Source organism: Ciconia boyciana, chromosome 4 (assembly GCF_034638445.1).
Source record: "Ciconia boyciana chromosome 4, ASM3463844v1, whole genome shotgun sequence".
Classification (NCBI taxonomy): domain Eukaryota; kingdom Metazoa; phylum Chordata; class Aves; order Ciconiiformes; family Ciconiidae; genus Ciconia; species Ciconia boyciana.
The window spans coordinates 61,991,779-62,108,707 of record NC_132937.1 but is presented as its reverse complement, the minus strand read 5'-3'; the positions used below and the strand labels follow the sequence as shown (position 1 = coordinate 62,108,707).

General features: G+C 41.7%; 1 protein-coding gene and 1 long non-coding RNA gene across 2 annotated transcripts; one reads left to right on the top strand and one right to left on the bottom strand.

Moving 5' to 3' along the window:
* Window positions 1-30,859: 30,859 nt before the first annotated feature.
* LOC140650686 (uncharacterized) lies at window positions 30,860-71,984 on the bottom strand. Its single transcript, XR_012042138.1, has 5 exons — window positions 68,543-71,984; window positions 68,211-68,440; window positions 56,789-57,048; window positions 36,776-36,872; window positions 30,860-35,515 (listed from the first exon to the last, which is right to left on the bottom strand). It is a non-coding gene; the product is annotated as an uncharacterized lncRNA (long non-coding RNA).
* A 26,768-nt stretch (window positions 71,985-98,752) lies between these two features.
* On the top strand, window positions 98,753-102,365 carry GAS1 (growth arrest specific 1). The gene has a single exon (XM_072859364.1). It carries the CDS (start codon window positions 99,677-99,679, stop codon window positions 100,664-100,666), a length of 990 nt encoding a protein of 329 aa, XP_072715465.1. The 5' UTR covers window positions 98,753-99,676; the 3' UTR covers window positions 100,667-102,365.
* Window positions 102,366-116,929: the final 14,564 nt, after the last annotated feature.

The window sequence follows — 116,929 nt, the reverse complement described above, 5'->3', positions numbered from 1 at the left end:
GCAAGCAGCAGGTCCAAACTACTCGTTAGATACCAATGACAGATGAAATACAAAATTGGTTGATACATTTGAAATGCTCAGCTGACCCCATTTTTTCAACCTGCAAATGGAGATGCAGAAAGTCTGTCTTGGCCCTGAGCAGATTAAGCCTCTCTTGCCCCTGAGCCCCATGTGAGTCCAGTGCTAGAAGTGTTTGCATAGGTCTCTGTATGGGGCAGATTGCACTCAACTTTTGAAAGGTTAGGCCGTGTAATTTTCTACCTGAATGTGTCTAGGCTGCTTTTATAGCTGCAGCAAGTCCTGTACTTCTGCCAGCAGCTGTACTGTGGTTTATGCATACCTGGTAATTGAGGGGATTTTATGTAAAAGTTAGTAGTAGCAGTATGGAAGGAGGATGGATATGTTTCTAAGTGGCTGCATTCAAACTTAGAGCTGCAATGGATTTTTTTTTTTCCAGTTAGACTTCAGAAAAACATAACTTGGACAAATGAACTAGAATGTCCTGTGACCACAGTTCAAACATGCTGGTTTTCCTAAAAAGTGTTCAGGACATCCAATTATATTCCCAAGCCCTTCAGTTCATTTGCAAGCCTCTAGACATAGTAGGAAGTATCCAAGACTAGAAAGCCATTCGGGGCAGTGATCTCCTAAGTAGCCCCTATGCTTCAGAATTGTTAAGGATGCTGTAGCAGGTTGGTGGCTCTTGGGTATACCTAAAATTACTGTGAAATTAATATCACAGCACAGTGTGGACCAGTTGTCCACATGACATATTATTTGTAATTAGTTACCTATTAGTTGTTAAAACACAGTGCATTAAAATGCTTTACTTAATAAACAAGCAGACAACACTTCATTAACTTCAAGGACTGTACGCATTAATGGTAGCAGTTAATCGGCATGTTCCAGAATCTGTTTTGTTACTTTACCTCAGATGATGGATGCTAACCTGGGAAAACTCGATGGAAGTTTCAAGTCTTCATGAAACGTGAGGAGCTGTGCTTCCTAGTGTCATATCTGCAGCTGGTTTTGCTTTATCGTGTTAGTTCCTGTTATACACTGCAGGCCAGATGGCAGCAGGCTGACATGAGTTTGAATAAGTGGGCAAAGAAACACATGGTCCTATGAATGAGCACAAGGCCTGTTTCTCCAGATGCTCGGGGGGATGCTCGATACAGTAAAACATAATGGCAGACTGACATTTGAAGTGAGCAGTATGGGATCTTCTCTGTTGCTAGAGCAAAACACACCACAAATGGAAACCATTCAACATAGACAATCTTGATGAAACACATTCAGGTCTTAATATAAGACCTCTAGGTAACAAGCCTGAGCTCATGAGTAAACATAGGTATGCACATCTCCATATGTTGAGAGAGGTGCCTTAAAGAGAATGGAGAGACGTGAAAAACCTTACCAACTGAGGATCTACTGGCCTTTAGCAACTGTATTTCTGAGTTATTCACTTGTGCTTGTTTTTAAAGGAATTGAAGGGTTTTTAAAAATGTTGATAACTTTTCACTGACTTAGATGAGAAGGTGCTGTCTGACAACAAATAGGAAAGATTATAAATACGATGTTCATAGAAGCCAGCTTCAAATTATCCACCAAATTATAATTTGTTGCTCACATTCATTCACTCCTTTGTCTGTTAATATAATTTTTTTCCCTCCTGCATGACAAAAATTATTATTTTTCCTTAAATACCTTAGTTGCTACCATTAATTGTTCACTCACATTCTGTTAACTGTCACAGGAAGGTAAGGGTCTCAGTGAGAACACATTCATTCAGGGACAAATTAATGACAGTTCCTCTTTTTACTATTTCTAGAATGACCCATATGGGCCATGTTTTCTCACAGGAAGGAAGAAATATTGATTTAAGCTGAGTGCACAAATACCTGCAGAAACGTAAATTTCTCTGGATCAATGGCTAAACCCAATAAACTTTAAAGAAAAATACTACTGATTTCACATGAAACTTGTTGTGACCGGAAATGAATTTTCAGTAAAACATGACAGGTTTGGGTTCTGCTAGATCCCCTTGCCAAAATTCCCCAGATCAAGCAATGCATGCTTGCTATGTTCTGCAATTGCATCTGCAGTGACTCACATGTACCAATGGATATCTGGAGCCCAGATGTTACGTGAAAGGGTGAAAATATCACACTGGCTCAAGGTCTATTCTTTCACATTGCTCCCTTGATGATTCCTGCTCCCCCCCTCCCCACAATGTAATTTAAAGAGAGAAGAGCTGATAAGGTTTCCACATTTCTCCTTAGGAATCTGTGGCATTCACTTGTGGCTGCAATAAATAGGTCCTTTAATGCCATCAGCAGCTCAAAAGAATTTTGAATCCATACTGGAGTACAATCTCTTAACCATTTTCTCTCATTTCCCATTAGGCCACTTGTCCTGCATAAGTTTTAGGTTTTTTCATGGTAATTTTTACTGGATGATTCAGTAACGCTAGGTACTATTGAGGCAAGATCAAGATGTGTTTTGCTATACCAAAATACTGTATGTGCTATACCACCTTCCCTTTAGCAACATTGGCGATAACAGCTCATCTAAAGAAGGATTTTTACCCTTTTCTCCCCTTAGAAGGCATTCTATTCCTTCACTTAGACTTAGCTTATTCATGGGCTAGACAGGGAAGGATCATGTAGTCAATACAGTCAATTTTCTTATAGGCTTGCAGTGGAAATTGTCTTTCCAGAAGCTGCAGGCATCAGGATGGGATAGATGAGATTAAATTTTCAAGTTTCACTTCCATTCACTTCCTTCGAAGTCAATAGCTTCTGAAGTTGGAAGTGAGGGTGAGCACTCTGTGCATGCCCTCAGCACTGTCACTCCACTTTGGATTTCTTTTTATGGCTTTCCTAATGCAAATATACTTTCATACTCCCTACTTGCTAGCAAGGTAGCAAGAACACCATTTTACACACCTGCATCATCCACTGTCTTCCTAAGCAGTCATTAGATGACTGCTAAATAATGGAGGGCAAAACATGCTTCTAGAAGAGCCATCTTTTTGAGGAGATTCAGAGCTGCACACTAGTGACTTGCTTTAGTGAAAACTCTCAAATGCAACATTTCACTCCCCACCCTGCATGGGTTCCCCAAATCTGCCTTGTCACTCAGGTTTTGTCTCCAACCACCATCAGTCAGCAGGAAGCTGAGCCAGTAGCTCAGCTGCTTGGGAAGCGCACGAGAGTGCACAGGATAAGAGATCCAACCTTAGAGAGAGGTAGCAGAAGGAAGCATGCAGCCTGCTCACACCATTGCCTCACACAGAGAGGGAAAGAAAGAAATTTCAAGTTTCAGAGTGGCAGAAAGCAGGAGGGGAAGAAGCAAGATCCAGGCAGCAGCCTCCCACCTGCATCCTCCAGTTAGCCCACAGTCCTGACTCTGGAAGCACCCTATGAGATTCAGCTATCACAGGTCAACCCCTCCGGCTGCCTTCTGCCCACCACAAGGTCCCTAAGAGCAAGGCACTCTGATACCTAGGACCTGCCCATAAACCACCTCTCAGGGAGAGTGCTTCGGCTGTGTTTTATAGTTACCACCTGCTGTTGCTCTGATCATATGCTCCCATCAAGTGACCTGTAAACTCAATTCACCTGGGCAGACAGCAGAATCTGGCACAGTTTTAGCCAGTCTTTCTTCCATAATGACATCTTCCTAGCTATTTTATTATATCTTGTATTTTATCTTCTCATTAAAAAGAATTGAAGGGGTTTTTTCCAGAGAAAAACCTACAGCTCTGGTATTATTACTCATCATGGGTACAAAGCTCTCTAGCCTTATGCTCTTTAATATACTTAAATAAAACAATAAAACATTAAAAATGTTTGTTATTTAAGATTAGTTAAGTGAACACTGCCATTTACTGCTATATTTCAGCCAGAGGGACCCATTAACTTTAATTTTCTTTCTCTTTTTTTCTCCACACCGACAAAACATTTAAAAAATTTTTTTAAAAAATTAAATCATACTCCAGAAATCTCTTCTCTGAAGCCTTTCAAAACTGTTAGAAAAAATACCTACCTTGATTGTAAATCCTCTTTCCACTTCAGAAAGTTGGAAGCCAAAGCAAGTTTAGAATAGAAACTCAGTAGAACAGCAGCTGGTGGCAGACCCTAAACATGCCTCGACACCTGTTGCTCCAGTAAGATATTTGACTAGTAGGGTTGAAAAATTTGAAGGAGCCACTGTGCTATTTGATACAGTACAAATAACCTTCCTGATTAATAGTATTTCTATTTATTTGTGAAAGCTCCTAAAACATAGTTCATAATATTTAACTCTTGTTTCTCTCTAAGAAATCAGACAGGCAGCCCAAGAAGCCTCCAGCGGGCTGGGGAAGCCGGGTAAGCAAGCTCTCTGGGACCCCTGTGCCGGCTGGGCACCATGCCACTAACCCAGCTCTCTGTTGTTGATGCTAACGCCGCGTCTTCCCCAGCAGTGCAAGTGGAGAACGGGGTGTACTGGCCCTAACTCCCATGTGCTGGCTTGTGTTAGTTTCCTTCTAACCCTCAAAGTTATTTAAATTTCTTTGTGTGTGTGTGTGTGTGTGTGTGTGTGTGTGCATGCGTAATTTAACATACGTCCGAATCTCCGTGGGAATACTGGAGCCCAGCATTGCTGCAGCAACTGTAATGAAAAGCAGTGGTTGCACACACCAGTTTGTGGCTGGTGCAGGCATTCCAGCCCCATGCCCCGGCGCCTGCGCTGGCTGTGGGACCCTCCCCTTCCCAGCCCTTCGCTAGGGATGCCAGGGGCTGTGCTCCATGGCCTGTTATGCAGTTACATGCTTTCCAGGGGGTTTTGCACCTGAAGTAAAGGCTTTGCTCCTGAGAAATATGAACTGCTGCTCGGTTAAAGTCACCAGCAGTTTTCAAAGTGGTGTTTATCTGCGAGATCTCAAGTGACATCTCTCTTCTAATATTCTTTTACATTTCTTTCTGCAGCACCTTCCCAGTGGGTAAGAGCAAACTTGTGGGGCTGTGCTACAGCCCTGGCTATCGGTGTGCCAGGATCTTAATGGCAAGGGTAATCATTTATTTGTGAGCCCACAAAAGACCTGATTTTAACATTGCACAACACCTTCCAATGTATGCAGGAAAGCAGCGATTAAAGTGTATAAACATTTCCTTTATCCTTATTTTAAAATTCAGATCTACAGGGGCTTAAAGAAATAAAGAAAACAGATACAGTCATGAGCACGGTTGTACATCTACTGCTTTTGTGATCATTCCACATTTGCAAATTCTGCAATAGCCAGAAATCACCAGGGTGCGTAACAGAGTGTGAAAAATTTCCTTCTGTGATACTCATCATTACAGACATATACCAAAATAACTGTGTCAGTCAGGGTACAGGGAGGTGTGATGTCAGGGTGCAAGCTCTGACTAGCAGCACTTTTCTGGTCAAAGCCTTAGGGTAGATACACTTATGTCAGCAAATTGATGCTTCTGCCAGGACTGTTCCTTTACTCAAAATATGTTTTTGCCACTTCTTTACAAGCATAGTAATTGTCTCTATGTTAGGCATGATTTAGTATATTTCCGCCCATGCTGGTAATGAGTTCCTAATGTCATTTTCCATAAAACTTCTTCCAGCATTTGCTGTAGACCTGTGTAGTTACGGTAGTGGGTGCTCAGAGCATCACATAAGAGTAGGGCATTCTTATCTATAAGGTCGTCTGTATTTATCTTGTTATATTGTGTTATATTATACTATATTTTCTTTTCTGGCCAGAAACAGGAAGTATAGCTCAGACAATGAGGGTAAAATACTACCCAGGCTGAGAAGCATGGCTTTGCTATGTTATGTCATGGCTCTGTATCGAGAGATCTAGAAGAAACTGAAGATGTGCATAGTATATTGCCAAAAAGCATTCCAGTGAAAGCTACCCAGGTAAGTCGAATCTCTGGAGCAAGAGTTTCCTGACATCAGTCTCTAGACCCCTGGTAGCCTACAGACCTGTAGTGTGTGCTTGGAGGGGTAATAGTATTAGTATTAGGGGTAAAAGTGTTAGGGGTAATAGGGGTAATAGTATTAGTATTAGGGGTAAAAGTGTGCTTGTAGTATTTCAATTCAAAGTTAAATAAAGATTAATGTAAAGACACCTCCTCAGAGTAAATGTCAAGATCATTTTGATCTTCTTCGTCAGAAGTGTCGCAAAAATGGCTTCGGTTTGTAACCTTACTTAGAAGAATGGCTGAGTGACCCAAAAATGCCACAATGACATTTCACCTTATCACCCCTGGTGATGTGACACCAAGCATTCAGGCATTTTGTATTATTGGTAAAAATTTCAAAATCATATTTTTATGACCCATGTGAAGAAAACATAGGGTCTCACAATTGACAATGAGTCACAGTTAAAAGTTGGGAGATTTCACACCTTTGCTCTAATTTATTTTAGCCAGCAGTATTCATGAAAAGATCATACGCTTATACAGGAATTGATGGGAAATCTCATCTGAATTTTGTTAGATCTCTTAATGTTCTTCACAGCATTTCAGAAGCTCTGTTGCTAGCCAAATCCAGATAGTACAGAAGAAATGAAAATAAGAAGTAAGTTCACTGTAGCCAGTTTCAATGGCATCACTTTGATTTTGGGGTTGGATCAGGGCTGGTTCTTACATTTTTCTGAATAGCTCACTTACTCCTACCAAGGGCTAACAGGAAATTTGACACTATTCCACACAAAGATGCAAGAACAGAATCAGTTTCCCATGCAAAGAGAAATTTAGTGGCATTTCCATCCAGAATCCTAAGGAAAGTATAAGCTTGTTGGCCAAACACTAGAGACATGAGAGACTTATGCCAGAAAAAAATAATAAAAAAAAGCTTTTCAGTTCAGTCGCAAGTCTAAACTCATCTGAAGTTCAGAAATCCTTTAGAAAATTTGTGGTGTATCTGGGCAAGCCAGAAAAAAGTCAGAACAGATTTTAGGACATGGTAAAAAGACTTTGTGGATTTTAAGGAGTGGTATAACTATCTTTGCTATCTTTCTTACAGTACAGTAATATTTTCTAGGATAAACACATCTGTCATGCTTAATTACATTTTCTTACAAACATAAAACTGGCCAAATTCTGCATCTGGCTGTGCTGGGGTAAACTCATAGTGAAGCCTGTAAACTCAGTAGAATAGCCTATAAAATCAGCTGAATTGATTCAGATTTGCCTACTGGTAATTTAGAGCAGAGGTTGAGCACAGTTGGCTCCAATCTATGTAAAGTGACAGTGTGGAAAAATGGGAAAACAAAGTCTTGCCAAATCAATGGAGTGACTCAGAAAATATTGCCATTGATTTATGGTCCTCTAAGCAGGCTACTCACTGCAAAAGAAATGCTCTCTAGCTTTGCATCAAGACAGAAACAGCATTTTTGCCTGAATTCTTGCAATGACCTCAATGTTAAATCAGGTTTCTGAGGTAGAAACCCAGCATATTTCTTGAGGTCATTTTTTCTGTAGGACTTGGACAGCCTCTGCTTTGTGTATATACTTTTTTTTTAAACTTTCATGTATTTTCAGGAAGTGATATCATATGAACATGCTGGTAAAATTAGCCTCAGGCTTTTACTCCATTTATATACAACAAAAGAAATCTTTGTCACTAATTACTTACAAACTTATTATTGGTCCCTTGTAACTGCATAGCCAATGATTACAGCAGAAAAACAATAATTTTATGTAGTTATGACTAAATACCAGCACAACCCTCATATTATCAATAATCACTGTAATAAAGCTGGCTTATTGTTCTAGCATTAAAAGGTCCCAGTATATACTTGATGCTTATGTTAACTGGAGCTGTGTTTCAGCTTAATATCATTTCTGGGAATACTGAGATAATCAAAAATTACTGGCTTTCATATGATATACATAGGCCAGAAGGGACAGTCTCTGGTTTTCAGGCTGTCTCATTAGTAAAGTTGGCCTCTTCAAAAAGGACTCACATTTTAATAAATCTCAGTGCCTGTGCCTATTTTTTTCTCCAGAGAACTTTCAAAAGATACCAGGCACATACAGTGTATCACCATTTTTTTTTCAATAGTGCGATGATTTCTTATTACAGAACAGTACAAATGAGGTTACTTTGAAACGTATGTATGAGACAAATAATGTTGGTTAAACAAAAGTCTAATTGCTTGTGGAACTGCAGCCCCTGAGCTTGAACTTTATGCTCACATATCTCCCCTTCTGCAATATCGGCATGTCTTCTGTAGCAGATAAATCCAATTTTGATAAATTCAGCCCTACATTGAAATTTTCTCCAGGGCAAATCTAGGTTTATTTCTGGGGACAGGAGACATGATTTAATTTACACTTACCTTGCTTTGCAATGCTTGGACAGGACTGATGGTGAGTACGGTAGTGCAGAGCAGCTTTTCCAGAGAGGTCAGTCCCCAGGCGTGCCTGCCCAGGTGCTGGAGCCTTTCCCATGCCCAGAAGCTGCTGGCATGAGCACTGCGGCGTGGCAGTTCCCTGGGCTCCCGAGCACAAAAGCTGCTGGGAGTTGGGCAGCCCCCACGTGCAGTGCCCACCAAACGCTCCCACAGAGAGGACAGGCAGCTCCTATAAATGGAGATGAGCCTGTGCAGCTTTAGTCACGCACCTTTACCGAGTGCCTATCAGACCCTGTAAGACACAACACTGCCTAATGGCTTGTGCACAAGCCCACCACTCCACACCTGCTTCATTTTAAATTTTGCCTCTGCCACCGCATTGGTATATGGCCATGATGCTAAACTGTCGCTATTGGTTCTCTCACAGATGAAGTAGGCATAATAACGTACTTGTATCAGCTTGAGAAGGAGGCATACAGAGAAGAAACCTGTCATTTCTTAATGACACTGAAGAAAGCACAAAAATGAGATAAAGTTTAATTCAGCCTGTGTTTTGCCACTTCACTGAAGCCAGGAGTTCACTTTGCATGTCTCCCCACGTGACTCGCCATAGGGTAACTTGCAGGCAGAGACACAGCGGGAATAATGTCTGCAGAGCTCCTCACTGAGACTGTTGCAGAGGAAGCTCTAAAATAAGCAATTCAGCCTCAGGAAGGCTTTTCCTTCCTGACAGATCCATACCAAATGGGGACAAGGGAGATGCATGCCTGGAGGCAGCCATGTGCATGTCAGGGTGGAAGTTGAACTAGGCTATATTACTACAACACTGCTATAGCTTTAAGGAAAAGTAACTTCTTTACAGCTGCAGGATAGCTACATAGTCTGGCTGAAGTGAGAACAGTATACATCATTTGCTGAAAATACGCCAGTTAGTTTTTCCCTTCTCCCCATGCCGCCCAGTTTAGTAGCATGAATCAACACGCATGCAAACAGATAGAGGTTTGCCTGACAAAGCTCATTCAAAGTACAGTATTCAGGCAGGGATATCATGTAAATCACGAAAATGTTACTGTCTTGCTATTCTTATATGCAGTGGGAAGATTTCAACACTTTCCTTTAGGTCCCCACCAAAACACTCTCAACCCCTAAAAGCCACTGCTGCCTTTTATATTAAATAGCAGAACCAAAAGCAGCAATGAGGAAAGCATATAAGCATGTGCTTGCAGTTAATGACTCTACACACATGCTGAAAATTAAATGTATACTTTGTGCTTTCCTGGATGCGGGCCAGAGAAGGCAGCTCACAGGACGAAGTCACTAATGAGTATAGTATACAGCTCACAGCACGCTGGGGGGAACTTTTTCTTCTCTGCTGTCTAGCAGTTTTAAAGGAAAAGACTGCAGTCTTCCTTCAGTGCACTAGTGTTTTGTACAGAGGGAAACTGTGATCTTTAAAGGGGGTTTATGCCATGAGTTTTGAAATGAGAGTCACATGGGCACAGTTCTGGTAATGTACATTGACCTACCCTGTTCTCACGGGCAAACATAGGTAAAACCCATAGCCTGTATTGAAACAGAGCAAACTGGGGTCCAGCTCTGCTTGTCGCCATTGTACCATTTTTCAATGTTTCTGCATTTCTTTTGTTTTGTTGTGCATGTATAATGACATACAAATTGCCAATCACAACAACTGGTGCCCTTTCCTGTGCTCCTCTCATCCCTCATGGGGTTGGGCAATAAAAGCGGAAAGAATTCGCCCACCCTTTCCAGAAACATTGCAAACAATTAGTAAGTAAGTGTGGGTATTTCTTGCTCAAAATAGAGACCCAGTCAGTTTGGAGGTTCCTTCTGGTGGATAAGGAAAATAAAAATTGTTTTGTTCACTTCATTTCTCTTCCACCCAGAAAAAAAATTGCAGCATTTTTGCTTTTGATTTAATTGTCTTTCCCTGGATTATTATTTCAATGAATTATGGATTACATGAAGGATGAAAGCATGAGAATTTGAGAACTCGTGTTTATGAGAAGAGGCCAGCATCTCTCTTGCCCAATGCTTCTTTGGGTTATTCCTTTGTGCACAGTCATTCACATTTACCACAGACTCTAGTCCCACAGAACATAATGCATGACAACAGACATGGAGATCTAATGCTTTTGTGCATAGGGAGAAAACAGTATGTAAGGAAAAGATATGAGGTTTGTATTACTTTTTGGATCCATCTGTTGACTTCAACTGCATTAACCAGTTCAACCAAATCCTAACCGGGATCAAGCAGTGGGAAGGACACACAGATCAGCTGCAGGGTTGATGCTAGCCTCGAGTTCAGGCAGCTGTGCAATGCACAGCAAATACAATGAACAAAAGTAAGATCAATGGGAAAACAGGAAGGGAGGGGAAGTATGCCTATGATTTCTAATTTGAGCAAATACAACTGGACCATGTCACATACAGCAAGCGATCACGTCCACCTCTATTTACAATGCCTACATGTGTCTGTGTACGGAAATTGCTTCTGAAAATGCCAGTCCCAGAAGCAGCGGAGCAGCCATGATACAGAACAAAACCCTTAAGACAGGAAAAAACAAAGTGCTGCCCTGTGGGCTTGACAAGCACCAAAGGCTACCCTTCCCTGTCTTCATTCAACCCCAACCCCCTCTCCTCTGCGTCTTCAGGAGAGAAAAATAGCTTTGTCTCATCAACCCAACTTCCTTCTGCTGTAATGCTAAGGACCAGAGAAGCAGTAGTCTCACATAAATCAAAGGTATTCAGACTACAGACAATTTTTTAAATTAAAAAATACTCCAAAGACAAATCCCTGTGATTAACAGGAAGAGGCTGCAGAGCAGGTGGTGTTCCAGTTTTTCTCTTGGTCTGATCTAGTAGACTGAGAATCAGCATAATTACAAATACATAAAACATCCCAGCCTGTAGTTGCAATGTCAGGGCAATGCACTTCTACTTCTGCCACCTGAATACTCCTCATATGTTACTTTCCCTTTTTCTATCCAACTGCTTGCAAGTGTGCTGGTGCTCATTTTGAAGAAAACCTGCATACGTTGGTTGTCTTAAAATCCAGTGCTTCAGTTCACAGGTTTCTTTGTCCTACTCCTCTGCTATGCCATTTGTAGCAGGGGCTACCCTGGGGATGGTGACCACCCCTAGTGGTTGGGGGCTTTGTCCAGAGCTGGAAACAATCTCAGTCTGGCTTTGAGGCTGCTGACTTAGGTATTGTGCACTGATCAAATGCAGCCTTGGTTCTGTCCTCTGGCTGAGATGTGAAAGTGTTTTATCTTCAGGGACTCCATTTCTCTTCCAAAAGTGCAAGCTAAGACTGAGGGAGAAACCAAATGCAAAGGAAAAAAAAGGTGAAGGAAAGCAGCAGGGAAAAAAAGAGGTACATGTATGTGTATTTAATGCACTGTTTAGATGGCGGATGTGGGAGTAGAAGTATCTGTCAGCTTCTTAACACAGGGCAGTTTGGCTTTGTCTCTGGAGTATCTACCTGTTCTGTGGCTGTAGTGTAGTTACAGCTACAGAGTGGGTCAAGCTTTGCCCTTGCTGATACTTCTCCAGCCTTGTTAGTGACTCTTTCTTGTCCTGCTGTCTACAGTCAAAATGCAAAATTTCAAAATGCAAGCAGCAGTTCATGTTTTATTACCTGTCCTTTAGCCCTGCATGAGCCCCTGGCTGTTAAGTGGCATTGAAGAAGAAGGTTTTAACAAGTATTTAAAATTTCCCAGTAATCTCTTTGTTTTCTTGCCTTTTGATGAAAAGCTAGCTGTTTCCTAAGAGCTGATGCAATTGCGAGAAGAAGGTGCTACGGTGGTGATGCAATTGCTAAGGGGGGACAGACAGAAGGGGAATGTTTCATTATCTAATCTTCCCCTTGTATATGGGTTTCACCATGTTTAATTTTCTAATATTTTTTTCTGGGTTTAAATATTTTAAAATCATAAACAAATAAAGATTAGAAAAGTCAAACAGTCTGAGTCTGCCTCTGTGTTAACATAGTGGATAGTTTCATAATATAAAAGTTTATTTCTAAATAAGGCAAAGATGCATTCTTCCCACATGAGCTGGAGCAACAAAAAGAAAAAATCATCGCTGTTGTTGTCACTGGTATGTGCTAGTGAACTTTATCACCATCTAGCAGGGTTTTGAGGCAAGGGACAGTTTCTGAGAAACACAAGTAAAATTGGTCATTGGCAATAACGTCATTAGGCCCCTGTGAATTGTCATTGTGAGAATGAGTCAAAGCTCTTCTCCTCATGTCAGGCAGAAGAAGTACACTCTTCCCTTTGAATATGGCCATCGGCATTTTGGTTGAACTCAAAATCTAATAGGTGGTCTCCTTTTTAGTCCTCCTTTAGTCCTTTCTTGTCTAATCCTTTTTCTCAGGAGTTTTTGCCATGTATCTTGTGCCACCACAACTGCTGCTTCCTGAGGTGAGTGGGAAGATCCTGTTCAATGCAATTGTGTTCAACATAATGTGATTGAATTCAAATTATAACGTCCACCTGGATCGGTCAGAGGTACAGATATGCCGAGTAGTTCTTCATGGCCTGTCAAAGGTCTGCAATCAGCTTCCATCACTCTGTATCCAAGATGTCACCTGCTCTAGACATTTCATTGTCATCCCTAGCAGAAGTGACCTCTCTGTGAGGTTCCTCCAAGGTATTCTGAAGAGCACACATCTCACCCTCGTGATAAATCTCTTATTGTAGCAAGTGTCAGTTCTTGGATGCAAAAGAAAAATCTTGGCAATCTTCTCTCTGGTACTTACACACCAACATGCAGAACCAAACCATACATGCTGAATGTTACACTGTTCTGAATACCCTTGCGTTATTTTTCACAAACGAAGCAGAAACATTTTCCATTAACATTAATTTGCAAAGCATTGTTGCTTTGCTTGAATGACATGAGAAAAGATTTTTCCACAGATGATAGATGAGGAAAGAAGAAATCAGCTCTTGCTTTGCAAATGCATACAGCCCTGAACCCACAGGGGGATGGAGCAGCGGCATTTGCCTACAGCTATGTCTGTAGAGATCCCTTATTTAAATGTTGGCAACACATTATTGATTAGCACCTGCTACCCAGGTTCAAGTGGGACATTGTGAGTTTATAGATCATATGAAATGTTTCCTCAGGTGCAAGGACCGAGGTGGTGTGTTCGTGTAGTTATTGTTAAGCTGGGAGTGAAATTAATTCAAATGACTTGTGAATCTCCGGGGAGGCAGGAAATGGGAAGTACCGATTTCCATGAGGTAGGACGCACTTGGCCAGAATGGGTTCTTGATTACACCTCAGACTTTTCATCAATTCCAGGATCCCGCAGAGATGGGAGCAGAGCCAGGATCTGTCCTGGAGTCGCTGTGCCTCAGCCTGTGTCTCGATATAAAACGTCGGTAGGTTCCCTTGCTCTTCTCCCCCTGAAAGCTTTCTCCTCTTCTGTTTTAATTCCAGCTAACTTATTTTTGGCCAGCGTGCAGTGGGAAGCTATCCAAACTTTTTCCACAGACTTTATTCTCCACACCGGCAATCACAGCTGTCATGACTTCATAACTATGAAACAGTACTGCAGGCGGGGGTAACAGGCCCTGGATTGTATTCGTCTGGCAGGAGATATAAAGTGGCAAATGCAACCTGTGTAATGCTTGACCTCATGCTGTGTTATTGCAGAAAAACACTTTTATCATGCACACAAATCACTTTACCTCTTTTTTTTTTTCTTTCTTTTGCTTTCTTTAGCTCAGAAGGTCAGTATTTTCAACACACTCTAACCACTAAAGAAAAAAATGTGTTCACAAATAAAGTCCATAAATAAGAATGGGTTACACTGACCCAGGTTGAATACCTGTGGTAACAAGCTGGTCCTCTAAAGGCCATGGCAAAACTCCCACTGACTTTATTTGGGCCAAGAGTTCACTCTTAACCTTCATTTTCTCAGTATTAAATTTGATGCTGGTACTATACTCTGATGAAGGACATATGTAGATCTACTTATATGGCAATTTTATTATATTTTTGTCTTTTCAGTGGAAACTGTCAGAAAAAATAATATGAAGAAATTACAGTCAAATGTACCGCTGAAGTTTTTGCTCTGCTGTCCCAGTCCTGCTGGGTAGCTGCTCCATGCTGTTTCCAGTGATTTTGATTGCCGCTGAAATCCTCCAACCCTGTATCTTCCTGAGATGGGGTAACAAGCCTTGGGCTGTATTGTTCAGCAGTGTCGGCTCTTCCCTCTTCTTTCTACGCATGCTTTCCACAACAGTGACATAGTGAATAGCTGTGACATTTAAGGTATTGACGAATAAATTCTTTGTGAGGAATCAGGCAATTACCCCTTTCTGAGGATTTCAGTCTCTCTTGAGACTTTAACAGTCATCAAGGCATTGGTTTCCATGTTGAGTCTATTTAGAAGAAATATATGCTTAGTCACACAGGTTAGCACTTTCTAACACAGAAAGCTCATGCTCTGCAGCACATTTCAAGGAGCTCAGACACGTCTCTTCTTTCATCTGTTCCTTTCAGTTTACCAGTTTTACTTAAGCAGTTTCAGCCATCAACTATGAACCCACCACTGAGTGTGGATGAACACACCTGCAACTACATACAAGAGACTGAGACTGGATCTATGTGTCCAGGTAACAGTACTTAGCATTCACTGGGGTGGTACTTTAGCCCTTACCCTATCTTCTGCTGTATTCTGCTGGCCGTGTTGCAGCACTATGCATTCTCATGAAAATTTGAGGGATTTTGGCATATGTGTGTATATATATGTGCACATATATATACATGGAATACGCACATAATCTTACATAGGCAGGGACATACTATATAAAAGTGCTTGTCAGTTTGGTTTTTATGGCCCCCTATCTTAACTACTTTCTATTGCTTTGGCAATCACATTTTGCTGGGAGTAAGATTTATTGTTGGTTTTGCATCAAGTTGACAGGTACAATGTCAGTTATATTTTGCCCCGCTACAGGTCTCCCTAGTCTGCTGGTAAGATTGCATCAGTGCAACCAGGAGAGTTTCCTAGGGTTTACAAAATTGTCATTAATATGTAAATCATGCAGTTGTGATGAAAAAAACATAATCTCTGGTCCTTCAGAGGGGAAGTTTGCCAGGCCAAAGCCTGTTGTCCTCTGTGCAAAGCATGACTAAAATATGGTGTGTTTCTGTAGTTACTTCTGTTTTCAATTCAGAGTAGAAAGGGGCATGAACTGAGGCAAAAATTAATTCTTTGTAATCTACTTACAAATTCGTGGACGTAACCTATGGTACAAAGTCATGCCAACCACTGACTGCAAAAGGGTCAGCAGGACTCCACCCACAGTAATTAACTGTAGCGTCACAATGGACAAAGTTAACACCGAAATGCTTCTCCTTTGCTGACATGCTACAGCTCTGAGCTATACAAGAATGAGCAGTTTTCAAACGATTAAAGTGAATGCATCTATCAAAAGTCAGTATTTTTGCTTTGTCATTTGTATTACTACAGGTAGCCAGCCAAAAAAACTCCAGTGAAAGCAATTTTACTGCTGCAATGACACAAGTGAACATCTGTAGACAAAAGTCCTTCATAATATTTCTTTTAAATATTTAGTTTAGATTACAGCTCCCTTGACTGAGAAAAACATTTTGCAGCTATAACGTGCTGATTGTACAGTTGCTGAAGAACCCACATAACAGCAGGGGTGAGGTTTTACAGGCTCCACAATAATGTCCAAGCTATTAAACATCAAGCAACAGCATTTTTTTGGCCTAACCTGAGAGCTCTCCAGGGAGAAGCCATAAAATATAGCCCTGTACAAGATGTCACCCACAGGGGCCACACTGAGTTTGTGGATTAAACTTTAAGTGATGAACATTGATGTTTAATATCTGCTAACAGTGTGAGTGCAGATGTAACCAGCATAAGAAAATGTGGTCAGTTCCTTTGTTACAAACGAAGAGTGAATCAGCCCGAAAGGGTAATACTTGTGAAGCCAGACCCAAGATCATTTACCAACAGTAAAATCAAGTAGTTGCAGGTTTGGGTGTTTTTTAAGTGCTTATTAAAGAGAATCACCAACAACACAGAGCGCCATGGAAAATCCCTTGCTAGACAGGAGCAACAGAAGTGAAGTGCAAAGAGCAGTGGAAGACTTCAGGACTCGGAGAGGCTGCCAAAGATGCTTTGGTTCCGGTCATAACTGGGAAATCCAGCCACTAGTACAAAAAACAGAAGAGCAAATGAATGGATGAATAAAGCCAGTGATCTCTTTATCTTCAGCTTATAAATTGCTCAGCTGGGACCGGCAAACAAGCTCATGAGCCAAATCACAGACTATCTGTGCCTTACAGTCTTGGGGGTGGCAAAGGTAAGTACAGTAAGATATACTCACATGCAGGACAGACTACCCACATGTTCTGCAGTTCTGCATGTGAAAAACAGCTTGAGAGTCTTCCTCTCAACTGGGCTTTGGATACTATACACCATGCTCTATATTCAGGGCCACGCACATTTTCTATAAAAACAAACCTAGTCAACATGGAAGTTTTTTATTAAGTTAGGAGCATTGGCTCTTTAAAAAATGAGAGTTTTCTGATACCGGTCCTATTTTCAGTTATTCAGTCCTGAGGAAAAAAAAAGCTAGGCTGATGACCTTGCCAAGAGCAAGCCTTTACTGAAGTGTTGTACACGCACTATTCCAAGCTAGCAATGTTTCAAGCTTCTGCACATCGCCCAGCTGATCTCCTTCCTTCCCATAGACTGCAATGGCTCAATGTCCATGTGGAAACCAATAACAAGTGGTGTCCCTCAAGGGTCTGTATTGAGACCAATACCATTTAATAGCTTCATCAATGACATAGACAATGGGACTGAGTGCACCCTCAGCAAGTTTGTGGATGACACCAAGCCGAGTGGTACACTTGATTCACTACAGGGAGAGATGCCATCCGGAGGGACCTTGACAGGCTTGGGGAGTCGGGCCATGTGAACCTCAAGAAGTTCAGCAAGGTCAGATGCAATGTTCTGCTGGGTCAGTGAAATTCCCAATATCAATACAGACTGGGAGATGAATGGATTGAGAGCAGCCCTGCGGAGAAGGGCTTGGGGATACTGGTGGACGAAAATTGGACATGAGCTGGCAATGTGCGCTTGCGGCCCAGAAAGCCAATTGCATCCTGGGCTGCATCAAAAGAAGTGTGGCCAGCAGGTCGGGGGAGGGGATTCTTCCCCTCTACTCTGCTCTGGTGACACTCCACCTGGAGTACTGCATCCGGCTCTGGGGCCTTGAGTACAAGAAAGACATGGACCTGTTAGAGCACATCCAGAGGAGGGCCACAAAAATAGTTAGAGGGCTGGAACACCTGTCCTATGAAGAAAGGCTGAGAGAGTTGGGGTTGTTCAACCTGGAGAAAAGAAGACTCCGGGAAGACCTTACTGCTGCCTTTCAATATCTAAAGGGGACTTATGAGAAAGATGGAGAAAGACATTTTACCAAGGCCTGTAGTGATAGGACAAGGGGCAATGGTCTTTTAAACTGAAAGAGGGTAGGTTTAGATTGGACATAAGGAAGAAATTTTTTATGACAAGGGTGGTGAGACAGGTTGCTCAGAGAAGTTGTGGATGCCCCATCATTGGAAGTGTTCAAGGTCAGGTTGGATGGGGCTTTGAGCAACCTGATCTAGTGAAAGATGAGCCTGCCCATGGCAGGGCGGTTGAACTAGATGATCTTCAAAGGTCCCTTCCAACCCAAACCATTCTGTGATTCTATGTTTCTGTGTTGTTTATTATGGGTAATATTACTGGGGCTGAAATTGTCATCATTATATATAGTGAGCTGCACTCCCAGGGAACCCCACCTTCCTTCAACTACTTAAAGAAAATACAGGAAATATATGGCAGAAAAATTAGGATTGAAAGAGTCCTCTTGGCTCACTGAGTCCTGTGTGAGCCTTATGAGTTTTAGTGTTGCTTGTGGTTTTGAGCACGTAAGTGTCACTCATTTTTCTTGTGGGAAGTAGTATATGCCTGTGTGGTGGCAGTGATTTATTGTACAGCCAGTTTTCATCAAGCATTAGCTTTCTACGCATTAGCTCAAATAATAGTAAAACTATTTGAATAATGTGAAACAATTTACAAAGCAATTACAGTCACGCTGTCTGAGAAAGTAAACAGGGGGATAGAGCTAATACATAATTTCGAAGTTATGAAGTAGGACTGAGACAAAATCATATATACAGTCCAGGGTTCCTAATGAATTAATTTTCAGCTCCAACTACTAGAAAACCCTCCCTACATTTATTCTCATTTAGGTAGCCTTGCTATAGTTAATATAGGTCTGACTTTGATCCCATTCCACTCTATTTATTATGGCTGTATAATAGGAAATCATGCAGTGGGGCATTTCCATGCCGTGTCTTCTTGCTCCATAACATGTAATGTTGAAACCTGGATCAGCAAAAATTGCAAGAGGGAGAGACACTGATTGCCTGAAAGGACAATCCAACAGACACATTGCATTCACAGGGAAGAAAGGAGGAGTTTATTCTTTTGGCAAACAGCAGTGATGTCCCTTTTCTGGCTGTGGATGGGGTAAAATTCCTTCATTTGAGTATTTTTTTAAAATTCTTTTTGTATTAGGTAACTGTGCTGTCCATTTGTGTTTGTATAGCAGAGAGTCAAAGAAATGAGATGTGGAAAAATGTCTTCCTCATCTTCCCAACCACCTGACTGTTCCTAAACCTCGTTCTCCCTCGTCTGCAATCCGGGCTTTATTCCAGCCTTTTACACTTAATGCATATTCTGTATTAAGTCAAAAACCAGACATCTCCAGCCTCCAGTTTATTTCCTCCTCCTAATGTACCAGTTGATTGCTGGTAGTTAAAATCTCCCATTACTGCCACTTGGCCTCTTTTACATGCTTTTTTTATTTGTACAGTCATTTCACAGAAGATAAATCACAAATTAGTAATTCCATGGTACTGATAGCACAGTGTACTTTCCTGGATCTTCAGCATGGGAAATGAGATATGTGCCTGTAGGTCTGTCCCTGGGCTGCTTGTGCTGCCTTTTTGTGAGCAGCCTTGCTAGCTGAGGGGCAAAGCAGGGGCAGGAAGCCATTCAAATCCTGCCTAAACGTGTTGCTTATCTATTTGTTTAATATTACTTTACATTTAATGGCATGTACCTTTAAAGGTATGAAAGGTATGAAAAAAACGTATTTTTAATATGCTTTCGTATATTTTCAGTTACATTTTATTATATTTAAAGGCAATGTAATGTATATGTAGTATAACTGTAAGCCCTGCAAGTACAACCAGGGATTGTATTTTATGGATTTATCGCTGCTTACAGTTGGAGGCCTGTTTCCAAAGTGAAGTTTTGCAGCACTGACTTCTGCAAAGACAACTTTTTTATACACACTATTGACTTTCCTATGAGGACAGGCTGAGACAGTTGGGGTTGTTCAGCCTAGAAAAGAGAAGGCTTTGGGGAGACCTTATTACAGCCTTTCAATACTTAAAGGGGTCTTATAAGAAAGATGGGGACAGACTTTTTAGTAGGGCCTGTTGTGATAGGACAAGGGGTATTGGTTTTAAACTGAAAGAGGGTAGATTCAGACTAGGTATAAGGAAGAAATTTTTTATGATAAGGATGGTGAAACACTGGAACATGTTGCCCAGAGAGGTAGTAGATGCCCCATCCCTGGAAACATTCAAGGTCAGGTTGGACGGGGCTCTGAGCAACCTGATGTAGTTGAAGATGTCCCTGCTCATTGCAGGGGGGTTGGACTAGATGATCTTCAATGGTGTCTTCCAACCCAAACCATTCTATGATTCTATGACTCTATGACTTCCTGACACACCTGAAGGATGTACTAATGTATCTATCTATTCCACTAAGAAAATTGTCTAAGAAATGTAGGTTTTATTTTGAATTGACAGCATCTCCATATTGTTCACTTAACTAGTGTCACTGCTCAAAGTGTTCTTACAACCTGGCCAGTGGCCAGCCCTTGAGGAGGTGAGGCGGGTGCGTATTTATCCTCTCATCAGTCAGCTGTATGACAGATCCTTCCAGAACAGGGAAATGCGACGTATGATGTGCCCCAGAAAATCCTTCTGCGGCACTCTGAAATCACAGAAATGCAAAAAATCCAGCTTTGCTCGTTCTAAAGAGGAAGACAAAGATAATTCTTTGTATCAGTAGTTTCCCCAGAAAAAGCTCGATTAGAATTGTGGTATCAGTGAAATAGTTTGGTGTGCATTATAGAGAGACAATTAAAGAAAAACAAAATGCCTGATTATTTCAAATATGGCTATGGATGAATGGAAAATAGTTCAAGTTTTTTTTGTTTTCTACAAGGCATTTTAAAGCAGACTTTAAATCAGAAAACTAATTCTTCCAGTTCAGTCAGAGTGATATTCCCATTACAAGCATTCAGGGATAAGTGCAATGGTTCAACAGGCAAAGCTAAGCAATTGCTAGTGTTAGGTCTTTAAAAGGGGTGAAAGTTTGGAGGGAATTTCCTTGAAGAAAGACAACTTTAAAAAGTGCCTACCACTGTGGCATATGATCTTCAAGCTGACTTTTCCTATTTTCAGTATAAATCAGCCAAATATCATATTTTCTAAATTGAAGGACCAGCATAGAGCTATTTCAGTCACAGTCTTCTTTAAGTTGTCAAATTTGCATCTGCGCTCCATGAGTTCAGTTAAAGAAATTCCAGTTAAAGAGATTTTCCCCCAAAATGAAAGGCCTAAGAAACATTGTGCATTTCCATCCATGTCAAAACTCTCTCAGAGAAAGGTACTGCTCTCTCATTTTAAAATGTGTACAGGAAAACCTCAAAGAGAAGCAAGCTAAAATATATCCTTGATAACATATAGTGTTAAAGGGGCTTAAAACACAGATAAAACTGGTTGCTGAAGTAGAACTAAGTGGGAAATGCAACAGCCCCAAAGAAATGCCTTTATGGTGGAAAAAATACAGTACAGTAAATGCTTTTCTGACTCAAGTATTTCAAAATGTGATTGTGATAAATGAGATGTCAGAGGACTAACAAAATACTCAAGTGACAATGTGGCAATTAAATAGGCACACTGTCTACTACAGTAACATTTAAAGTAGTTTTAAAATCCTTCGGAGTATTTTATAGGTTTTATGGCTTGGGTCTGTGACAGCTGATACTCTGACATTTGACATGAATTGGGTAGGGCATACACACAATGAATTGTAAGTGTAAAAAGTGACAAAGAGTCCAAGTCTGTTGCCTTTCAATGAGCTTTAGCCTCCTAAGTCATTGTGAACATCGGACACTTGAAAACGCTCCCCAGTGGCTCTCTCCCCGCTTTGTCTGCCTTGTCAACTTAGACCATAAACCCCTTGGGACCAGGACTGTAACTTATTATGTATAACACCTCGCACAATGGAATTTTGATCCATGTAGACTCCAGGGCCTCTAAATGCGGCAGCAACATACATAATTTGAAAAGCAACACTTTTGTGATACAGAATACAAAAAGGAATGGGCATCAGCAGAAGAAGGGAAATGAATCAGGATATCAATAGGAATTCCCAGAGGACCACTGGGTTGCGATTTGATTATAATAAGAAACGCTATGCTGTTAGGAATTTCTAGGTAAAAGGCAAATATTTACACCACAAACTAACCTGCATTTCATACTCAAAAGGCCTGATTTCATCTCTCATACACCATGGCAAATTTGGGATACCTCAGAAAAAGGAATTATACCAAAGTTAGGATAAGTAGGCAAAGGATCAACTCCTGAGTCTTTTAATTTGATACAGTACCACCAAGGATAATGTGTAAAAAAAAATCAATGAATAAACAGAACTGTGTGTTCTGCCAAGTAGTGTTTTCTGGTATTTGTAATGTATAGCTCTGTGCTGTAATACAAGAGGACAGCTTCCCAGCAGCATTAAAGCTGTCAGCAAAATTGCTTGTCTTCACGTTTCTCTTAATTTCATTTCATTTTGTTTCAAAGTTCTCATTCGTTATGCCATTTGGCTTTTCCCTTCTCTCCCACCAGCTTTCAGAGGACCCAGAGATTCACATTACCAAGGTGCTGTTCCCAGCAAGATACTGGGTTCCCTTAAATGCAGCTGCTTTCTGTGCTGATCAAGAGCGTGCTGCAAGAGACACCAAGCAAGTTCAAAGCCCAATGTTTTAACTTTGTCAGGGGTTTCGTAGGTATTACAGGATTATCAGTTTGACATTTGCCGGGGTTATGTACATGACTGGAGTCCTCACCCAGAGGAGCCCAGACATATGGGAAAGCTTCCCTATACATATGGGCTTGCTCTAACCCAAATGTGGCTTGTCTGGACTTAATTTCTTATATCACACCGTCCTCAGAGAGCAGAAAAACAAATCAAACCACAGCATCTTTGCTGAGAAAGCAAACAGGCCCATTACCACTCAATGGAAAGTACACAGGGTTCCTGGGGTAGGCTAGTACAAAAATAATTTAGGGAAAATATTATGGTTTTGAAAGGATCCTGATTAGGATCTTCAGATTTGCAATTCTTTCTCAACTTTTGACAGGTCTTAATGTAAGGGCCTGGAAAGATGCAAAAGACTAAACTTCAGGCCCAAAAATTTCTGTGGTTTTAGCCCTGCAGAGCCTCTGGGAATACTGAGAGGTGAGAGAAGGCACTGTGTGCACTCAGCACCTTGTTACTCTCTAAACTTTTCCTTAGGGAGGCAGAAGGCCTTACTAATTAGTAGTATAGCACGGACATTTGTTCTGTAACAACACCACATAAAAATCACTTGCTAGATACTGCAGGAGCAAGTAGGTGAACCCTCTCTACATACGCCTATCTTGAATTTAGGCTAGGCTGGGTAGAGAGCAGGAGGAGAAGGACAGGACAGGAAGGCTGGCATTAGGAAGAGGAAAGCACTTGTATTTAGCTCTGCCATATGTATTGTCATTCTTTCATGTCCCAGAATACTGAGAATTAGGTGAAATTAACATTTGGCAGCAGAGCCTGTAATCGCTGGGCTTTACATACGATGTCTGCATTGCTGGCCTGATCTGTTATTGCTCTGTGGAACTGGGGGAGTTGCATGGGTGTTAAAATGGATCAAGCCCTACTGGGCACCAGCACTCCTGTGTCTGGGGCACCGTCACAAGCACAGGGCTGCCCTTCCTCCAGCCCAGTGAGTAAATTCAGAGCAAGACACAGACATGGAGAGCGCAGCCAGGCTTTGTATGAGGACTTGTTCATCATTTCATCCCAGGGTGCAGAAACTTAGCAGAAACCGGCTTCACAGGATCAGTGATTGCTAGGTACATGAAATTCCTTTTGAACTAATTCACATCTTAATAAAAGTAGTGTATTTCTTATGCTGTGATGCATAACCTAAGATATTGTACATGATATTGTACCCATGGAAGCAACTGCTTCCTCTCCAATGCTGGTGTCCTGGGTTGCTCTAAAAGGTCTGATCAGGAATGCTGGTGTGGTAACACAAGGATATAATAGGTCCTCTGTGAGGCAGCCCTCAAATATTTCTCTTAAAAGCTCATCTCACCATGGTCATAATCACCTAATAATCTTAACACATACTACTTTGAGAATGTAGAGTATGTTTTATGATATTTGCTTCAGCAGTCACCTTCCTTAATGGAGCTATTTTGTGACCAGACATCCAAAAGAAAAAGAAATTCTTATCCACAACTATAGAGTTCATAACTTTCTAATGTAACATTTTTGTTTTCATTTAAAACTGTTCGAAGTAGGAGAAAGGTTACACGAATAAGTAGGAAAGAGGTGGCTCAGTAGGAGAGTTGGAACAGTTTTGATGTCTAAGTTATTTTCCATGTCTAGATTCTTTTCCACAATATCATTTTGATTTTTTTCCAAGAGCATGTTAAAAGAACGACAATTTTGTGGTCAGAGTATAAAATCATGAACAAATTCTCAATGAAAATCTGTGGATAGACTGTAAGTTGGGAAAGAAACATTTATATCCCTGTATAAACAGGTGTAATCCCCAAAGGCTCTTTGCGCTTAGCAGTACTGTTTGGTATTCAGTTACATACACACTGTGTACACCCTGAACAAATGTGTTTATAGAATGAGTTCATACATGTATAGAGCATACCATATAGTGCATATGTACACAATGGATTGTGTAGTATCTGTGTACTTCAGTGTGCTCAGAGAGTAACTGAGTATAGGCTAGCTAAGGACAGATATGTAAGGGTATTTGGAGACTTGGTTTGCTCTTAATAACCTAAAAATAACAAGCCAAGTTCATGTAGGAGTCAAAGGATGCCTATGATGGGTGTAGCTCTACCTTCTGATTCCTGATATTATATAAATTAACAACATTTTAAACTCTGCCACATACCAGTCCTCACAAATTCATATCACTCGCAACCCCCTCTCCCTGAACTAACCCATTTCACTGTTTAAAGTTACACACGGATCATGGATAATAATCCAGTTAATAAGAGTGGAGAAGAACGATGTTACACCGAGCAGCTTCTCCTTTTCTTTCTAATCCAGACCAGCTGCCACCCCACCAAGTCCTGTGACAACCCCTGCAACGCTGTTGTCACCAACAACCACCTGCCACCCACATGAAGAACAACCGCACATGAGTAGACCAGGACATAGGTTGCCCAGCTTCTCCTCTCGTTTCAGTCTAGCAACTCCAGTGTCCCTGCTGCGCCCCAGGTCCTGCCTCTCTCCCATGCCCCATTGGCCCTGTTGCTGCCGTATTAGCATTTCCCCCTTCTTGATTACCTTATCGAGGTTGCCCTGCCTCTTCCTCCAGCTTCTACTCATTGCTCAATACAGATGCTTCTTTCTTTGCAACCGTATGAGTACTGCTCAAGGATGCTGTTGGCCCTTGCTGGTACGCTTAGGGGTGCTTGGGTGGCTGGAGACCATAGCTGGTGCCAGCTTGCCAGTGCTTGAGCTCAGATGTCAGCACGGGACAGTATCTATCTCCATGACTGACTTGTCTCATTCAGATAAAGGGGAAAAATCCTCTGCTGTGGGCACCATCCATTCAAGAAATGGCGATTAATTTCCATGGCCCTATGGAAGACCACATGGCCACCTAAGCAGCTCTGGTTTCTTGGCGTTTGGGGAAAACAGTGGCAGGGTGAGTAATGCAAAGACCTTATAGGTTCACCTGGCTTCTGAAAAATGTCAGCTTGGCTGCCTACTTCCAAATTTCTGAACCAGGTGGCAGAAAAGTAAAATCACAAGCTACAGCATTGTGTGTATATCTGAAGGAACGCTGTCTGGTACTTAAACGCCACCGCTCCATGCTTTTGTGCTTTGATGCCAATATTTTTTTAAAATTTCTGTGAAAATTTTATTCATTTTTACTGCTTTTGTTTTTCAGATCACTCCCTTTTTCTTCCCTCTGGGACTCTTCGAATGCATATACAACAAACATCGAGATCTGGATAGTCACTGATGCTTGATATATATGCTTGACATATAATAGCACATGGGAGGGAGATGAGTGATCTGAAATGGACGTCAAAGCAAAGCAATCTTTGGGAAGGTGACAGGTAGCCCTGCTCGTGTCACACCTTTCTTGGAGTGAAATTCATCACCCTTGAGGAACTGTTTCCATTACAGGAGATATGCCACAGGGTCTGTCGAGCTGCAAAGCCCACAAAACCTAACATAACCAGATTCAAGGGCAGGGGCTTGCACCAGGAACAGGAACTTGTCCACCAACATGTAAAATGGAGACAGACAGCACTTACTGACCTCCAGGTCCTGGCTCCATCCAGCCTGCCGTTCTCCTCCTCTTCATTAAGTTAAACAAAATAAGTGTCCTCTCTTCCTCTACGTGCAAACCTTCTGAACCAATAGTGCTGAAGCTCAGAGGCATGTTTCGGCAGGGTTTGCTCTAAGTGTCAGCAGCAGCAAAAATGGGAGTTTTGAGCCTAACGCTACGGGCATGATGTGTCAGGCTTTAGTCTTCTGTCACATCTGCTCTCCCTGGGTGCAATCCACTCGTGCTACCCCTGTGCTTCCACCTGGCATTTCAGCAGCTGAATAAATTAAACACAATTAAAATATGGCTAAGAAAGGTAGGCATCTTATCTCACTGCAGCTGTGTTCCAGTTGCAAATATTTTCTAAGTGTCTCCTCCTGTATGTGGCAGTTTAAATGTAAAGACGAATGGCCTCTAACAAGACAAAATATTAGCAGGTTCCTTAGAGAAAATTACTGCCTGAGCCCTGCTGTGAAAAAACATTTGGTTGCTAGAAGTAGTCAGGATGTTGTCACTAAGGAGGCTGTTGGTTGAGATGAAATTATTTGCCAGCCTTTGGTAAACAAAAGGGCTCTGTATCCCTCTGACTCATGTGGAAGTGTCCTTTACAGCCCAGGAATGTACATGTTCTGAGGATGAAAATCCTCTCCTAAATCTGAATTATCCAATGGTTGCACAGTAACTTCCTGTACACCCTAAAAACTGAAATACCAAATATATATGCTGACTTTGGACTACACTCAGCTGCCCTCCTATGTGTGGATAGCAGCCTAACACCCAAGAAATCCCACTCATTGGCATAAAGAAGATGCCAAAACAGACAGTACCCTGACTTTGGACTTTTACTGCAGAGTTGTTTCAAGAAGCATTTACTTCAGAAGGGCAGCACAGCAGCACCGGCATTTGGCTGCAAGTCTTGCTCACATGGAAGCCCCAATGGCTCATCTTAATTCATTAAAGAAAAGCAATTAAAAAAGAATGATTAAAAATCTACATATACACTGAGATATGGATATTTATGGATATTTCATGAAATCAGTAGAACATAGTTTCTGTTTACTGAAGCATCCTTTAGCTACTCTTAGCTGTTAGGGCTGTACCCCTTGCTGTGGCTGGTTGCAGTGCTGTTCTTGTGGCTGTCTGCGCTGGGTGCTGTGCGTAGAGGCAGCAAGACCTTGTAGCATCGTATGTGATGGCTGGCTGCATAAATCACATTTCTCTGTGGAACTGACCTGAAGTGACTGCCATGCACTGGATGTAACATCATTCTTGGGGATGATTCCACTAACTTGGTTTGAATAATATAAGAAACGGCAAATGACTCTGGAAATTGCTGATATCGTTCTTCCCTCCCTCCCCCCCACTTGCCGTATGCTAGCAGAGAAACTTTAAAATCCCTTATGATGGCAGTTCCTGGGTTTTATTGCTTTTCAGTTCCAGTTGTTCAGTGGAAACAAGAGAAATGGAAATTGATTCACAAACCAGAACTAATTTGAGAATTCTTCTATTTTTTTTTCTGAGGTTTTCATGTTTTGTGTAATGGCATGTGTTCTGGAATTTAATACTGAATTGTTTTGAATTGCACAGACAGCACAGCATAGACTTGGCTTTGTGCTCTTTGCATATTATGCCTATGTGTTTGTATCTGTAGGCCACCATAATTTGCTCTTCAAAAAAAGTATGGAAAGGAAATCTCACAATATTTAGACCCAAATTTTTGCCAGCTGTTTTGTAGGTGGTTTTGATCTGGCTTCTACAATTGCACTCCCCATTTTGCTTGTCCACAAATTTATGTGCACGCAGGTTTTTTTTCTCTCTGTGGCCTCAGATGTGTGCATGCTAGCTACATTAGCACATATTCACATGATCAAGCAGATGCCTTGTTTAATCACTTGATTCCAGCACAAATGCAATCTGAAGGTACAAATCGAAGATCTAGTTGCAAAAATCATCTGATAAAGTCTTTCCCACAAAATGCCATAGTTGCAAAAGTGACAGTGTGGTTTAAGAGCTCTTAGGTTTAGTGTACACTGACCATGGTGCCCTTTCTGAAAACTACTTATTTGAGAGGGACATACACATTACTAGCTATAATATAAATGAAGGATATCCACTGAAGATTAGGATGACATTGTTGCATTCAGCTTCAAGTTTTTTCTCTACTTCTAACATCTACCCGTGGCCTACACATCATGCAAACCTATTTTAAGATCTTGAGAGAGGCTTAAGCAATGTATATGTTCTCTGCACAAGAGAAAAGTTCTTTTTTAGGAAATGATAATAACTGTGCTTAAGAATACACTGTTCTGGAATAATGTGATTGGTTAAAAATTGCAGCAGGGTATCTCAAAGGTGAAGTGGAAAGAAAGAAGTGTTTGCTTAAGAAGTATAAAAAGAGAATTTGAAACCAGATTATTTCTCAAGACTTGCAGTCTCTCAGACTGCTCTAATTTGAGAGGGGAATGAGAAATGAAAATTAATATTTCACTTGAGAAAAGAGTGCCAAAGCTGTCCTGAAATGAACCATTGAAAAGGCTTTCTTTCAGTTACCCGTGGATTGGAAACTAATCTCAGAAACTATTTTCCTTACATTCAGTAATTAAAGCCAAGTTCTTCAGAGAGCGCTACATCTCTATGTGAAATGTCAGGCCTTTTCCAGAGATATTTGTGGGCGTGGTCTTTGAAATATTATAAAATTTTTATTTCTCCTTCCTTAGCTTCTTGTGTGGTAAGCAGCACTGATGCCTCTGACTTCCATTATGGAGAAGATCCAAGAACATTCATGTATCAACTTGGCATATTTTCAAGAATTTAATTTTTGTTGGTCTACTACAGGATCTAGGTTCCCCTGAAAAAAATAATATTGTTTAGAATCCAGTGTTGGGTAGCCTGACGCTGGGGCATTATACATTGTAGTTCAGGAAAATTTATGATGGATGAGAACAGTAAAGGGAGTATCCGTCAAAGCCACATGGACATGTGCATCCTTCCAAATATAATTCCTTTCCAAACTAAGCAAGGATTAACTAAAGATGTTTTGGAACCACAAAATGTTATTTTTAAAAGGTAGCTAGTGATTGAGATAGATTAAGACTAAACATGGCTGGGATCGGCCAAAACCACAAAGAGCTTAACTTGTTCACATATTTATGGCTGGAGCAGAATTTGAGGGCCTTCAGCCATCCAAACCCTGAAATCCTCTGGCATATTTTGCAGCAGGATGATAGGCTGTTGGTTTTGCTTTGCTTTTTTGTTTTTATAATGGACTTGTCCTTTGTAAAACTTGCCCCTTCCTCCCTCCCACGCACATAAGCAGATCAGTTCAAAGAGTGTCCCTGCAGGTCACTGAGTCCCAAAGCATTGCCCAATGCTTTTTAAAAAGCAAGAATGATTCAGCTGAGAGATGCTCCACGGCCTTGTGACCAAGGTCACATTCACCAAGTGGCTCCTCTCCCACACTGCCTCCTGTTCCCAAGGGCACAGGACACCAGAACAGTCTTTCCATGGACAGTTATTAGCACGATGGAGGAAGGGAGGTGCGAATGAGAATTAGCACACACATGTGTGGACATGTGTTGATGAGCTTTATGGGAACAGGCGATGATTGTTTCTTCTTAAGGCAAAGGAAAGAGTATCTCAGTTTATCCCAGTGGGAGCCACTGTTTATTTATTTGAATTGCTTTACGATTGTACCTATTTTAAGTGTGATATTGTGATCTTTTCACAGTAAAAGCAACAACGCCAAACAGAGAGCTTTGATGAAATCCAAGACCCAGACCCGAAAGATGTTTATTCCATTGATCTCCACCACTTGCTGAATCAATGCCATTCATCATTTCATTGACAGACCTTAGAAAATTAGCAATGCCTATAAATTAAGGTGAAATCATCAAACCCAAGCTTTTCTTAAATATAAAGCATCTTGCAGTATAAGGCTGCATCTATTTCAAGAAATTCTCCTGCTGTTGCTCTGGTTTCACTTCAGTGGAACAATGTTGATTCACCTGGGCTGTCATCTTTGTAGGACAGGTCACTCAAAAGCCCTGACATCACTTACTCTCTTAAAAAATGTGTTTAAAAATTTTGACTGTGGTTTTCTGTGTAGTTTTAAAAGTCACTTAAAAACCTGAAAACTAACTATCCATATGCATACCTATATACATACATATATATACAGGGAGAGAGAGAGAAAGTGTGTGTGTGAGAGAGAGACAGAGCTAAAGAGTCAGTAATCATGCCTTGCCGCACCCTTTGCTGGCTAAAACAGAGGGATTCAACTCTCAGCATTTACTCAGTGACTAACAACAAGACGTAGATCCAGCTTCACTGGCAAACACAGTAATAAAAAAAACAACTTTGGACATTTCATTTGGCCAGTGTTTTTAAAGGATAAGTGTCTTTGTAAAGGAAAGGGCAATATATGATAGAAGAGATATTTATATATATTCTCTAACCACAATACTGGAGTTGCTTTAGATTTAGCTTTCCTCGTTCTTTGTTCATGTGTGCTGACTGCATGTTATGATAACTGTGAGAAGGTTTCTCAGGGGACTGGAGCACTTCCAGCACAGTGTGTTCTGCTGATGTGGTATCATTTTACCAATAACAAGGCAAAAAGTATATGCTGTAACTGCAGCTAATTTATTTGATTTCCAAGGACACTTAAAGAAAAGTTTAATTAGAGCAAATGAAATATTAAGGTAAATATCTGAAAACAGAAGATTCTTTCTTCTCTGCTAATGGAAGGAGAGACTGTGACTAACCTTCCCTGGGTAATATGGAAGAAGGTGAGGTGTACAACTTTTCTGACGTCTTGCAAGGAAGAAACAGCTGAAATCAAGGTTCACATGTCCTGTGAAAGGTTAGATGCTTCCAACAAAGGCAGAAGTAAGAGGGAAAGAGGAAGCTATTAATCTCATTCCTGAGTCTCACTACACACCAGTGGGCAGAACAGGCCTGGCAAAATGAGAGGACATCCAAGGTCTTCTTCAAGAGATTGCCTCAGCCCACATCCCTTAAGTTCAACAAACTGGCATCAGACCTTTGGTTCATGCAGATTGAGACGATGGCAATCAGAGTTCATAAAAAATGCTGCGTCTTGGAGAGAAAAATAAGATTAGAAGCTTGCTGGGATTAGATGAACCACTGAGTTGTATCCTTTGCACACAGGTTGGATACACTGTCATTAGGAGGAATTTGGGTGTAATGTATCCCCTGTAGCAAATATAATATGTGAAATAAAAGTTACTTATCGTGTGTACAATACCCTTTGCCCTTCAGGGGAATACAGTTTGACAGTTTAATGATTCCTGCGGGTTGCCACAAAGGAATATGGTATTGGGAAGGACTCCAGCAAGGCTGGCTCCTCTCTTCCCTGGGGTCTACACCGTATCACTTCCCTCACACCTGGCCAGGCTCCATCCCACAACCCTGTGCCCATCTGCACTCACATTCCATCAGAAGGTTGTCCCAGAGCCTCATGCCACCAGGGTGAGAAACCTCCATCTAACTTCCGGCTTAAAAATATCCATGCCTACTATCTCCCCATGAATCCTTCTGTTGGCATTATTCTGCACCTTAAACCACTCTTTGAGCGTCATGTGCAGAAGTTCTCCAGTGTTTTTTTATGGCCCCAGCTACCACTCAGCCTTCCTATGCCTTGTCACACTTCAGACTTCTTTTGTGAGGCCACAGTCTCTCTGTTTTCTAACTTGGGACTGATCTGCCACCACCCCATCCTTTTGTTAGCTCTCCCCTGACTCAGGTCCCGTCTGAATTCACCTCTCTTGATCTGGTGTGGACATACGTGTAGTCAGCTCTACTGGTTACCTAGCTCCAAGTGGTCCTAGCCCACTAAAATCTAGACCCACAATTGCCTTTCTTATGTTTCTCATCTAATTATGTCTGGCAGGCAGTGAAGCTTTGTTTCTCCTCCAAGTACTTTTTGCATCGATCATTAAAGCAGCTTTGTTCCAGCCAACATATCTATTGTGCATGTCAACCTTTCCTTAGGCCAGGCACTGCCCACTTTCATGCTTTGTAAAACACCAAATGTACTTTGGCATGAAACAAAGACATTAATAACGATGTATAAATTCAGATGCACTAATTAGTTTGTGAGTAACGCATTCCATCACCAGTGCATGAGCTGAAGGAACACAGCCAGGAAATGCAGATTACGGTCACAAGGAGGAGTCTCAATTATTCTAGTCTTAGCATGCGTAACTATAACACCATTAAGCACAGTATTATCCACCTCTTTAAAAAGTCACTGTAAAAATTGAAGAAAACTGAAAATACCTCCACATTTAGAAGAAAAATTGTGTTTCAGATCTACCATTTGGGGTTCTTGGGAGTTATTGAGTTCCCCAAAGGCCCTCCCCACCTCCACTTTAACAAGATGCTTTGCCTGTGATGCCAAACCTGTATGTGCCAAGCATGAGGGAAGGGAACCTTCCCTTTTTATTTTGCTAAATCTTTGCAGCAAGGCTGGAGAAGTAATTGACATTTAGCCAGTGCCCTAAATATTCTAGTAATAAATGCCTTGGCAATACCACAGCTAGACAAACAGATTAAAATAATGAGTGGTACAGAGACTGCTGTGCAACACTTTTTCCCAATAAAAAGTACTGCTTTCAGTTGCTTATCACTTTGCCAAACAATTCAAGCTGAAATGTTGAGTGTCTGCTCTGAGGTTGATTTTTCTGAGAAAAATTTCTGCTGGAATGGAAATATTTATGAGAATGAAATTGCGAGATGGGAGAGGGAAGGAGAATCAGCTGCTTGCCCACATGAAAAAAAGTTACTCCAGACATTTCACTGAGTTGTTGTTGCACTCTGGAACTGGGATTTATGATCAGGCCAAAATGGGACTACTTGATACTAAAGGTGTCCAGCATGGAATTCCAAGCTTATGCCTTGAGACCAAATCCAAAGCAATAATCCCCATCTGCTGCCTTGGTCAGATCCTTAATACTGCAGAAGGGATTTGGATGCACCTGAAGTTTTGAGACAATAACTACTTTGAGATTAAATCTGTGACAGCAGTTGCTTCCATGAAGCCTGAATTTCAGTCTCAACTTGTTCTCAGATGTTAACCTGGCCAAAACCATTCCTGAAAAAACAAATCTGAACAACGCCTTTCAGGTCTCTGTTTAGTCAAAATGGAGTAGAGTTAGTTCAAGAAAACTTTATTACTGAGAACAAAAATAAACTGCAATGTTTACTCCAATTGGAAATGAAAGATCTATAGAGCTCAATCTTAAAGATCCAGAACGATACGGTGCTGTTAGTGACAGATACATCCATCAACATAACACCTTGGGAGGAAAATGTACTCCTTGCTCAAGCAATGCAGAATGCAGGAATTCGCCCTAATGGTCTGAACATTCATCATGCACAGCACAGCCAAAACCCTCAAGTGAAAGCCACAGAAGGACAGGGGAGCATTGCTTGCTAGCTCAGAAGACAGAAACTGAGAAGCTCTGGGCTCCCTGGAGACACCACGTCTGCTCTGCTGCAGCACAACATGCTGAGCATTACAGTGTGTTCATTTTTGACTATTTCTCATCCTTCCCAAGCCGATCAGCTTGAGCACCAAGTGCTGCTTTTTTGTTTTTTCCTTTCAACAGATGATTGAGCTGATTCCTGGTAAGGATTACCATGAAGCCCTGTTTGAGCAGGTACTGCAACTTTTGGACAAATTGCATTATTATTGTTATTTTAGTATTAGTATTACAGTTAGTTATTTTCACAGCGATATTCATGGCCCAATATGAGTTGCCGGTTCCACTGTGCAACACAGATGATTACAACAGATGATTACAAGCAACACAGATGATTACAAGCATGATGCTGTGGGCTACTACGCTGTGCTGGGTGGCATCTTTGCTTGGGGTCCCACGATGGCCCCCGTCTCGTCGGACTGGGCTGCAAAGCGTGGACAAGAAGGGACAGGCCGTGGCCCAGCACAGCGGGCAGGGCTTTAGGACATGCCAAAACACATCGAGGAAGAAAGGAGGTGGGTGGGAAGAGAGAGCTATGGAGGTAAGCCGGCACAACCGCACAGCAAAGAGACAGCCCCTGCCCCAGGAAAGCTGAGCAGACAGCAGCTGAGAGAAAGAGCAGCTCATCCCCGCAGCAAGAGGGAGTAGGGCACACAAGCGGCCTAAGCCCCACGGAAGCCAAAAACAGGATCGACATCTTCCATGTCCCGGCCAATTCCCAGCTCATTCCTCCTCCCCACCCACGCTCAGGTGTCTCCCCACCGCTCGATCCCCGCCTGACCCTTTCCAAACAGCCACTGGGCCCAGTCCCCCTCCACGAGCCCCTGCTAACCCTGCTCCTGAGAGACCAGCATAGTTTCGGGGCATTTCAGGATGTTTCCACGGAGGCCGGGGGGCTGGTGCCCTTTGCCAGGCGGGGTGGGTGTTTGGTCAGGGCAGGTGAGGGCCCAGGTGCAGTGCCGGGCAGCTGGAGACTCGCCGATGGGAAGCGCGGGGGCGGCCGCCGGTGGGGATCGATGTCTGCTTTGGTTTTGGGAGGTGCTGGAGGCAGGAGACGGGGATGTCTGTTAGCGAGGTCTGCCTTCGTGTTTTGAGTCGGCTTTTTCGTTTCTTGTTAAAGTCCCAGGCCACTGTCTGGCTGTTTCCTCAGCATAAATCAAAGAAACGAGGCTGGCTATTTTCTTGTAAGGTGAAAGCACACTCATTTTTGGTTTACTATTTCTTTTCATTAATCCTTCATTGGAAAAATGATAAAAATGAACTCTTCTCATAGCTGTCAGCTAAGACCTGAAATCTCTGCACTCTCTCTTAGAGGGCTTTTGGCTCAGTCAGAAGGTTGTTTAGCTTTCCCTAGGCTAATGCGTTCTTGGAGGTTTCAGTTTTGTGGTGAAAGTCGTCATGTTTTTCCTACAACAACAGTTTTAGTAACATCAAATAACAGTCCGGTAGGCTAAATGGATCTTGAGCCTCCAATGAAAGATAGGGAGGAAAGTAACATTATTTGCTTTAAAAGTTGATGCTAGCATTCCAGTGGCAAATACTACCTAAGGAAACATTTCTAAAGCAAACATCTTAGATGGTGGTTGCTCTTTTCTTCAAGGTTTTCATTTTTTTTTTCTTTTGCCATTTTCAAAATATTGAGAAGATATAGACTGAAGTGTTAAAGTACCTGAACATATATCCCATGAGTCAGAGTACCAGAGGCTTCCTACCAATGCTTGAAAGACCAGGAGAAGCTTTCCTTCCCAAAGAAATAAATGATGCACTCTAGTAGGAAATGTCTTCTGAGCCAAGTGCAAAACTGAGTGAGAGGAACTGAGAAGAGCATGGTGAAACATAGAGATCCCAAAGTAGAGGAGACTTTCCTAAAAATACTGAAGTGAGAACTGGTTAGCAAATCAACGTGAATTTAGTGAGATTTGTATGCAATTATATAGACTAGTGTGCGCTACTTTCTAAAGACAGAAAGACCTCTTGAACAGGGCTGTCTCTTCACTTTGAGCTGATGGCCAAACTGATAAAAATACCCAAGAAATGTTACCTGAGCCTTAAAGAAATGGAAAGAAATTACATTACAAGCTCAGGCATAGATTTCATGAAAGGGCAAAATTCAAACTTTGGGGTAGCACACTATTAATATGAGAGGCTTTTGAGCTGGGGGGTGGAAGATAGATGTGAGTTAGGCTTAAGGACAGAATCTTTCTCAATCTCCAACTCCTCATCTCAAGATTCAGAGCACATATTTTCTGTAACACTTACCCAGATGTTCCACTCAATGCCTGGCCAAGCCCAAGAAATTCCCCACCATAAATCTTTTTCTTATTTGAAAAAGTTGGAAGGTCATTTCCAGGAGATGGAGACTTTATTGTTGAAACTCTGGATTTACGGCACATTTATTTCCTTGAAGGTTCCTCTTGAGCAAACATTTGGAACCAACAGCATGAGGTCAACTGAGAGGGAAGTGTAGAAAGAAACCACAGTTTCTTTCATAAGAAGTTTAACAAGTGTGTGCCACCTGAAGTGCACTGCTTTACCTGCTGTTGCTGCACTGTCTAATATAAGGGACTCTTAAATTTAAAATAGTCAGCCAGAGCTACATTTGTCCATTGAAATGGGTGTCTTCTTATGCCTCCTTGCCTTGCCTTGCTTTACATTGCCTTGCCTTGCTTTAGATTGCCTTGCCTTGCTTTAGATTGCCTTGCCTTGCCTTGCCTTGCCTTGCCTTGCCTTGCCTTGCCTTGCCTTGCCTTGCCTTGCCTTGCCTTGCCTTGCCTTGCCTTGCCTTGCCTTGCCTTGCCTTGCCTTGCCTTGCCTTGCCTTGCCTTGCCTTGCCTTGCCTTGCCTTGCCTTCCCTTCCCTTCCCTTCCCTTCCCTTCCCTTCCCTTCCCTTCCCTTCCCTTCCCTTCCCTTCCCTTCCCTTCCCTTCCCTTCCCTTCCCTTCCCTTCCCTTCCCTTCCCTTCCCTTCCCTTCTCTCCCTCCCCTTCCCTCCCCTTCCCTCCCCTTCCCCTCCCTCCTGTACTCCACAAGACTGGGATGCTGTACTCCTCCAGACTAGGCTGATTCAACCATCCAGACCAATATTTGAACAGTGATTGTGTATTGTAGCTGCTTGTGGTTTCCACACCTTTATTTGGGCTCAGTGACCAGGCACAGCAGACGAGAGACCCACACTGCTGAACCAAGCTGGACCGAGTGTTTGCAGGATGCACATGGTGTTTATGCTAGGATGAAAAGGAAAATATTTCATATATTTATGTGTTTCCTAACCAGAAACTATGCATGCACACAGAAACACATATAAACTTGTATAGTGCAGCAATGAAGGATGGGAAAAGGAAAAAAGGGAAAACTTAGGCAGGAAGAGAGCATAAGTAATAGAGATGTATGGAGAGAGTCAGGGAGAGGATAAAGAAAGAAAAAACAAATGAGTGTTAAAGAAACAGGGGAAAACAAAAGAAAATTATACATGATGTCAGAGGTGAAATATAAACTGATAATCAGCACAATCCTTATTTTTATGTAAAACAGGCTGATAAAGTTTATCCATTAACGTATACACATAGATACACATATGCATACCCTGCCTCAACATGCAATGAATGGGTAGGGTTTAGCTGAGTTTGATGCATGGCAGGAAATAAAATAAAATGCATTTATCAAGCACATAACTGAGCAGCATCTGCTCATTTTTAAAGCTGTCTGAAAGGCAGAAGAGAATGACCTTCTCCATCTGTATCTCATGGAGGGATCTTGGGGAATATTACCATATGAATTTAATAAAAAGTTGCTGTCATTGGCATTTTTATAAATAAAATAGAGACTTCGTTATCTAGGCAAGAGGTATTTTTCTGCTATCCTGATTCAGTCAGGCTCTAGTTAAGTGAAGCCTGAAACCGTACTCTTCAGTTTTTCCAATTTAGCACGTGCGTGGCACTGAACATATGCTATGATGAAGGATGGCTTGCTGAGTTGGAACCTTGAAAATCATGCCTGTAGTATTTACTCATGAGAATAATCCTTTTTGCTTATCTGTTTAAACCTATAAACAGATTAAAACTTAAAAGCATGACATTCAGTCCTGTTTTGCCTGAGGGAATAAACCTCGCATGCAGCAGTAATAATTGCAGGGGCAGTTTGTTATAGTAAAACGGGAACAACTGCTCTCTGGACCTTGCAGAACACTTCCAGCTCCCAGTTGCACAGGATCTGTTGTCCCTGTTATCCATTGTGGGTAGCCTAAGTTCTGCTTGATCCACAAATTCGAGCTACCTTTGCAGGACACAGTAAGAGAAACCTTCTGTGAAGGACCCTGAGTTCTCATATTTGCCACAAAATGTCAAAGTATGTTTCATGTGACACCTAAATATGTCACCTAGGAAGCTGGTTAAACCTAGGTAGCCTGTTGTTTCCCAAACTAGCCCCGTTCATGGGGAGGAGATACTTGGGAGACGCTCCTGATGCCCAGTGAATTACGATGCCCAGTGACATGCAACTCCCCCCAGAACAGAAATAGGTGGAGGCTATTTTGGGCTTGATTTTACGCACAGCGGCCATTGTTATTAGCTGTGGTGCACTATATTGGTTTTACACATGGGCTTCCTGCACCCTTTGACATATCAGGGGCCTCCTTTCCTCAGAAGATCTTGCCTTGGACCCTGTTGGCCCTGACTACATGCCCAGTTCCCCTGTGTAGATGGATCCATATCTGCATCATAAGCATTTTCCATGACGATGCCTCCGTGGGCTGCTTTTACCAACAATAAGTGTTTTGTCTCCAGCTGTCTCTTCTTCCTACCTTTCAAGTCAGGTATTTCCTCAAGAAAGGCCATGCCAGAGATGACCAAGGTCAACTGCTGGGCTTGGCCTGTTCTCTCAAGTTCTCTCAATGGATCAAGTCTGAATAGAGGAGGAGGTCGAAGCCTGGGTAAACAAGACATCTAGTCAAAAGGCATGTTTCATTCCCAGCTGATTAGGAATTTGCAGTCAAAGACTAGGTGATGTAATTTGAATATATAGCTTATGTCCTTCCAGAACTTTCTGTTAATGTGAACACCAGGATACAACCTCTGGAAAGGGACCAGCAGTCACAGTATTGCAGCCCAATACTGTTCACATGTTCAACAGGACAGGGAGAAAATCAGCTCCTAGGTGCAGATATGAAAAACAAGGAAGCTGTTTTTCAACAAAGGAATGCAAAGGAAGAAGCTATATATTAGACATATATTTTAAGTATCCATATGAAAGCTGTGAACATTGATTCTTAGGTACGAGTTCTCTAGTGCTAATTCTCATACCATTTATGATATAATTAATTATACTATGTGGTGACTTTCTGCTGCTCAACTGCACTTGTCTTCTGGTTGCTATCAGCCCCCTGCCCTCCAGCTCCAGCACTCCCACTGCTGCTTCTGTCCTCTCTTTTTCACATTGCTTTTTCTCCCACATGCCAGAGGTCTGCCGTAGTGTTGCTGCTGTGTGAGAGAAGGACTATGTGGCCATTCAATGCTTGCCTGGTTGCACCTGAACCAACGCAAGCCATTTTGCCAACTGTTTCTCTAGACCGTGTTTGGTTTTAAGCCACCTGAACCAGTGATGTCTATGCTACTACACTTGGGAGCTGAAGCCTATGTCTCTGACAAGGCTCCTTTTGCTCTGAAGCCATTATATAAACAAGAAGCATACTGTGGCTTAGTCACTGAGCATTTTAAGTGTTGTATTTCTACAGTCATTTCAGAGACAAAATGTTATGGGAAAAAACCAAGCAATTACTGCTTTGGCCATTATTTTCAGACATCTGTGCCAGATCTTTAAAAGTGCACTGATCCTCTCCAGTTGCAAAAAAGTTTGCCTGCGTGAGATGGATATGCCACTCTTGCTCTGTCTTCTGCCCAACAGAATTTGGGCAAGAGAGACGAAATTAGGACCCAGCTTGTTCCAGCCCTCTCTAACTTCCTCTGGCCCCAGGAAACACAAGGCATTCTTCACCTTTAAGAGGTACTGCCTTGCACTGAGCCTCTTGTGCTCTGTAGCTGTTCGGTATTAGGAAAACCTGTGTGGAATAGCTGGCAAAAGCCATTGCAGCAAGAAGTTTGTGCAGGACTAATCATTACTTGTATCCCCAAGGATGTTTTCTTCCTCATTCAGCATGGCTGTTTCCTGTAATACCTTTCAGTTCTTCCCTTAGTGCTTATTCCACATATATTCTTCCTTCACTCTTTATTACTCTTTTTTATTTTGGTTTTAATCACTAAAAGGCAGACCCTTCCTCCTATTCTGTCTTTGCAAGGTGTCTAGCACAAGGACACACTGTTTTCCATGGGCCTAAACATCTTTGGCTGCTGTAAACACGCAGTAACTTTGATTTGCTCCAGGGGCATGCTAGATTTATGGCTGCAAAGAATTTCAGCATGGACTGCTCAATATCTGGAAATCCTGGACATGGACCACAGCGCATGCTCTACCATAATAATAATTTGTAGCACAAGTATGGTTTTCCTTTCCCAAAAGCCACAGAGAGGAGTTCACAGTGTGTCTTCATGCTGCATTTGAGGTGGTTGCATCCTGCCCTTAACCAAAAGAAAATATTTTCTTTAATTGTCAAAAATGTGTTCTTGACCTATATTTTGCTTTCTTTTGGGACTCTTTCCTTTCAAATACGGAATTGAAAACGGATGGATTTTGCAAAATACAGCACAACTCAAAAAGCAAGAAATTTATTTTCCTCTGCATCTACTTGCCAGCACTGTGTGGTTACTTATTATTATCACACTGCAAAAGTGTAAGTTGGTAACAATATAGACATATCCAAATTGTAATAACAAGCAAATAATGCCCAGATTTTAGAAGACATTCCCTAGCAGGCCATGAAGTATGCCCTGATCTGTCTTGTTTGCACAATTATCCAGTGTTTGTCTGTACAAACTCAGATAGGTGTCTGACCTACAACTCTAGGTACAGCTTCAATTGCCACTTTGAAAAAATGAGCATAGAAGTGATTAATTTCTGTTGGATTCTGTGACCCACAGAAGTGGTATTTTAGATTGTGAATGCTGGAAATAATTCCTTGTCACTCAGGGTAAAATGATGACAGCTTTTGCCTGCTTCCTTAGCTACCTTTTCCACAGTTTTCCTTCTTTAAAGTGAAAGACAATGCATTATCTCTTACAGATGACAGGTGTTCCTTTGCTAAAACAGCTCTGTTTTACAAAAAACACCACCACACTTCTTGGTGAGGTCTGAAGACAACACCAAGTAGCTGAGGTTTGAGAGATGGGGACTGACTCCAAGAAAGGAAAGAAGATGGAATGGCTTTGGTGCCTACTGGAGAGCAGAGCTGAGCACATCTAGATTTAAGTATTTAACGACAGTTAAGTGATGTTGGAATTTGACTCTGTCTTTATATTTTTAGTGACCTTGCTCTAGCGATCATACTGGGGCCCCTTGCTTGGCACATTTTCCTCCCTGTCAGGGCTGCAAGGGAGAGGGAAGGCTGGCGGGCATCTTTGAGGAGCACGGCTGGATCAATGCTGGCAGCAGGACACTCTTGCTCGTGCCTAAATTATGACTTTCTGAGAAAGAAGATGAAGGCTGTGCAAAGTACAATAATTAATAACTCCATTGCTGCCTCCCCTCTTCTTCTACTCTCTCAGCTCATTCCTCTCACAAAACCAGACAGTTTCTCCTTGACAGCAGCCTGAAATACAGACTCACACAGCTTATATCTTGTCTGTCACTGGGATTTAAATATTTCAGGCACTGGCAGCACAGCCGGTTCCTCACTGATTAGAACCTGATGAGGCTGGTTTCCTAACAGAGATGGGTTTTATTCATGGCCCTTCAGATTCTCCATTTCCCACCTTTAGCCCTTTCATTGCTCTGGGTAATAGCTGACTTTCTTAACTGCCCTGAGAAATGCTGCAAGAAGAGTCCCATTGTGCACAATCAATGGAGCCCTGGGCTCTCTCCTCCCCTGGCTATTATGGGAAGGGAAGCCTTTTTAGTCCTTAGACAGACAAAAGGGACATTATCTTTTTTAAAAATTATTATTACTTGAAAAGATGATCACGGAGCTGCACAAGCCCCTCATTGCGTTTTATATGCATATATGAAAACCTGTTCTCTGTGGAACTTATGCCCTGTCCATCTGCTGACAAAGAAAGAAAGTAAGACTGGAATAAATATTTGCAATCTGCTGGGAAGAAATCCTGTGGGCAGCTGGATTTGTTGTTTCACTGAACACTTTGGCACTTGAAGGGTCTGTAAATAACTCAGATGCAGAACTGAGCCAACGGATCAACAGGTAAAAGACAGACACAGAGGCAAACAGAGCAAAAGAAATTGTACTTTTTCCATATGGGTATCTTTGAGAGGATGCTTTCTACCAGGGATAAACTTTCTGGAGAGCATGATGTGGCAGTAAGGGTACACCTTACTGCACTGCATAATAGGCAGCCCCCCAAACCAGAAAGGACCTGTCAATCATAAAAGGAAATTAAAACTTTCCTCCTGGGTCATTTGGGCCATTTTGCATGATCTAAGTGAGAATTTAAATCCCCAGCCCTGGAGGCAGCGGCTCCTCTGAGGAGATAAATCTCGTCCTCCAGCCAGGCTCAGATGAGTGTGAACCACGGTACTGACCAGCAGTGAACTTGCCAGATAGGATCACAATAAATCCCAAGCTTCTCCTATCTTCCCACAGGTAGGGGGGACAAGGGAGAATAAGGGCCCCTGCAAGATTGATGCAATGAGCACTTTGGGATACTAACACAGCTGATCATTAAGCTGATAAACAGTGATAAATGCAAGCCTTTACCTTAATTCAGAGCCACCTTCAGCTTCAGAAACAATATATAGGTAGAGCACAACCCCAGAACATCTGTATAAAAGTACTCTATTCATAAGATGACATATAACACAGTGGGTGATTATGAACAGTATGTCTCTTTAACTACATTTCAGTGATGCAGTAACTCCTCTTAATAAACATTGCCTGGCTTATCTCTTGGAAACTAAAAAAAGTGATTGATGAGCTTCTGAACTAGTGTTTCATTTGAGCTGAGGTTTTCACTGACTGATAAATACACCAGACTCGCTCTGGCGTTCCAGCTTATCTCAGCTCCACAGGAATAACGTTGCAGAAATGTCTCCTCAGCCTTTAGGAGAAAAAGCAGGAAGATATTTCTGAGGCTTATCAGCCCACACTAGAGTCTGTGCAGCCTTTAAGTCTTACTGCTAATCTTCAGTAAAAACAGATGCAAAAGCTTGCTAATGTTTTTAAGGTTAACTGCAGACCCTTTTCTTCAGCACAGCACCAAAAGCATCCTAATTTGCTTTTCTCAGAATGCTCGTCAGTTCGCCTTTGCTTGGATTTCTTTCCCCTTCTACACTCCAGTGCAGGGGCTGGGCAGCAGAGAGGGAAAATACAGGGAGATGAAACCAGTTCAGGGCCCTACAGTACAGAGTGGGAAAGTATTGAAATGGACTGAACTGGAAGCTGATCTCACTTTGCCCAAATAAAGTTGCTAATTGTCTAATCATTCAGCTCTAACTTCAGTCAGTGCTTTGGGTTTCTTGAGGATCCGCTTCACAAGCATTTAAAACTTTAAAAATAGCATTTAAGGAAATTTATTAAAGGGTTAAATGTGGTAGGAACTCCTTAAGAGTTTTAATATTATATTCTTTACCCAAGGCAATAGACAGCTTCTTCAGAGTCATTCCATTCTAATGTGTAAATGCTGAAAGTAATTAGACTGTGTCCTATGTGTATTAAAGTATTTAGGATAAAAACTTTGGAAAAAGTGACTTTTCACAAGCAGCTGCCAAATATTTTCTAAAAGTTATTGCATTACTAATAATACAAGAAGTTCTAGTTTTTAAAGCAAAGGCTGTTTGAAACATATAATTCCAGAAAAGTATTTTGGTGTGATAAACAATTTTTTAAACTTTTCAGTATGGGAATGGACAATGCAACAGCACCCATTGCAATGTCTGTTGGCCAGAAAATGATGTTAAATAGAAATTTTCATGAGAAGAGTTTACATTTTTGTTAAAAGAGACAATCTATTTTGTTTTGAAGAACTGAAACACGCTTTTTATTTTTAAAACAACAGCCTGAAGTGCTCTGAAGAAATGCTTAGCTGTCATTGCACTTTGAGGAGAAAATATTCCTTCAACTCTGAATATCAAACATGTTTTGTTATAGATGTCTTGTGTGGTGCACTGCATTGCATATTTTGCTGTTACTTCTTAAAAGGCAATAAAGAGAAAGAGACAGCATTTTTCTGTTTCCTTGTCCTTTGTTGCGGAGTAGGCGTACAGACTTTCTAATGCTGTTTTATTTATAGATTTCAAATCCCTCCAAAAGGATCACATGCCCTCTGATGCCTGCAGTAAGCCCACTGGCTGTTTATGACTAGAAAGTTAGTATTCTTATAGAGACTAGGCACAAATGAGAACCAGACCCTACATTACTTCAATCACCGAGGGAGGGTGTCTAAATTAAATGTATGCTATAAAAAGACTTTAGTATTAGTCATGTCTGCTTGATGAAATAAGGCCACGTCTGCTTAATTAAATATTATCAATAGTCTTAAAATATTCAGCTGCCTAATGAAGCCAGTTACCACCTGAACTGTTTATACAGTTGCTTTCTGTGGCTTTTGATCCTCTCCATCCCACATATGCTGTCACTGAAAGGCAGAAGGCGGAGACAAGGGTGCTTGTGAAGCTACCTTTCTTAATCATCACCTGCCAATTTTATCAAAGCATCAGTTAAGCATGGTGTTCAAAAGGCTAATAACAAGGATATCAGTCTCCTTCGAATACCTGCATTTTCACTGCGTATAAAAAGAAACATGTAAACATAAAAATTAGGTACCCTTTTAAATCACAGTGTGCTTTGGCTTGCAGCTCTGTCATGTTAAGACTTGAGGCAGTGCATAAACGTCTCTCTGGCTAATGTAAGAGCTGCCAAATGACCACGGGGATTTTAATTATAGGAAGAAGTAATTGTTCTGGCAAAAAAAGGTTAAGAGGATGTAAATATTGTAATTGTATTTAGTCAAAAGGGGAAAACAGGGCATATAGCTTCTCCTGAGTTCATGGGGGGTCACAACTTTTCTGTGTTTTCGGCCATCTTTGCCCAGTGGAAGGTGCACCTTTACATATTTGCATTTAGACACAAATCCTGGGCGCTCTCTCTGCTTCCCCTGCTTTTCAGTGGAACTGCAGTTTTCTGCACTGAAAAAAGCAAGAAAAAGGGATCCTAGCAAGCGCTCCTGGCATGCAGAGCTCCAGAAGGCAGACTGCAAATAGGCACGGGGATTTAGAGACACAGAGGTCCATCCTCTGCTGCCTGGATTACAAAGGCCCTGCAGTGCCTGCTAGGAGCATGCAGTCTGTGAGGAGTATTTGCACTAGGAATGTTTAGCTTTGACATAAATGTCATAAAATCCATTGAAGTGATTGAACAAAGTTGGACAGGAACTGGGCTGAAATTTAGAGAACAATCCAATATGGCTGAGAAGCTTAGCTGAACAGGTTGGTTGGAATTTTAGTACTTACAAAACTGGCAGCCAAAATTTCCAAAATGGCAATAGATTGTGATCTTCTGCATTTTACTTTATGCTCACAGACAACTTGCCAGCCAGGTCCCCACATTTTTTGCTCACATCCTGCATAACCACCCAGCTCACGTGTACATGCAGAGGAGGTTGGGCAGGGAGAGCAACTCAGATTATTTTGGGTATCCTTTGAAAAGGCGGAACTACCAGAGAAGAGTTAAGTGCAAGAAATGCATGTTTGTCTGAGGGCAAAACTGAATCATAAAGATATCTGAAGTCAGTATGTGTCATGGTCCCGCATCAATGCTTGGGTTTTTCACAACCTGAGAGGGAAGTTGACTTGTTCTCTCCTTTTTTGATTTCCCACTGTCACAGACTGGGACTGTGTAGGGTTATTAACTCACAGGCTCGTACCTTTTACCAGCTAAGCCCAATAGCAATGGTACTGTTAAGTGCTAATCTTAGAATGTCTTACGTACACTGAGAACATCTGTACATTTATCCTAGTAGTATAATGTTTGCATAAATCTTGTCACTGTACTATACACATACATTACACGTGTAGTCTTTATATTTAAAATTGTGCTTGCTTGAATATAAATATCAATGCAAAATGTAATATTTTATATAAACACATATTTTACTGTTGTATATATTGTGAGTATACAGAATTTCTTAGGAGACAGATACCAAATACATTTTTAAAGATGATCTTACTTGGTAAGATGAGAGCTCACTTGAGACACTGAACGGCTTAGGGATCTGGTAATGGGATATAAACCTTTAGACCTCCCTATCACCACTTCAGATCCAGTCAAAACCAGAAGCAATCAAAAACTATCACCGTCCTGACAGTTTGGTGGCCAAGAAGCTACAGACTGCTTGTCTTGGTCCCTACTGGCGTGTCAGAGCTCAGTCCTGCTGGCACACGGCAGACAGAGACACAAAACTAGCATTAGTTTCCCCCGGCTGTCCCTGGCAGGGCAGAGGTTGTCCTCCACGGGACCCTGGTGCCACCCCCCCCGAGTGGTACAGAGTCATCAGCTGCTTCTCCCCTGGGATAGTTTGCTTAATTCCTCCACCTGACCAGGGAGAAGCTACAGTCCCAAAGCTCATTGCCAGCTGCGTGAGCTCTCTTTTCAGATCCTGTGCATACAGGGATAAAGTCATGCTCTTGACAAGAGAGATTATAGTGTGACAAGAGAGAAATAGTGTGGCCAGCAGGAGTAGGGAAGTGATCGTCCCCCTGTACTCAGCACTGGTGAGGCCGCACCTCGAATGCTGTGTTCAGTTTTGGGCCCCTCACTACAAGAGAGACATTGAGGTGCTGGAGCGTGTCCAGAGAAGGGCAACGAAGCTGGTGAAGGGTCTGGAGCACAAGTCTGATGAGGAGCGGCTGAGGGAACTGGGGTTGTTTAGCCTGGAGAAAAAGGAGGCTCAGGGGAGACCTTATCGCTCTCTACAACTGCCTGAAAGGAGGTTGTAGAGAGGTGGGGGTCGGTCTCTTCTCCCAAGTAAAAAGTGATAGGACAAGAGGAAATGGCCTCAAGTTGCGCCAGGGGAGGTTTAGACTGGGTATTAGGAAAATTGTCTTCACTGAAAGGGTTGTTAAGCATTGGAACAGGCTGCCCAGGGAAGTGGTTGGGTCAGCATGCCTGGAGGTATTTAAGAGACATGTAGATGTGGTGCTTAGGGACATGGTTTAGTGGTGGACTTGGCAGTGTTAGGTTAACGGTTGGACTCGATGATCTTAAGGGTCTTTTCCAACCTGAATGATTCTATGATTCACACAAAACATCCTCAAGCATAGCTGCTGCCTACAAAATGTACCTTGATAAGCAAATAAAACATGTAGTGGCACCAAAACATTCCAAGAGCTGAGCCTGTTCTGTGAATAGAGAGAGGGTTTGTCTTGAGGGCTGTCATTACGCTGTCTTTTATGAGCATTAAATTAATCTAATTCCTGAAATGAGACCTTAGCTACCAGCATCATCCTCGAAACTCTTCCTCTCTTATCCTTTTTGGATTAAGCTGTCATTCTCATCATTTGGATCCTTCAGCAAAACAGATGAAAGGCAACAATATGGTAACCTTAAGACTGAAAGATCTTCAGGATTGTCTTCCTTCCATCTGGGTTGGGACCTGTAAACTAAGGTAAGCACAAAAGAAAAAATCTATGGCTCCTATGATAATTAAGGCAAGCACTATCTAGATTCTGTACTTCTGGTTGAAAGAGGGGAAAGGACAACATGTATTCCTGGGCTACCAAAAAGATATTTTTAATACATGGAAGAGTTTTATTGTCATTCATTACCAGCTATCCATATTTGGACCCAACAGAGATGCTGCTGATGTGCCTGGATTAATTGGGTGAGAAGTACTTGCTCAAGAAACTTGATTTACAGTGCTGCCTGGATTGGTGTAGGATACTTGCAAAGAGATTGCAGATGACAGCAGTGTTGTCAGGATACACCTAAGCGGCTGAGGCAATACCCACCTCCATGCAGGAAAGTCACCCAGAGAGAGAAAGATACCCTCTAAAAGAGAGAAAGAAGGTTGCGCCTTGCCCTTATTTGCACTGGTGAAAACTGAAGATCAGTCAGTGACCTTCTTTTCCTTCTTCTGTCATTCACCCCCTCAAACATGCAGAGGCATTTTGATCATTATCACACTTAACTGTAATAGCCATACTGCAAAGATAACACATACAGATACACCTCTGAAGTGGTATGTAAGAGAACGGAATATTCTGGCAACACCTACCAAGCAACCCACACATCGCCTATGCTAGGTTTTGCCTTATGGCAAGGCACCCCATGTAGAAGGGGTGGAAGGGAAGGTCAGGACACATATAGGTTTTCCCTGATATAAGTGACATGGTGTCTGGACCCACATATCCCACAGTACACAGCCTGTCTAAAAGCAACATTGGGCATAGACATGCAAGGGCTGGTGCAGAGGTAATGGTGAGTCAGCACACCCTAAGTCTTACTGCTCCTAAAAATGCAGAGTTAGCAGTGCCTTCTGGGGTACTCTGAAGGTAATCCAATAATGCAGGCATCCTATGGATGAAGCCCTGGTGGTCCCACCATGCATAATTTCCTTCCATCCAGTTACCAGAAAGAACTGTTATTCTTGTTACTGCATTGCCTGCATTTTTATTCATCTCTATGGCATCTGACTGCTTTACCTATGTTGAGACATCCAAACTCTTAATTAGATAGATTAAACAATGACATGATCCCTGCTGCCTGCAGGTTTAGCTGTTAGCTCAAAGACAAAGATTTAATCAGTGAGAATGCCTGAACAAAGAGCTATCATGTAGCTCCTGATGAGTGTTATAGTTGTATGAGCAATCTGCAAAAATTGGCGAAGTTCTGTGCTATGCATGCTCGGTTTTCATCAGCTCTGCCTTTCCCACAACCCTCTTTCCTTCCCAGTTCCTTGTGTTTGTCCTAATTCAACAGGGTTTTTAATCTCGTTTTTATGCTTTACATTAATATATTTTCATTACAGCTTTTTCATAGAATCATAGAATCATTAAGGTTGGAAAAGACCTCTAAGATCATCTAGTCCAACCATCAACACAACACCTCCACGTCTACTAAACCATGTCCTGAAGTGCCACATCTACACTTTTTTTGAACTCCTCCAGGGATGGTGACTCCACCACTTCTCTAGGCAGCCTGTTCTAATGCTTGAACACCCTTTCAGTAAAGAAATTTTTCCTAATATCCAATCTAAACCTCCCCTGGAGCAACTTGAGGCCATTTCCTCTCGTCCTATCCCTAGTTACTTGGGAGAAGAGACCGACACCCACCTCACTACAACCTCCTTTCAGATACTTCCTCCTTTCCAAAGGGCTACTCCTAAAAAAAGAAAAAATTGAAAGAATCTGAATTTTCAGGTGTTATTGTCATCACTTTTCTCATTTTGCCTGTACCTGGACTGCATGGCAGCAAACTAGCTAGATGTCATGATGAGCAAGAAGATCTTCTGCTTAGCTTGAGATTTGGTCACTTGCATGCCAGTTCTTCCAGCTGCCTACTAATGACACAGGTAATTAAACACTCAAGGCATATTAAAATATTATTATATTAATTAGTACAGATTTTCCAGTAGAATATTCTAACCCAATAAAATATGAGCAGTGTCCTGCTGTTCCTACTGACGTATGTTACCTGGTGGAGTCAACGTGTTTGAGCCTGCACTTGTTTATACCTCAGCAATCGAGGGCAATTATTTTGCATCCTGCTCTATAGTGATGTAAAATGGGTATGATGTTTATTGGAATAAAGATTGAGACTGGTTAGACTGAATCTTGCTACAGAAGTTGATTGCTTTTGTTAATATTGCTATCAGATGATTGGTCTGGTTCTTGGAGACATGGACGTGGATCTCTGCTTTTTATTTCCTCCTCCTCCCACATTTCTGTTACATGACACAGCCAGAGCATTATCCAATAAAATCATCTATTTGTGCAAGGGACTGCAGTAGACTTACAAGTACCCAAGCCACATCACATTTAAGTAAAATCAGGATTCTCACCCTCTTCAGACTGAACTACCTCAATGTGCCACAGGACTGGGAAGAACAGTGCCTCTAAGCAATGGCCAGATGTGGCTTGGAAGATTAGAGATGGGCCCAGGATAAAGGCCAGATGTGAATGCTCCCAAACTTTGGCAGAGCCAACCCCTTGCATTCAAGTCCTCCAGCATAAGGAATATAAATCAAGGTTCCTCATTTTCCAAAATGAGGTGTAGTCTGCTGACTTCTCCACTCTTTTAAAATGCTGGTCATTGTCACCTGTGATTAGTTTCACAGAACTCCTACCTTTCATTTTTGGAAAATTTTTGTTAAACAAGAGTGAATATGATTGAAATACCTCAGGATGATTATACTGCGTATCAGAACATGCTGAGTTCTCAATATTTCACTTACTCTTACTGGAGAGCATTCTTGCAGGCACATCACCTTCTGAGAAGTGCTCATGCGGCTCTGCAGCACCAATGGCACTGTGACTGTTAATGGAATTTAATGACTTTGGCACAAAATTATAGGATCTGGCTCTCTGATATTTGCCTTCCTCACCTGGGGGTTCAAGCTAAACATTTAACAAGGGAAACTCACCATCCCTCCTGTCTTCTCTTCACTGATATTAAATTAAAAAGTTTATTTAAGTAGACCAGCATTTGACCTTCCCTGCCACGCTTCTCCCTGTAGTGGGGCTCTGCTGCTGCCCACCTGCTGCACAGTAAGATTGTACTTAGCCGTGATCCCTGGCACACACTGTGTGCTTATGGTTGATGGCTTGCTTGAAGGAGAACAGACCACTAATAAATTGCACAGTCATTACCCTTTATGCATACTTGTTCTAATAGGTGTCGCAGATTCCTGCCTCCTAATAAGGAAAGGAAGTAGAAAAACACATAAATTCTCCCAAGGGAGTCAGACAGCCTGAAGCCACGTTCGACAGCTGTTACTGTTACCATGAACACCAAGAGCAAAACAAGGATTAGAAGGGGAAGGGAAAAAAAAAAAAAAAAAGAAAAAGAAAAAGAAAAGATGCATTGCCAGGGATTTTGGCAAGATTTTCTGGGATAAGGAATGTGTTTTGCACTGCCCCAATCTATAAAAGCTCAGTGCTCCTGCAGCACGTGATGGAATTTGGAGATTAAACAAACATTGGCATTAATTAGTCTAAAAACGAATCATGTCATTTATCCGAAGTTTGCATTTCTGTATCTTGTTGGTTTTTTTAAAACTGTCACTTTAATATCCAGCAGAAAGATTTTGGCATTCAATGGAAGCTTGGATGCTATGGTGTTATTAAATCTAATTCACAAGAGGTTTCAGAAAATGTTTTCACAGGGTTTACCTTTCATCTTCTACCCTCAGCTCTGGTCTTTCTCCTGGGGGCCAGCTAATAGGAATCGAGTGCTTCCCTGGCTGCCCTGGAGCTACGCTGAGTTACACCAGCTAAGCCTCTGTCCCTCCGTATTATAGCTGAGAAATCCAAAGGGGAGATTCATGTCCTTTGTAAAGAGGTGTATTTAGTCTATCCCACTGAGATAGTTTATGGCTTTGGCAGGGAAACTGTTGACAGTGTGTACTGTGAATGTAGTTCAAAGTGAATTTGAAGTCTTGGAGCTGCAGCTCTCCTACGCTTGTTACATTAATGTGTTAAAGCTGCGCAGTATAGGTATATATGTATCTATAGAGTCATACCATCAATTAAACACGCTCACTTGATATGCTACTGAAAGTGGGATTGGGGCACACCACAGGCTGCTGCTGCCTTTTGGAGCAAGGCACAAAACCAAGGCCATAGCATAGCTGAGCACTAAGGCACCCATGGCACATGTCACAAGCTTGCTGGTCTCAGCACCCTGGCCAAATTCCAGTTTGTGCAATTGCTATCCATCTACTTAAAATGTGCTCCCCCATAGTTTCAAGTAGATGCAGTATTCCTTGCTCTTGACTTAAACCATGGAGGGGCATTGCTCTGCTGTATTGAATGTCTGGTGCTTTTAATTCTCATGCTGGCTAACTTCAGGCGCAGCCAAAATGATTTTTATTTTTCAGGCCAAGAGTTATGTCTGCTCTCATCAGAAGACCAAAGTTACAACAGATTCCAAAAGTAGGAACAACTGAGGGTGAGAGTGCATATTCTCACAGGACAATCCACTGGACGGGCTCAGGGGAGATTTTGCTTCTAGCATCACATGATTTCTATGTTTTTCCATGTGTCCGCAGCTTCCCCCTGCTCCCTTGCCTTGTGACCCTCCTTGAACATGAATATGGGGGGTGGATGGTCTGTGGATGCTGACAACTCCCCCATCCCATTCAGAGACATATTTCCATCCCACTTCTGGATTTGGCCTCCTATACACAACCACAAATCTTGCACACTCAATTAATCAAAACACTGTGTGCCTGAAGTCTATTCCGATGGAAGCATCAGGCCAAGAGATGATATCTCTGTTTAGAGCGGAGTAAAGCAGTGGGTAACTTAAACACTGAGTATTAATACTGGCTGAAAGCTTAAAAAGACCGTATAGTAATTCCTACCTGAGTTTAAAATAGGATTAAAAAAAAAAATCCACAAAGGAACTTTGTGATAGCAATTATCAAAACATACTTTTCTAAACGTATTTGTGACAAATTAGAGTAACCAGTAATACTGCTTAATATTCTAAACCAGTTTTAGTCACTGTCCCATGTCAGTCTTAACACAAACTAAAAATATGCTACTTATTGAGCTGGAAGAAGGTTTTGATTTACAATTATGCCTTGATGGATTACCTGAAAGCGCAACCTTCAGGCAAACTGTGATTAACTTGACCAAAGACATCTGGGAGAGCCATCTATGGCCTAAAATTATGACCTTGGTATTCTGGGCTGAAACTAGACACCATTTAAATTGCAGTGCTGAAAAACTCTTCTACAGAGGCCTTTGTTTAGGAGGCCAACAGGTTTTTCAGCTTCAGCAGTTCAGCAGAAACACCTCCTGTGAAGTTACAGGGGGGAAAGAAAGTACTTCCTATTTTTTTGCAGCCATTAGTTTAAAAACAAAACTCCAAACACTCCCAGATTGTATGAATAAAGAAGCAAAACCAATTAATAACCTAATGATTAGCAAATGCTGTAGACATAGGTTTGGATTTCACTTAGCAAGATTTATGGAGTTAAATATAAAAGTATGAGTCTTGAAAGCCATGTGCTCATAATTAGCTCAAGTTTTACCCCTGGATACTGTAAAATCACAACACGCTGTCAGAGCCCATTTTCTGATCCTGTTATCAGCATGGAATAAAGTTTTCCACTAAATGCAAAACAGATTTACAGGTGCTAAAACAGCTATTTTATCAGTGGGAAACAGGCTACCTTTTGTTCTCTAAAAAGGCATTTCATGATTTTACATTGGTCAATTGATCATACGACAAAGGCAAACAAAACAATTTTGGTCATCTACTGAAACTGAAGAAGATACAAGAAACACAAGGAAAGTGACTGCCTGTCCGAATGTAGGATATGCAGTCTTGCATATTGTCACCTACTGTAAAATAAAAAAACAAGAACAAGATCAAAGCAATGCCATTGCCTTCTTATTGCTGAGTATGCTATATAAATCCTCAGAGTTCCTACAGGCAAACTCAAAGGATAACTGTGTTCCAGGCAGCTGTGAACACTGGAAATTAAATTATTCCATTAAAAAGAAGTTCTGCAAAGATAGCAGTCCTGCCATGAGCCATGATGTGAAGGGACTCCTCTTGGACCAGCTCCAAAAGGGAGGAGATATCTGTACCCCAGCTATTGCATTCCCATCCCACAGCGAGGAGCACACTCCCCGGGCTGGGAGGACAAGTGCCCTTCCCAGGGGAAGGAGCTGAATGGAGGAAATAATGGAGGTGAACGGCTTCTTGCTTGTTCGCAGGCTGGCACCCAGTATGGGGCAGAGAGCCTCTAAGGAGCGCTCTGAGTGGTTTGGGAATAGGGGGGCTGAACTGTTTTTAACAACAGCTGCTTCAGAGTTTGGTGATGGTGGAGCAACCATCTGCTCAAGAAGAAGGAACACCCCTTGGCTTCCTGCAGCATGAATGGTTTAACATGATGGTTGATAGAAACTTTATTTTAGAGACTGTCTGAATACTAGGCCTAGACATGCATGAACCTGAACTCCGGAGCTATTTGCTAAGCAGATTGCAAGAAGTTATTTATAACTTTTTAACTCCTAAGGGTTTAGATGGAGGTTTTGAAGGCACTCTAAGGGATTCAATGCATTTCTTCCTCTGAAACGTCCCAGCCAACTCAAAAAAATCATGACCCAACTTTGTACCCAAGACAAAAAGTGTGAAAGTACAGAAAGCAGGAGCCTCATGCAGAAACAATACAAAGCACTATGTAAACATTCAGTCTTGCTTTACAGCCTTTGCAAAAGCAGAAGAATTAAAGAACAGAAGAACAGTTATGTTGAGTCACAGGGAGGCCCCATCTGTCCCTCTAGCATATCACCCAGTTTCCTAAAAAGCAAAACTTATGGAAACAAGGTGATCCTTCCTCTGCCATAACCTCAAGGCTTCCAAAACTCAGTGAGAGGGCAGCTTTCTGAAGTGGAGATTGTTTAGTGGCCGCCAATTCATCTGTCCTCTATGTTTATCATTTTAACTCTCTGCTGGTTGAGTCTGCGTTGCCTGAAAAACAACCTCTTATTCAACTGAAGCCTGCTGTGTGGCAATTCCTCTAGGTGCTCAGTAGTTATATTATTATGAAAAAGACTCCACAGGAATTTCCTTCTTCCCCCTGCCTTCTTTATTGCAGGAATAGGGAAGACAAGCATAAGGTAAAGGGCCTGGTAGCATTTCCTTCAGCAGCAGATGGGATGTTTCAAACTTGTCAGGTCTCTGTTCAAGGGCCATTACATCTTCTAAAGATGGACTGCTATAAAAGGACTTCAGAGATCATTAAGACTGCTACTGATGCTATCTGAGATGGTTTACAAGTAGGTGTACAAGATGGTCCTTTCCTGGTCAAATGGAAGGTAATGTAATGAACACAGTACACCACTTCCACACAGTGTTCCAGATCTGAGAACAAACTTTTCTTGGCAGCATTTATACAAATACTGCACTGTGGTGGTGTCTGTCAGCACCTTTGCTCTAAAACATCAAATCAAAGGAAACAAAGAATGAAAGAGCCCTGTATTGACTATTGGTCCAGCCCAGCTAGGAGAAACTTCTATCAAAACATTGACACAGACTTCATTTGCAGATGAACTCACAGGCTCATATACATAAGTGAAGGGAACCTGTGAGATCCTGAGACCTCTGAAAAAGCTAGAAGGTGCACTGTTATAAGTCAGCTTTCAAAACTTTGATCCACCTTGTTTTCTTGAGGGAGTCAAAAAACAGGAGCCAAAGCCTTTGACCTGACTGACAAAATTATGACACCTGGAATTGACATTGTGTCCTTCTTCATGGGCTAGACAGCAGATACATAAGGCCTCAGGTTCCAGTGAAATCTTGCATCCCCCTGTATTCAATGCCATATCATTCTTCTTTTGGGTTGACTCAGAATCAACAGAACTTTTGTCCCTCTGTTTCCCCCGGCCCAAGAAACCATTTCTGAAGAGTGAACTTCAAAGCGCTTGGCCATTTGTCAGAAATTACCACAAAACTACAAAGAAATAACCCAACAGTAAATCAAAAATCTGAGAGAGAAACCTCTTGCAAGGACTACAAAGGAAGAAAAAAACAAATGGCATGGAGAGTTGATTATAACACCAGCAGTTTGCCACGGCAAAGGAGAAACTGATACCAGATGCTGCTGGGAGCCCTTTCATTACCTTGTGCAAGACCTGCAGAGCCGTGAAGGGGCCCCGTGCAGCACTACCTCTCTATCTGGGATAAATGTGCGGCACTTGGGCACAGTGATTCATGCTTGAAAGACATCTGCAGAGCCAATTATTATTTTATTTGAATGATGAATTCGGAGACTGATCCCTTGTAAGTTTGCTGCATCCTTTCATCATCTCCCAGCAAGTCTTCTAAAGTTAGCCTGTCTTGAAAAATTACGCTGTTATGTCAGGGCTTTTTAATCAGCATTACTATTTAAACAAGTGAAAGTAACAGATGAAAAATTAATCAAAAATTGTTTAATATTGGACGCAAGTGTTGCCAGACCTTATGGCCCTTGGCATGTACTTTCTCGCTTTTTACATCCTCATCTTTGCCTGGCTCTTTAAAACTTATTTTTAATCTGACTGACTATTTGGTAATTTGGGAAGAATAGCAAGTAACACAGCCATTTTCTTCCATTCTTCTAGAAAGGAAGGTCAGCTAGAAACTGGATGGTTTATGTTTAGGCAGTATTTTCTGCAATGTTACTCACTCACTCAGATTGCGTCAGATGAAGAAAATGTACAGTGCACTAAGGGAAGGAGGCATTTTTGTTCTGATCTGATTTTTTTTATTAGCATAATTACAGAGAGTTGTACTCAGCATCTGCTTAAAGCTCTAAGTGTACTGCATGCCAAAACCATGAGAGAGGGCTGGAAAAAAAATTGCCATGATATTGTCTTAAAAGTAATACGTTGGTGTTTGTTTTTTTTTTTTAATTAAGTCCCTTTTCAGTTGCCTTGTGGTTTCTGAGCTTTTCAGGTTCACTTGCTTTGTGTTTCCACGGTTTTCTCTGCAACCATGAGGGATACAAATGCTCTTTTCCTAACAAGTGAAAGCAGAGATTATATGGACTCACTAGAGTCTGGCAGCTGAGGTTTTTAGCAAAAGCGTGTCAAATGTAACGGCTGTTGTAATAAAACTGCTAAAACTGCCAATACTGAAGCTGAGAATCAGGCAAAGGACGGACATGCAAAGAAACAGCAGCAGCAAGCTGCAGCAAGCCAGGGGATAGACAGTGGGGACGTTATGAGCAGAACTAGTAACTCGAGAAGGCAAATGTTATCAGCGTTAACGATTTGTATAATTTTGGGAGACACTTGGCAGCCTTTGTGGAAACGTGAAGGCTACAGCAGCTCCCTGGAGTACATGGGTAGGTTTCCTCCACTGAATACATACCTCATGTGCGGTGCTCTTCTGAAAAAATTACCACATTAAAGGCTGCTGAACATTTTCAAAACCTCCTGATTATTGTGCTGTTAACTTCCTGCGTGAAAGGGACAAAGACAGGACAGCATCAGTGATGCTGGTGCCGCTGTACCCCAGGAATGCTCTAGCCCTTGCCAGACTCCCAGGTAGGTTCAGTTTCACTGAGTGGCTGAAGGTGGTATGGTGCCATAATTTAACTGGGTTTGACAAAGGAAGCTCCATCTCCAAGTCTGCAAGGAAAGGAGAGGTTACCTTATTCATCAGGAAGAGGCATACTGACTTGCCCTACATCAAGGAACCTGGTTAAAGCAGTACAAACCTGTGGAATTTATTATTGAGCGAGCCTTCATATTGGAGTGAGAAAAAGAGAAAAATTAAAAAGAATACTTTCTGAGCTTATCACAGTTTCTGCACTACGTTGGTCATTGTTTCTGCGTAATAACTTCTCAGAAAACAAAATGACATCTCTGCAACACTGGGCATGTCAAGTATAATACTACCAACATAAAGTATGGTGAATGTTTCCTTTACTATTTCTACCTTATCTTGTTGTCATATTTCTTCTCATATTCATACTCATTAAATACATAGAAAATAAAAGAAAATGCTTCCCACTTTGCCACTTTGGTTGCAAAGCCATCTTCCTATCCATTCATACACATTGTGAGGGTTGTCTTAACATATCTTTGGATCAAGTCACACAGACCAAGCCAGAAACAGTTATAAATGGTGCTATAAATGTGACCAAAAGCCAGAGGAATGAAATGTAACACTCAGGGTTTCTACAGTACTTAAGCAAATACATTCTCATTCCTTTTGGGCAAGGAAACACTTCTTGCTTCTTTTTGTACAGTACCTAACACATGGTACTTGTGTCAGGGACCTAGTCTTAGTTGTACTTTGGATACCCCCATAGCACAAATGATGAATAACAATTAGCTTTTGTGGCTGCTTTCCTCAGTGAGAAGCATGTGAAAACAGATCAAAAGTCTCATAAATAGCTAGAGGAATTTGTTCTTTTGACCAAAACAGAAAGCAAACCCCAAGCAAATATTAGCTTTCTACTACATTTTTCTCCCACCTAATTGCAAAACTAAATCAAGCTATAGAAAAATATTTTTCATTTTTCTTCTTGGGAATTGTTTACAATACTGAGGAAAAACAATGGGGTTTTTACTGCTGCTGAAAAATCACCAGCCTCCTTCTGAGCCTTCTATTACTTAAGCAAGGATCTAGGTCCAGAAAACTTCACATATTTGTAGCTGAATCAGCTGCACAGTGTAACATGGAAAAGCAGCACTGAAGCCGATGGAATTTGCCTGGATTTCTGTTGGTGGAACTGACAGCAAAATATGGCCTTTGTGATGACATACCTTCAAAGTTAGGAACCACGCAAACTACATAACTGCTGTAAACAGTTATGTTTCTCATGACCCCTTTTTAAAAGGAAGGAAAACAATAGTAAAAATATAGTAGCAATACTAGAGTGAAATTTTTCACCCATACTGAGTGGTTTTTGGGGTTTTTTTGTTGTTGTTTTTTACACCATGGAACAATGTCATTTAGGAAGTGGTCAAGAAAATGGTGGCTCGAGTCTCTTAAAAGAAGTTTGCCCACCAGAGATAAAAAGAAAATCTTGATAGAAAAATGAGTGAAAGGATACTATCATCCCAAAGCCAGAGGTTTTCATTACACCTGACAGCAACTTCCATGTAATTGTCAGATCATGGTCTGAGCCCACTGAAAATCTTTGGCTTCCATGTCACCTTGTGGCAAAGAGGTCAACAGTTTAAATATGAGTTTTCTGAGAGAGGACTTCCTTCAGTTCATTTCAAAGCTCCTGCCTGAAAATTTAATTTAGTTTTTTCACAGTGAGAGTTAAGGAGGTGCATTTTGTTATTTTCACCCTCTTTGTCCCTTGTGATTTTTTAAAAATCTCCGTCATATCTCCCTTTCATCCAAGTTTATTTTTGCTCTTTCCTCATGGAATATTTCTTGTACTTCCATCAACCATTCTGCCTTTTTCTTTGCCTTTGCAAATGGGGCGATTTTTTTTTAAAGTGGCGTAACCAGAACCAAAGGTGGTACTCAAGAGATGGGTGTACCAGGCCTATGTTCAGTGACATAATGATATTTTCTAGTTTGTTGCTTATTCTTTTCCTAACAGTTCTTAGTATTTTCCTTACTGCTTTGGACCAAATATGAACACATGCACCTATCTTTTACTTTAAGACATCCCACCCAAGCGCAAAGCTGAGTCACCATTACAGGAGAATACCAACTGAATTAATTCAACTTCAGACAAGGATAAGCAAGGGTTAATGTTTTATAGCATGATTTTCAAAAACTCAAATGATAAAAGAGTGGTATGAAAGAATACTGTAAACAAGCTCAAGAAATATTTACAATACAATGATAAAAGATATGCTATAGTGAAAATATTTTTTTTTTCAAATATAGTGCTTACTATAGTGTACCACAAATCCACAGATAAGACATTCAATGATATCTGAACTCAATATTAATAGAAAACAATAGGAAGAAAGAAAAGAAAGTAAACAAAATATAAATGTTTGGGGAAAACATTTGAAAATCTGCAGAAATACTTGAGGCAGCCAGGTAGTTTGAAGGTAGTATCTGTTGAAAACATACTAAAATATACTAAAAATATCCAAAGCCTAAGAGAGAAAAAAATTGTCGAAGATTGAATACTGGGATAAAAAAAGAAGCTTTTTCCAACAAGCCCACTGGAAAAATACCACAAGAGGCAGAAGATTCTCTTTAAGCAATGAAAGTAATCCATAAACAGGGGGAAAGGTGTTTGTTGAACAAACTTGAGCACGGCCTTGTTGTGCTGATGGAGTTTTGGGTGCTCCGAACAAGAGACTGCAGTCCCCAACAGGCTGGGAACCAGGAGTTTCCATAGTATCTATAATAGCTGCTACTGGGTACCTTGGAAAACTAAAGTGTGCTGTTGGACGTATTTGGCTCGGATAATGAAAGCAGACACAAGTATTCAGACAGGCCCATCTCCAATGGAAATTATGCTGCATTACCAGCACAGACATGGGGGCTATGTCTTGCTCTTTATGTAAATTCCTGCATGATAATCAGGGATTTTATTCGTTTGTCGTGGGTTCCAGGTCTTCACCTACAAAATGGGGTAAGGTTTCTTCCCTCTCAGGTGTAGGCATTTATGGTGGCAAGGGGTGTACTGAAGCTATTCTGGTAATTGTAATGGAAGATTCTTTGGTCCAACTTTTGCACCTATTCAAACTGGCCTGTGACTCTCCCACTGCCTGGCAAATATAAAATGAAAGTTGGCAGAAGACTAAAACAAAATCAGTCCAAAGGCAAGAAGCCAAATAACCACTTGGCTGTACACTGAAAGTTAGAGCATGCCTAATGTCCCCAAAGTTTCGCAACAATTATCTGTTCTTTCCTAGAAGCAGTTGGCTAGTTAACTCAAGAGAAGAAAAAACTGAGGCTTGAATAGAGAGCCACCAAGCACAAAGCAACACTATGGAAGAAAAGTGAAGAAAATCTAAAAACAATGGGAAAATTCCCTTTTGTTAGTGAAATGGTGAGAGAATCGCAACTAAAGCTTTTAATACTCAAAAATCAAGGGGAAACAAGCTTGGCGAAACAAGCTTGGCAAAACAAGCTTTCCAGTAAAAGAAGTCTAAAAAGTCAAGACGCTGTGGCAACATATAACATTGAATTCTCTTCTTGCACAGATACCCCCAATTATTCTTCAGTATAGGCTGTGGAAGTGCACCTGAGCACATAAAGTTTCCCTCTCAGTCCACTAACTAAGCTACCAAGCACTTGCTTCTTCTATGGACGTTGTTTGAATTTTGTAATCCAAACAGTTTCAAAGTAAGTTTTCTGAAAAATGGAAGCACTGAGGATACCTACTTAAATGTATACATTAAAACAAACACTTTTCTCATATCACTGTCTTTGTCCTGTACTGTTTCACAGTCATGTGCTTATATCCCCCACAGAAAAGTTCCAGTTTAATCAGAGTACAACTGTCTCTGAGGGCATTTTTATCCTTTCTTTTTCATATAAGCCATAGGTTATGACAGCTGGGACACCTTTGGAGTTCAGAAAAAAGCATCCTCCCAGATTAAAAGAGAACTAGGAGTCAATTCTAAGAATTGGTTAGCTGAACCATTTTAATTAAAAAAAAAAAAAAATTCAATAAGAGAGAGATTGTTGATCTTAGCGGAAACTTTGCAGTCGGACTAAAATAGGACATAAGGTTGCCTGATGTTAGTGTAGAATCATTCCCCAGTACTCAAAATAAAAGTAAGCTGTAAAACTAGTTACTAACCCTGTTAGGGCATACGGCTTTGTAATGAAGATGTCACAGGAGAGGTAGCATGAGAATGACATGAACTTCTTATCCCTTACAACAGCTTAGGCTGACAGAAGATGACTACGTTTGTTGGAGGAACGTGAAGGAGGGGGAACACAAGGTCTGAAGGCACCACTAGGTGGGCAGGAAAGAAATGCACAGGGAAAACTCCCATACGGTGCTCTTTGGCATCTTCTCAGTCCACAGGTCAGCAAGTTTGATCACTGCAATGAAGATCAGGAAATATGAAGACATATTTTAATAAGGGTAAATGCAGCTCCATTATCTTCTGTGATACGAGGAAGCAGCTGTGCAAAGATAGGATGGGAGAGGACTGGCCAAACAGCAGTAGAGCAGAAAAGAAGCTGAGCGTTACAGTGAATGTGAGTCACCACAGCCATAAAGCTCTGAAGAGAGGATTTTGCAGTCCAGGCATGGTGAAGATCACTAAGAGATAGTTTGAGGGACAATGGCTAGAAGTCTAGAAAATACTAACTGCAAAGGAAGACTGAAGCAAGGGGGAGTGTTAACTCTAAAGAAGAGGTGGCTACACTAGTTAATGTATTCTTAAAATATGTAAAAGGAAACTATAACCATGAAGGGAATACGTTTTTTTTCCATGTCCACTGGGCCTAAGTTACACCAAGGGTGTATTAAGTGGTTTGGAGGAAATGCTTTCTACCAGTAAGGCTATAAAGCACTGCAGTAGTGTGTACCAATGGGTGTGGAAATATCGTTATTGCAGGTTTCTGAAACCAGGTTGAGCAAGCATCTGGCTGCAGTGACGGGGAGCATTGCTGACCCTGCCTTCAGGCAAGGTACAGACTAGATGACCACTCAGGATCCACCCACAGAAATCCCTTCTCTGTTTTGTTTAAAGGAGCACCAATCTTTTCCCCATCTTATTTTATCTTTTCTCTAAATGAAGTTACTCTGCTTCACAGGAGTCTTCTCTACTCTTGAAGTGAATCCAGGTAGAAAGGGCAGAATTGTCCATGAAATATCCTTTCAAAAACTGTTATAGCGAGGATACCAAGGCCACAGGCAGGACAAGGTGCAGGCAGTAATAACCCCAAAGATTGGGGTGAACAAACACCGCGACTGACCACAGGCAAGGCATCTTGGGCATGTTTGGCAACAGCCTGAGCACAGATTTCACGGTGAAGCTTTATCCCAACTGTGTTATTTCACAGCAGACTCCATTCACATGTATCTTTGCTACGGAAATTTTCTTTGAACTTTAGATGGCGGCCCAGTCATCAGTTGGTGAAAGTTAGTGCTAGTCTCTGGGCTTAAAAAGAGGCAGATTTATTTATACAGTCTGCAGGTTTGGCTCCATAATTTTTTCTCAGCAACTGAGAAAATAATTTTACTTGGTCTTGTCAGAGGTATTTGGTGAATTACTGTTGGTAAATAAGTGTTATTTTTGAAAGTGAGCGTGTTAACGAGGCAGGAAAGCCTCTGGAGACAGGGAAACACTAACACCATGAGCTGTTCCTAGTTTCTAATGACTCACTGATGCTTCACCTGAAAATCTGGCCTGAAAATAACTTGTTCCAGTACTGAGTGATGCAGGCTACTTCTGAAGGAGCTGAAGTAAATGCTCCAGGGCTGCAAGGACAAGTGGGGAAAAAACCATCAACATTTCAGGGAAAATCTCAGCAAAACAAGCATTAGGTTTCTGGAAGTATTTTAATCACCTTTTCTATTTAACACAGTTGGGAAAATAATGCTGTTTTATGAGCTTTTATCTCCCCCCTCCAAAGTGTCATTTATTGCTTTTGGGGCTTTTTGTCCCTCTTTTTTTCAAACATACTTTATATGCCTGCCAGTAAAGGGGGAATATTATACCCTGGAATCTTCCTGTATACGTTAAAACAGTGCTTGGCAAAACGGTACTGGAATAACAAGTAACAGCTTTCTTCAGATAGGGTCAATCGATTCCAGGGGAGGCTATTTACTGGATTATATACAGTCCTCTTGGAAGAAGAAAATCTCTCAAGTGCTCCCAGTTTGACAAACATTTTTTCCATCATCTGGTTAGAATTTTTGTGCCAGTTAGCTTGCAGCCGTGCTATTTCCTCTGCATGTGTTCTGCAAACCGTGGGGAGGATACACTCGTTATTTTGAAGGAGTCAGGAGTGAGATGCAATTATGGGGGCCTAAGCACACAAGAGATAAAATCTCCTTCCTGCCAGCCAACATAGAGGGCAGTCTGTCTGTGCTCAGAGGCAGCTGATCAGATCTGAGCCCGAGTATTTGAAAAAAAAGCCTCAGCAGCCTATGAGCCCCATTTGTTTATTTAGAAAGAAGCCATTGTATCATTTGGCTATTCTAACGAGGCCTGCAAAGCAAGTGCTGCCTTCAATATGATGAATTTCAAACACATCCAGCCTGTGTTCAAGTGAAGTGGCTTCATATTGTGCTGCCTCTTGACATGTATCAAATCTTGTGCAAGCTTGCCAAGGTCTTTCAAACGTACTTTTGACATTTCAGTGCAGTTTATACCTAGACTTCAAATGAGAGGTATGTTTGAATGAGGGCAATTTTTGGTAATTTGCCTGAATTCTGCCTTTATGCTTTCTTTGGCCTAATCTGTTTAATTGAGATCTGTTGGCTGGCTGGCTGCCAGTATTAGCAGAGCATGTGGGTAGCAGATTGGTTTACCTATGTACTGAGAAAGACCTTTTTTTTCACACTCTTAGAGTTGGACTTCATGTTAAGCTAGCATCGGTTCAACAAAATCTCACCAAAACTGAGTATTCACCATTTGCCTCTCAATATGTTTAATTTTTCAACATGTAGATGTGGCAGATAACTTTTTAAAATTATTTATTTAGTAAAGCCTATGTCAGTGTCTGACTTAGTGCAGTATTTAGTTTCCATCCTTAAGACCAGAGAAATCAACAGTGACATTTTCTCTTACTAGGGTATTGAAGAACTAAGTGTGCAGTGGGAGAACTATGGGGCCCTCGACCACCTTGATTACAAAGTCACATCAGCTTATGTGAAAGTTTTCAATGCATTTTAACACTCTGGCAAGTTTGGAGAACCTATAAAACTCCTTCCTTGTGATACTGAATGCTGAATTTCTTCAAGGACCTACTTTACAACTAATTTTAAACTCTAAGCTAAATGATTTATTCTGAATCTCTGAGGAAGATGCTTTTGTGAACATGGAAGCTTCCATTTGGGAGCAAAGATGTTGACTTCATCCCATCTGACAAAGGGGTTTGAATCCTGTCAGTGCAGAACTTCGAGCATGGGAAATGCCTCCATTTCATTCAAAAGTTTCTGAAATCAGCTGGTCTCCAGGACATGTCTCACCCATTCTTTTGAGATAAACACTACTGGAAAAATGCTATTGGAAAGGAAGATGGGGGAAAAGAATGTTTGACCCTGACACACACACAGATGCTCGTTGCCTGCTGACCCTTCCAAAGCAGCATCCTCAAGCCCTCCTGCCCTCTCTTATGTGACTAGTCAACACCTCTAAATATTGCACATTACTTACCAAGGCATTGGGAATAATAATACAGGCACTGTTTGGCCTGCAAATTTAGCATGTGCCTTGAAAAAACAGCCTGTCAGAAAACTGAGCAAGAACCTAACCTCTCCATGTCACAAGGAATGCAAACCTCTATAGGCAGATATGCAAACAGCAATACTATGCTTCTTTAAAGGACTCGGTATTAATTGGCTCTAACCTCTATATGAATAGAAATTCTCAAAGAATCCAGTCTATATTGAAGAGGAAGATGGAAAATCTAGTGGCCTAATGAAGAAACTGAATCCTCACTCTAAGCAAAATGAACTCATCCCCGTGAATATGTCCACCCCCTTGCTTCTATATTCTGTATTTCTACAGTGCCAGGGTGGGGCAAACCAGCTCAGTTAGAACAAGCAGGGCTTGCTCCCTCTTACCCATCCCACCGCCACCTCCCAGTCCTCCAAGCTGAGCTGGACCCAGGTATCCATGACCCTAGAAACACTGAGCTAACATCTGCCTGCCAGCTTTCCCAGCAGGAACTGCTCCCAGTCTTACCCCACCTTCGGCTGCAAAGCTTTTAGCAAGGCTCTGGAGAGGATGACATCACAGGAAGCCTTAAACCTCCCTCTGACCTAAGCCCGGACATTCAAAGTTGGCTGCAGCGAAAATCTGAAAGAAGACTGCAGCTGATTGCTGGTGCTGGGGTCAGATGGCATCACCTTCCCTTTTTACAGGAAATGCACATTTCTGTCTCTCCATGGCACTGGGTCCCAAACCGAGGGAGCACGTGTGTCACTGTTAACACCCAGGACCATTCCTTCCCTGTGCTGTTTCCCTTGGAAACGTTACCAGCATGACTGTGCTCCTGATGGGCATTCCCCACTGCCTAGGAGCCGAGCAGGAAGCTGCAGCCTGTGGTTTCTGAGCTCATTGTCAAAATGTTTATAGGGATATCACCAGAAAGGGCAAAAATCAACCTAAATTTCAACTCTGTGTCACCCAGGCAAAATGGACAGGACTGTGTGGCAAGGCAGCATCTGACCTTCCTTCCAACATCCACCTGTCTAGATGGACAATGTTAGCTCAACACTCTCTTCCTACAGCCATTTAATGGTTTTTATACTTGTGTTTTCCTGTTGCCATTAGAGAAAACATTGGTGTTTGCTGGTAGGGCTAACTATTCCCCCATGTAACAGTTCACCCATAAACATAGGTGTGAAATCACAGAAAACCACATTTTTGGACTTAACAAATACAGTGGGACTGGCTGTTATTTTTCCTTAGTCGGTGCATTTCATGTTCAAAACAATTTATAAACGTAAACCCTTTCAACTCAATTGTGAAATACAAGACCTCTATTCATGACCTCATTTCATCAGAGAAGAAGCTAGGCAAAGACGATGTGCCTGAAATGCTCACAGAAGGAGTCATGGTAAGTGTGACAATGAGAAGACTGTCCTAAAACCTCTTCTTCCTATGCTCTGGGTATTAGGCAATGCTTCCCATTGCCCCAAATGGGCCTATAGGTAGTGAATGTCATCAAGAACCTTTTGCAAATTAACCCACAGTACGAATGAAGACAATGTTGTTTTCTGATTACATCACTTTAGTAAAAAATCCCTCTTCAGCCTGGAAAGACTACTTCCAACAACAATAATAACCCAGAATAATTTCTACCACTGTAAAGTGGATACCAAATGTTTGCCAAAAGTTCAACATTTCTTTCATTCCGAGTGCTCAGCTATTTCAACTAGCCTTTGGAAAACTGCATATTTAATAGGAAAATGCCATAAACTGGGATTTCAATAACTAAATGAGGCACAGGAATAAAGAATACATAGCTCCGAGATTAGTCAGAGAACCAAAAATTTTGAACGGCTTGATGAACATGGCTCCTTGAAAGGCTTAGGAGAGCCTATTGATGTAAATTAATTACACACATGCGTAAATCAGAGCAATCTGATGAGCCCACCAGCAGCCAAGTAGCAGGAAAGCTGCCTGGGTACAAGTACATGACCACATACATCATATTGGAAAGGAGGAGACTGAGATTAGGGTTAGCAGCAAAGGAGGCTGGCATCGCAGCAGAGTTGTCTGTGAGCAAGGAGGTCAGGCTGAATGAGAGGTGGGTGGCTGTGTAGATATGGGTAGAAAGAAATGGGAAAACAATCAAAGCTAGACTCTGAGAGAGAACCAAGCACAGAAATTCAGCAAAAAATGCTGGTTTATATTTTGTTTTCACACTTGGAACCATACAGGGTTACAAGGAGAAATATGACTTAGGACTTCAAGGAAAGTGAGAGTAAACAAATTTCAGTTCTGCACTTTGTGTGGCTCATGACCACCTCAAACAGCACTGCAGGCCAAAAGTGCCACACATTGGAAAAGAAACCATGCTGTGTTGTACTCCCAATGATTTTCTCCATGAGTAGATCAGAAATTCACTTGCAGATTTTGCAAACTCTAGACTTCTTTTGAACGTGGATCCTTTCCCTTGCTCTGCTTTCCATAGTGTAGCTGTCTATTAGCATCATCTTATGTGTGTTATTTGTCTGTAAGTAATCCCTCAGGCTTGTATAAATACACCTACTTGTGCTGTGTGCTTGAGCAGAGCTGTGCATGTTATAACAGCTGGCATTCGACCGTCTAGTGAGTAAACATTGTGTCCAGGGGTTAAAGTGGGCTGGAGTGGTTCCAGCTTACGTCTGCTAGAAAGCTACTGGGTTAAATATTTGGTTCTTATCCTCACCCTTTGAAAAGGTAAAGCACATCTAAAAACTGAACAACACCAGTTTGTTATAACCGTCTTGGGGAAAGCTGTATCTGTGGCAGCCTTCTGCGTCAATGAGCATTTCAGACTTTCAGTACCTGCTGCCATGGTAAAATGTCCTTTAAATGTCAGAGAACATGCACTTCAACTTTATGTATATTTGGTGTATACCATGTAAATTCAGCATGATACGAGCTACATCAGAATATCAGCAAACTCCATAAACATGTCAAAGGCTGTTGTTAGATGTTATGCTGGTACCATGGGATGCTCTGACCCCATCAGACAGCTCCCGATCCCAGTTCAGAGCTGGGTCTGCCTCCCTGGCCGTCCAGGGCGATCCTGGGCTTGGCAGTCCCCGCTGCCACATATGCAAGCTGTGAGAAGAGGCAGCTACAGACTTAAGTCCCCTCTGCTAAGTCAGGGTGTTTTGAGTGACAGGAAGATTTGCAAGCAGGAAGAAAGGAAGTAGGGGAGCTGGGCAGCAAATGGCAGGTCTGAGTGGAGGGGACAAACAGTTCCCTGCAGAAAGGGAAAGATGGAAACAAGTACGAGCTGTGAAACAGGGGACACTGAGATGGTCTTCATCCTCACACAAAGAATAACACACATGTAGTCATTCTCATCTAAATCATGAAATTATTTAGACAGCCAGTATTTGTCAATTTGAGAAGTAACTCATAGAAAGAAATACAGGTTTACAAGTGTCTGGTTGTTCTAATTACTGAAACAGGAAACTTTTATTCCTATAAATAAAAATTACACCTACCCAATATAACAATGGTGTTGTAATCCAGAGATAGAACTGCATTTCTTTTTTACCACTCTTTTATCACTTTTCTGTTGTTTCTGCATATCCGTCCAGAGCTGTTATTAGTTCCATCTCCAGCTGCCTTCACACTGGTGGGTGTTTCCTTCCAGGCTCAGACCAATTCCTGGCTATGTCACTGGGAATCTTTTCTTCTGTGCCACTGGGAGATGGACTAGCTCTTTCAACAGCTGAAAATGAAAATAGCATTATTGCGCACTGTTCTAGCTTTCACGGTGACAGATGCAGTTTCTTAATAGCTTTTATCATGCAATTACCAGTGACCTTTTTACCTTGCTCTTGGTGTGACCAAGGAACTGTCCAACAAAAGAAGTGCTCCTCAGGGCTGGCATGTGACAATTTTGGACCTCCTAGATATCTGCACAGAGCTCAAAGGATTAGGCTAATATATTCAAAATTGTTCACTCATGTTGATATGTTCTGCATTGCCCCAGATACCACAGACCAGAGACGGCTTACAAAAGAGCCAGGAAAAGAGCTGACTGGACAAGATGCTGGACAGGATGCCTAACTTCCAGGTGGCTAAAATCTACAGTTAGCTGGATCCCACTGGAGTATTTTTGCATATACTTGTTAACTCAGGAAAAGAGAAGCATTGCATTTTCAGCAGGTCAACTGGATGAGCGTTGGAATACAATGTGCTGGACCTGCACATGTACAATTTCAAGGTGGGTACTGATGCCATAACCATCACTTTATTTTTTTTTGTCTTTTCTTGCTTTACATATCTTTTCTTTAATAACTGCTGGAGATTAAGTAACTTTAAAAGGTTGGGACTTGAAAATCCCTTCTGTTTAAGCATGAGGGTTTGCATTCCTTTCAGAATTACTTTTATACACAAACTGTGTTTGAAAAAAAATATTTGAGCATGAACAATATAATTATTCCAGTAATTCATATTCTGCTCTTTAAAAAGTTTATATTGTCCAAAAATGGATCAAAAGCAGTATAATGTGACTAGACTCCACTTCTACACTACAATATCTGAATACTGAGACAGAACAGCTAAATAACACCTACTAGGAAGACAACTGATTAATGAAATTACTCCAGTAATATCTGAGAATAACAAGCATGTCCCAAGAGAAGACATCAAGATGTCCTCTTCTGCCTTGCAACTGATGTTATTAAAAAAAATAAAAATCAGTATTGTTTTGATGCTATGTTTCCTGTGTAGCCTACAACTTCTCATGAACATTAATGTGAAATCATCTTTCTGTTTTTACAGAAAAAAAAAATTGAATTGGAGAAAAAATATTGAATTGGAGAAATGTAAGCCATGACATAGAACTGAAGTCAGGAAACTGTGATTTTACTCCATTTTTTTTACCAATTTAAGTAATTTTCTTTATTTCTAAAAAGCTTGTCTTGTAAAAAAAAAAATTGTCTCTTTAAAGAGTCTTAACCTTTGTTTACAAGGAACTGAACTACTAGACCAATGGTCATCACAGAGAGGCTTTTCAGCAAACGAAGTTTTACTGCAGACTGGGACTTTATCCAACAAAGGATGATTTAACCAGAAGAATTCAAGCAGAAGGATGAAGACACTAAGACAGACCAGGGAAGGATGAAATACAGGAAGCAACACATAACTTATTTCCACAGGGATTCTCACTCTACCTGCCTCAGGGTAGCAAAGGAAAGAGAAGGAGAGGTAAAAAGGGGACAGAATAAAAAGTGGCCACGAGCAGGATACAGGGAAGAGAAAAGGACAAGAAGGTCAACAGCAACATAATTATGTGTCTTGGGATAGGCTGTCAACTAAAGTGATAATACTCAGCTTTCTGAAAATCATAAGCTACCTTAATTCATTAAGCATCTACTAAGATGCTTTGCAGATGCTAAATAACCTCCTCTGGCTGCTCTGGTTTCAATTATAATGTAAATGTTACAAGCTGCATAAGATGGTGCATGGCCTCCTTTGTCCTGCATGTAGCAAAGTGATTGAATTACTCTTGTCTCTACATCTCTTGAGGGTTCCATCCCCAAATCTGAGATGCTGCCTTGCCTTGGTTCAGAGTCTAGCAACACTATAAGCTTTACTCAACCCTGGCCAAGCACGGTTGTGCAAGTTGTGTCTAATTTGTACGGCCCAGATATAGTAGTGAACTACAGCTTAAGCAAGCTGAAAGCCAAAACAGTGCCAAGTTATCACACACCCTCAGTCTCATTTTTTTATAACTGCTGAAATCTTACACAGTAGAAAGTCTCTGCATCCACCTGACTTGTCCTGTGTGTATGTAGTGTTTTCTTGTTATTCTATCTGGGTTATTCAAAATATAAAAGCAAATTAACCCTAAGCACATATATTACCAACAAATAGACACCATAGATCATGCAACATAACATAATGTAACTGTGACCTCCTAAGCTTTCCTTGTCTTCTGCACTAAAGCTTCCTTCAGGCTCAGAGGTCTACAGCAATATACTGGCGTTGACCTTGCAAAGTCAGGTCGTCAGTGTGCCCCTCCTATACAGTTTTTGGTATAGCTACTTGATGCAGTAGATTTGTGTGTTGAAGGGGAAGCCATCAGCCTATTCCAAGTGATTTCTGAGTGAGTGCTAAGGATAAACTGATGTGGTGAAACATCTACAACAGACTGATACCTCTAAACTTGATAATGAGCAAGTTTACCATAGAGCTGATCAAATACTGGACAAAAATGTACGAATGTACTATGAATGTCTATGTGATGGCTTGATTCCTCCCTGCCTGAGTCTCTTGGAGTTTGCATATTCACAGATATCCATATCCTGTCCAGGTGACCCGGTCCAATGTATATTTTGGGTTTCCATATACTCAGCCATTAGCATGTCTATCTGTGACCGACTTTGTACTTCCACTTTAGCAGTGACCCTTGGCTAGGCATTTTGAAGTTGGTACACAAAATGCCAGACATTGCAGCGTGCATAATCCATGGACAGCTAATTCTGTACTAGTAACATTCAGCAAACATTTTCAGATCTGGTGTAGTTTGCAGGTAATAGCACTGTTTCCAGAATACAAGAAACTCAAGAAAAATTTGGGGAGAATTTAGGGAATATTTGGTGTTTTCATGAAGTGGAGAGACTTTTTTAGATGATTACTTGGTCTCTTATTGATGGTATATAACACCTCTGTAGCGGCTACAGGAAACCCACCACTGAATAGTTCACATAAAAAAAATTAGCCACTCGCTTTTAGAATTTTTGCTTGGATATCCTTTAGACAAAAATCTAAAAACGAAAACCTTTTGGGTGTTCATGTTCTCAGCATTCAGATGAAAGATATTTTTGGTGAAACAACAGGATACTTTTTACAAACAACTAATTAAAACCCAATTACCAAAAAGTAACTACAAGATGTTTTCAGCTATCTCTATTCACAAGTCTGACCCCAAAATAGCTCTGAAAATGTTGACCAGAGTATGTTTTCATCTGTCTTCAATTATGCAAGTCAGCCACTGAAGACAAAAAGAGTCAACACTCTGTAACCAGCTTTCTGCATTCCATTACAGTACTCTGAACATCTAAAATAAAAAAGTTCTGAGTCATTCCCAAAATCATGAGATGGGCTTAAAATTACAAGATTTCAAAAAATAGATTTAGGGAACTTTAATTGATACGTTCAAGAGGGTTTTTTCCTAGGCTACCACAAGAATAGAAATACATATTTTTTGAGTATAAGGTCAGATTCTTGTAAGAACACATCTAGAAATCTGGGAATTTTAAGGAATGCCAGATATCAAAAGTTTATGCTAAAATCACAAGAGTTCATAGCACTATCAAGAGCAAATTCTGCCTGGCTGATCTATGGTACTCAGCTTCTGCCATGAGATTGGCATTTATAGTTTGAAGAAGTTTAGAGTCATGGTCCAGAGCAAGGTGCTACCGAGAAAGGAAACCAATGAATCACCTGTAGAGAAACTGTGAAACGCACAGGAAAAAAGATTGCCAGGATGAATGCTGAGATTCCCTGCATTGGTGGAAAAGCAATACACAGTGCTAAAAACTCAGTGGAAATGTCAAAGAACCAGACACTTCCATTCTTCTTTCTGGATTTAAAAAGACAAAGGAAAACACTCAGTTTTAGAGCAGGGATGACATAAGGGAAAGCCCAAATTAAATAATTGTTTTTTGGAAGATTACTTATATTGTTCTTCAAGTAACAGTGTCTCAGTCTGTAGGACATCTGCTTTCTTTCTCCGTCTGCTCAGACTGACTTCTGGGATAATAAGAAGATATCACAAACACTCAATTCACTTGTTTGCAGCAAAGGGCCTTTAAAGAAAACAGCTTTTGGCTATCGTTTTTTTCCCAACTTGGATTTGAATGTCTAGCTTTCTAACCCAGAAAGCAGATGTTTTAACAGTGCCTGGGAAATGATTTTTAGCATGTTTTATATGATCTAAACATAATCCAACCAATAGAAAATGCTATTCGATGTTTAACCTTTTCTTTGAGATTCTTTTCTCTAGTAGATTTAGTGTTTAACACAGAACAGCTGGAGACTGTAACATTTTTGGCACAAAAAGACAAAAATGGAAAGTTTTTTCCAGTACAAAATTGTTTGCACTCTTTGTCCTGACAGTGCCACCTGATTCCCTCTGGAAGGATTAAATTTCTCTACATCCATCATATCCAAATAGTGCAGTGTCAAGAGACCGGCAATACCCTTAGTTTGCCCATCCATGACTGACATTCAGTACATTTTTGTCTAAGTAGACCAGGAGGTTGACGTAAAGGTAAATTCCAGACTAACATCTTAAGACACAAGCCCTTTTGTGTACTGACTTTTGCTCTCACTTCTAGACTCTCCATAACCTCATTTGGCATGTAAAACAGTTTCAAGCAGGAGCTTGCACATTGTCACTTCAAAAAAAAATCCTGTCCCATAACCTACATGTATCCAGCTCTTAAAAATAATAAAAAAATCCAGCAAAAATGCCAAGCTTAACAATAAACATGTCAGGATCCAAAAGTGCATCTCGCAATACTGGATCATATTACAGCTGATGTCAAAGAGAACACATTGTTAATCTAGTAAAAGTACACTGTAATTTATCAGAGCATGTCTGCCTTGCTGCTCCTAATATTTTATTTAACAATTTTGAATTACAAAAATAAGGCATGAATTTTAACTGGTATTTAATCTAAGTTAACCAGTGGAAAACAAAATCAAAGAGTCTGGGAGTATTTAGAAAGCATCACCAAGCCTTCTGGCTCAGCCGTCAGTCTCAAGAGTCTCTTAAAATAAAAAAGTGTATGGAGTTTTCTGATTGCCAATACTTACGACAGTCTGTTTCTATGCGGACATTTTGTGTTTTCATGCAATCCATTAAAAAGATTCTATTTTTATTTTCGTGAATACAAGTAAAAAATGAGTACAGTGATACTACTTACTTGTTACCTCTGGAAATAACCATAGGATTTCAGAGGAATGTGCACAATTCAGGGTATGTCTCTCTGGGTGCTCAAAACCAGAAGGCAATGAGTGTTTGCTGCATTGTTTCAGAAGAGAAATGACAATGTTCAGAATCATACCTACCATGCTCTTCTAAAACAAGAATCTGTACTTGCCAAGCAAAGCTACTAAATATTCTTGTTATTTTTCTACAGTGTTCACGGTTTTAGTTCTTGTTATGTGCATTCTAATGTCCTATTTTAAATTGTAGATAAACTGCAGTTCATTAAAAGTATATGGTTTCAATAAGATTTCAATTTCGAGGTACTTTGAGAATTTCACAAGTATCTTAACCCTTCTGAAAATGTGTTTCTTTGAATCTTGAGGCACGCTCATTTTGCAGCTAAGCTAAGGATCCCAAATGGACCACACCACGTCTGGAAGTGAGATGCAGCCTCACAATTCATATACACAGTTTTGAAAAATAGATTGAAAGGCACTCTTTGTAACTGTGCTGAGCATGTACTCACGTAAGGAAGCACAGAAATTACTTGTGAAATTGTAACTTTTATTGCCCAGCTCATTTTGGTTGGCTCCTTCATTCAGGTGCTCTTCAAATTTTTATCTTCATAAGGGGTCTCAAGTATTCTTCTGTGGCTATAAGGCAGGCAGTGTCTTCAAGAAAACAGACACATAAACCAACTTTCTAATGCTTAAAAAATATTTTAAAGTAAAATATAAGCATTCTTAGACATATTTGGCTTTATCCTATATATAACAGTTATTTTCAAGGTAAGAAATGGTCTTTTTATTTGTGGTGAAACACTGGAACAGGTTGCCCAGAGGTGGTAGAGCCCCCATCCCTCAAACATTCTACGCCAGGCTGGATGGGGCTCTGAGCAACCTGATCTGGTTGAAGATGTCCCTGCTCATTGCAGGAGGGTTGGACTAGATCAGTTTTAAAAGTCCCTTCCAACCCAAATTATTCTATGATTCTATGATTCTATTTTGTGCATAGCATAATTTAGTAAAAAGATTAAGTATTTCATTATTTTTAATACATTTTTTTCACATTTTAGGATCTACATTTTTAATTCAAATGTTTCCTCTCTCTCTGGAAGCTCAGGATACCCTCAGCACAGGTGTAATATGGAGTTTCCCTAATGTCCCATTTCTTAGAAGCATCTATAGCGTGATTAGCTTCTTACTCAACCAATGGTTTGTTAATGAATAAAGCAGACACAGTTGTTAGGTTTCATGGGTAGAAAGGCAGAAGGAACTTGCCACAGCGCTTTGAAGTTTTCAAGTGTTTTTTCCTTACTGATGCAGCTGAGCAGCTGCAGTTTTCTTAGAGATTGTGCAAATGAAATAATTTATTTTTATTGCACATTCCAGCATAATACACCATGGAATAGATTTACCCCCTAAAGAACAGGCTTTGGGCTAAGGTACTTGCCATGTTGAAAGGGAAAACAAATTGTGATGATGATTGCACTTGATTTGTTGAAATATTTCATCCTCAGCACCGTTTGCGACAACGCAAGCAGAATAGCTCCACTGTTTCCTGAAGATTCACTGTGTATGTGATCATCCAGTAACTGGAAAAAAGCCCAACCCAGATTTGCAGTCAATATATTTTTTTAAATTAAAAACTAAACATAGTTACTAGCTAGAATAGTAAGAGGCACATGGTCCACTCCTCATGGCCAGCATCACCTCCCTACCAAGAGGCCAAAAACCCCTGTGTATTATTGGTATGATGTACAGAGCTTGATCTATGTACTATTGGTATAGATGTACAGAAGTTGAAGGAACATTTCAAACCACCCCACAGAGAGATACCTAGTGTTACCATGAAAATACATTATTTGCTCATCAGCTGTAATGCATGCATGCATGGGACTTTATTAATAATGAAAGGCTGTGAGCTACATGTCTAATTGAGTCAGCTCCAAGCAGTGACTTTCAGACACCAGCTAATTTCAGCAGGGGTAACATCAAGCCATACATCAAGGAAGATGAATTCTCGTCCTTCTGCAACCTAAAGGTAACACCAACCACATTTTCAAAAGGGGAACTGGCCTTTTGGATTCACTGTAAGAAAATAGCCTGGTGGGGGGGGTTCTACCTCATTTATACACAATTTTAATTCATCTTTTGCTGCTCTATCCTCCCTCTGTTTTCTTGTCAAGATGTCCAAACAGCAAAATAACAAGCAGCAGATATTAGATATTCCTGAAAGACAATTATTACAAGGCAAAAGTAATTTAATCTGTATAACTTTGTTAGTAGGGATTAATTGGTGGAGATTAGACAGACTAGCACCTTCAGCCCAAAAAAAAGAGATGTCTGAGTGGGATATTGATGAAATCATAGGTGCTGTGGAAAAAATAAAGCAAGAATGGCTATCCATTACTTCCCACAATACCAGACCTGTGAACATAGCAGGTAGTAGATACAAAACAAATCCTTTGCACACTTCTTTACAGAGTGCGTAATTAAGATGTGGACTCCTTTGCCATGGTATGTGGTACAGCCCAAAAGAATACAAACCCTTTCAAAAAGGAATCAGATGACCATGATGGGCCAATGCAGTGCAACTGCTGGCCATGGAGGCTGGGAGGATTGATTCAGAAGAGCATCGTTCTGCACATGCTCTGCTCCTGACTTGCTCCCCCGAGCATTGTAGAGCTAGATGTCTCCAATATCTAGCATTATGATCTCTGCAAGAGTCACTTGACAACCCATGAAGATATTACCACAGAGCTAATGTAATAAGTGCCACTGAACTCTCTGAATCCAGTCCCAGTGGTTTGGTTCAGCCTGAAGAGATTATGGTAAATGGGTATAACCTGGAGACAGGCTCACTCTGATTTATCAAATTGTGCTTAGCAGTGGTGGGGAGGACTCTTTGCATTCCACTGTCTGACTCTTGACACAATTTAGAGCAACCTTTTCTGATACTATCTAAATGGAGAAAGATTTTCAGCAAGTGAGCTTTGATTATGAAATGTCAGTGCAGAAGTTTGACTTGTGCTTCCCCGTGCGCGTGTTGGTGTTTGGGTTGGAGGCTGTGTGCGTGGAGCAGGAGGCTGGCAGTATGGAAGAGGAGTAAGGACTCCTTGCAGTAGTTGTATAAAAACAGAGGAGCTCATTAAATATCTCTTTGGAGAAGAGACTGCCTACTTTATCCTAGAAGCTCGTACAGAAGTAAGACTGCCAAGAGCACTGCTATTCAGCAGCCAGTCTTCAGAGCACCATCATAGTTAAAAGCCCTGGCAATATTTGCACACGTAGCCTTTTAAAATGTATTTGCTAATTCTTTCTGTTTTTTTCACACAATCTCAGTAAGGCAGTTTTCAGATATTATTTGGGACAAATCGTAAAAGTTAATGAAGGAACAGAGGATGAAAAAGCACTAAACTACACTGCAGTAAAAATATAAAAATAAAGTAAAGCAGCTGTTCAAGGAGCTAATTCAGGATAATCAAAATAAAAGGATTTCACATGAAAAATTATTCAATGTCTGAACAGATGATAAATCTCAGATTTTCCTTGTGGGCTGTTCGAAGGATGGGTCACCTCTGCAAAACATTCTGTGATGTGCATTGTGGTACCATGGCTATTCCCTGGCCTGCTAAATATATTTCTGGTTCTTTCTTTCATAAAGGAATTAGATGCACGAAAAGAGCAGAGAAAGCTGTAAAATATAATCAGAAGTTGGTGTGCATACCAAGACCCTTAGGACATTATGATCAAAGTAGAGCAATAGTTGCATATGCCATTTCCCTGAGGCCCAGTGTCTGTATAATAACCCCTACCATTTTTACCAGGCAATAACTCATTGTTAACTGAACACTAAACCTGCAGTGATAATAGTCTGGACTAGAGTTAACGTTGGTCTGCTGAAGGTATGAATCTGCTCCGAGTACTGACTCCTCCACAACATGGACAGCAAGACTAATTCCCTGCCGCTGGCTTCCACGACGCAGCTGCTCTCAGGGCCCCACGGGAGCTGGACACGAGTCCTCCTGAAGTCAGTCATGAAATTACCTTAAATGCTATGCTGGTCAGGATTAACTAGATTTCCTCTCATCCACTCTTTGGTCTTCACCGTAGGGGAGCACGCCACACAAAGTAGCTATTTCCTGAAATATAATTAAGGGGCAAGTAAATGGAGAGGTGGCAAACTGAAAGTGCCTCTTGTTTGGAGAGAGATCCAGGGAAAGGACATAGTGCTTTTAATTTACGGATTAATGACTTATAAAAATTAGGCACATGCTCCCAGGTGAGTGCTGCATAAGTCAGAATTCATCGTGTAAACTCCCACTCCGGTCAACAGAAAAAGGCGGATGTCTTCAAAGAGAGGTTCAAGAGACCCAGAGGCTGAGCAGGTGGACAGCAGGCTACTCCATGGGAAGTGCTGATAGCAAATGGGTGCTTAAACACGTACACACCTCTTAGATGTCCCACTTCAACATGCACGTTATTCACCTAGTCTAAAAGCACAGAGTCCATACATTGAGGCACAAACTGATTGGGACTTCAAAAATAACATGGCTGTTTCTAGTGGGTTCCTCTCTGTATGATGGCATATTGGCATGAGCAATCAGCCAAGAAGGGAGGTGATGGGCTGTCAGGTCTCCAAAACCACACTGGATGAAAACCCTGCAGTTCTGACCTACCAAGAAAATGTGTGCTACCAGGTGTTTCTGGAGAGGTCATTCCCACCTTCCCTGTCGAAGCTGTACCATCATGGAGAGAGGAATGCCAGAGTAATGAGGCCAGAGAAACAGCCAACAAGAAGGTGCATGCTCCTGTCTCCCAGCTCCTGGGCAAACTCTTTAACCACCAGGCTATTGTGAAAAAGGCCCGACCACAACCGTGGGAATATTTCTGAGCAAGAATGACCAGAGTTGTTCTCTTCTGAAGCTGATTGTCAGAGATCACCATGTGCTCCAAGCTGAGGTCCCCCTGGCACATACGGGATGCAAGTGCTGCTCCAGTTTGTAATGGTTTTTTAAATGGGAGCAAGGTGATATGTGCTGCAGTCTAGATTTAGGCATATTAGGAAAACCCAGCACAGGAAGGTAAATGATACTTACAGAGAAGGAGCCTTAGCACACAGATGGGACTGATGTGCTTAGTTCTGTCAAGGTCTTAGCCCAGGCACTGATACAAATGGTGTAGGTGCTACCTGGCATGTAGAGAAGATAGCCCAGGTGCCTCCCAAATGGTTGCTCACAGGCTTCCCAAAAGCTAAGTCCTCCAAAATGTCAGATGGCTGTTACACGTCCACATGCGGGCAGAAAGAGGGCCCCCACTCCGGAAAGCAGTGACAGTCTTCTCTGCCTTCCAGGGGTGCGTGGACCAGGCCCTGAAGAAAAAAATAGTTGTAGTTTGTCCAAACAACAACATTGTAAACATTCTTTTTGCCAAAAGTAACATTTGGCTATGAGTATAACAAGCTCGTAAATTAAACTTCCCCTGGCAATGCGAAATTAGGCGTTACTTATGCCTCTAGTTCATCTGACTTCCTACTGAATATGTCAAACAGTAATTAAGTACAAAGGGAGGCCCCAGTCTGGCAAACACTTATGCAAGGACGACTCCATTTTAGTGGCGCAAAAATTTGGTGTGAGTGGGAAGCAAGGTAGGGGAAATGTGGGCAGAAGTCTTCACAGGACAGGGGCCTTACATACTAGTGGAGGTATTCTGTTTGCAATGGGCTTATCTCACTGTCTGTCTTTTAAGAAAACTGTTTTTCGCTTTCAGCTTCATTAATGAGACTTCACTTGAGCGAATGTTTTTTGAGCATACCTTACCTCTGGCTTCTGGCCAGCCCTAAAAGCAGTTGCGGTTTCTTCACAGAAATACAGATCTTCACAAAAAATAAAACTTTTCAGCTTGTAATTCCCCAGTGGTCGCCTCTCCAGCCAAATCACCCTTGGAAACATATTTTAAACCATTTGAGCAGGGAAAAATATTTGGAACTTTGCCTGTTTTGCTAAGGCTCAGCATCAAATTACACAGACAGAGCTTCTGGTTTTTTTTTAAATATTTTATGTCTATACTATTTTAAAGTACATGGAAAGTAGTATTTTTTTAAATAAAATAAAGCTTACTGGCGCCAGTATTACATCAGTGACTGTAACCATTGTGTGCATTGTATCCCTGGTAAGGATTTCTCAATCTTAACGCAACTGAGTCAGGACACCAGGCTAGATGCAGTAGGAGATGTGAACACAATTAAGTTCTTCCCTGAGTTCTTTAGGAAAACAACAGCACTATTACTATTTGATTTATGCTTCTCAGGTGATGTATGCCACTTCCTTCATCTTTTAATGGAGAGTATGACTGAAAACTGGGATCTAAGCCCAGTTTCATGTTAGAACATTTTTTTTTCACTAGCAAATAAGAGCCAGAAACTTGCAACACTTACTAAGACGAATAATCATCAGTTTGGTCTGCAGCTTAGTGAACATAGATGGAGACAAAGGGGCCAAGTCCTTAATTGATACAAAATGGCAAAGCTCCAGGACTTAAAGGGACTTCAGGGGAGCTCAGTCAATTTATGCTTGCCGAGGATCTGTCCCAAGACATCTGCCTGTGCGTATGTAGGCTATGTGTGTAATAATCGTGTGACAGATTGTACTGCAGGGCATTTGATAGAGAAATAACCAAGCAATTTATCACGTAACTACGATTGCGTCACCTGCCCATTAATCTGTCTCTCCGATTCAGTCTGGCATTCCTGGCTCTTAAGCTGCTTCAAACAGCACCATTTATATTTTAAAGCCAACCTGCCACGGAGGTATTTCCTCCCTTCCCCCACTAAAGAAGTGGAATTTCCTCAGAAATTATACCTTCATGAAGTCCAGGACAGGCAAGATTAATTCTGAAAATTATGAAATTGTCCTGGTTTTAAAGGCATACATATGTATGCCTAGTCAATGAAACAGGAAGAACTTTAGCAGCTTCCCAGCAGAACAACTCACAGAAATGCAGAGAGTCTGAGATGTGGGCTTTAAAACACTGAATTTTTATTCATGGAAGTGATCTTAAATTATTTTAGATATGTTCTAAAAGTACTAGTTTCAATTTTTCTCTTCCTCATGGCAGTCAAGGCACTTTGCTTAACAGGCCAAGAGGCCCAAGGAACAGCCTCCCGAAAATGTTTTTCAAAGTTCCAAAGTATTTTAGAAGAGTTTTTATGTAACATACACGGCAGGAACAGCAAATCCCGAACTTATGCTAATGAACTGAGCTGCCACAGACTGTACCTGTCTCCTTCTAGATTCTTAAACACCTATGTCAAAAGATTCTTCAGACTGGAAAGTCAAGCTCTCAAGAATTAGGAATGAGAAGTTGCAAGATGTCCCAATCTTAATGCCATTTGTCCAATCCATATTATATATAAGTTACCACATAGCCAGGCAAACCTCCCTCTGACCCATCCAAGCCATGCTTCATTCAGTAAGCAGATGGCTATTCTTTATTTCTTTTTGGTCTTCCTGTTTCTCACATGGGCTTCCAATTTATATGACACGATGCACTTAAGCCCTGCACTGCATGCACAAATATTCACTCCCTCCTGGCTGCTGTAGGGATGCTCTCACCGTGCCTTTGCTAGACCACTTGCAGGTTCAGTGCTCTCTATTCCCACCCTACAGCCTGGGAGTGTGAAGTACTGACAAAGGAATGCCAGACTTGTCAAAAACAAGTTGCTGGCATTTGATTTTTTGGCATACCTAGAACTTGACTGCATGCTGCACATATGGGGCATCTGCAATCAGCCTCACTGGCTCCTGCGAGCTCTCAGCCATTCTGCAAACCTGTCTGCAGATGTGTTACCTGGATGGGCAGGAAAATATGTAGCTAATGGCTGTACAAGAAGAGACTGACTCAAATGGTGGTCCGGCAGGAGATATAGAGAAACAATCCAGTTGCTAAAGAAGCTCTCATCTGCCTTAATCAGGAAACTGGCCCTTCTTTTACTGCAACTCCCTACCCAAAGGAGCCAAGAAAGACCCAAAAGAACAGAGGAAAAAAAGTGCCAGCTGGTCTGCTGTGGGCCATGCTCAGCAGAGAAGGACTCTGTGGCAAAAGTGCCTGCTTAATTCTTAAGTTTCTGCTGAATTATTTAAAACCAAACCAAACCAAACCAAACCATGGCCAAATATGTGAGGATTGTTTTCCCCACCCAACACAAGTAAGCAAAGGGCACATTCTGTCATGACGGCAACATGCCCCATTCTTTATTTGCCACAAAATTCAAAGGCTTGATTCAAATTGCAGGATTGAAGAGTCAACGGAAAATAAATTAATTTAAACATGAATAGCATACTTTATTTCCTCTAAAGTCCCTCTAAATTAAACCTGAAGTAGATACCCAGAATGGAAAACTTTCAGCCTGCATAGTTAAAACAATTTGGCAACCTTAGGAGCAACTGTAAGAAGGGGCCTTGTAATGGGAAACATACAGAAACTGTAGGTGTAGTTAACACATCTGCCTATGAAATGTGGAACAGGAGATAGATGCTAAGTAGAACACCAGATTCTAGCTTTGCCCAGAGTGTGATCTGTATCTGTTTAATCGGAGCTTATTATTATGGCCCATCATTCTTTTCCTGCATTCTTTTCACATCGCACAGTGACACTTTGCTACAGACCATGTGGAGAGGAAACAATACAACAGAACACTTTCCTGAGGAAATTTTTTATCTGTATAAATGATAACAAAAGAGGAAAGAGGGACTGTGAAAGGAGCAAGGGCTATGAATGAAGACACTGACATGGCATGTATGGTACATTTATTCTTTAATGAGTGTGTTGTACACAAACAAATACAATGGGAAAGTGAGAGTGGCACAGGTTGTGCAAGTTGAAAGAAGAGTATGGAGGGCATAGTAGATCTTGGAGTGATTGGAGAGGAATGAAGAGGAAAGTGGCTGAGGAGCTCTGAAGCCAGGGCTGGGGAAGTGAAGGCTGACGAGTTGGACAGAATACAGGTACCAAACTAGAACACTGCAACTAACCCTCCCTCTCCTTCACTCTTCCCTCTCACTCCCGTCTCATCTCTGAGAGAGAGAACATAAAGTTTTATTGCATTCATTAACTTGTTTTCAGGAGTCACAAATTATGCCGTGATTTTTATCTGCCAGGTCTGTGCACGGATCTGGAATGTCACAGTCAAGCCCCACTTTATGAGAGCCTAAGTCAGCAGCACCCAGGGATTTCAGCTAGCATGAGTTCTCCTTCTTTTACACTGCTTCTTTGTTCAGAAGGACAGACAGGAGAGTTCGGCATTTCTTCACTGCTTTGTTTCCTCACTTCCAGGCTGAAGAACCCACCGAGGAATCCTTTGTGCAAATTCCTCCATACCCCATCTGCTTCAAGGCAGAGAGAACCTTCTTCCTTCAAGGTTAATTTGTTGCATAGACTCTCTGATAAATCAAATATTTCTTTTTCACTGCTTCTTTTCAAACCCAAGTTCAATACATGTCCAGCAAAAAATTACACGGTGTGTAAAAAACCTCTCCAGTCCCATTCTTTTTGGCCAAAATGCAAACAGCCAACTCACATGTTTTTGAATTGAGCCTTTCTCGCTGCCACATATTCTCTGGTTTTGCCTAGTCTAGGATTGAAACACAGAAATAATAAAGCTTATGTCACCCTCTAGTGATTTTCTCCAAGGTGAGAATGTCTTTTCTTTCCTAATTTCCACCCACTGCTCACAGTTCAACCTCTGGGTGCTAGCCAAAATTTCTTAGTCTTTCTATACACCTGTGCAGGTGTGCACAAAGCCTGGAAAGTCCTGGAATTAGAATTCCACTAACCTCTGCTCCTTGGGGTCTGCACAAACTGCAGTGCCCCTGAAGACGGGCTCACATTTCCAGTGCTTGCAGATGAGGTTCTCTCCCTTCCCTTACACCCATGTTGCCGCTTCATGAAGCTACACAGTCTCTGTTTTGCTGGGGCCATGGTGCATGCACAGGTGGTTCATGTGGAGCTTGTGTCGGTGACATTTAGCAGCTCTCTTGGTCACCCTAACTACTCCATACTACATGGTAAGATGTTTGTGTAACTAGAGGCACAAGGCAACCATCTCTTCTTCTGCCTTTGTACTCAGCCCTCAGCAATCACATTGTGTATTTGATACCCCTATGTCCTGCTATGGGCCCCCACATTATCTGGGGTCTTGCCTGGCCAGTTGTTATGGGACAGGGCTCAAACTCACATACCCCCACAATTTACAACATCCTACAACCCATGTCTTTTTGGATGCCATTGTGTCCAGCCAACAGACAAAATGCTTCATTCCATGATGATAGCAACTGCACCTGTGTGGTGGCTACCATCTACCTTTGGTTGTGCAAGCCAGCTCCTGTGCCAGCTACAAGCCACTGTGCACAGTCCACCCAGGTGAGCACAGGGGCAGCTCTCCTGTGGCCATGCAGAAACATACGGCTGCTTCCATTTGCAAATCCAACATCTCGCTGCCAGTCAGAAGAGAACCAACCTGATGTGGGAAGATGGGCTGTGAGGCTGTGGCTGTGAAGTGTTCATTACCACTCTGTTGCTATCTTGTCTCATACCCTATTTCACATGGCTTGCCAATGCTTGGAAGGTTACTGAAGGCCAAGACCAGGTTATACCTGCATCTCTCTGCACTGGATGTTATTCAAAGACTTCATATTCTTCGCTCCTTCACCTTCTACCTGGTGTTTGTACTCTTTATAAAGAGAAAGATGTCCTTTCCCATTGCACTCCACAGACTGATGACTGTCAGAGTCCATTAATTATGTTTGTGGCAATATTCCATTTCAAGGATTTCCTGATCCTTTAGTTTTCCCCAGATGGCAAGCAGAGGCAGTTCCTCTTTATGTCTCAGGGCAGGTGTAGAAAACATGGTACAGCGATATAATGCACAGATGTAAATGGACTGATCCTGAGCAAGACTAGCACTTAAACAGGTAGATGATATCTCATCACCATGAAAAGAACAGTAGATGCTGGTGCATCCTGGTAAGGATGAAAAATGGAGGACGGCCAAAAGAGCACTCAGAGCAGATGGACAAACAGAGACATCTGCACACTGACTTAATACTCAATAAACCAACTGCACTTTTAAAATAGCAGTATAGAACATGCATTATCTCACCAGCTAATACATGCTACAATATTGTCATGTAAACAGAGGTCATTCAAATGAACCATCCATCCCCTTCCACTACCTTGTAGGCAAGTCTTTAGCATATGTTTTTCCAAACAGTTGTTGGCAGTTCTATATCCCAAACCTTACCGCTTTTAAGAAGGACAGAAAATTGTTTTGGAAAAGGACCAAACATTAACTGTTAAAACTCAAACAAAGGAGTATGAGTCAGGAAACTAATCTTTTTTTATATATCTGAAATGAGAAATGAAATTCGGTTTGGAAAACATTTTTATTAAAAACTGTAGCTGTCTGTACTCTGAAACACCCTGGAGGTCTAAAGATGATATCAGTATATAAATATTCAGGGCTTCCTGAATATTTCTTTTCAGAAAAGACTTTTTTTTCTCCTTACAATTTCTTTGACCTTTAGAAAACAGTCACTATTTGTAGCTTGATTTTTTCAAGATGTTCTCCGGTACATAAAGATGGCAGGGAATTCAATTTAAAAGTCAACTCATGAAACACCATATAATAGTCAGAAGATAGCATTGCTTTAGGCGATATTTCATTAAGTGAACAGCCATTCAAAGCATTTTGGAGCATATTATATCCTATTCAAAGGCGTTCACTTCCTTCAATGCTACAGCAGAAGTATTTTACAAGAGAGATGATATTTGAACTATCCACAGGCATATGGATAAAATGCACAGTACTCAGCTGTAACGGAGATGAGTCTTCTTGCTTTACAGAGGACTGTCAAAAGGACTGATACATAAAAAGGTCTGTCTTTTTTTTTGTCTTTAAAGGGAACAAGACTTTCATGAGCTCCCATAGAACAGCTGCAAAAATATATTCGGTCTGTCATCTGGAGTTCCTGAAGGTGACTTGTGGATTTGTGCCTAACGAAACATTGCAAAATAGCACTCACTGTGTTGTAAAATACCCCTAATGGTTTATTAGCCTTTTACAGGACAAAAAATGAAAGGTGCCCCAAGCATGTTATTCTGTTATAATTGCATAAAGCAGAAAGTTAGAAAGAAACAATGTCAGAACAGAACTAAACATAGGGAGGTTTCTCTGTGACCTCAAAAGTGGATTACAGATGATTTGTGACATTACAAAGCAGTCACTGGAGACCTAGGGTCCAATTAAGGATTCTTACTGATGAAAATCAGTACGCTTTCTCATGATTTACAGCAAAGCAAGATTAAAATTTGGTCACCAAAAACTTATTCCACTTGACCTTATCCAGCACAAGAATTTGTTCCTGAAACAGGACTAGCTCATTCCACAGAGAAGCCATCTGATAAGAGTAGCAGTGGGTAACAGATTACTTAGGGTTGAGAGCAAGGAGAGGGCATTGAAAGAACTGTTCTTTCCAAGGTTCAGAAAACACAGTATACATTATATATCATACAGTCTTTTTGATATTTCTGTTTTTCTACCTTTACAAGACAAGATTTAGTAAAGTACAGGAAATTACCCTATTTCTAAACAAATGACCTTGTACATTACCTCTTAGCTGAATAAAGAGGGAAGCTGTATCCTCCTAAACAACACTACAGTTCAATAAATTTACTTTTTTGGGGGAAAAAAAATCATATATTTGTATTTTTGTCAAATGCAAAGCAGTTTTAATAATTTTCATTTACTGAATTTAGCTTTGTTTAATGTGTTCCAATCAAAAATTCTATGGCAGACAAAAATAATCCAGTGCCACACATGGGGAGAGCAACCAAGAAAGCCTGCAGGCACATGACAAATGGCTTTGCATTCCTGGGGAAATATTGACCTAAATTGCAGGACAGTGCTTGCTGATGCAATTGGTACCAATGGTTCTAACAGCCATGACACAACTGCAATTGGGCTTTCACTATGTTGCCAGTGCAGAGAAGAGTTTCCCCCTTCTCACTGTTTCCAGGGCATGTTCCATGAATAAAGCCCATTTCCATCAGGTTTCCTTAGGGACAAAGACCTGTTCCCTGCATAAACATCTTTCCTGACGTAGATGGACCGTACAGACAGATACTCCCCTTCAACCTTAAATCTGCCCAGTTTTAAGCACTTAAGTTGGAGTTCTGGGAAGAGGATACACAGGGCTTTTTGCTGGCTATTTGTACAGGCATGATTTTAATCCACAATGACCAAAAATGCTTACTTGTTTCAAAAGAAATCTAACTTGTATTCTTCCTGTGCCTTTTCAAGTGTGCAGCCTGAGTACATTAACTTATTTATTACATAGCTGTACCTATCCAATGGAAATTCTCACATCCAGGGACATCCTGCAGATGTGAACATTACTGGGATTACACTGAATCTAAAAGGCCAAAAGTGGAAAAAATGATGATGCTTTTCACCTGTGATCAGGACATTTTCCGTACAACATTCATGTTTTCTGAAAAAAACCTGTTTCTTTTTTGCTGAGTTGTCAAATGAAAACATGTAAAAGACAAAGGTATTTTATTCCTTGCTAAATGGTCCAGCACAGTAAATGCTAACGTGCTAATGATGAGAGTGATAGTTCAATATATGTTAATTACTTATTAAAAAACAAGGGAGAAGACAGGAGAAAAGAGCAATTTCTCTTCCCTGTTATCTCTACTGTTTCTCCTCCATTTCCTTTCCTTCCTATCTTTATAATTTTTTTTTATTTTTTAAGGAACAGATGTCTTGCCACCTCTTGCCCAGATTTTCGAAGTATTCTCCTAGATCTAGTCCTTAGTTTCAATGCTGTTTACAAACAGGGCGTGGTTTGACTGAAAGGGAGAATTTGCACCAGTCACACACTACCATCGCAGGCTGGATGAACTCTGTCTGCCTAATTCTGAATCCCCTTGAACATCAAAGGTCTAACTCACACTTCAGGGTTAGCAGGGTCACATTCCACCTAAGAGAAGACTAATACTGCTTGAACTGTTCACAACAAGCTGCTTGTTTGACAGTTTTCCCCCCATTTTCTGTTCCTAAATGATGTGCAAGCAAACTTATATTTTGTCACGTTCTTTAATAATTCACTAAACACTTTACATGAAATCATTCAAAGAATGGCTTGCTCTGAACTATCTTCCCTGAGCTGAGCTGTAAGCCTTGAATATTTGTAGTCTGCCATTCAGGCTGCAATTTTCCACCTGGCAGTAACTCCTGGTCTCTAGGAGGTTCCCAAATCCACAAAAAGATCTCAAGATGGCCATCCAAATGATCCTGATGCACATTCTCACAGAAATACATTTAGGTATGAGTTTGTACAATGCTTTGCCTTTGACAATTTTGTGAAGAGAAATTCAGTTAAGAAAGTTGGCAAAAGGTAACTGGAGAGGCCATAGAAGTATCAATAAACATGGTCAAATAGAGGACCTCTTCTCTGCTGTTTTTTCCTAAATGTCAGCAAGGACTGTAAAAAAAAGCAATCAAGAAAGGGCCTGAGAAAGGAAAATGTAAGGGAAAAAATGGAGGAGTAGGAAAAATAAGTATAAAGGTGTTATCACAAAGGGGCAACCATTCCGCAGTGGAATAAAGAATGGTGAAAAAAATGTAAAAGACACTGGTACTACCCATATGCATATATTATCCTTTGATCTCACCTTGAGGAAACTCACTACCTTCAGTAAGTGTAAGGTTATCCACATCAGAACACACTGCTAGGCTTTTCAGTGTATGAGAATTCAGTCCAGTTGAGGAGAAATAACATGTTGGAAGCCATAAGGCCCAGCTAACCCAAAGCAAGCAATCAGTTAATGATCCCACTTTTCTGTCAAAAAATTATGTCTAGAGCAGTTATATAACTCAGGTTAAAAATGACTATGAAATAGACATATCCTTTGAAAACAAGATATTATAAAAAGTTTTCAAGCAGGACTAGATTTGCAATCCCAAAACATGTACCATGAGTGTATTGCAAAACCTCATCTCTATAGTATCTCTATAGCATCTTCCCACTGGTATGAAACAAACATAACGAAAGCAAGCGGTCTGCAAACTGAACTCACACCGTTGCTGGAACAAATCCAACTTGGACCTTAAGAAAGAGGCAGGCAGAAAATAGGGAACTTTCTCTCTTTTACAGCTAAATTAAAGAAGCAAATGCCAAACATGGAAGGCAAGGACAGGCTATAAATTTGTAAGGCCATTTTTCTCCTAAGACATGAACTTTATTTTAGGGAACATCCTTTCCACTATTTCTAAGCCTTTATATTACAGCTTGTAGTGTATAAGCACAAGCAGACAGTGCAGAATAGGGTAAAGACTGTGAATAAAAGGAAGAAACAGGTACTAAATAGATTTGTGGGGTGAATGTATGAAACTGATGAAAGAACAGAATGAAGCAAATGTAAATGCTATTGACTGGATTTTACAAGAATATTTGTGATGGTGTTACACTATATCCTAACCCTCTTCTGCTTTAGCTCTACTTAAGGTCTGAATGCTAACACATCAGATAAAAGAGACTAGACAATGCTACACAAACAGCAGTTTCACCTGCAGCATAATGAACTGAATTGTCATGGGCATCATGAATAACTAATTATCCAATAATTAATCTGATGAATACCACAGGAATTAACATTGATAGAAAATGACCTGTGTGGGAAAATAAAATATAGCTATGCAAAATGGTATTTAAAGGCGGTAAAAAATTGCATCAGTTACAAGAGATGTTTCCAAACAAAGAATCTATGGAAAGAAAGTAGTAGAAACCCCTTAACTTATCACTTAGGACATTTTAAAATAGGCCAAAATAAACCACTGGAAAATTTAACACAATCACTAATATTACACTGACTCCATAATCTTGCAATAGGAATGGAGAATGTCCCAAAACCTCTTTTCCATCTCTAATGCCTAATATCTGTAAGCCTCTGGACATGTTTGGGCTATCCAGCCATGGATATTAGGTCCGGCTCCAGAAAGCAGCATGATGCCAGCGTACAACTCAGTTCCCAGAGTTTGGGAAATCTCCAGAGCACTGCTGTTGCTAACCACTTTCCCGAAAGTACCAACTTTAGTCTCATCTTTACAGTCTCCCTAATCTGATCCATCCTTTTTGGGGAACTCTGAAAAGAGCAGTCACCTCTGGCAAGCAGAAAGACGACAGCATAGTCACCTCCACGATGCACATGGAGAATGATTACTGTTTGTTAGGAAGAACAAAATACTTATTTGCAACACATCTGAGAACGGCTGGTGGCTCAGTGTATTTTGATGTATCAAAGCCCTGAACACAATATTTCACCTGAAAAGAAAATGACAGTTATTATGCAGTGTTGTTACCAACATCTCCCAGCTCAATATTTTCATGCTTATTATTGGCACAGTGACAAGTTTATGACTGACTCTGTTTCTCCATCATTTCTGAAGCCCTCAATTTTTGTTAGCTGCAGAAAGGAGATACATTTTCAAAGCTATCCATGACTGTGAATGATTCCTTTTCAAATGTCAAGCTAGAAAATCTGATTTTCAAAGGTTAGGTGCTCGACATATTCTGAAAATCAGGCTGTCTGGAAATGTCTCAGACAGCCTGATTTGTGCCCCTAATATGAAAGTAACTGAATCATTCATCACTTTTGCAAATTAAACTTTTAAGACACAAAGACATTTTTCTTTCATCCCAGCATTCAGATACCACAGCTGAGGGCGTAGTAGAGGAATGGAGCGGAACTCTACTAACTGCTTTGACATCTTTTAATTTTAGGTGAAGTGTAGGAAGAAAGATGCATGTACCTGCATGAATGTAGCTGCTGTTCTTGTCATAAAATCTGCTAATTATCCAAGCTATCTCCCTCTGTATAAAAATCCATCTTAATTCATTCTTCTCCTCTGGTATTTCAAGCAAATGAAGAAATGAACTAAAGGGAATTTAGGCTGCTGACCATATGAAAAGTTGCACTGATTAACTAAAACTGCCTTTTAAAAGACCTATTTAAATCAGAGCAAATCCTTGCCTGAGCACACTTAAATTAGTTTATTTATTGAGTAACACTGATTTATTTGAATTTGGTAATCTGGGTCAGGACTCTGAAATATTTGCATGCCTATTTCATGTTTAGTGTACTATTTAGTCTATACACATTTTGTTTTAGTACAATGAAAGAATGAAGCTCTTCTAAGAAGGTGTCATAAACAAGTCTGACACTCTTTTATAGCAGGTCAACTCAATAAAGACATCACCATTTCTTGGTGATATGAAGCCAGCTGTGCTTAAAGAGACCTTCTGAAACACACCCAAAATCAGCTTGCTAACTCCAAATTTATGTTGAATTAGATTTTTATTACTTCAATCAAATTGTTTTGAAAGACAGTTTTATTTTAACCACAGCTACTTTTGTGTGTAAACAAGGCCTTAGGCAAATATTATCATAGGATACATCAAGCATACCTACTAAATTGAACAGATATCCTTTTGAATGGCATGTTTCACTGCAGCCATATTCAAATTCTAATACAGAAATTGAATTTGGATGTAGAAGAAGTAGGAAACCAAATTAGGTATTACCCTTCCAGAGTACATGTTATGTTTGTGTTGGTGTAATCTGAAACCACAAAAATGAAACTGCTACTCTTATTTTTGTCCTTCAGGCTATATAGAGTGGAACTCTGCTTACCCACAAAGCTACTAATTTCTTCATGCTTCTCATATAGGAAAACTCAAAATTTCCTATTTCTTGCAAACTTGTATTATATGAATTTCAAAGAAGCACATCCAGAAAATGAAACACAAACCTATTAGCTGCTTCAGGGAATATCTGGTTGTAAACATCTGAAAAATCTGAAAATAAAAAAAACCAACAAACCAAAACCAACAACCAAACACAAAACATCTAACTGCTTGTGTGTGTGTATGTTGACATGTCCAACAAAGAACTCTCATAATACTGTGATGGTTGAAATTGGTTTGACATAGTGACAGCATGTGTGGTTTACATTCATCTTTGTAGAACATGGTTATTTAAAACCTTTATCTAACTGGCTTAACAGGTGACCAGAAATGTGTTGCCTTCACAATTACTTTTGCCTTTGTTAGGACCAAAAAAGGGTTGCAGTCCTACTCTGTTCTTAGATTTGTTTCAACAGCATGTGTGGTCTAGTTTGTAGTTTAGATTGGAACAGAGTTCAAAAAAGCAGAAGTCCAGCAAAGTATTGTGCAATATTTCTATGTTTACTGTACTGATGCACTGGGTAAATACTCTCAATGATACTTACTATTCCATACATAAATAACAATCTCCAACTGTACAAGGATGCTACTCGATTTTTAAGTAAATATTATACATGGAAAAGGCATATTGAAAAAAAAAAAGGAGACACTGAATTAAAAATATATTTAAGGCAATTTTATGTATGCTCTCAAGTGGATGGACCTCAGGGCAGGGACTGGGGGAGCAAAGTCCCTCCCACTGTAAGAGAAGATCATGTTCGAGACCACCTGAGGAACGTGAACATACATAAGTTTATGGGACCCGACAAGATGCATCCCAGAGTCCTGAGGGAATTGGCTGGTGTAGTTGCCAAGCCACTCTCCATGGTATTTGAAAAGTCATGGCAGTCAGGTGAAGTCCCCGCTGCCTGGAAAAGGGAAACATTGGAACCATTTTTGAAAAGGGTAGAAAGGATGACCCTGAGAACTACCAACCTGTCAGCCTCACCTCTGGGCCTGGGAAGATCATGGAACAGATCCTCCCAGAAGCTATGTTAAGGCACATAGAGGACAGGGAGGTGATTTGAGACAGCCAGCATGGCTTCACCAAGGGCAAGTCCTGCCTGACCAACCTCGTGGCCTTCTATGATGGAGTGACTACGTCAGTGGACAAGGGAAAAGCTACGGATGTCATCTATCTGGACTTCTGTAAGGCCTTTGACATGGTCCCCCACAACATTCTTCTTTCTAAATTGGAGAGACACCGATTTGATGGATGGACTATTCGGTGGATAAGGAACTGGCTGGATGGTCGTATCCAGAAGGTAGTGGTCAACGGTTCAATGTCCAGATGGAGATCGGTGATGAGTGGTGTCCCTCAGGGGCCCGTATTGGGACCAGCGCTGTTTAATATCTTCATCAATGACACACACAGTGAGATCGAGTGCACCCTCAGCAAGTTTGCAGATGACACCAAGCTGAGTGGAGCGGCTGACACGCCTGAGGGATGGGATGCCATCCAGAGGGACCTGGACAAGCTAAAGAAGCTACAGAAGTGGGCCCATGTGAACCTCATGAGGTTCAACAAGGCCAAGTGCAAGGTCCTGCACCTGGGTCGGGGCAACCCCTGGTATCAATACAGGCTGGGGGACAAAGGGATTGAGCAGCCCTGCGGAGAAGGGCTTGGGGGTACTGGTAGATGAAAAGCTGAACATGAGCTGGCAATGTGCGCTCACAGCCCAGAAAGCCAACCGTATCCTGGGCTGCATCAAAAGAAGCGTGGCCAGCAGGTCGAGGGAGGTGATTCTGCCCCTCTACTCCGCTCTGGTGAGACTCCACCTGCAGTACTGCATCCAGCTCTGGAGCCGTCAGCACAGGAAAGACATGGAGCTGTTGGAGCAGGTCCAGAGGAGGGTCACAAAAATGATCAGAGGGATGGAACACCTCTGCTATAAAGAAAGGCTGAGAGAGTTGGAGTTGTTCAGCCTGGAGAAGAGAAGGCTCTGGGGAGACCTTATTGCAGCCTTTCAATACTTAAAGGGGTCTTATAAGAAAGATGGGGACAGACTTTTTAGTAGGGCCTGTTGCGATAGGACAAGGGGTAATGGTTTTAAACTGAAAAAGGGTAGATTCAGACTAGGTATAAGGAAGAAATTTTTTATGATAAGGATGGTGAAACACTGGAACATGTTGCCCAGAGAGGTGGTAGATGCCCCATCCCTGGAAACATTCAAGGTCAGGCTGGACGGGGCTCTGAGCAACCTGATCTAGTTGAAGATGTCCCTGCTTATTGCAGGGGAGTTGGACTAGATGACCTTTAAAGGTCCCTTCCAACCCAAACCATTCTATGACTCTATGTATGCCATTAACTGTTACAGCTCTCACATTAACCATTAGTAACATTAACCGCAAGTAACATTAACCGCAAGTAATATTAACCGTTACTTGCAGGACCCAAGTCATTAATATTCAAAAATTACTAATGATATCCTGCCTCCAACTCTTCCAAACAGGCCCACTCCACATTCTCTTTATATGTTCGTCCCCTTCCTGTAATAAGACAAGACTATCTGCACTTCTTTTTATTCTCTGCTCCCATAACACCTCAGAGATTGCAGTACAGTCAGTTGCTCACAGATGAGTCACTCCCAGTTCCATCCAGCATACATGTTAGTTCATTCCCAGGCTGTCTTCTGGGAGGCAACCAGGGAGAACCTCCACACCTAACACATTCCAGAGTCAACACAGTTGATACTACACAGTCCCCACACAGTCCTCCAATGCTACATCAGCTTGCTTTGCCCTCCCACACATTCTCAAATCAGGCCCCATAGCATGCAACACATATAGTCTCAAGAATCATGCTATAAACAAATCACACTGGCAAGTCTGCAGCATGCATGAGTGGAAAAAGGCTATAAAGTATGGTAGGGTGTCAACAGGAGCCCCAGGCTGATTAGTGTGCAAGCAGACATGTGCAACCTGTTCCGGAAGGGACCAATCCTAGATTATATGTAGGTGAATCAATTCAAAATAATTGGCCTGAAGGCCAGGTGTTGAATGCCCTCAGTAATGTTCACAAGACTTTACAGTGGCAAAGATAACTTTAAAAATGTATAGCCAACGTAACAATGTCTAACTGATCCTACAGCATCAAGTGCAGTAGTCTCATCAGCTACAAGCTTCAACTCAATGGGGTGTGTCGATCAATATAATTACTTACTATCTTCCCTGTTCATTATTTTTCTTTCTGACTAAAGCAAGAGATAGGAGGGATGCTCACACTGGAAAGCCCTGCACATTCTAGTGAATAAATGACTATTTTGGGGAGTATTCACACCTAGTTTAGGTGGCTAACTTCGGACACCAATCTTCCAAAGAGCCCCACACAGTCAATAAAAGGATAAACTATTCCAGATGTGGAGCAAGAACCTAATTTAGATGCCTTCACTTGCCGTTACTTCTCCATTGAAACAGACACCACTTGGGAAAGCATTATATTCATTCCCATCCCTGCCCTCCCCCCCCCAGTCTGGTAAGTCACAAGGTTTTTCTTTTGTAACTTTAGAGTGCAGAAGTTATTATTTATGGGTCTCTGAGGGTACATCAAATCCAAGAACTCAGCAGTATGCACATGTCCATATTCAGTCATCTGCACGGGCTACAGCGAGTGACACCTTACTGGGCCATTTCTGCTGGATGAATGTTGGTGTATGAGTAGGACTTTTACTGCCTCCCATGACCCCCACTGCACCGTAATGCCAAGGTTCTGAGAACTACTGACAAGAGTTTGGTAAGAGGCTACCTTTCACTGATAGCTGAAATTCTCTATTAGTAGAGAATTCAATCCCTTCTTCAAGAAGAAAAACTGCTCTCTCACTGTGTATCTCCATCAGGCACATAGTAACATATTACTGGATGCACAAACTGAAATTTTCTCAGCTAATTAATTCACAGGACTCCTGCCAGACATTTTTAATCACAGTTGTAAATCTCTTGAAATGTAGAAAAAGCAATATAATCCAATAAACGAAATGTGCTTAGAAATCATTTGAGAGGAATTAACCAGATCTATAGGCCATGTATTTTCAATTACATCTGAATGTGAACCACTAAATTTTAAGGTCAACTGTTTTTGTGTCTATCTGATTTTCTTATTTTCTAAACACTCTCAATGTAAAATAGGTCAAAGAAAGAATTAAAGAAAACACGAGTTGGAAAGGAGATCCATTAGGAAAGGGTGTGACATAAAAAGGGGGAAAAGACATCAGGATTAAACAAAAAGGTGCTCAGGACTCTTTACCATAAATGCAGATCAGACACATACTGGCTTTTCTGGCTGCCAAAATGACCCCTGGTGATGGAAGACTGCTGCTCTATAATGATTTGGAGAGCTGATGGAAAGAACAAAATTAATTGCTAAGACAGGAAAGGATGGTGAACAGAAAACGTAGCAAATGTGGGAATTCAGAAAGCTATGAGATCTTATTTTACTGTCCAGTCATGGGACATGTTTTCCTATATGGTGCTTTGTGAAAATGAGCAATAGTTGCCTTCCTCGTTACTTTTAGAGCTACTCTGAAAACTGAAAAGATTAATTTGACAATACCATTTCTGTTGTTAGAAAACCTGCATTGAAGAAGAGGGGCTGGAGAGTTATTTCCCTAAGTTTAGTTCCACACAAGAAAAGATTTGCTTCCTTCAGCAGAGCACTGCGACCCCGAAAGTCCTTACCCAAAATGGCAGTTACAAATACGGACAGAATCCAAACGCTCATTAAATAAAGACAGACTAGTACATTTTTAAACCATTTTAAGAAGTTAATTTATTGACAAAGGATATATAATCCTGGATGTAGATGATCATATTCTACACGGCTAAAAGGTGTGGGAAGTGAAGAGCCCAGCTATTTTGTTACAGTTTTTGTCAGTTGGATGATACCAAAGATAATTCCAAATTCCAAACTTCAAAGTCAAGATTTCCATTATTATTATTACCATAGGAAAATTGCATTTCCTTAACTGAAAGGTGTATGTGAAAATCTCTGCCTATGAATGATGCAATGCTTCATGCCATGCCCTGCTTTTCAGACCAGCAGGCAAAATGAACACTGTCCCCAGCCAGGGATGCCTGTCAGCACTAGTGCGACCATACACTGATCCTCCTCCTGCTCAGGCAGCATCACAGCAGCCTCCTCCCAGCCACGCAAGGATACAAGGCCGGCAGTGAAGGCTCCTCTACTCCCCCTCCTGGGAGGTCCGAAGTTCAGCTGCTGCCATTCCTCACAAAGTAAACGGCCTGCTTTCTGCTCCAGAAATGAAGGACAGCCGAGCTGGATGGAGTTTGCAGATGAAGGCAGGAGCTGGGAGGGGGCAGAGCTCATCCCCCAGCTGTCCGCAGAAGACAGCCCCACTGGGACAGCCAGCCAGCCATTCCTGCTCTCCCGTGCTGGGGAAGCTCAGGAGGGCCCTGTCCCACGCCAAGGCGTGATCCTGCCCCGTTGCAGTTCCCTCTCTCAGACTCTCTACGCCTGGAACATCCCGGCATCCAGGCCCCCTCCTCTCCAGCTGCACCAACGTGGACCGGTTTCCCTAGCAATCAGGCAGTGCGGCAGCATTTTGTACAGCATCTGCAATGTCATCTCCAACTTACCCACCCCAAACTAGCTGACTTCCACCAGTAACAGTGTTATCATCAGTGAACAGGGCTGCAAAGCAATGCATGAACGAGCCCAGTGTAGATAGCAACGTGTATTTACTGCACCCTGCCTGAATGGCATCTGGCATTTTTAATAACGCAATTAAACAAGAATTAAAAGAAACGGCTCTAAACTAGGTGGATGAAGGCAGGGTTTCTGAATGCGGTTTTCACGGATTTAAAAACACAAGCAAACACAATTTTTGCACCAGAAGAGGCAAACTGTACTGAGGGAGAAACACAAGCAGCTTGTAAAACTGATGACAATGGAGCAAATCCTTATGAATGCTTCTCAACACATCAATCACATTGACTCCCAGCCACACCACACGGCCATTCCACCTTCCACGCACTTTCAGACAGACATCAGTCCACACCGCATAGGATCCCAAGATCCCCGAGTTTCTGGAAAATAGATTTAGTCCTAATTTTTGTGACAGATGGAGTTGATAGTCTCAGGATGAAAAAAGCGCCAGTTTTGACAGGCAGCAGATACCGATGCCCCTTGTGGTTGGAGACGATGTTGCTCTGGAATTAAGGTAGCACTAAACCGACAGGCAATGGGTAAATGCACCACTACTTACTTTGTTATGCTCCTCTCGTTGTGCCTTAATATTTATATTTTTGTGTCTACTTCCTTACAAGCACAGCAAAGCGAGCGGAGAGTGTAACAGGAAGGCAGGACGTCAGCAAGGTATTTTGCTTGCAACGAAAACACATTTCATCCTCTTAACTAAAGACTTTAAACAACTGTTTACTAGTTGGCAGGTCTTCACAAAGTATCAAAGAACTATCCTGAGACCCACTGTACTTCTGTCAACAGGCATCCTCGTAGGTCAGTGCCTTAAACCCGTGCACAAAAACCTCAGGCGAGAAGCTGAGCTGAACGAGCTTAAAATCGGTGGGGGATGCGGTTAAGTGCAAAGAAAGTTGCAATACTGAAGGCATAGCAAAGCGGTACTTACATGGTCGCAGTACACCGCTAACAGAGCTAGCTTTGCTCTCCCTCAGCGTACTAACACACGGAACCCAAGAGCTCTGTTTAGATTTCAGTAAGGACAAACTCGGTCCCGTCCTGAGCCTGATCCTCCCCACTGTTCGGGAAGCAGCTCTGCCCTCGCTTGCATCAATGGGCCGTTTGGGTACACACACGACTCAGGCTAGAAACCTTTTTTTCCCCTTGCTGCAGGAAGCAGGAGCAGCTTCAGAGCAACATCCCCGCCCCAGCAGCGGGCAGCCCCAGGCCGCCTGCCCTCTCGCCTGCGGGGCCAGGCGGCACGCTGCTGCCGGGGAGCCCCGCCGCCGCCGCCCGGCCAGCCCCGGAGCGCCGAGCCCCGCCGCCGCCGCCGCCGCCGCCGCTGCTGCGCGCCTCTCGCCCGGCCGCCGCGCCGCCTTAACGGGAGGAGGGGCTCCTCGGGGGGCTGTCACTCTCCTTAAGCCTTTCCTTTCAAGCTTTGAATGTGAGCTGCCCTCCAGCCCCCCTCTCTCCTTCCCTCCCTCCAGCAGATCGTAAAGAGAGGAGGGGGGGAAAAAAGTTTCAACAACAGGCTGGACCAATGGCAAGTGGCGAGGCAGGGAAAGGGGCCGAGCGAAGGGAGAAAAAAGTGGAGAAAAGGAGAAAGAGAGCGAGAGAGCCCAGGCTGGGGGGATGTGTAAAAGAAGAAGCGTTGCTAATTTTTTTTGTTTGTTTGCTTTTCCATGCATGCATAATGAGGCCTAATCAGAGCACGTTGCTGGTGCTCGGAGGGCACTTTTGTATTTAAAGCCTTGCAAAGAAAAAAAGATCCACAGACGGATCCGCAGAGCAGCTTGCAGGGCTTGTTGACAACAGAAGCAGCATCAGTCGCCCAGAGAGAAAGAGACCCTGAAGGCTGCCTCTTCTCCTTTCCCCGTGCTATCTTCTTGCTAGCGGGGAGAGATTCTTCTTCTCCCCGCCACCCGAAAGTGCAACCCCTACCGAGAGGGAGCGAGCGGAGCCGGGACGGTGAATGGGATCGGAGCGGCTGGCATGTGCAGAGATGCTGCGGGCGGAGAGTTAAAAGCTCCCGAGGAGGCAGCAGCAGCAGAGGCAGCAGCAGCAGCAGCAGCAGCAGCTGGGCATTTATTTTGTGCAAAAAAAAAAAAAAGAGAAACGGAACTGCATGAGGAGCAGGGCAGCACCATGAGCTCTCCCGGCGCAGCCTGCAAGTCCCCGAGCGCACTCCGGAGCCGCTCTCCTCCGAGCCCCCGTTTGCACTGATTCCCCCCACCTCTCCGGGCGCCTTCGCCGCCGCCTCGCCAAGCCGGGAGCAGCGGGTGGGGGGCACGGGACGGCCCCGGGCGCCTGCTTCGTACCGCGGCCCCGCCGGTTTCAGCTGCCGGGGGCTGGAGGGCCTCGGAGCCGGCGCGGATGGATTGATGCGAGGAGATCCGATGCACACGGCCGGCGGGAGTTTCGCAAACTTTTCCACGGGCGGCAGCTCCTTCTCCTCCTCCTCCTCGTCTACCAGCGCCTCTCCCCCGCTCGCCTGCGGCAGCAGCCGCCGCCGCCGCCCGCGATGGTGGCCCGCTCGCCCGCTCGGCACGGAGGCGGCGGCGGGCGCCGCTGGCCGTGGCCGGCCGCCTGGCTGTGGCTGGTGGCGGCGCTGGGCGCCGTGTGGCCGCCGCGGGGCTCGCTGGTGCAGGGCCGGCGGCTGATCTGCTGGCAGGCGGTGCTGCAGTGTCAGGGGGAGCCCGAGTGCAGCTACGCTTACAACCAGTACGCCGAGGCGTGCGCCCCGGTGCTCCAGCAGCAGCCGCCGGCGGGCGGCGGCGGGGACGGGCCGGCGGCCGCTGCAGGCTCCGGCGCCTCCTCCAGGCGGCGGTGCCCCAGCCACTGCATCGCGGCCCTCATCCAGCTCAACCACACCCGGCGCGGCCCGGCGCTGGAGGACTGCGACTGCGCGCAGGACGAGAACTGCCGCGCCACCAAGCGCGCCATCGAGCCCTGCCTGCCCCGCACCAGCAGCCCGGCGGCCGGCGGCCCCGGCGGCCCCGGCGGCGGCCCCGGCGGCAGCGGCCCCGGCGTCATGGGCTGCACGGAGGCGCGGCGGCGCTGCGACTGGGACAGCCGCTGCAGCCTGGCGCTCAACCGCTACATGACCTACTGCGGGAAGCTGTTCAACGGGCTGCGCTGCACGCCGGAGTGCCGCGCCGTCATCGAGGACATGCTGGCCGTGCCCAAGGCCGTGCTGCTCAACGACTGCGTCTGCGACGGGCTGGAGCGGCCCATCTGCGAGTCGGTCAAGGAGAACATGGCCCGCCTCTGCTTCGGCGCGGACATGGGCGGCAACGGCGCCGGCAGCAGCGGCGGCTCGGACGGCGGCCTGGAGGAGTACTACGACGAGGACTACGAGGAGGAGCCCAGCCAGAAGGGGAGGGACGACGCGGAGGACAATGCGGGCTCCGAGCCCGGCTTCCCCGTGCAGGCGGATAACGCCGGCCGGCCCGCCGCCGCGGCCTGGGCGCTGCTGCCCTCCATCTTGCTGCCGCTGCTGCCGCGGCTCTAGCGTCCCTCCCTCCCTGCCTCCTCGCCGGGCCGGGCCGGGCCGGGCCCTCCGCGCCGGACCGTCGCTGGCCTCCTCGCGGGCCCGCGGCGGCTGCGGGGGGCCCGGCCGGCGGGGCCTCCCTGCGCGGCGCGGTTTTAAACGCTCTGACCGTTACTCCTCCGACCGTTAGTCCGGGCGGCCCCCTCACCGCCCCCCGCCGCCTCGCCTCGAAGGCGGAGGGCCCCTTTGCCTCCGCTGCTGCCCGCAGCGCCCGTCCGCACCCTTCCCCCGGCCTGGCCTGGCCGGGCCTCGCCTCTCCCGCAGCCTTCGGCTGGCGGAGCCGCCGCGGCCTTGCGAGCCGGTCGCCGGGGCGGTGGCCGGAGCGGAGCGGGCGGCCGCGGGCCGCTCGTTTTTGGGGTGTCGGTCTCGAGTGTGCACTATGCAATTGCCGCCACCCGGCCTGCGTGTTGGCAGCGAGCGGACGGGCTGACAGAGAGACTGCTAGCGAGGCTGCGGCGGGCTCCCCGCTGCCGCCAGCCCCCCCGGCAGAAACCAGGAGTCATGGCATGCTGGTAGTGGCTGGTTTTAAGCGTTTTGAGATGAAGGTTAGAAAGAGGTGAGCTACCCAGAGCTGCTGCCAAAGCTGTTGCCGTACTGGTTAGTCGACAACTTGATTATCATTCGCCAAGCCTCGCTCTTCGTGATGCAGTGGTGCCCGAAAGGGGGTTACGCCGCATCTGCCGTTAATTAAATTTAAGGAGATAGCAGACTGAATAAATTCTGTGGTTTACAGCACTCCCTCTTGCACACACATCTTCCCTGTAACAAAAGCATGCCAGCAGCCCTCTCTTCCTCTTTAACCTAGCGACATTAAAAAAAGGATTTTTTTTTTTTCCAGAGTTGTTGGCTATACTGAACAATGCAACTTCTGTTTTAAAAGAGCTCTGCACTGCCATCTTTGAAAGACACTTTTAAACTCGAGAACATGTATGTACAAATATCCTGAAAAGATATATTGCCTCTCGTCATATCAGGGTGCTCACCTCTGGTAAATCTTATATAAAAAATGTATTTAAAACTGGGATTTGTTACCAGTCGCTCTTCTTTGTATATAGAATTTTATAAATTGTATGCTTTGGGAATAATTTATTTAAAAAAAAAAAAAATAAAAGTTTTAAATCTACGTCCTATTGCCAGATAATTGCATTTGCTGTTCTTTTCTGGAAAGGTACAGATTTCATTTTATGTTTATGGGGATATTGGCAACAGTGATTCAGTGAAGTATTCGCTAGAACTTCAAATGTACAGTGTATTTTATAGATTGGAAGTTAACTTTCTTATTTGGAGAGACTTTATGAACGTTGTAGAATTGTATAAATGCATTTCTGAGCTGCCTTAAACCTTGTATTTTTTATAGGAGGCATAAAAAAGGCCTGTGTTTTAAATATGTACGGCTTTTTGTATTTTCTAAACGTGTAAATTAGTAAAGAAAGAGCTTTAAATAATGGATGCAGTGAAATTGTTTTCCAGGGACACTTGAACTCTCAGCACCCGAGGTTGGAGGGGGGCGGGGAGGGAGCGAACCACAGAGTAACAAACCAAAAACAATCAACACACAAAAATCTCTGTCTGCCTGTAATACTTTACATAGATGTAAATTACTGCTATTCTTACTTTAATGAATAATTACATGCAAGAAGTAAATACAGCTTTGAAAGTACTACTTTAAAAGAGTGGTTGATTTTATAATGCGTTGGCATGGTAACTTGCCAGTGCCAGAAGAGAGCAAAGCAATTCAAGGACACTGCTCCTGTATGTATGTGGAATTACTAGTGCGCTGCGCTTTCTTCCTGAAGTGGAGGCATGTTGCTCCCACTGACACTCTTAGAAATGCTCCTAGGCGTGCAAACAAGTAAATGGCGAGAAATACATCACACGGAGGTGGCGAGTGTCTCAAACAAGGCTTCGCGCCGGCAGCGGCGCACGCATCAAGGGGGCTGCAACAAAATGCACGAAAGTTTGCCATTCAGCCTGCCTTCTCCCACAACGAAGAATGCAAAAGTAAACACGCTGGAGGGATCAGCAATTACTAGATCTTGTAATATTGTTCTTAGGAGTTGCTTTGCGTTGTGCTGAAGCCTGGTTTGCTGCCAGAGCTACTGATCTACACTCAAACGCCCTTAGATAAATAATTACACTCTTAAGCTGTGTTGAGTGCTGATACACTTGACCTTGTAAATAGAAATGTTTGCAGTAGGAATAAACTCCAGCATTGGAAAATCTTTTAAACATTAACACAAAAGAGAGAGCTCAGTCCTCTGGGGATTTGAGTTTGGACTGCGTCAAGCTAGGCACTCACCAAAAAAAAAGAGGAAAAAGGGGGGGGGGGAGTTTATTTATCTTCTATTCATGGTGTTTATTTAAAGCTTTTCGTTTTAAATGCCGTGATTGGAAGGCGAGTCAGAAGTTTAGAAGCTACCACAAATAAACTTTGACTGAGGGGGCGACAGATTAGCAAGATAGTGTCTTTTTCATTTTACCAGATATCGACAGAGGGCAAATCCACATCTGTCTGTTGTATAAATCAACAAAATTAGAAATCCCTGCTTCTGGATTAGTTATTTCAATGACAGATTGTTTTATTATTTCTTTAGGGTGTGAATTTGATTAGGTTGCCCAGCAATAAATGCGCACGGGCGCACGTGCAGACGCGTAAACCAACCCCCAAATAGTTGTGATAACCGAACAAGTGTATGAGTATGGTGCGCGGCTATGATCTGAAGTTCTGAATGTTTTTAAAGTCATCTGAACGGTTGAGTAAGCTTATTGTTAAAACAAAGCTGGAAACATTGTTTCTTCAGGAAGAGGACAGAGTAGTTGGGTGAGACTTGTACGAGTCAGCTTTCTTTACAAAGTGCTGAGTTCACAATTGCACAGGGCTGATCTTAAATTTTTTCTCCAGTTCTTCAGGAGATGCTCAGAAACATATTTTCAGTTTGTCAACAGTTAGCGCCCACAAGGACTATTTAACTCGTTGTTGATGAAAAATTAAGTCCCAGCTAAAAGCCTTTATTTTTCTTCAGTTAGGAGTAAAGACATTAGCACTGGAAAAGGACTGATAATTAACTGCTACAATAAACTCAAGACTTGATTTTACAGGCTCCTGTCAAAAGCATCTGCCTGGAATAAATCAACACTGAGCACCATTAGGCAGGGAGGACTCATCTGTATGCTTCCTTCCCCACAGAAAGTGGATTGTTTTAATTTAAATAATTGTACAATAAATACAGCTGAACTAATTCTGTCCTGCGAGCTCCTCCCCATAAGGAGATAACTCTGTGGGTTTTGTCGTGTTGTCGGAGTAAGCACAACTTCCAGGAGGAATGGCTTCCTGTATTGGTATGTCTCCCAGCCTACAAAGCCTGTGCAGATGTTGATGTCCATCAAATTTGTATTTCTTTTGCTTGATTTTGAGACAAATGGAAATTCTTGAAATGTCAAGGGATGTAGCAAGGACAGCTTTAAGTGAGGAAAAGACTTCACGTTCCCTGACAGAGGGAGGTTTTCCACAGGAAAGGAAGTTCTCTCATTTGTCTGGATATTTGAAAATGCTCCTTGCCAAGGTCCTGTCCAGCCAATCTCTTCCGGGGGGAGAAGGAACTCTCCACCATTTCATGTAAAATAATCTGGTAGGTTCTGCTCCCTTTTCATTCCCAGTTACCAGGTTTGAATTCTTGGTGACAGTTTATTTGTCTTTGGAGGCACTTCAGTGACAAATGTTTAAGGGAGTGTGGGACAATGGTGGAGAACAAGGAGGCAGTTCATTGAACTGACAGTGACCATACAGTAAATAGAGGGAGATTCAAGCTTCACTGATCACCCAAGCGCACAGCAAAGCTTTTGTATGCAATCACAATGGACATAACATAAGGCCTCTGTTTATTTTTAACAATATACACCAATGTATACAGGCAGGCATATGTAACTTTCAAAATTGTTATGAAATGAAGCCTTACAATGAGGGAAAGCAAAGCTCTGGTTTGGCCAAGTCTTTCACGGTCACGTTGGAAAGTGTGATGGATTTTAGTTACAATAACCTCTCCGCTCCTCCTAAGAGCTGTTAGTGTACCAGATCTCTCATTGCAGGCATGCATCTATAGCGCTTATGTATGGTAGGGCTGCAAAGGTGGCTACAGACAACTTTGCAGGTGCAGAACAAGAAATTCCACCTCAATGCAATGCAAAACCAGTACTTGTTTTTTGGTTTGTTTTTTCTTTTGGAGGAGGGTGAGAGCAACTTCAAAATAGCCAAGGTGCATGTATAAAAAGTAGTGGGACACAAAATCATCACCAGCTGAGTCATGGAAAACACTGCTTTGAGTGACTGAGTTGCATTGCATCTTCAATGTCACTAAAACAAATTCAGACCTTAGGTTGATTTTGTTCCTGTCCCCAGTAATAACATCACACACTGCCACACTGCCTGTGATAACACACCCATTGCGAGTCCTCAGGAAAAGCAGGTAGTCTGGCAACAGAAAACATTTTCAAATGGGAAGAGCAGTGCTTCTCTGTGAGATTTCAAGTCTGTGATAGAGATTTGTAAGCAGTAAAGTCGAAAGTTACTGTATTTTACTTGAGGCATTGGCTGTGGTAGACAGTTGAAAAGGCTCACATTGACTGTCTGAATGACATAAGTAATGCGCTATTAGCATAAATACTTTCTAAGACATCCATTTAATCAATTTCTTAAATAACAGAATGATCTACTACAAAATAGTGGACTGTATACACTATATTTTGGCACAAAGATGGTCATTCTCCCACTAGTAACCAGGGGCTCTAAATAAATGATTTCAACAATGTTTTATTAAAAGAGGACAAGAGCCCTCGAGCTGCATTAATCGGGGAGAAGTCGAGTGGCACTTTTGTTATGGAAATGTTAAACACATAATAGTTCAGGCAAACAATGTGGAGCCACTTCATTCTCTCAGCCATGCTGACACCTCTTAAAGAGGAACTGCAGGGAAGGATGTGGGAAAGATTTGCTTTCTGAGGAAGCTTTCAGCTAATATTTTGGATATTTACCTCCAAAACTCAGGCAGTGCAAATGTAACTGAAGGGCATAAAAATAAAACAATAAAGAGGGATGATTTATGCAGCTACTGCTAGTGATCAGCATTTGGTGCCCAAAATCAAAATAGTCATTGACAAAACCCCCCTTTTTTTAAAGTTCTTTTCATGAATTTATTACGAGCCAAGTGGATATTATAGTAGAAGGTGAATGTGCACGAAGAGAGATTTTTGTAAACACACAGTGTCACAGTGCTAATACTATACCTTGGATGTACATCAGGGAGGGGAAGGAGGAACACCCTGGAGTGAGGAAACAGACGGACTGAGGTTTAGTAGGATGGGTCAGAAGGTGAAGTGTGAGGTGTAGGCAACCCAGAAATACATTAATAAAGTGATACAGAGCAAAGACATGGCTGTGTAAAGAGAAATTCACTTTCAAAAGTGGTATTTTGAATGGGTGAGAGGAAGAAAGAGTGAGGAAGGGAGATGACCATTGTGTAGAGAAGGTTTGGAGAATGAACAAATAGTGTACTTGCTAATATGGAGAAACAAGCTACAAAAAATTATCAAGAGGTTAGCTGAGAAACAGATTGAAAATAACAAGGCGGGGGGAAAGAAAGGTACCTGGCTTTAGTAATGTTGGCAGGGCCAGAAAAGGAAGAGTAATTTGGAAGTAAGATGAATATTCAGCTTTGGAAAGGATTTTTTTTCCCATCTCCAGAAGCTGGAGAAGGAAGTTATCATCCCCATGTTCTTGGTGTTCATGACACTGCACCTCGAACACTGTGTCCAGTTTTGAGACAACTTCTCCCTCAAGTTCAAGAAGGGTATTGGGAAACTGGAGGGGCTAATGGAAGTGTGCCAGGATGGCTAGAGTTTGTGACCAATGAGGAAAAGATGAGGGAGCTGAACTTTAGTCCAGCTGAGAAAAGGCTGGTAGTAATTTAATGGCAGCCTGTAGCCACTGGAAGGGGACATGTAAAGACTACAGGGCCAGACTCTTCTTGGTAGTGTTAGAAGGAATGACAAGGTGCAGCAGGCACAAACTGTGGCTGGAAGGTTCAGACTGAGCATTAGGAAGAACTTCGCCAGGAGGGGTAGTGCAGCACTGGGACAGGTTTCCCAGAGAAACTCTAGCACCTCCATCCTTAGAGGTTTTCAAGATTTGGCTACCAAGAACTGCAGCTGACTTCATCTAGTCTTGGCTGGCATACAGCTTCTAGCAGAAGGTGGGAGTAGATGATCTCCAGAGGTCCCATCTAAATAACTTTCTGTAATTCTGTGATTTTAATGTTGATGTGATGATGGGAAATCCAAGATGCTATTTGGGTAGATATAGAGTGAGATCAGGCTCAGGACTACATATGGCACACTTCGATGGAGATGGTGATGCAGGGAGGTTAGGGAGAAGAGGTAGCTGTTACACATGTCCACAAGGCCAGAGAGGGGGGAAAACAGTTGGGAAGGGGTCACTGGAAGTCTAGGAGGAGAGTGGAGACCAAAACATATAATTTAGTCCAGGATGTGGAGACAAGAGGGAGAGAGGAAGTATAATACAAGGGAAATACTGAAATGTAAGGAAATGTAATGAGGAAAAGGAAAGCGTCTGTCTGATGGTAACACTTGTGAATTGGAAAATGGGCAGTTTGATTGGAAAAGGGAAGGACAGGACTGGGAAGAGAATTTGGAGGAAACTGAAAGTGCAGAAGGGACCTCTCTTTCCTTTCCAAGAGAGAAATACTTGTTTATAAACATGTCTTTGGCACTCATCACCACAGTATCTTGCTGCCTCAAAACAATAGAAATACAAGACAACTGAGTCTTCTCCCTTATAAGTATGCCTACATATAAATATAGACAGTACGGACACAGTCTGTATTTTTAACATAGTACTATCTGAGAGATTACAGTGCTCTGTGTAGTCACAAAACACACATCCTCATGGAAATAAACACAGCTTGCTAGACGTCCTCTCTTAATACAGATATCAAGCCACATCTGTTTATAATGTCTTATACTAAAATAATGCAATCACCTACTACTCTATGGTGCGAGTGTATATTTGGCTTGTGCTAGTTTTCATTGTTTAAAAAATATATGAGGTTAGATGGTTTAAACAGAACAAATACAAGCACTACAGTTTCCTGTCATCCACTGGCAATGGCACTAAGCCTTCTTCTAATTCAACCAGTGGTCTCAGTTGAGGAAGTGCTATTGTAGGCATGATCTTTGTAGTTTTAGTGTGATGACAATTAAATCTGGAAACTTCTCTACCAGGGTACTTGTCTGTCTTCTGAAATTCTATTGTGTTCTAATATAGGAGAGTGAAATCACAAAATCATTTTTAGACTGTGGAAAAGAAAGTGCCATCAGAATAATTACTCGGTAGTAATGGTTTCCATGTTACCTCTTTTCAGGAGTTACAGTGTCATTCTAAGCTCATTAAAACATTTTGGATGTCATGTAAAAGTGGCTATTAGTGGGAAGTAAAGCCACAGTCCACAGAAACTTTTATGCTATCTTACTTTTTTTTTCTTATTCAGGCGTATACCATATGTTTACAAATTAGTCTAAAGGACATGGGGAAGTCAAGCATAGAAATATATCTTGGTCTGTGCATCTCAGGAGTTCAGGCCATGGAAGCGAATGCAATATAGGAGTGTGTATTGCAAAGAAAGGACTAAAAGAACATTTGTGACAAATAGCCTGTCCAAAACATCTCACATTTTTATGATGTAGAGTCTTGTTTGCATAGTTCCAAATCATTGACTCCCTTTAGAGGTAGTCTGAGTTTGCAATAGCGTAACTGATGTCAGTATTAGCCTATGGCTTTATTTCTGGACTTAGAGTGAAAGATTACTTGGTTAGCTAAATGGTGGTTGAGAAGACACAAGGTTGTGTGAATCAAAAGGCAACTAATGCTTGGGTTTGGCCTGGTGTAGCTTAGAGAGTTGGCCAAAAACTTACGGAGGTGAGTAAAGCTGAGTGCCTGAATGTGTTGAAGAACGTGTTACTATGCAAAAGCTATTGCTAGACTGAAGCGGACATGTTTGGAAAAGACACAGATAAGAAAGATATGGAAATCTGAGAAACTGTGAAACCTTTTCCCTTTTGGGCTGTACAAACCTCGAGTGGTTTCATGTTTGGCAATATTAGGCTAAATTTTAAAACATTTTGACTGCATGTAGAGTCTGAATATAATCGCTCCCATTATATTCATAAATAATTCTGACTCTTTTCAGAGGTCATTGGGAACACTTTGGCCAGAATATTGTCTGGTTTGCCCAGATCTGTGTGCAGTAAGCAAGGAAAAGAGCTGTAGCAACCAAGTGCTTCCTCTGTATTACAAAGCATCCTGTCCTGTAAGCTGTATGTACAAGCTAGCTGAAGTCTGCCTTTCTGATATTCATGGGAAAAAACTTTTATTTTCTCAAACAGTAGGGAAAATTTACTAAATTTATGAGAACAAGCAAAAGCGTTGTGTGGGGATGCTCTCTCAGCCCAGATTTGAAGCCCAGCATGGTCTCAGTGCTCTGCTGTGCAAATGGAGGGAGATGATTGCACACTGGTAGCTTTGACTCATCAGATATTCCTGTTTTGCACTAGGGATAGATAAAAAAGAAACTGTTTCTATCCCTGGCCCTGATTCTACCCAGGCCCTACGCTCATACCAGGGTATAAAAACTGCTTTAAACTACACCTGCCTTTCAGTTGTCTCCTGGAATGCTACATCAGCTGGGCACTGCTGCTTGGAAAAGTGTTCCAGCCTTAATCCCTTTTACCCCTGCTGTCCTTCTGTGTGAGGAGATTAAGACAGGGTGCAGAAAGCTAGTTAAACTATCTATCTCAGCTCTTTCTGGAGAGTCTTCTACACTGGGGCAGTTCTAAATATCATGTCTGCTGCCAAAATGGACAGGGACCCCACCATAGACTTTTGCCAGCAGGACTTCTGTTAAAAAATGGGAATAACTGTAGTAAATCAGATACAGCCTTTTGAAATGTTACAAATATGGCCTTGACTAATTGTAGTCTATAGGAATCCTTTAACTCCTGTTTGTTTGGTCTATTTTTGTGATCCTTCAGTGGGCAAGCTTTATGGCAAAATTGTTCTGCAAACAATTAGAGATGCTTTATATTTTGTGTTGTCTGTTTTGGGAGGAGTAGTGTGAAGAAGAGATAAAATGTGTTCAGAAGTTTGCCTAAAATTTTGAGAGAATAATGGTAACCTTTTGTCCTGTTTCCTTGGTTCTCAGTGATGATAATTAGCTAAGTGAAAACATAACGTTATTTTGGAAATGTTTCCCTAACTATTTATAACTTTTGCAAGTGTCAACGTTTAAGTTATCAGGAGTGTGTAAATACTGACAAAATTGCAATGAATGTGTCAAGACTCTAGGTCAGAATAAAAGTAATGAAAATGAAAATTGTATTTTCTGCAAGGTTATAATATAAATTGTTTACCTTGGGAGTTAACATATAAGTAGCCCTGGGCCAGCAAGACAATCTAATGTATTCTGGAGAAAAAAAAACATTACTTCAGATTCATTATACTAAAAACATAAATCCTAAGAAGGATATGTGATTTCAAAACTGATTGAACGTTTAAAACAATAGCAATTTTATTAAAACTTGCATTTCACTTTTCTGAATTTCCTTGAATAACTCTGAGGATATACATACCTTCAAAAAAAATAATTTAATATCACACCAGGGCTGAGACTTTAAACATAAAAACCTTCAGGAAATTCTGGTCTAGATGAGTGATTTTTTTTTTAATTTATTTACTTTAAGTAACTACCTGTATTTAACAATAGCTAAATACTCACTGTGACAAAAAAGTGAACAGTATAATATACCAGCCAGGCTTGCTTTTCTCCTAAGATTTCTATTCTTCCATTTGTTTCAGATTTGCTTAAGAAAAAGAATGTGAAAGACACGGTTTCAGAAACACACTGCCTCTTTAAGAGGATACAACATGCCTATTAATAATTGTATTACTCCTCTATTATTGTTAAGAATAATGAAGGAATGGGAGCGTTGGCCCCCAAGCTGAATTTATCCTGAAATGTTTTCAATTAACTCTTGGCACCGGCAGGAAAGCATCAAACCTTTCCCATGCTGAAATATGGAAAATCTGCAGGGAACATCCCAGCAGGAGTGGAATTTCATTAAAACAAGCACATCATAATTCAACGACTTCTGCACCCTCTTTAAGCCTTCCTATTGATAAGGAGTCCAAGGCGATTTTTATGGATTTGCAAGGAGAAATGATTTCATAAGATCTTTTCAAAGAGTTTGTTTTGGCTGAGGCTTTTGAGTTATTATCTGCTCCCTGATGAAAAAATAGTAAGACATTTGGCATAAATGTTACTACTAGATAAGAGGCAGAATTGAAGAGACTTTAAGCAAAATTTTATCCTTCAGACAACCACTTTCTGTAATCTCAATAGGAACTGATTGACAACTATTTTCCCAGATCTTTTAAAGAAAGTATTGCCATTAAAACCTACACTTTTGAACAACTAAATGTGGAGGCTAAAACAGGCTTGGGGCTAATTACACATTCAAATACAGACACAGACATTTTAATATGAAATATACCCACACATTTAGTAGTAAAATATTAAATTGATGTGTCTATTGATTTAATAACATGCATATCGCTTTGCCCAGACATGGGTTGTCTTAAAATGTTTGGCTATACTATATGTAAATAAAATTAACACATATGTGGGGTGTAGGAAGTATATATTTTTAAATGCTGCTGAATGCTTAACACTTTTTTGCTACAAAGTGGTCTATGATTTTATCTTGACATAACTCTCCACCCCTTGCAAAATAATTTTTCCTATCAGTATAGGAAAAATTATATATTCGTGTCTCTATATCCTAGAGGATATAGAGACATGAATTGTTGCTCTTTACAAAACACTAGTGTTCATGTTTATTAACCTGTATTATCGTCAAGTATTTATACTAATCCCCACAAAAGACACAGGCTGCATTTCAACTGTAAGATTGAATATCTGTGTCAGTCTCGGTTTCCCTTTTTTGAAGTGGTATTGAAAACTTACAGGAATGTCTTGTCTTTTTTTCTACCCAGTGTTTAAAAAAACATCTACTTATTTGCTATCATTCCCCTCAGTCACACCACTACTCCTGAGTCAGGAAGAGCATCATGGAGAGTTAGCAGAGCAAGCTGCTGAGGTTTGCATCACACAGAGCCAGGTTTTAGGGAAGATGCTGAAGAAGGAGATGGTACCTTGGGTGTGGTTGCTGTTGGCAGGGACATCTTTTTTCCCCATCCCTATCCCACTGCTCCAAAAAGGCCCCCAGGCTAAGTGTCTCCAGTGCTGACTTGAGTACACAGCCTCTCCTCCTGAGACTGGAGTGGTGCACGTTAACGTGATGCCCCAGTCTGCCACACTAACAAGCAATTGCTAGAGTTACATGGTTATCCTTTAGCGAAGGATATTCTTGCACTTCAGGAGCCCTTTCCAGTTAGGCAGGGACAGAAAAACTCATACAACCAAATCAACCCATGTGATTTGAATCCACACTGTCACAATTTCACTGCATTTCTTTCATTCGACATGAACAGGAGGAGTTTGCAGACACACATGTACCGATATTTTTACAGCAATCTGTTTTTGTCTTCATCAACCAAGATTTATTCTGAGATTTCAGCAGAATAATACTCATTTGTAGCTTACAGTTTCTCTTTCACATATATGACAGATGAAGCAACAGTGTAAGAGTTAGAGTACCAATAGTTCTATTTTTCTGGAAGTAATGCAGAATTTTTCTGCCTTCAATTTGCCATGTTACACCTACACCTTCTGCGCCCTTGGCGTCTTGCACTGATGAGTTCCATTGCTTAACTACGCAGTCCAAAGAAGATTTTCCTTTTCTTTGGTGGGACTTTGCCACCTGAAACCCTACTTTTTTTGTGGGGAAAAAAAAAGTTTTTTGACACCTCTCTTTGCCCCACAGTGATTTTATAGTGCTTTTTCACATCCCTTCTCAGTCATCCTTTTTTCATGGAGCCATTCCATCCCTTTGATAATTCTTCCTGCTCTTTTCTCTACTACCTCTAGATTTATTATAATGTGTTGGAGATAAGAGGAACAGATCTGCAAGTGAACTATAGTAAGACACTCTTTACCCTTCTTTTAGATGGTTTCCAAGTTCAAGAATATGTGGATGGATTTGAACCTGTTGATTCAGAGAATTAATCATGACAGTATTTCTAGCTTGGGATATCTGAAAAGTAATGACCACAAATGGCTACTAGTGCCCTAAATGCAATGACTTGAGTGCCTCAGTTCAGTTCACAGTGGATGAATCCAGTTGAGAACAGGAATGTAATGAATGCAAGAGGTTTAGATTTTTAATTTCTGTCAAAGTTTGTTGCATGATAGGGCAAGCCCTTTAGTCTTTTTTTCCTTGATTTCTTTAAAAGATGGCTAACGTGCTGTGACCTATACAGAGATGGAAATTCAAATTCACTGATTTTTGTGACACTTTTGATGCCCAGTAACTGTGAAGATTTACCAGGGAAAGGATTGCAGTGCACATTCCCCAGTTTATACACATTTCCATTATTTTTTACTATTATAGCCCAAGCCTTCTGCTGCCTTGGTAGCCTTACAGTAGTCCATTCAATGAGCATGACATAGATTAGAAAAGAAAGAAACGTTGAGCAGTACTAGTTATTAAGGACAAATTCCATTTTGATCTCTTACCTTTTTAACAGAGTTTTTTGCTGTTCTCATCATTAGGATTCTCACAATGCACTTACCCATAAAATGTCCAGCACTGCTTGCTGCCCTTTCCTTTTAGACTCCTATCATGATCTTCCTACTTAAATACAAAAGCTTGCATTTTGCTTTTCTGCTCTGGACAGTACAGCAACCTAGCATTCAGCCAAAAGGTCATAATGTGCTCTGCTTCTTCTCCTTGTTATTTCCCACCATAAGGAGAGTTTAGAACAGTACTGTATCTTGCAGGATATTCCCAGAACTAATTCACTCATCATGAACTGGGTATTATTTTTAGCCTTATTAAGGTAGTGCCTTATGACACGAGATCAATGATCTGGGTCCTGTTCAATGAGACAGGTATTCAAAAGGCATTTTTTACCAAGCCAGAAATTTGGAACAAATTCCTCAGGTCTAGAACACCTGATCTAGCCTACTGATGACATATGTATGATGACATAAAGCTTTATGAAATTAGGACATTTGTTTTTACGGGTTGTTGTCAAAAAGCTTTCAAAATGGTGACTGGGACAGCACAGTTAACACTGTCAGCACAGACAATAGTGTTTAACAATACTAAGATAATCATTAACTGGCGTTTAATTCTCCAGAAAAGTCAGGTATTCACAGTTTCTGTTGACACCAGTTGCCTTTTATAAACTTAGCCAGGGTGGCTTATGAATTACAATTTTACCCAAGATCCTTCACTACCCTGCCCTGCCTTCCCCCAGAGCCAGGAGAAACATGAAGAGAAAATCCTGTTTTTTTGTTGTATTAAACAGGTTTTGATTCTTGACCCCTTGGGGATATAATGCAATATTAGCCTGGGGAAGACACACAATTTGTCCTGTCAGGTGATCTTATGTTTAAAGACAGTTTGAATGAGACTGATTATGAAATTATCTCTGTGATGGAAAGAGGAATACAAGTGGTATGGTCAAGCCATGATATCCTCAAAGATGTCTAACCCAAGTGGGAGTGCAAAAAAAAAAAAAAAAGTAAATTATCTCAAGTGATTACAGCATAGAAGAGCAGCACAGAAATGCAGGACTAAAATCAGAAAGTCTGACATATAAGCTAAGAGATAAACAAAGTGCATAAAGAAATAATTCTGTAAGTGCATAAGGGATCCAAGAAGACAAAAAATGGCCTTGATGCACTGCTTACCTTTTGAGATGTGATGGTGAGAATGCTAGAATGCTTAATTCCATTTATAGTTTCCTTAACTACAAATTGTTCCTTAAAAAGGTCACTTACAAACAGTGTTAGTTTAGTGTGTCAGTAAATGAGGGGCAAGAACTCAAGCCAGAATAGGGAAATATTGCTTGATACAGTAGTTAAATCCATTAGATGTTTATACGTCTATAGGAGATTAATTCTATAGTACTTACAAAGTTGGATGAAGCAATTTCAGATAAAACCTCTAGCCATTATTTCCAAGAATTCATAAAGGGTAGATGAAACTTTAGAAGCCAACCCAAGACAAACTCTTTGTGAAAATGGGGAGAAGAAAGGAAAGGAAAGGAGAATAGTGAGGAGAGGTAATAAGAGTTTTCCACAATGTAAAAGGCTATTGCAAGGAAGAAGGGAATAAGTTATTTCTTATGGTTAGAGTTGGACAAGTATCTACTCAGGACTAGATTTTCCCTCACTGACAATTTTTAAGAACATCCAACAAGATGTAGCTGATCTGGAGTAGCGTTGTGAGTTAACCCTAGGAGGTGCTGAGCCCCACACAACCCCTTGCTTGCTCCCCACCAGGGGATGGGGAAGAGAATTGGAAGGGCAAAAGTGAGCAAACTCATAGCTGAGATAAGGACAGTTTATGGCTTAATAGGTAAAGCAAAAAAAAAGAAAAAGGAATTAATTCCCTACTTCCCATTGGCAGGCAGGTGTTCAGCCATCTCCAGGACAGCAGGCCTTCATCATGCATAATGTTTACTTGGGAAGACAAATGCCATAACAACTATTGGCACCCCCTTTCTCCTCCTTTTGTTCAGTTTGTATTGCTGAGCATGATGTCATATGGCATGGGATATCCTCCTGGTCACTTGGACCCAGCTGTCCCAGCTGTGTCCCCTCCCAATCTCTTGTCCACCCCCAGCCTAGTTCACTGGGGGATAGTGTGAGAAACAGAGAAAGCCTTGACACTGTAAGCACTATTCAGCAACAGCCAAAACAGTGTGTTGTCAACACTGTTTTGGTCACAAATCCAAAACAGCACCATATGATTTGCTGTGAGGAAAATGAACTCCATCCCAGCCAAAACCAGTACAGCTAGGTGTAGAAGATGGGACTAGATGATTCAGAGGCACTCCGGAAAACTCAAGACTTGGCCTAGTAGGTGTTTACATAAGGAAAAAGGTTGAAAGACAGAACTGTAAAACTTAAATGGTTTATTAACGCCACAGCATATATCTCCATCCTTTTCCATATTACCTTGCACAGGTTCTGTTTTGCTGGACTCTGTTTACAGATGCACATAATGCACTACTACTTTTTGTATACTGTTCTTCCTTTTTCTTTTGAAGTAAAATTTAATAATTTGTATATTTAAAACACAAGTCTGGATCTCAGTCATCTGAAGAAATATAACTAAATTGTCCAACATTTTCCCAAGAATACAGGCTGGGTGCATCCCTTGTGTGCAGTTTTCCATCTTTATCTTACAGAGAATTTTGCAGAAGACATCCTTTTTTTCATTCTCTTCCTGTCTATATTTATATGTATTATAATACTTGTATATGTATTATACGGTGTGTGTTTATCTTACCAAGCAAAGGGCAAAGTGAATCTGCAGTTAGAATGGAAAGTGCTGGGGTTTCTAATGGTCTGATACGTGTGGTGTGTGGTTCTAAAGGCTGGCACTTGAGAAAGGTCTGTTGCTTGGAAAGTTGAGTTTCGCTCTTTCAGTAGATGACCCCAAAGTGTCATCAGTGAAGAGCTGTTGATATTTTTCATTCTCATACATAGTGAGCTTTTCAGGGTACTCTTGATAAGTTTTTACAGTCTTTCATTATAAACCTACACAAAATTTCTTTCATGCCTCAGAGAGAGGTCTTGTGATCCATTCTTTATACTATATGATGCTTTTGTCTAAGTTAAACAGAAAATATCTGCTAGAAGGGGGAATCTGAGGACTTTTTCATCTTCCCATGTACCAAAAAATGGGCATAATTTATTCTGTATAAAAGTTATGATCTTGTATTGTTCGAAAAGAGTAGTCAGTTTCAGTAGGTGTGGAATAGGACACATGGCTAATATATCCCACATAGGCAGTATATGATGATTACAATAAAGGTACCATTGATTGTCTTGTTTGCCTTTACCTTTCAAGGCTGAAGTATTTTAGCCCTTTGTACATAGAGCATGTTTTCATTCTGAGTACCTACCTTTTAAAGGGTTATATGCACAATTTATTTGTGTATACTTTCTTATAAATGTATAA

Bases quoted from the DNA above. Each gene is read 5' to 3' on its own strand.
- GAS1 (XM_072859364.1), top strand. From the start codon at position 99,677: ATGGTGGCCCGCTCGCCCGCTCGGCACGGAGGCGGCGGCGGGCGCCGC.